Below are 144,179 nucleotides of genomic sequence, written 5' to 3' on the forward strand. Positions count from 1 at the left end.
TACCTCCTGTCTCAAAAGCTCCCCCCTTCCTCACGAAAAAATTTTCCTTTATGTTACTGAAGATCTTCCTTCCAACAAACAAAGTCAGCTCCTCCCTGTCTCTAAAAATCTGATTGTTTCTCTCCTTCCATATGCTCCAAAAAAAATGGGGCAGAAGCCAGGAGTTGATTTCCTACAAGGCAGACCTGTTGAACATACTTTTCCATTGGTAGAAAAAATCCAGAAGGTTGGAAGGAATGCACTAGCTATGGCCAAGGTCCTGGGTGAGGAAGTCCCAGACTGTCCTGGAGTAAGAGCAAAGAACGAACAAATGATTACTTGTCTCTAACTCTTCTTTGCATAAAACACATCTGTTGGGCATGATATGACCTCTTTTAATGAGATTTTACTGGGTGAGATTTTTGTCCTGAAGAGACAACCAAAAAAATATGTTAACTTTTGGCATTAGGCCCGAGAACTAGGCCCTCGACTAAGGGGGGACACTTTTGTACTCCATAAAGCAGAGTACCCAGAGGCAACTGAATAGAGCCCATTGGCATTATCCCTCCAAACTAGATCATCCTTGTTGATGCTGAGGGATAAGGAATTAAGCATGATCATAATTGGTTTAAGGTCCTCTGAGATAATAGAAAGGTCCTTCCATCCATGTTCAATCCTATAATTGCTGACTTTGTGCCCAAAAAGGTTGATGCAATCATTAGCCCAAACACCATAGCTAGGGATATTAATGAGGGGGCCCTGAGAAAGCCAGCAGTCTGACCAGAATAGAATGTTCTCCCCATTTCCTAGTTTCTAGGAGACCTTAGAGTTAGCCAAATCCTTGGCTTTTAAGAAGCCATTCCAAACAACTGAGCCTCTAGGGATATCCTCAGTGAAAAGAGTGAACTGAAAAGAGGGCCTTTTTATATACGTGTTCACCATAGTGTCTCTCCATTCCCTTGTGCTACTAAAGATGTGCCAAATTTGCTTTGCCAAGAGGGCCTTGTTGATATGAGTGAGCTTCCTAATTCCTAGACCTCCATTCTTTTTAGGGAGACAAACTTTGTCCCAAGAAACAAGGGGGTACCTGTTATTCCTTTTAGTTCCCATCCATAAAAAATCCCTTTGGATTTTCTCCATCCTCTTTGTGTATTTCTCAGGTATGGTAAAAAGGCTCAGGGCATATATTGGCAAGTTTTGAAGGATGGATTTAACTAGTTGACATTTTCCAACTTGGTTGAGAATGGTTCCTTTCCAGCCAGCCAGCTTCTTACTGAACCTATCCAAGATGTTTTTCTAGAAGGAATCAGAGGGGGACATGCCCAAGGGGAGACCAAGGTAGGTAGAAGGAAGCTTCCCCACCTAACATCCCAAGATTTTGGAGATTCTCTGTTGTCTTCCCTCTGGAGTGTTGATAAAGAAAACAAAGCTTTTGTCCCAATTGATGAGCTGCCCTGACCCTCTAAAATAGGTGTCCAAAGTGTCTTTCAAAGCCTTGGCCTCCCTAACCAAGGCCTCTCCTCCCATAATGGTGTCATCAACAAATTGCTGATACATGAAGGGGGTGCATTTGGAAGAAGGTTTAAAGCCTTTGATCCTTCCTTCTTTCTTTTTCTTCTCCATGAGTCTGCCAATACATTCTGCCAAGATGATGAAGAGAATCAATGATAGAGGATCCCCCTAAAGAAGGCCTCTAGTAGGTTTGAAGAAATCAAAGGGGGATCTATTCACTAAAACAGCTAGAGAGAGGGTGGTGACCAGCTGGGAGATTAGCTTGCAAGATTTGACATCAAAGCTAAAAGCCTTCAACACCAAATCCAAAAAATACCAATCCACCCAATCGTAAGCTTTAGACCACCCGATCGTAAGCTTTAGACATGTCAAGTTTGAGTAACATCCCTTCTCTCTTACTAGCTTCCATAGAGTGAATCACTTCATGCACCATGATAATCAAATCTAAAATTTGTCTGCCCGAGACAAAACTAGATTATTGTTGAGAGATAATCAAGGGGAGAAGCTTAAGCATCCTCAAAGTGAGCACCTTCAAGATGATCTTCTAAAACAAGTTGCATAAGCTGATGGGTCTGAACTTATCCAGAGTGTCACCACCTGGCACTTTGGGAATAAGAACTAAGAAAGTGGAATTGATTGATTTCCTTAGAATACTTTTGGCTCCAAAGAACTCTTGAACCACCTTAACAACATCCTTCATAATGACAGGCCAGTGCATTTAGAAAAAGAAGGTAGGAAAACCATCAGGTCTAAGCGATTTATACACCAAAAGAGAAAAAAGAGCTTCTCTCACTTCAAAATTAGAAGGAATGGCCCGGAGTAGAATATTATGGTGTGGTTGGAGGATCTAAGGGATACAAGAGACAATGTGGTCTTGGTCCACCTTAGAGAGAAAAGGATCCCAAGAAAGAAGGGAGGAGAAGAAAGAGACAGCTTCAAGTGAAATATCTTCTTCCTTAGTCAGCACACCCTGATCTTTCTTCAGGTCAAAAAACCTGTTGTTAGCTACAACACATTGTTAAATGTGACCTTGTTGAAGGATTTAAGAACATTCAACTTGGAATGTCACCTTGTTAAAGGATTTACATAGAGCTGTTAGGCTCACCCAAGTCCATGGGATTTACAGTCACCTTCTCAAAAGAATCTTTCATCCCTCTCTAAGGATCTCCTATCCTCCTCCTAAGGATCTCTTTATCCTTCTCCTGAGGATCTCTTTGTCCTTCTCCTGGGGATCTCTTTATCCTTTTCCTAAGGCTTGTCCACCTAGCTATTAAGCTAACCTAGCAATGTAGGATTTCAATATCTAATACAATGGTAAGAAAGTATTAGAAGGGTTTTGACGTAATACAGATTGCAACCCTAACTATGCAAATTTCATATCACTCTTTAGTTCTTTTCTTTTCTTGGCTTTCCTCCTTTGCAGTGTTGATAACTTGCTCACCCTTCAAGATCTATCTCCTTGAGTTCTTTCACTTGTTATGCCAATGCATTCTATGGTCACTTGATTAATTCAGAGTCTTGATACTCTATTCTTACTCCTCTTGGATTCTTCGCATGATCACACTTATGACCAACTCCCTCTCATGCATGTGCATTTGATCTCTAACCTGTAACTCCTTATAAAGAAGTTATGTTCTCTATTTCCCACTCAAATCTTTTGAGAAAATGGCATTGTTTTCCCTCCGATTTGCTTCTTCTCAAAACTTCATGATAAATCTATTAGCATTCACCTTGAAAATGGTTTGCATGGATTACATAATATTCTATGATATCTACTCATCATCCTTATCATCCAACTAATTCACAAAATTTGATGTAACAAACTTATCGATGTTGATCTGGTGAATCTTTGACTTTAAAAAATAATGTAGCAACTCAGCATCATTGATTTACTAATGCTCGGCTCCTTCTGTATTACTTAGCTTCTATTGTTATTTTACTAGCACTTGGCACCTATAGTATTTCTACTTTCCTTAGCACTTGAATATTACTCGGCACTTAATTATCACTCGGCTCATGTATCTTGCTCGGCACTTGAAGTCACTCAGCACTTGATCTTCACTCAGCACTTGAAGGCTGCTCGGCACCTAAAGATCACTCGGCACACACTAAAGTTGAACTTTCTTGGCTTCAACTGAGAATCTGTTCAACACTAACTAGCTAGCTCGGCTCTCTCCAATGAACTTAGTTAATCCTTACATCTTTGATGTGTCTCAGTGTGTCCATCCTCTATATCTTAGAGTATGTCATCAATACACTATTTCATCAATGGCTTAGCTAATCCTTATACTTCATTACAACATCATAACTTTAACCTTCTCTAGGTACTCTAGTTACATCTTATTGATTGCCACCTCCTTGTCAATCAACCAATTAATAGTATTTGGATCACTTAAGCAATTGTCATTCCTGCAAGAAGCAAGTTTGACATCAATGACAAAATAATGATTAAAACATTCTTTACTAGTTCCATTTCTTTTCATTCATGATCTTTTTAATCATTTCCAACACTTTTTCTATGTGCATCTTGTAGCTATATGTCCTACTTCATTGTAATTAAAACAAATAATAGGCAATTTACCTTTAAATTTAACTTTGCCTCTATGAAATCTTCTAGCCAGCAGTGCTTCCGATTGTTCCACATCTTCTTCATCTGTGTTGTTGTCACTGGATGCATACTTTACCTTTTTCTTATTCTTCTTTGGTTTCACCTCCTTGTAATCTTTCATTGATAGCTTGGCCTTGAAAGTAGATTCAAGATTCTCAGGTCTGTAGTTATCAAAGTTGGACAACTCAAATACAGTGAGTCTTCCCACTATACTCTCAAGTGTTAGCTAGTTTTCGGGTACACATCTTAATTTTTGTATGGCTAAAACTCTAATAGCATAGATGGGGGGCAAGATTCTTAAGAATTTACTATTAATAGTTTCATCATCTAAATGACCAACCAAAATTCTTATTGCACTTACTACTTCTTTCATTCTAGAGGCATATTGAGCAGTGCTCTTACCTTCCTCCATTTTCATGTCATCAAACTCTCCTCTGAGGCTTTCTCTTTTTGTTCTTTGAATTTTTTCATCTCCTCCATAAATATTAGTCAAGGCTTTCCACATCTTGAATGCAGAGTCACATCCCTTAATGTCATCAAATTTAGCATAATTGAGGGTAGAGGTGATCTTCGGCATTGCCTGATTGTGCTCCTTCTTTTTCTTCATATATTTTGCAGTGGGTACAGCTAGATCAACATGTTATACTTTAATTGAGGTTTGTGTGTGGTCACTTATTAATCCAAGGTGTAGCTTCATTAACTTTTTCCATCCAGTGAAGTTATCCTTGTTAAGCTTGGGAACTTCTCTCTTGGACATCTTGATCTTCCTACTTCTAGTACGTTTAAACCAAATTAGCAGATGGATTTGATACCTATTGTTAGAAATTCTTTAGAATAACTGAGAGGGGGGTGAATCAATTATTCAAGGTCCAAATGTCCTAATAAAACTTTTCCACCAAATATAGTGAGCTCGTTTAACTAATCATGCATCCAAGCTTAAACTTTCCTACTTAGAGAGTTACTGGAAATCAACATGCAAGAATAACACATGAAGAATCAACACATAACATAGTGATTTAAGTGGAAACACAATTTGGGAAAAACCACCAGTAACATGCTACACAATTCTCACTCTTATGAAGTGATGCCCTGTGAAAGGCTTGCCCTATTAAAGGCTATAACATACTATTAAATGTGACCTGGTTAAAGGATTTAACCACCCTATTAGTTGTAGGCCTAGTTAGAGGACTTTAGAACATTCACTTGGAATGTCACTCTGTTAAAGGATTTACAAATGGTTGTTAAACCAACCTAAGTCCATAGGATTTTACCCTGACTGATAAAATTATTAGAGAGTAACAATAAGGGATTTTGACTTGATACAACTCACAACTTAACTTTCAAATTTTAGATCTCATTTCAGCTCTCAAATTTTCCTCACTTTCACTCTCTATAGCTCGGATAGCTTGTCCTCCTTTCAAGCTTTGTCTCCTTTATTCTCCATGCTCAATATACCAATACAATCTCCTCTATGGTCAACTATCAAAGCAAAGACTCTGTATTTTTTTCTTCCTTCTCTTGATTCCTTCACCTTGACATCCTTCCAACCACTTTGCAACTTGGAAACTTAGCAACTCTAGCTTCTTGACCTATAACTCTTTAAATAGATGTTTGGAATACTTTTCCCACTTGAATCTTCCCACTTTTAATTTTAGTTCAAATGGATTAGGTAAGATTCATTAAATCTACCCCATATCTTGTTCCTTCTTGAAACATCATGAAAAATCCTCCTAAATTAAAATGGTTTACCTAAAATTTTGTGCCACCAGTTCATCATCCTTATCCTCCATTTGGTTCACAAAGTTTAAGGTAACAAACTTGTCAGCTTAGATTTGGTGAATCTTTAATTTTTCAAATAATGTAGTAGCTTGACACTATTGAAATTTTGATGCTCGACATACACTGTGTTACTTGGCACCAACTAAATTTATTGATGCTCGATACCTATTACATGCTCGGCACTTGAGCTTGTTAGCTCCTTCTATTTCACTTGACACACACTAGATTTTGCATTTGCTCAACACTTACTTATAATCTGCTTGGCATGAACTAGCTTGTTGGCACCCACTAATGAACTTAGTCAAGCTTTGCAGACAACTTTATTACAACTTATCCTTCTAAAATTTCTAAGTGTAGCCAACCTCTATATCTTCAAATATATTGTCAATACACCATTTTACCATTGTCTTAACTAATCCTTGTACTTCATTAAAAAATCATAACTCAACCTTTCCCTTAGGTGCTTTTGTTACATCTTATTGATTAAATCCTCTTCATCAATCAACTAAGTGATAGTACTTGGATCTTATAAGAAATTTTCATTCCAACAAATAGTAGGTTTGACATCAATGACAAAACAATGATTGAAAATATTCTTTATCAACAATCTCCCTCTTTGCAAACAATCTCTCTTCTTCAATAATGATCTTTTCAATCAGATTCCAACAAAGCCAACCCTGTTAATGGTTATAAAACACACTGTTAGGTGTCACCATGTTAAAGGATTTAGTCACCTTGTTAGGAGTGGTCTTGTTAGAAGTCTTTAGAAAATTCAATAGAAATGCCACCTTGTTAGAAGATTTACAAATAGTTGTTAATCCAACTCTATTAAGAGATTTAGATCACTGCTACAATGATTAGAGAGTAACAATGAGATGACCTGATTTTGGATGCAACTAAATTGCTGATTACAGATCTCAATTCTAGCTTGTATACTTGATCCTTCTTGATTGAATGTATCTTTTCAGCTTCACAAGGATATTTTTTCTTATCCTTCAGATTCATTTCCTCTTAGCACCATTAAATCTGCAATTATCTTCCACACATTCACACACTTTTTAATTCTCAACTTGACCTTATCTTTATATCTTTCATATTGTCATGTCAGCTAGAATATAACTTAGAAAAATTAATATTCATCTCCTCGATTGGTTAGGACCAACAAATAATTTAATTGAACTTAATATGCCAAAATAAGAAAATCCTTTGTTAGTTGACCTTCCTCGATAGACACTAACTTAGAAATGATTTTTCTATATTAACCAAGTGAACTCAATTAACACTATATATTCACAAAGTTCCTTTGGTAAGCGAGTGATCTTGATTAACATTGGTTCCATCCAACATTTCTTTCATTAATTAAGTGAGCTCAGTTAACACTCAACTTCTACAAGCCTTTTCTTTGATGCCCGAGTGAACTCACTAGATATTGTCTTTTGAACTAGGCAAACTTTAAAATGCTCAGTAGACACAAAAACTATCTTCAATGCCCAAGTAAGCTCGACATACACTAACTGGTGATGATACGACATTTTTTGTAATATTAAATACAATACACAATTAATAAATTGTTCCAACATTATCAAGTTGCAGTAATCTATAAAAACATGTAAAATAACTTGCAACACAAATAGCATTCACAATTTTGACACCATGTTTTTAACATGGAAACCCTGTGAAGGGAAAACTAGATTATTTCGAGTTATCATATAGTCCCTTCAAACTATTTTAGTACCAATAAAACATCATAAACATTCTAAAAAGCCACTTGGTGTAAACATTAATCAACTATGTTAATCAATTTATTCCAAATTGTTAACTTGCAATCCATTCCCTGGAGAGTTGAGATGCTTTGCATTATTGAGTATCACTAAACTTTATAGTTATTACTTAGTGATTACTTAGCTATTACCAAGTTGCAGTAATCTATAAAAACATGTAAAATAACTTCCAACATAAATAGAATTAATAATTTTGACACAATGTTTTTAATGTGGAAACCTTGTAAAGGGAAAACCCACCTAGGAATGCCAACACAAATGAATTCACTCTACTAAAGTGAGCTCTACTAAGATCCAACCTTGTTAAAGGTTACACACACATTGTTAATGTGAACTTGTTAGAGGATTTCATCAAAACATTTTCTAAACCTCATCACTCCTTGTTCCAAACTACAGAGTGGTTTGAGCTAAAGGACTTACAAATACCACTACCCGATGCTACCATATAGGAGTTCACAAAATTGTTAGGTCCACTCGATACTTCCAAGATTTTATGACATAATGGTTAAAAAGTAACAGTAGAAATGATGTGTTAAGAATAGCAACTACCTTTGCTTGTTTAGATTTGTATTCCTTTCTCTTGTCTCTATCTAATCTCTCTCTTTGATCTCCTTTCACTTTGAACTTTTGACTGACTAATTAGCACCTTCTCTTTCTCCATCCTCTTTCTCAGTTCACCTAGCTTAACTATCTTCTTTCACTTTCTTTAATAGTTTGCATTCATAATAACTTTATTAGTACTTGATTAGCTTCTAGCCAACATAATCAACTCTGAACCAACAGCCTAAAATTATCTCAATCTCCTCTTTAAATAGTCATTACTAAGCTTCCAAATTCTTCCATCTTTTTTCACTTAATCACAGTTGCCAATCTTAGGTTCATACAAAATCTCTAGATTTGAAACTCCATACAATAAATCTAGACACTTAGACAATATAACTTTCATATAACTTTGTGTCCATAATTAACTTTCTTCAATTTCCTTCATCAAATCTTTCTTGAATTTTCCTAGTTGTAGATCTTGTAACAAACATTGACTCGTGCTTTAGACCATCTAAAACTTTTCAAATTTCCATCAAAAGCTAGCCTTAGATTCCAATTCTCTAAACTTGTTCATCCAATAGTTACTTACTAAACATAACATTTACTTGGGTAATATAGAAATCAGTTAATAGTAACTTTCTTGGGAAATGCTCCACTCACTCGATGAATAATGTCTCCCTTCATTAACCTTGTCACCTAGTTAAGCTTGTGTTCTTCAATTCATTGAAATAATATATGATTATAAAAAAATCAAAGCAATATTATATTGTCATTGTCTGTAATGACCCTTTTTGGAGGTCATTTGTTCAGTTTGACTTTTTCTTTATTTTTGTATCCTCTAGCTTAAATGTTACTATCCGTTGGCACTTCATCTATGATTTTCCCCTTATGTTCTTGTCGTGGTGCATGAATCCTTTTTATTTTAATATTTTCTGATTGCCATAAATTTATGATAAATATCTATATTATGCTTTCTTAATAAGACAACATGGATTTTTGACATGGATTTCAGCATTTTACCCATCTGTAATGGCCGACTCCATTGGGGCTTGGCTCCTGATTATAAAGTTGACCATTCTAATACTCTACCTTCATGAAGTCAATTAACATTGCATTCTTTGTTTCTTTCCTTTCGTAGCTTTTTCAATAATGTTGTTGCATGTATATCATTGTTGCTTATTGCTTTGTCAACATACTAGTCTATTATATACATTCTCATATAAACATTGAGGTTGATCTATTGTTTTCTCCTCCCTTCTCCCATCATATCCTTCTACTTATATATCATCGTCATCTCTAAGAATGTGCAACCCTTAGCATAATTCCCCTTATGAAAGGTCGTGTCTTTTTTTTACTCAATGCAGCACACCCTCTCTTGTTGACTCGTTGTTTAAGAGGATTGCCAAATTTGCAATTAATCTCTATGTAAGATCACTGCTACACTTTGTAATGAATCACTTCCTCTTTGATTATTATGATCGATGCCTTCTATTCTAATCGCTATTTAATTATTGCATTGCTTGAAGTTTATTTCTTCTCCTATCTGCTATTACTTCCTAGCATATTCCATCGTGTTATAACTATTATGTATCTCATAGGTTTTATATATTATATTGACTAATTTGTTAATCAATTAGTCATTAATCATATATATTCGAATGTGATTATAATGTTCATTTGTCTATAGTGTAATTATAATATTTATTATTTAATTTATTCATTACTTATAATATTTAATAATTCAATATTGGTATTATGACTTAGAAAATATATCCTCATAATAAAGTATATTTGTAATAATAGGTTTATTATGAATTATATATTTAGTGTAGAATCCATTTATATTGATATAATATTTACTTCTTCATATTTAAAGTAATATGTTATTTATTTTATTATATTTGTATCACAGTGATATAATATAATATTATTTTCATAATATACGTTATAAAATTGTTACTATTATTTTATATTATGTATAACTAATATTTTTTTTTCAATTATTATATGTTTCATAGATTATATATATTATATTAAATGTATCAAAATATATGTATTTATCCATTATTATTATTTAACTCAAAAAAATCTTTTCTATAACTGGGGACATCACATTGTCTAACTCATTCAAGTACCTATTGAATACCTTGCATATCAATACTCTAACTCATCAACATACTTTCTTCAAATCCTCTTTATCAATCAAATCCTCTCCATTAATCAAATGATATGGTATTCTAGGGATTTAGCATAATATCTAGCCAAATAAGATTCTTACATCAATGACAATATAACAACTAATATGACTCTCTTACATGCATTCATAGCATTATCAGCTAGGGCTAATAATCTACTACTATTAATTACATTATCAATTGGGGTTAACAATATCCCCTTTGGCATTGATGGCAAAACAAAACATATGATTTTTCATTACAAAACATTACATAAGATAATCAAATTTATGCATTGTTAGTAATACAACTTTTTAGCTATTTTCCTTCAATTACAGAAACTTTGTAACTTAGTGTGTATCTTCAAATGCAACAATCTTCAACATCTCCAACATTTCTCCCCCTTAGGATATAATCTCTTATTTTAGGTTTCATTATTTAATCTCATCTTTATCTCTGTTTGGCATGTTCTCTCCCCCTTTGGGTAATCTTCTCTCTTTACTATTTTTCTTTCTTCATTCCCCCTTTGACAATCTTTTCCTTATGATCTTCTAATCCACTTTTCCTTCTTTGTAGTAATCCCTTTTTAGTAATAATCTCTTTTCACTAATCTTCTCCCCTTTCACTATTTCTCTCCTCATTTGACATCAATGAAAAAGGTCATTATAAATCTCATCATGAAACTTATAAAACCTTGTAGTTATCTGTATAACTTACATGTACTGATTACATCAATTTCATCACAATCATTTTCAAAAACTTATAAATGCTCCTAAAGTGTGAACACTTATACATCAACTCCATAAAGATATTACAATTCATCCATGAATTGATGCAACATGCTTCTTCACTTAGTGAATTTTGGATAGCGATAGGACCCCCATTGCACCTCTTAGATACTTAAAAGTATCCTTAGGTAATGGCTTAGAAAATATGTCAGTAATTTGTTCCTTAGAGTTCACATATTCAATTCTCACTTGTTTCTCTTGTACTTTCTCTCTCAAATAGTCATATTCGATTGATATGTGCTTTATTTTTGTATGCATCACTGGATTTTTTGAAATATTTATGGCACTTGTATTATCACAATAAATAGTAACAGATTTACTTACCTCTTCTTGAATTCCTTCCAATATTTTCTTAATCCATACAATATTTGAACAATTAGTTGCAACAACAACATATTTAGCTTTAGCAATAAATTGTGAAATATAACTTTATTTATTGATTTTATGTGTTATCAATATTTCTCCTAAAAAGAAATCTCTACCACTTGTTCTTTTTCTGTCATCAATATTACAAACTCAATTAACATCTATGTAGACTTTAAGATTAAAATTTATCCTCTTACTTATATCATAGGCCATAATCTTTGATTCCTTTGAGATATTTAAATATCCTTTTCACAACAATCATAAGAGTGTCCTTTGGATTAGATGAAAATCTTGCAGTGATTCCAACAACAAGTGCAATGTCTAGATTACTATGTAGAGCATATTGTAGCTTTCCAATCATATATTTGTATAGTGTTTCATTTACCTCACCCATAGTGTCTTCTAGCTTTGACAATTTTACTCCAATTGCCATTAGTGTACCAACTAGCTTAGACTCATCCATCCCAAATGTCTTCAAGATTTATTTCACATAATTAGACTAAGTAACATAAATACCTTTTGATGGACTTGTAATCCAATGAAAAACTTTATCTCACCAAACATTGGCATTTCAATTCAGTACTTATTTGTTCAGCAAATGTCTTACTCAACATCTCAGTTCCACCAAATATTACGTCATTAACAAATATTTTAGAAATCAACACCATATCTTTAGAATAATTTTTTAAATATAGATTATTATTTTCATGTGTACTATAAAATCCAATCTTAATTAGATAAGAGCATAATCTTTCATACCATGCTCTAGGGGCTTATTCAATCCATGCAACGCTTTATTCAACTTGCAAACATTGTTCTTCTTTTCAAGTTTAATGAATTCTTCAGATTATTCACTATATACTTCCTCTTCAAGTATCCCATTTAGAAATGTAGATTTAACATCCATTTTATATACTTTGAACTTCTTGTATGTAGCATAAGATAATAATGTTCTTACTCCTTCCAATCTTGCCATAGGTGTAAAATTTTCAACATAATCTATTACTTTTTCTTGTGCATAACCTTTACAAACCAATCTTGCCTTATTCCTTACCACTTCTCAATTCTCATTCATCTTGTTTCTGAAAATATATTTGGTTCTGATCACATTCTTGTCAAAAGGTCTTCGTACAAGTGTCTAGGTATTGTTCTTCTCAATTTGATCAATCTCCTCATGCATAGTATTAACCCAACATTCATCTTCCCATGCACCTTTTACTATTCGAGTTTCAAAATCAACAATTAAACATGTACCTTCTAATGAATTTATTATTATTTGTACTCCAATGCTTCTATCTCCAATTATTTGTTCAGGTAAATGATTCTTGCTCACATATTTAGCCAATACATGTTCAATTCTTTAATTTTCAACATTTCTTTCTCTCAATAGAGGTTCAGCTTCTTGCTTGGGTTGTTTTTTCTATGACTCAGTAGTTATTGTTTGGTTCTCAGTAGTTCTATGTTGTAACTCAAGTACAGTATCAAGTTCCTATTCATAAAAATATAAACATTTGTTGTAATCTTTAGGTTCCTTCTTACTTTATATATCTTTACAAACTCATCAAATCTTATATTTACACTTTCAATCATCTTGTTAGTAGCTTTGTTCAAACATTTATAAGCTTTATGCTTAGATTAATAACCAAGGAATATACCTTCATATCCTTTAACTTCAAATTTATCATTCCTTTTATTTGTTTGAATGTAACACCTGCTTCCAAATATTTTGAAATAAATTACATTCAATGTGTGACCTTACCACTATTCATAGGGATTCTTATTTGTTCATTTCTTCAATTGAATTTGGTTGGGAGTGTAAACAATAATACTAATTTCTTCTCTTCAGAATATCTGGGAAACCTCCTTCTCAATCATACATGTCCTTGCACAATCCATAATTGGTCTATTTCTCCTCTCAAAAATGTCATTCTATTGTGGTATTCTCAGTGTAGATAATTATCTTTTTATACTGTTCTCAACACAAAAGTTAGTGAGTTTAGCAAACATAAACTCACCACCTCTATCAGATCTTAAAAATTTCAAATATTTACTAGTTTCCTTTTCAACTCAAGCTTTATACCATTTTAACATATCAAAAGCATGGGTTTTCACCTTCATTAACATAACAATCATCATCCTTGAATAATCATCAACAAATAATATGAAATGTTTATCACCATAGTAATTGTCAACACCAATTAGACCACTTATTCTAATTCTAGGATATCCTTTGAAGTCTGTGTCTTGTTAGAAAAACTAGACTTTGTGATCTTACCAAGCTGACATTCTTTACACATAGCATTCTATGGTTTTTGTAGATTCACTAAGCCTCTTATTCTCTTATTTCTACTAATTATCACCGTGTTCTCAAAGTCAACATGAGACAACCTTTTATGTCATAACCACACATCCTCAATTCTAGCAAATAAGCATGTGTCAACAGTAAGATATAATAAGTTACTTTTTGTTTGCATTCCTATTCCAATAAAATTTCCCTCATCATCAAAGATATTGACCTTTCTTTTCTCAAATTCTATCATGTGACTAGAGTTATTCACTAGTGTAATACTCAAAAGATTATATTTAAATTCTTGAACCCAATATACATGATCACATCTTATCTTTTCATTTAATATTAGTGATCCTTTACCTTTAACTAGGCATAGAACATCATTACCAAGCACAATAGTTCCACCATCATCAATTTATTCAAACTTATAAAACTTACTAATATCATATCATGTGATGTGAGCAACCACTATCAATAATTCATGAGTCATTCTTACTAACATGTGAAATAAGGCAAGTTTCACTTTCATACCTTTCACTATTTGACTCTTCCTTGATTGCAACATAAACCATTTCAACTTCTTCCTTGTCATCATATGAATTGGACTTAATGTGCTCTTCCTCAACAATATAGTATGATTTCTTCCATTTGTCTTTGTAATCTATGTACTTCTTGTACTTGAAATATTTCTTGTCATTTACATCAAACTTACTTCTATTAGGACATTTAGAAGCAAAGTGACCAACCTCATTGCATTTGAAATAGATCAAGGCCAATTTACCTTTAACTCTTGAAAATCTTCATGCAAGAAATACTTCAAGCTCATCTAGATCATCTTCACTTTTAGACTCACTTTCTTCTTTTCTTTTCTTCTCTTTCTTTTAATTGTTGATGGTTAGTGAATACTTAAATGCATCTCCCATTATAACTATACTTTTATCATCATTGCTCAACTCAAATATAGTTAACCAAGAAACTAGGCCATCAAGTATCAGATCACTTCTATGCATAAATCTTGCTTCTTAAATTATAGAAACTTTCATAGCATAAATAGACAGAAGAGTTCTAAGAACTTTAATTACAATTTTAGAATCAATGATATTTCCTCTAGCAACTCTGATTGTATTACAATATCCTTTATTTAGTTCACATATTTTACAACACTCTCCCCTTATTTCATTCTCATTTCATCATTCTTTCATAGCATAAATAGACAGAAGAGTTCTAAGAACTTTAATTACAATTTTAGAATCAATGATATTTCCTCTAGCAACTCTGATTGTATTACAATATCCTTTATTTAGTTCACATATTTTACAACACTCTTCCCTTATTTCATTCTCATATCATCATACTTACCTCTCAAACTTTCAACTTTGGATCTTCCAACATTATCACCTCCTCCATGTACTAGTTTTATGTTATCCCACATTTGTTTAGGATTGGTGTGTTCTTGATATCATCAAACTTGGCATCATTGAGAGAAGATGCAATCTCAATCATTAAACTATGTTGATTCCTCTTCTCATTCATTTTTTCCATAGTCATGGGACCAACAGATGTACCATATTCATTCTCCAACCAATATGTGGCATTATCTCCAATGTCAAAAAGATGCAACTTCATTTGATCTTGCCATGATGAAAATTTATCCTTGTTCAATTTTGGTACAAGTTCCTTTAAACTTATTTCTCCAAGTACTCAACTTAGATACCAATTGTTAGATAACTATGAAGAAGAATCAATTACTTCCAATTATCATATAGTCCCTTCAAACTATTTCAATACCAATAAAACATCATAAACTTTCTCAACAACCATCTAGTATAAACATTAATCAACTTTGTTAATAAATTTATTTCAAACTGTTAACTCATTATTCTTTTCATTATCGAGTATCAGTAAACTTTCTAGTGATTACTTAGTTATTAGCAAGTTGTAATAAACTATAAAAATATGTAAAATAGCTTGTAACAAAAATAACATTCACAATTTTGACACTGTCATTTTAACATGGAAACCCTATGAAGATAAAAACCACCTAGGATTGTCAACCCAAAAAAAAAAATCACTCTTTTGAAGTGAGCTCTACTAGGAGCCTACCTTGTTAAGGGTTACATACACATTGTTAATGTGACCTTGTTAAAGGATTTCACTAAAAGATCTTCTAGAATTTACCACTCATTGCTCCAAAATAAAGAGTGGCCTTATTTAAAGGACTTACAAACATCACTAATCAATGTTACCAAATAGGATTTCATGGACTTATTAGGTTCACTCGGTACTTCTGAGATTTTTTGATGTAATGGTTGAAAATAACAGTAGAAGTGATATGTTAAGAATAACTACTACCTTTTCTTGTTCAGATCTTTGTTCTTTGTTTTTGTCTATGTTTAATCTCTCTCTTGGATCTCCTTTCATTGATTACTTTTGACTAGATGATTAACACCTTCTCTTTCTCCTTCCTCTTGTTTGGTTCACTTGGATCAACTATCTTATTTCACTTTCTTCAACAATTTGTATTTACAAAAAAATTAGCAATACTTGATCAACTTCCAACTAGCATAATCAACTTTGAACCAACAACATAAAATTATCTCAATATCCTCCTTACATATTCATGCCTAAGTTTCCATATTCTTCCATCTTTTTTTACTTAACTATAGTCATCGGTCTTAGGCTCATACCAAATTTCCAAATTCGAAACTCCATACAATGAACCTAGACACTTGCACAATATAACTTACATAGAAATGTGTCTCCATCCTTATCCTTCTTCAATTTCCTTCATTAAATCTTTCTTGAATTTTATTAGTCATAGATCTTATAGAAAACTTTAACTTATGCCTTAGATCATCTTAAACTTTCCAAATTTCCATCCAAATTTGGTCTTAGATTCTGATTCTCCAAACTTGTTCATACAGTTGCTACTCGATAAACGTAATATTTACTTAGGTAATATAGAACTCAATTATTGCTTACTCATTTGAGAAATACTTTGTTTCCCTTCTTCCTTTTCCAACCACTCAAGCAATACTATAGTCACTTGGTGAATACAATCTACCTTTTTTAACCTTGTCACTTGTTAAGCTTGTGTCTTCAAATCATTGAAACAATACATGATTGTTAAATAATCAAACCAATATTACATTACCATTATGCAACTCATTCAAGTACCCATTTAATACCATTTATATCAATAGTTGAACTCATCAACATACTTTCTTCAAATCCTCTTTATCTATCAAATGATATGGTACTATATTAAGTTAGCATAATGTCTAGCCAACTAAGACTTTGACATCAATGGCAATATAACAATTGATATGACTGTCTTACATATATTCATAGAATTTTCAACTTAGGATAAAAATCTCCAACTATCAATTATATTATCATTTGGGGCTAAAAAATTACTCCCCCTATGTGTCATATTACTCTTCCCCTTTTTGTCATCTTAATTTTGTGACATAACTCTCCCCCTTTCACCTTTATGCCTCTATTTTGTCTCCCCCTTACTTTATTACATTATTTTCCCCCTTTTTTTCATGAAGGACAAATGGTATGGGGTATGGCGTTAAAAAGTTCTTAAAATTTCTTAAATATTTCCTTATAGTGCTCCATTTATGTGTTCAAGTTAGTCTCCTATGACTCCTTCAAGTAAGTGAAAGCAACTGTTCCACTACTTATCTCCATCAATTTCCTGTCAATTATTTCTTATATCGCTAGTGTTGGCCTAACAATATGATCTTATGCTTGTTTCACATGTTCACTAATGATCCCAAACTGTTGGGATAAGAAAAATTGAATTTGCATAAGTCAATCTACTTGCTTTTCTTCTTCTACCCATATCTGTTTTACCAAGTACATGGTACACTCAATCTTTGAAATGTGCTCTTAGGCGGATGTTGTCAATGGATTATAAAAATAGATGGCTTCATCAATCTATTTTTGAGATTTCTCTATTATCTTCTCTAGAGTATTGATTAGGGTGTGTAATGTGTATGACTTTTGGAAAATATGTGTTATATCTTTTACTACTTCTAACATTTCATTTGTTAACGATGTCACTTCCCCTTTCTTGTTTTGAACCAAATTGATTTTCTTCTCCAAGTTTTTCATTTGAACTTTTTCCAAGTCCTATCTTATCTTTCCTACCTTTTTGTAGAGACGATTTCAAAAAAACTTTGATCTGGCTTATCAGATCATCTTCCTTCTTGTATTGGGCTTTAGGTACTAGTTGTTGGAATATGTCTCTAACAGTTACCAATGTGCTCTCCCTCTCATACCTCTTTCTAGATAATTTCATTATCTTATGTAGCCTATCTCATTGTGTCTTCTAGGGTCTCCATCATAGGAACTTATTACTCTTCATCCATCACATTAGTCTCCTTATCTCTTCCCATGGTCTTTTCTTCTTCTTTTTCACCTTAGCATTTTTCTTCTATGGCATTGGTTAGAGTTTGACCTTTCTCCCTTTCAATGTTCTTTATCCTTGATTCCATCATTGTGACATCAATTATTTCAGGATGACTTTCACCTATCTATGTGTTATCCTTCTACTTAGTTTCCACTTCTAGTGGCATTGTTTTGTCCTTCTCCTATTGAACTTCACCACTTTCATTTGGCTCTTTGTTTGAATCTTGACTCATCTAAGTCCTTTTTTTGGTTGGTGTAGGAGGATTTTCTATTAATAGCTTCTATGAACCCTATATTTATGATGTCCTACCCGATGCTTCCTCTTTTATCTTCTACTTTGCCTTCAATGTTTAATCATTCCAAGAAGGAGATTTGTAGTTGTTGTTAAAATCAATTTTTGTGTAACTATGTCATTCTTTTCCTCTCCCTCAAAATTTTGTCATTCCTACAAATCAAGAAGTAATAACTACTCGAGCCTTCCCCAATAATTGATTTTGATTCAATTTTTACTCCATTAAATAGAGTAAGTCAACCCAATACTATTTTTTATTTATATTGTCTAAAATATAAATTTTCTATAGTATGCCTTGGAACACCTAATTATCATCTAATTAGATAGTTCTAAGAACTAAATAAAAATATAGTCATCAATAACTCCATATAAAATTAAAAGATGTAAATTAATGCAAGCTTATTCACAACATATCATTCACCATTAGCATTTAGAAATGAAAAGAAAAGAAATATAAGAAAACTCAAGAAATGATATTAACATTTTTTTCAATTATCTCGTTCTCCAACCTCATTATAATTGAAAATAAAAAACCTTATATTTCCTCTATATTTTCCTCAAAAGTATACCTTAACACATATTATTATTTTGTAATTGTCATTTTTCTAATCTAGTCATATGAAACTTGAGAATGTCTCAAAACATACTCAAAACTCAAAACTTTCTATTCTACATACGTGCAACTAGAGAACATCTCAAGAAACTACTAAAATCTCAAACTTTCTAATTTAATTTGAGATTATTGAAGAAATAACTAACATTAGAAAAATATTATAAATCTCAAAAAAATCTAATTTGCGTTGAGAACATTTAAAGAAATTACTAAACTATCAAAAATCATTGAAATCTCGAGAAACCAATTGCAAGTTTCTATCTTCAAATGGTAGCTACATATCTTAATCTAATCCTTCCCATTGTACAATATATCTTTGTATTGAATTCATAAAGTGTAAGTTGTCTTCTTGTCCAAAATTTATACAATCATATCCTTTATTCTACTTCAACCCATTGCTTCCAATTTATTCATTTTTCTCATTTCACCTTGTCTACCACTAAATTTCATTCCACCTCTTCTATTTGCATTTTATCTTGAAAAAATTTAGATAAAAATTTCTATTGAGTGTCCTTAAATAAACTCATCCAATCTGGGTGTCAAAACCCTAAAATTATCCCACTGAAATAATGTGTTCAAAATTTTAAATACACAAGAAAGCATAGTCATAAAATACTTTTGGCTACCTATAAATAGGTGCATATATGTGTGGGCTTGTTTGTTCACTTGTAATTCTACATCTTAGAGTTTGTGTTTGTTCTTTCTTCCATCACTCATGCCACTTCTCTTTGCATGTATATCTATCGCTATCAAACTATCCATAGTCATGTCACATTAGTTTTTGACTCAACTATGGCCATGTACGTATGTTGATTGTAGGCTTGTCTGCTCCATATACCTTATTTTGATCAATATGCTAGTCTAGCAGTTATTTCACTAACCTTGCAACTTCTTAGTATCTTATTAACTAATTTACAATCAATGACAACACTTTGATACTTATTCAATGTGTGAGCCCTCATGATGCTTCAACTTATTCATCATTACTTTTTTAGTCAATCATGCCATTTAGGCTAGTTAAGAACAATAAACTGAAAAGAAAAACCTCTTTACTAAAATAAATGTTCTATTAACAAGACTTACATCTTTGTATAGGTTGTACTTCTATGTCTCTTTACTCAGATTCTTTTCTTCATGTTTTTGGTCTTATACTTGATAGTTATGGTTATTGCTTCTTTCCATATTCCCTTGTTGTTCATTATTTTCATTATTTTTTATTCCCCTTTCTTTATTCTCTCTTTCTCCATTACTTTACTATATTATTGTTCATTCTCTTTGTTGATTTCTCCCCCTATGTGTGACATTACTCTTCCCCTTTTTGGCATCTTAATTTTGTGACATTACTCTCCCCCCTTCTCCTTTATTTTTTAAATTTTTCTTCCCGTTATTGTATTGCATTATTTTCCCCCTTTTCTCATGAAGGAAAATGGTATGGGTTGTGGAGTTCAAAAGTTCTTACAACTTCTCAAATATTTCCTTGTAGTGCTCTTGTTCTAAGTCCAAGTGAATCTCCCATTACTCCTTTGTGTAAGTGAAAGCAAGTGTTCCACTCCTAAGTTATGTTAGTTTCTTGTCAATTGCATCTTATGTAACCATTGGTGGCTTGACAATCTAGGCTTCTTCTTCTTTGACATGTTCACTGATGATCCTAGGTTGTGGGGATAAGAAACATTAAATTTTCATCATTCAAACTATTCTCTTTTCTTCTACTACCCACAAGTAATTTACCAAGTACATGGTATTTTTAATCTTGTGATGTGCTCATGGGCTGATGTTGTCAATGGATTATAAGCATGGATGGCTTAATCAGGCTCTTTTAATATTTTTTGCATCTCATCTTTTAATGAGGCCAGTTCCTCTTTTCTTGTCTTGAACTAGATTGATTTGCTTCTTTAGGATTGACATTTGAACCTTTTGTTCCAATACCTTTTTTATCCTTCATGTCATCTTATAGAAACAATTTACAACTACTTTGATCTGGTTTATTAGATCATCTTCATTCTTGTATGGGGCTTTAGGTGCTAGCAATTGGAATGTGTCTTTGGCCTTTACTAGTATGCTCACCCTCTCATGCCTTTTTCTAGACAATTTCATTATCTTGTATTTTTCTATGAGCCTAGTATATTTTTATAATTCTTTATCATTAATTTGACTAAGGCACTTTCCCATCTCATCTAATTTTTCAAAGATTTTTTACATTTTTATTGCTTCCTGCATCATATAGTTCTCCTTCATCCTTAGGGGTGGATGATGAGACAGGTTATGGGGATACATATCTCCCTCTGCTCTTCGTCTTTCTATCAAATTCCTCTAAATATTTTTTCCTTTTCCCTTTTCCTTTCCTTGGCTTCTTAAGGTCCTTTATCCTTTGGATAGTGTCTTGGATAGTCTTGTCTCTGTAGGAGTATTTTCCTTCTTATATTATGGAAAATCAACTTTCCTCTAGTCTTTCTTAGTTTCTCTTACATGTTCTTCCTCTTGTGTGGCCTATCTCATTTTTTCTTCTGGGGTCCCCATCTAAGGAACTTATTGTTCTTCATCCATCACATTAGTCTACTTATCTTTCTCTGTGGTCTTTTCTTCTTCTTTTTCACCTTAGTTTTTTTATTTTGTCACTCCAGTCAGAGTTTGACCTTTCTCCTTTTCTATGTCCTTTGGTATTGAGTCCATAGTTATGACATCAATTATTTGAGGATGAATTTAACTTTTCCTTTTTTTTTCCTTCTACTTAGATTTTGTAATCACCTAAAAGTGGTCACTTAGACTATTAGCCCCAGCTAAATTATTTAATCATTTGTGTAGATCAAATCATCAAAAATTAATTTATTCAAAAATTACCTATGGTTTGACTATATTATCCTAAGTTCATATTTTATTAAAAGAACATGTCCCCTTTTAATTAAATAAAAGACTCCATTCTCACATATTTTTAAGTTGCACACATAAGTCATTTCTCCTATTTTCAAATTAAAAGAAAAAGACTCTATCTCATATGAAAATTCAACTCATTTCTATTTGAGGAGATAAATGTGCACATGAATCATGTCAAAATTCAACCCCCACCCTCGATCATTCACCTCTTGATCTTGACCTAAACCATTTGTAAACCCTTAAAAGGGAAACCTCTCTCCTCATCTAAGGATATTGTTATGTTACAGGTTTTATCATAGGCTTGCTTGGAGCATTTTGTGGAGAACTTATATCTTCTATCTTCATATTATTGCATAGCCATTGTTGAAAAAGAAGATTTTTGAAGTATGGAAATGAGGGAGATTGTTGCAACCTATCATGGGAACAATCATTATTTTATCATTGATGTCAAAAGTGCTACTTTCTAGTAAGACAATTACTAACTTTGTTTAGAATGCTATCATTTGATTAATTGATGAAGAGGATTTGAAAAGAAAGGATAACAAGAGTACCTAGAGAAAGGTTGAGTTATATGGTGTATAAAAGGAGAACTAAGACCAAAGAATACCTTGATGATATAGTGTATTATTTATCTACTTAAGGCTAAAATGAAAGGATACTAAAGCAAAGACAAGAAGAAGACTACACAAAATAAATGTATCTGCCAATCTTGACCAAGAAAATAGTGCAAGCTGAGCATTTAGTTTAGGCCGAGAAAAAAGATGGTTATGAATAAGCCGAGAAAATATTAGTATGTACCAAGAAAAGAAAGTTTAGTATGTGTCAATCATCAAAAGTGGCAATAATGACCGAGTGAAGATTTAGTTTGTGTCAAGAAACCTAGTGTTGACCAAGCATCAGAAGACTATTATTGCCAAGTAAACAACATGTAATTGTTGAGTGATAGTATAAAGTGTTTGAATGAAGATTTGATGAATCTAAGTCAACAAAGTTGATTTCTTGAGTTATGTTAATCGTGTTGATGATAAGCTCAATGAGCTAGTGGCATAGAATTCAAGATAAACTATTTTGAGATGAGTTTGAAGAGGATTGTAAGAGAAGTTTCTAGAGGGAACATAATGGAAAGAAGGGAGGATTTGATGAATCTAACCTAACCCTAAGATGGATGATTATGATGAAATAGAAAAAGATCAAAATTCTCTATTTAAGGAGATACAAGGCTAGAAGAAAAATGTTAGTGTGAGTGAGCTAGAAAAAGGAGTTTGGAGTTATTGCTTCATATGGTGGTTGAAGGAATTAATCTGCAGTTGGCATACTAAGAAAGAAGGCTTAAGGAGGTGAAGGCTTGAAGGGTAAACAAGCAATTAGAGATGAAGGAGAATGAATGCTAAGTAGAATGGAGACCAAGATGAGACATCTAAAATTTGTGAGTGAGTTATTTTGTTATCAGATCAAGTCCTATTGTTACTTTCTAGAAATTGTACTAGTCTAGATAAATCCTTTGGATTAAAGTTGACCTAATAGTCATGAGTAAGTCTTTAACTAGGTGACATTCTTATTAAATGTTCAAAATTCATCTAACTAGGCCCACTTTTAATAGGGTGATTGAAATCCTTTAATCAAGGTCGCGTGTAATAGTGTGTATTATAACCTTTAACAAGGTTGGCTCCTCGTAGATCTCACTTTAGAAGAGTGAAAATTGGTAGCATGTTACTGGAAGTTTTTCCAAAATTGGGTTTTCACATTAAATCCTTGTGTCAAAGTTGTGTGATTGAATTTGTGTTAACTTATGTTTACATTTTTGCAAAAAAAAATTGACCTAGGATAGTAACATACAAATATTTGAGATATTGGATGATCTAATGAATGCATGGATATGTATTTTTTGAGTATTGAAAAGTTTTATTTGTACATTTGGACCTTGAATAACTAATTTTCCCCCTTCCCCTCCCCCCAACCCTAAATTATTCTAAATTATTCCAAAAATTGGTATCAAAGCTCTTGATGCTTGTGAGTAAATAGTTTGAAGGTACTTGAAGCTAAAGACCAAGATGTACAGAAAGGAGGTTCCCAAGCTAAACAAGGAAAAAAAAATTTGCATGAAAAAGAATTGATGAGGCTACATCTAGGTGGACTTCAAGATTGTGCACAATCAACTATTAACATTGAATATGTGGAAGTGGTTGGAACCCTTACTACTCAACAACTAAAAGAAAAGAAAGAACACAATCAAGCAATGTTGGAGATTGCATCTACCCTAAGCTATTCAAAGTTCGATGACATCAAAGAATGTACTAAAGAAATTTAGGAGTCGCTACAAAAAATCTATGGAGGAGATAAGAATGTGTTGAGAGCCAAGGCAAAAAATCTAAGAGGAAAATTTGATGATATGAAAATGCAAGAAGGTGAAACTATAGTTTAGTATTATGGAAGAATCAAAGATATTGTAAATGCAATTAGAGGATAAAATAGAATTATTGAAGATGAGACTGTGATCAGAAAAGTATTAAGAACCCTACTGCCTATCTATGTTATTAGAGTCTCTGTTATACAAGAACTAAGGTGTACTCCTCTTAGTGATCTAACCCTTGAAGGACTAGTTGGTAGACTTACAGCTTTTGAGCTTTCAAATTCTAATAATTTTAAATCTAAGAATATTGATTCAGCTTTCAAAGCTAATCTAACACTCAAAGAACCTAAAGATTAGAGAAAGAAAAAGGTGAAACATGTTGCTAGTGATAGTGAAATAGATTATGAGGATCTAAAAGAACTTGAAGCACTATTGGCTAGGGAATTTCATAAAGGTAAAGGAAAATAAAAAAGGTAAGTTACCGATCATATGTATTAATTATAATGAAGTTGGTCAAATTGTAGCAAAATGTCTTGAAAAGTGCAAAAATAAAGACAATTACAGAAGAAGAAAAGATGAGAGCAAAAAAGGCTATAAAGATAAAGGAAAGAAAGCTTGCTACATTACTGAAGAAGAATCTAATGATGAATTAGAAGATCATGATGATGAAGTTGTTTATGTTTCTATGAAAGAGGATTCTAATGAAGATGAGGCAATTGCACTAGTATCTTATGTAACCAAAAGTGACAAATGGATCATTTATAGTGGATGTTCTCATCACATGATTGGAGACAAAAGTAAGTTCATAATCCTTGAGTATTTTAATGGAAAGAATGTTAGATTTGGAAATGATGTACCCTATCTAATAAAAGGTAAAGGATCAAACAAATAGACAAAAAATATCATGTGTGACAATGCTTACTATGTGGAAGGACCTAACTATAATATGTTGAGTGTGTCACAATTGAATAGTTCAAAATGTAAGGTTGAATTTCAAAATAGGAAAGCCAAGATCTATGACATCAAACAAAAACTCATTGGAAGTGGTGATTAGACAAGAGGCAATCTATTTTATCTTAACATGAATGAAGCAACCTATCTTGTTGTACAATTTGATGATGTGTGGCTATGGCACAAAAGGTTATGTCATGTAAATCTTGATAGCTTGGTTAGTATCAGTAAGATGAAAAGAGTCAAAGGTTTTCCAAAATTGAAAAAACTTGATAATGTGATTTTGTAAACAATGTTAGTTAGGCAAGATGACAAAATTTACTTTTAAGAGTAAGACTTGTACTTCAAATGAAAATCTAGAATTAGTTCATATTGATCTATGTGGACCAATTGATGTGTAGAGCTACAAAGATGACAAGTATTTTATTATATTTGTTGATGATTACTCTAGAATGATGACAGTGATATTTTTGAGAGAAAAATATGGTGCTTTTCAAATGTTTAAGTGGTATCTTACAAGAGTTGAAAAGGATACTAGTAAAAGCTTAAAATGTTTGAGATCTAATATAGGTGGAGAGTTTACATCAAATGAACTCAACAACTTTTGCAATGATAGAGGAATTAAAAGACAAACTTATACACCAAGGACCCCTCCACAAAATGGGATAGCTGAAAGGAGAAATAGATATATCATGGATTGTACAAGAACATTGATGATGGAGAAGAATGTTTCTTTGAAATACTTAAGAGAAGTTGCCAGTATAGTTGTCTATACCTTGAATTGAGTATAAGTCAAGAAAGGTACAAATTTCACACCTTTTGAATTATGGTATGGATACTCACCCAATCTCAAATATTTTAAAGTATTTGGAAGCAAGTGTTACATTCTAAAGAACAATAGAAATGGAAAACTTGATGCAAAAATTGAAGAAGGTATATTCCTAGGATATTTCACAAGTAAAGCTTATAAGTGTTTAATAACACTAACAAAATTGTGGAAAGTGTAAATGTAAAAGCTGATGAATATACAAAAATACATGAAGATGAACAAAAGAAAGAACCTAAAGATTACAAAACCTTTGTGTACTACTATGAAGGCATGTCGCTAATACTCATGATTCTAAGAACCAAGCTTCTAATCAACAAGAATCAATGGTTGTTGAGTCACATACAATGGATGTTGATTTGCATTCCAAAAACAAGATACATTCTGATGGTGAGATTAATTTATAGGAAAGGTGTAATGTCTCGTTTAGGAAATTTTCTTATTTTCTTCTTTATTCCTATTAGCCTTCATGATAATTCATATCTGATATATCTTAGTCTATCATTTGTTCTCCTATTTATATATATTATTACTAGTGAATAGTCATGAATGGTTACATCCTTTCAAATAATAATTAACTAGTTGTTATGGTTAAGGTTGATTAGTTATTAATTAACAAATATTTAACAATATATATTAATATATATTATATGTATAACATTTATTAATTATTAAATTTCCATATTGGTAGTGTATCCTTAGGATTATGGATAATATAAGCTATTTAGACAACATAATAATGCTATCACCATTCATTTAGTACTATCCTTATTTATTATCATTATCATAAGATTCTTATATTGGTAGATATATATTCTAATATTACTATATTAGTAGTATTATATTATCATTATACTTAAATATATAATAAAATGTATTAGATGATTTTATATCATATATTTATCTATATAAATATATTAAATTAATAGAATATTATTGTTTAACTCTTATTAAAACCTAGTCTAAAATAGGGGACATCACAAAAGGAATCTCGAGTTACCTAACAAAGAAGTACACAATAAACCTGAGATTGAACTTCATGAACAATCTATTGTTGAAGAAAGAAGAACAGAACTAAGATTATCAAAATATGTTAGAAGACATCATCCTACTGAGTAAATCATTGGAGAAAAAGAAGATGGACCAATGATAAGGAATAGCTTAAGAAATGAAAACATTTTTGTTAATAATACATGAACCTAAAACAATGAAGTATGCACTAGAGAATGAAGACTGGATTTAAACCATGAATAAAGAAATTGATTAGGTTAACAAGAATAAAACCTAGATACTATTACCAAGACTAGAGGATGAGAATTTTATTAGAACAAAGTGGGTGCACAAAAATAAATTAGATGAGAATAGTGAAGTAATAAGGAATAAGACAAGATTAGTCTATAAAGGTTATGTTCAAGAAGAAGGAATTGATTATGGAGAGACATTTTCCCTAGTTGCAAGATTGGAAGGAGTAAGAACTCTACTTACTTATTCTACTTATAAAGGATTCAGAGTTTATCAAATGGATTTTACATTAGCATTTCTAAATGGTATATTGGAAGAGGAACTTTACATTGAACAACCTGATGAATTTGTTGATCGAAACAATAAAAACATGGTGTGTAGATTGGATAAAGCTTTATATAGTTTCAAGCAAGCTTCTAGAGTATGGTATAAAAGATTGCACAATTATCTTATGTAGATTAGTTTTGAGAAGATTGGTGACAATAATAGTCTATGCTTGAAGACAAAAGGAGGTAAACGAATCTCTCTAGCTAAAATATTTGTTGATGATATCATATTTTGGAGTATAAAATGCATTATGTAAGATATTTTCAAATGAAATGATGATAGAATTTTAGATGTCTATGTTTGGGAAAATAAAGTTCTTTTTTGGATTATAAGTATATCAAATGAAATGTGGTATTTATATTACTCGGTCTAAGTATGTAAAGGAGATATTGAAGACTTTTGGTATGGAAGATTCCCATGGTGTCAAGACATAAACTATCCAAAATGAATAATTTTTTTGAGGTAAATTCAATATTGTATAGGTCTACGATTAGAAAATTACAATATGTAGTTTATAGCAGACCTAATATTGCACTAGCTATTGGGATTGTTGTAAGATTTTCTACAAATCCTAAGGAGAATCACTTAATTAGGAGATACTTAAAAGGGACATAAGACTATGATCTATACTACAAGAAGAATGACAAGTTTGAATTGAGAGCGTATATAGATGTTGATTGTGCTAGAAACATTGATGATTGGATAAGCACAAGTGATGGAACATTTTCTTAGGAAAAAGATTAGTTTCCTCAACTAGTAAGGAAATAGAATTGTATTTCACAATCTACTATTGAAGCTAAATATGCAGTTGTTGCAATCAATTATATAAATGTGGTGTGGATAAAATAGTTACTCAAAGGAATGAATGAAGAAATCATTGAACCTGTGGTAATCTACTATGACAATACAAGTGTTATAAATATATCTAAGAATCATATGATGCATACAAAGACAAAGCACATTGCAATCAAATATCATTATTTGACACAATTACTTCAGGACAAAGAAGTGAGAATGGATTATGTGAATACAAAGGAACAAATAGTTGATATATTCACAAAGGCTTTACCTAAAGATACACAAGAATATCCTAGAAGTAAGTTAGGAGTCATGCCCCTATCTCAATATACTTGAAGAAGAAAGAGTGGGTCCCTGCACTAACTAAGTTGAATGGCATACTTTACAACTTTGTGCAGTGGATCTTACTTTAGGAAATACCTAAAGTAGGGAAGGAACTGAAATAGAATAGTTATAGTCACAAGCAAGGTGACAAAGAGAGAACCTCAAGAAAACCTAAATTGAAGATATCTACATGAATAGATGATGAGTCTTTGGCATTGTTGTCAAAGAAGGAGAGTTTTATTAGAAAGAGTGGGAAGAGTTTAAGAGGAAGAGTTTACATTGAATATCTTGAAGAGAGAGTTTATCTCAAAAAGAAGGGGGATTGCAAATTGAATAGTAACCTATACAGAGGAAGAACACATACTAATAGAGGGAGAGTTTCAATTAAAAGGTATTAAGTTTCTTTTTGGTATTGTTGTTGGTATTGGTTTTCCATCAATGTCAAAGAGGGAGATTGTTCAAAAAGAAGATTGTTGAAGTATAGAAATGAAGGAGATTTTTGAAACCTATCATGGGAAAAATCATTATTTTGTCACTGATGTCACACCTGCTACTTGTTGGTAAGGTAATTGCTAACTTTGGTTAGAATGCTATCATTTTGGTTGATTGATGAAGAGGATTTGAAAAGAAAGGATAACAAGAGTACCTAGAGAAAGGTTGAGTTATATGGTGTATAAAAGGAGCACTAAGTCCAAAGAAGACTTTGATAATATAGTGAGTTTTTTATCTACTTAAGGCTATAATGAAAGGATACTAAAGAAAAGACAAGAAGACTACAAAAAAAAAATGTGTCTACCAAGCCTAACTGAGCAAATAGTGCAAGCCAAGCATTTAGTTCAGGTTGAGCAAAAAGATGGTTATGACTAAGTGGAGAAAATATTAGTATGTGTCAAGAAAAGAAAGTTTAGTATGTGTCAACCATCAAAGATGACACTAATGACTGAGAAGAGACTTAGTTCATAATAAGAAACCTAGTGTTGGTTGAGCATTAGAAGATTGTTATTATTAAGTAAACAACATGTAATTTTTGAGTGACAATACAAAGAGTTTGAACAAAGATTTGATGAATCTAAGCTGCCAAATTTGATTTCTTGAATTGTGTAAATCGTGTTGATGATAAGCTTGATGAATTGGTGGCATAGAATTCAAGATGACCCATTTTGAGATGAATTTAAAGAGGATTGTAAGAGAAGTTTCTAGAGGGAACATAATGGAAAGAAGGGAGGATTCAATGAATTGAACCTAATCCTTATATGGACAATTGTGATGAAGTAGAAAAGGTTCGAAATTCTCTATTTAAGGATATTAAAGGCCAGAAGAAAAATGTTAGTGTGAGTGAGTGAGAAAGAGAAGGAGTATGGAGGTGATGCTTCATATGGTGGCTAAAGGAATGAATCTGCAATTGGCATACCAAGAAAGAAGTCTTAAGGAGGTGAAGTCTTGAAGGATGAACAAGCAATCAGAGACAAAGGGGAATGAACACCAAGTAGAATGGAGAGCTGAATGAGATATTTAAAATTTTCAAGTGAGTTCTTTTATTATTAGATCAAGTCCTACTATTACTTTCTAGCAATTATATCAAACTAGATAAATCCTTTGGATTGAGGTTGACCTAACAATCATGAGTAAATCCTTTAACTTGGTGATATTCTAATGGAATGTTCTAAAGTCCTCTAACAAGGATCACTTTTAATAGGGTGATTGAAATCCTTTAATCAAGGTCACATTTAACAGTGTGTATTGCAACCTTTAATAGGGTTGGCTCCTCACAGAGCTCACTTTAGAAGAGCAAAAATTGGTAGCATATTATTGGTGCTTTTTCCCAAATTGGGTTTCCAGTACATTAAATCCTTGTGTCAAAATTGTGTGATTGAATTTGTGTTAACTTATATTTACATTTCTACAAATTTCTTTTGACCTAGGACAATAAATACAAAGATTTTAGATATTGGGTGATAAAATGAATGCATGGACATGTATTGAGTACTAAAAAGTTTTATTTGTACTTTTGACCTTGGATAACTAATTCAACCCCCCCCCCCCCCCCCCCCCAACCCCTAGTTATTCTAAATTACCCCAAGAACCCATATTATTTTAGTTCATTTGTATTAGCTTAGTTTTCCTTTTTACAATAGTATTGCTTATTTAGTTTAATTAGTATGATTGTAAAAATCTCACATTTCTAGCTTAGTTGCATTCTTGCACTTCATCCTAGTGTAGTAGCATTTGCATTGCATTCCTTGTAAATTCTTTGACACTAGCATTCTTTCTCTTGGCTAAAGAATCTCTCATTTCTTGGTTTACTAACAAGATTTACATTTCTAAGGCTCAGTTGAGAGCTATTTTCATGCTTGTATGTATGCCTTTGCACTCCATGACTAGGGAGATCTACATTTTAATCCAATCCTTCCAATCTATGGAACATATTGTATAAAGGGGTTTAGAGGAGTGCACTTTCTTAGTGTACAACTTTTGGTTCTGGTGATATTGTGGTGGCTTGCTCTAGTTAAACTTTACCAATTTTCTTTGGCTCTTTGTTGAATCTTGATTCATCTAAGTTCTTTGTTTGGCTGGTGTAGGAGGTTATTTTTTTAATATCTTTTGTGAACCCTATGGTTCTTATGCCTTAGTTGTTGCTTCCTCTTTTATCTTCTACTTTGGCACATGATCTACATCATGCTCCTTTTTAAAGCTAGAATTCTCTTGGCTGTATAGTTTTGACAAAAAATATTTGCTTTGTGAAATGCTTCCCTTTTCAAACTTGTTATTACCAATGCTAAATTTACTAGCATATAAAAATCCTTTTTGCAAGTCTCTACATGTCCTACTCTCTCATTATCATCCAGATCGGTTCGTATTTTGTCTAGCGAAAAATCTTGCATGCCCTTGAACTCAAGAATTATCTTTCTTATTATTTCTTCAAGTATTGTGTCAAGCTCATTAGGGATTAGTTGCTTGATTAAAAATGGTGTTCTATTGAATGCTTTCTGACTTACTAATACAATATTTACAAATTTTTCCTAATTTTCATTAGTAAGTTTTAAAAATCTATTCTTTAATTTATTATTGTTACTAATATTCTTAGTATCAATAAGAATATTCTTGAAAGTAAGTTTTTTACCATCTTTAAATGATTTAATACTCTTAGTCTCAATCTCTTCTTCTGATTCTTCTTCCTCTGATGGAGTTGGAGGCTTCTACTTGTCTTTCTCTAAGGCTTTCATCTTATATGTTAATATCATTGGAGACTTCACGGTTGTGGGGGTTTTCTTACCAATGGCTTCCTTATCCATTTCTAGCTCAAGTGAAGATTCACCTCTACACTCCAATTGAGATATTTCCTCACTTTTTTCTTCCACTCTTTATTCTTTGATGTATTGCATGGTTTTACCTATGATCCTTTTCCCTTTTTGTTGTTTCTCCTCAACAACTGCTTCTTTTTTCTCCTCTAGCTCTTTCATATTCTCCTCAGTTGTTTTGAACTTTTCTTGTTCTTGGTCAATTGGTATTTCTAGTAGCTACTCAATGTGCTTTCTTATATTTGATTCCTCATCAACTTCATATGAAATTTTAATTAACTAGTAAGTTCTAGGTTAAACCACTTGTACAATGCACATATTTGTGCTTGCTAAGAAATAAATGTCTTGTCTATAATCCATAGCCAAACTTGAGAGAATCCTCTTCATCTGTTGCATTTTTTTTTGAAAATTTTTGAATTATTTTTTGAGTAGGTTAGGCCCATCTTTTTCCAATATTTTATACATTTGGCGATTTGAGTAGTGATTGGTCTACTTGATCTCCATTGGACTATCAAAAAGAAGGAAAATTAACATTGAAGTAAAACTATATACGAATTAATATTGCATCATATTTAAAAATATTTTCACTATTGTCCCTTTGAATCTTTTGCAACCACCCACTTATGTTAAGTAGGGTTTGTTCAATTATTAGTTGGTGTGCTCCATACACCACTCTACTTGGTACACTATTGCCCTTTCTTGTGTGATAGGGTCGATGATTAATCACCATTGATGAAAACCTTACCTTTTCATCTATGATGTCCTTCAATAAACACATATTTCCTTCATGATGAGATCCTATCAAATCAGCTACTTCATTTGGCTTATATTTCTTAATGATAAGATTTGTTCTAGTTCTATTGAACCCTATAACCCTCTTGATTGCCATTTTTTTTAATATTTTAGGGCTTGTTGAGCCATATGTACTTTTCGTGCACCCCACTAAGCATGAATCTAACCCACTTATTTTTAAATAAATTTGGGATGTCAATTACACAGGCTAGGATTGTTGTCTCTAGATCTTCAAAACCTACTTTCCATTTGTTATTGTGGTAGAACTTCTCATGCTTTTTTATAATTTCCCTTTCACCTAACTTTCATATTTCACCCTTTAGATAGGCACTCAAGTCTTCAACACATAGAAAATTTCTTGGGAGTGAGGATAGTGATCCCATCATGTCTCTTTCATTTGTTCTCTTCACAACTAGTTATATGTTATGGATCATTCTCCTTTCCATCTACCAATTTAACTTCATACAGTTCATAATATTATTACTCTATCATTATTGGATCAAAATGGTAATTCAAATTCTCTCACACACTCCATTCTATATTTGACTTTTGATTATTAGTTAAAATCACACAAAGGTCAAACTTTTGGTCACTAGGGTTTTGAAAATATATAAACTCTTAAGATCTCAAGTTTGCATAGTGATGTTCACTATGTGATGTGCCTATTTATAGATCTAGTAGAAAAGGTAACATTAAGGTTTTAAGATAACCATGTCTCTTACCTACCTCTTCCCTTATGCAATAATTTTTGTCTAATGATGCATGTAATGGTCAAGTTCTGGGGTCAATCATGTCTTATTGTCACAGTTAAAGAATTTGAACTAGTCACCACCTTTTAGTATTCCAAGCCATCTCTCTTTCTGATCTACCAATTTGAATGCAAGGACTAGTGAAAGACTTATTTTTCTTGTGTAACCCCTTAATACTTTCAAGCCTAAATTGATTGGGAAGTCTCACCATTTACCAATAAGCATACAACCTCTCCATGTTTGGTTTTAGTTCCTTCCAGTTTCTTCTTGGTTCATACTTTGGCAAAGGCCTTACTAAGTTATGTAACTTATCATTGACTTTTTCTTTTCCTTTCTTATTATTATATTGTTTCTTAGGTTTTCTTTTGGCCCAACAATTTTTGGCAATATGACTAATCTTATGACATATGTATCATATCATACCCATGTTGTTCCATGATCCAAAAAAAATCTTGTAACCTATTCTTCTCTTATGGTACAATACAATGGAAGGTGTTCATCATTCTCACAAGTAGATCAACCTTTTGTTGCACTCTTGTTATTCCCAATGTGTCTCCCTATCTTTGGAGATGACTAATTTGATCAAGCTTTTGATTAACAATCCCTAGCTTTAGGATCATACTTTTTTCAATAGTAATAGTAACCTTCTACTCTTACCTCACATGTAAGATCCATGCACTCATGTGCATTTTTCCCATGCCAATGAAAAATATTACAATAGCCTCTGTAAACATGTTGATTATTGGGTACTATTTTCCTTTGCCAATAAACATTTGACATGTGTCCTACTTTACCACAATAATAACAAGTAGGTTTTTTGGATGGCATATCTCTCCTTGGTGTTTTCTTGTTCTTTATGGAGTTTGGGTCTTTTGTTCCTAAACATTCTCCTTCCTTTTTTGTATTAATTCCTTTGAATACCTAGACTGGTTGAGCTTGTGTTCTTCCTTTGAGTTTTGAGTTTCTCTTCCATCTTCTTGGTGCTTTCATTTGATTTCATGAATCTCTCATTCTCCTCTTTGATGTCCTTTAGTTTTTCCATCGGATGATGAATATATTGTTTCATCTACTCGTCTTCTTCATTTAGGACTTCTAACTATTGTGATTTGTCATGATAGTATTCTTGCAAGACACTATTTTCTTTTCTAATGTACCAATTTTCTTTTTCAATCATGGCCATTTTCTCTTCTTTTGCTTTCAAAAAATCTTCATCATGTTTCTTTTCTTCCTAAGCTATTCTTAGTTCTTCATAAGCTTGATCTCCTAAAAGGATGGCATTTATTTTCTCATCTTGTGCTTCACTCGTTCTTACTATTGAATTTTCTTGCTCCTTTTTAATTATTCTAATCCTTATGGTTCAAATCACCTAAAAATGGTCATCTAGACTATTAGCCCCCTTCTTAGCATTTTGGTTAAATTAATTTATCATTTGCCTAGGCCAAATTGCTAAAAATCTATTTAATTGATTATAACCTATAGTTTGATTGTGCTATCCTAAGTTCATTATTTTATTAAAAGAACATGTCCCCTTTTAATTAAATAAAATACCCCATTCTTTTAACCCACTCAATGTGCACACATAAAGCATTATTTCTGTTTTGCAAATTAAAGAAAAAGACTCTTTTTGTTCATATGCAAAGTCAACTCTTTGTTTATTGGTTGACTTGTGTGTGTACATGGATCAATCCTATTTTCAAACTCCACCCTTGATCATCCATAATTTTATCTTGATCTCCATTGTCCGTACATCTTTAAAAGAAAGACCTCTCCCCTTGTCAAAGGATCCACACTCTTGAGTATTATTATGTTGTAGGTTTACCATTCAAATTCTTGAGAGCTTTTGTGGAGAACTTATACTTCTTGTCTACATTCTATTATCCATGGAATTTTAGTATATATGCATTTAGCTTAGCTTCTCTTTTTGCAATAATCCAAGATCACATAGCATAACTAGGTTGGCTTGCAATACTCTCATCTTGGTTACTATAGCTGCCTTTTGCATTTCATATCAACTTACTTCACATTTGTATTGCATATTTGAGGAACTCAGTGTAGACACTTGTATTCTTGCTCTTGTCTCAAAGAACCTCCCATTGCATGGTTTATTAGCAAGAAAAGTATCTCTAAGGCTTAGTTAAGAGCCCTCACATACTTGAAACATACTTTTTTGCACTTCATGGATAGGGAGCTCTAAGCTAGCATCCAAGCATTCTAAATGTACACATTTTGACACAGATCTAATCATACATCATTTATCTATCTCTCATAATGTAAAACTTGTTAAACAAAAACTAAGAAAGATGCATCTACATGTAGCCCTCTTGGTCAAGAAAGAGTTAGAAAAACTCTTGAGTGCAAAATTCATTAGAGCTATTGATTATGTAGAATGGATTTCCAATATTGTACCTGTGTCTAAATATGACAAATCTATTCGAGTCTATACTAATTTTTGAGATCTAAACAAAGCATGTGCTACTTTCCACTACCAAACATAGACATGATAGTGGATAAGACAATGGGTTATGAAATGTACTTCCTAATAGATGACTTTTCTAGGTATAATCAAATTAAGATTGCTCTAGTTGATCAAGAAAACATAGCTTTTACATGTGCCTAAGGCACCTTCTATTGAAATTTTATTCCCTTTGGGCTCAAAAATGTTGGCACTACCTGTCAATGCACAATGACCACCATTTTCTATGATATGATGCATAAAATATGGAGGATTATGTTTTTGATAAGATAAACAGGTTTTACAGGGACCCTGAATTCCAAAATTAGCTACATAGACATGGTTGAGAATAAGCAATGGAAGCTCAGCCAAAATAAAACAAGTCTAATGATTGTAATAAGCACAAGGCCCAGCCAACAATAGAGGCCAATGAAAAGGCCAGAAAAATAAATTGTCTTTAACTAAACTTAGCAAAAGCTAGAAAAGATACAACAAAAAACAAAAAGGAAAGAACAATAGGGCTACCCTTCATTCTTCCTCTCGAGATCGTGCATGACCTGGGCAGCCTCATAAATCTTCTGGTGCTCCTTGACCATGTACTCCTAGGCTTTCTATGTATCTTGGTCCAAAAAAGTAAAGGTGATATCAGTGGCCATATCATCATCAGACCTGGCTCTACCTCTATTCTTTTCATCCTCACCTACCAGCAGGCCTCTATCTTTGAGCACACTAGTTAAGGAGAGAATATTATCATTGATCAAATTGAGGAGAGAAATCATCTGACTAGCCAAGTTATGATTGTAGTTTTCCATATTCTTAATTCTCCTCTCAGCCAACCTGATTCTTTCCTCCTGATCCTCCTAGTTCTCATTTTCTATATTCTTCTTGTTACCCTCCAACTGACCAACCTTCTCTCTGACCTCTTCCAACTCATGGTAAAGCCACTAGATTGATCTAAAATTATCAATCATGTTGTTATGAGCATTGGTTAAAAGATTCATTCCTATCTCCCTTGCATTATCAGTGATAGCCAAAATAGCAAGGTCAATGAGTTCTTCAAGCCAGGGCTATTCTTGATTTTCCACCAGAATCTATGGATTCATAGCTTCTCTAAAAATACCCATCGTTGCAATCCTAACATTGAAATTCCTCCAAGATTTTCTCCTATTTTTGGCAAGCACTTCCCCCTCTTGACCACTAATATCAGCCTTTTCCTTCTCCTCGAGATGGGTTTGAGGATGAACAGGCGAGAGAGGGAGAATCATAACATTCGGCCCCTAATTCAAAACCCTCTCATCATCTGCATCATCCCTCTTCCATTTCTTCCCTACATGTTCTTCCATGTTCTCCTCTTCCTTCTCCTTGCCCTTGTCATTAGAATCCATGTCCTCCTCATCCTCATAATAATCCATTTCATCTTTTCCAGAGATTTGGCCATGGTCCTTAGGACTCTTTCTTCTTGGGGTTATACCAAAGGCCAACTTCCTAACTTGACCCTTAGTTTTCTTACCAGAAGAAATATTCCTCTCCCCCTTTGAACTTATGCTCTAAATGTCATTAGAATCAAAAGAGTAGCTGGAGCTACCATTGTCAACATGCACTTCCAGCAAGGGATTGTTGCTAATCGTATGAGCTTTAAAGTGCTCATGGATTAGCAATAACAATCCCTCATGCAGAGCAGGGTTGACAGTAGGTTTCTTCTTAAAACTAGAAATTTCCTTACTCATGGAGGTAAATAGATAGTAAGTGAAAGAAATTTTACTATCATGGTGAAAATGATTAAGAAGAACGAAATGATGGGTTCTTACTCGATCAAACCTAGGGTCTAGAGTAATATATTCAATGATAACATAGAAAACATACCTCCAAAGCTTCTTGATGGATTTTGTTACATAAAATGTCTCACTTTTAACCAATTCATTCATTTCTTCAGTGCTCTTCACAAAATCCTTCACTGCATTGGTAGAGAGTTTTTTATCCCTATAAAACTTGAAACCCTCTATCGCAATCTCAGCAACCATAGTGACAACCTCCTCTAAGATCACAAATGAGACACCATTCACCTTTACCTTGCCATCCTTCCATGAATTCACCATGTTATTGGTGACCTCGGGATCAAACCCATGAAGTTTTGTAATGTAACTTGCAACCCCTCCTTTTTCCAATTTTCTCCAAACTTTATCCTTGTTTATCCATTTCTCCACTTCCCCCACTAGCTCCTTTCTATAGTGTTCTCCCACCATTGCTTCACTTTTAGCTCCTACAATTCTCATATACTCTAAGCTTTGCAACTCCTTTACAGACAAAATTTTGGCATTGTTCCTTTGAAGAGTGCCAAAATAATTCACCTTACAAAAATACAAGCAGTAAATGAAAATTTTGACCCACAAAACATGTCAAAAAGACAATGATAACCTCAACTACTTGTAGTATCCAAAAAATTCTTTATCACTTGTACTCATTCCCCAAATTCCTTTAATAGTCATTATTACGATTAGATCTCCACCATACACCCCTGGATTTTTTCCAGGTCGATAAGGGTCTTGGCTTCCACCCAAATATTTTTTTCCCGATTGCTATGTAATCAACTTGTTAGATCCCACACCTTTATTGGCAAACCAATCCACAACTAGATTTGCTTCTCTAAACACATGGGTGATGTGGACAATTTTAAATTTTGCAAGTCTACCACGTGTCTCTTCAATTATATTGGCAATCGACCAAGAAGGAATAGTTTTTCCATTTATACAATTAATTATATTATTAGAGTCCCCTTCTAACCAAATTTTTGTTATTCCTACTTCAAAAGTCAGATTAACCACATGGCACACTACTCTGGCTTCAACAAAATGATTGGTTTGGATTTCCAACGGAAGAGAAAAAGTCACGACTCTCTCACCAAAATTATTTCTTATTATTCCACCACTTATTGAGAGACCTAGATTTCCTTTAGAGGCACCATTGAAGTTGGCTTTGTACCATCCCTTTGGGGGAAGAAGCCATCTGGCTTCCTATCTTTTTCCTTCTCCATCTTTCTACCACCAACTTCAATATCTCCCTCCTTCTTAACTTGATATTTTTCCTTTATGTTTTTATAAATCTTCCTCCCAAGAACAAGAGTTGGCTCCTCTCTATCTCTAAAAAAAAAATTGTTCCTTTTCTTCTAGATACTCCAACAAAAGTGAGGCAAAATCTAGATGCTTAATTCCTACAAAATAGAAGATTTAAACAAACTTTTCCATTGAGTGAAAAAATCTAGAAGATTATCTGGTATACACAAGCTAATCTCAAAATCTTGGGTTAGGAACTCCCAAACCTCCGTAAAGTAAACACAATGAATGAATAGATGGTTTCTCGACTCCAACTAGTTTTTACATAAAATACATTTATTTGGCATAACATGTCCTCTCTTTATAAGATTATCTTCAGTGAGAATTTTATTTTGAAGGGTCGGCCAATAAAAGATATTGATCTTTGGAGTAAGACTAGGGAGCCAAGCATTTGCCCAAGGGGGTTTCTCCCTTAAACACCAAAGAGAGTTATAGCTGGAAGTAACAAAATAACTACCATTGGGATTATCCCCCAAATCATTTCATCTCTCTTGTTACTTAGAACCATAGAGTTTAACATTATCATAATCGGTTTTAGATCCTCAGAAATGAGGGAAAGATCTCTACATCCCTGGTCAATCCTATAATTGCGTACTTTAAACCCAAATTGTCGCGTACATTCATTTACCCAAACTTCATAAATAGGATTGTTAATAAGGGGACCTTGAAATAACCAACTATCAGACAAGAACAGAATATCCTCCCCATTGCCCAACTTCCAAGAACCTTTGGCCCTTGCTAGATCCCCAGCCTTCAGAATACCATTCCAAATGATTGACCCTTTAGGAATGTCCTCATTGTTAAAAATAAAATGAAGAGAAGGCCTTCTGATGTATTTATTTACCAGGATATCCCTACATTCACTATTGTTGTTGAAAATATGCCATATTTGCTTAGCCAGAAGAGCCTTATTGAGATGGGTTAAATTCCTTATGCCAAGACCTCCATACCTCTTTGGAAGAAAAAAATTCTCCCGAGCTACAAGAGGATACCTTTTTCTCCCTTCAAGGCCTATCCATAGAAAGTCTCTCTAATTTTTTTCTATTTTCTCAGCAAATCTCACTAGAATCCCAAACAAGCTCAAAGCATACATAGGCAGGTTCTGTAGAGTGGATTTGACCAGCTGACATTTACCTGCCTGGCTGAGTGAAGCACTTTTCCAAACAAAAATTTTTTTACTAAATTTGTCCAATATCTCATTCCAGAAGGAGTTTGGGGGAGAAGAACCCAAAGGGAGCCCTAGATTGGTAGAAGGAAGTTTTCCCACTCTGCAGCCAAGGATCCTAGCAATTTTTCTATGTCTGGCTTCTGGGGTATTAACAAAGAATATTGAGCTCTTATCCCAATTAATTAGCTATCCCAACCCTCTAGTGTAAATATCAAGGATCTCCTTCATTGCCTTAGCCTCCTTAATAGAAGCCCCCCCGCCCCCCATTATTGTATCATCCACAAATTTTTGGTGGGAAAAAGAGTCACATTTTGATGAAGGCTTTATCCCCTTGAGACTTACATCTTTCTTTTTATGCTCAATAAGCCTTCCAATACATTCAGCCAAAATAATGAAAAGAATAGGCAAGAGGGGGTCTTCTTGTTTAAGACCTCTAGAAGGTTTAAAGAAGTCTTAAGGAGCTCCATCAACCAAAATAGTGAGAGAAGAGGTTGAAACAAGTTGAGAGATAATCTTATAGACTTTTTGATCAAATCCAAAGGCCTAGAGGACCAAACCAAAAAAAGACCAGTCAACTTGGTCATAGGGCTTTAGAGAGATCTAGTTTAAGCAACATACCTTCACATTTACCAACTTCCATAGAATGAATAACTTCATGAACCATCATTATCGAATCTAAAATCTATCTTCCAAGGACAAAGCTAGTTTGTTGCTAATATATAATTAGAGGGAGAATTTTGAGCATCCTAGAAGTAAGCACCTTCAAGATGATCTTATAAAAAGGGTTGCATAAACTGATAGGTCTAAACTTAACCAAAGAGTTTGCCCCAAGAGATTTAGGAATGAGAACCAAGAAGGTGGAATTTATCTCCTTGAGAATACTTCTAGCTCCAAAGAACTCCTGAACAACCTTCACCACATCTTCCATAACCACTTGCTAGTACATTTGAAAAAAGAAGGTAGGAAACCCATCTAGACCTGGAGATTTATCAATAGGTAAGGAAAAAATAGCTTCTCTAACTTCTTGATCATTACTAATAGCCTGAAGCATTTTTTTGTGGTGGGGTTGGATAATCTGAGGGATACAAGAAACAATGTCATCCTGATCCACCCTTGATAACAAAGGGTCCCAAGATAGAAGAGAAGAGAAGAATGACACCACCTCAGTAGATATATCAATATCTTTAGATAGAAAAACCTACCCCTTCTTGATTCTGGAGATTCTATTATTAGCTCTATGCTTAAGAGTGGAAAGGTGAAAAAAATTGTATTCTAATCTCCATCCTTGAGCCAATTTATCCTTGACCTTTATCTTCAGAACTTTTCCTCCTTACTGATAATATTGTGCAAGTATAAAAGAATAGTCACCTCAACCTCCCTATTTATCTCAGTATAGCCTTCCTTCTAAATATTGTCTTGAATTGAAGATAATTTATTGGACAGATCCTCCTTATCATGAAAGATATGACCAAATTTTGTTTTGTTCCAAACTTTAATCATCCTCTTCACATTGCTCAGTTTTCTAGTAACTCTAATCATTGCAGTACCTTCCACATCAATCCCCCAGTAGAATTTCACTTTATCTAGTAGATCTGAGTAAGAAGTCCACATTTTTTCAAACCTAAAAGGAAAATTCATTCTTAGTTCAATAGAAACAATCGAAAGGGAAATAGGAGAGTGATCAGAGCCAACTCTAGGCAGCAGAGATAACTTACAAGAGAAAGTTTGTAGCAAATTAGGAGAAATTAAAGCTCTATCCAATTTGACTTGAATACACTCCTATCCAATTCTTTTGTTAGACCAAGTAAAGACACCTCTCGTAAGATCCAAATCCAAAAAAGCCAAACCATTGATAAAACTGGAGAGCTCTTGTTTACTATCCCAATCCGGTGCCAGGCCACCCATCTTCTCCTCATCCACAAGTGGAGTATTGAAATCTCCCATTATAATGCATTTCCTTAAGTTACTAGTCTGCACCAGCTCTCCTACTTTAGACCAATAATTCTTTCTTTCTATTTTGTTGTTAGGAGCATATTAATTCAGCAAAAACCAACTTTCATTAGAATGCATATGATAGACTCTACAAAAAAGAATGTTACCATCATTATATTATGGTTCAAATCTAAAATGCTTGTTATTATATAAAGTTAGTAGTCCCCCAGACACACCCTCTGAGTCCAAAGTAACACCACTCATGATGTTACTAAATTTAATGTTCCCGAAACTCTCCTTCTTCATCTTTCTTTCTTGAATCATCAATATATTTGATCTCTAATCTCTAATCATGTTCCTTATAATTTCTTGTTTGTGGGCTCCATTTAGGCCCCTTATATTCCATGAAATAATCTTCATTTGAAAATAGTAGAACACTCCAAAAGAGTTCTCTGACATCTATCTGCTAGACATCTTCTGGTCTCGTCCTTTGTGGCCTACTTTTTAGACCTTCTACCTCTTCTCGCTACTATACCCATGTCCATTTTGTTACTAATTCTTGTCTCAATTAGCAATGCCAGAGAAGGCTCTCTAATGTTTCTCTTCTTAGGCTTTGGAGAGGAAGAGGCTTCTTTCTCTAATTCAATGTCTAGTGACCTAGATTGTGTTGATGACACACTAGAAAAAATCTAAAAAAAGAAACACACATCTTGATGACCTTAGTTTGATATTGGACTATATGGAACAATTTCAACTTAGGCTAAATCCAAAAAAGTGTGTCTTTGGTGTCATATCTAGAAAATTGCTAGGCTGCATTATATCAAAAAAAGGCATTGAGATTGATCTAGGAAAGTATGAGAAATCATGGAAATGCCTCCTCTAAGAAATATCAGTCAGCGTAGAAGTCTGCAAGGACATCTGCAATCCATTAGAAGATTCATTTCTTAGTTGGCTGATAAAGCTCAATATTTTAACAAGAATTTGCATAAAGGCTCTACTCATATCTGGAACAAAGATTGTCAACAAAGTCTAGACCAAATCAAAGGGTACTTTGCTAAACCTCCCATATTAATGCCATGCATACCAGGAAAAAATTTCATTTTGTATATCTCAGCTACAGCTTCTTCTCTAGGAGCATTATTAGCACAGAGCGATGAGACTCGGAAAGAACATTAAATATACTACATTAGTCACACTCTGGTAGCCTATGAGACAAACTATAGAAACATTGAGAAGGTTTCTTTTCAATGGTCTTTTCTTGTCAAAAACTTAGACATTATATGCTGGCACATATAGTTCACCTGATTGCTAAAATTGATCCCCTAAAATACTTGTTAAGTAAAGTTGTGCTTATCAGCCACCTAGCTAAATGGATAATGAATGGATGATGATTCTTTCATAATTTGACATTTAGTATGTCAAATGCAAAGCTATCAAGTGGTAGGCTATAGATGATCAATTGGCTAATTTTCCATTAGAAGATATAATTCCTATGCAGATTGAGTTTCTAGATGCCTCAATTATGTACATCACTAAGAGAACTTGCAAAATTTTCTTTGATGGTTTTCATACACAAAATGGGCCTAGGGCAGGTATCTTGTTTTTTTCACCTCATGGTTATACAATCCCAAAATCCTATAAACTTATATTCCCTTGCACTAAAAATATTATGGAATATGAGGCCTTAACAAACAAGATCAAAATGGCTCTTGAATGGAGAATCACTGAATTGCACATCTTATGGAGATTCTCAACTTGTCATAAATCAAGTAAACAATGAATATCAAACAAAGGATGAAAATTTGATACCTTACAAGAAGTTGATTGATGCTCTAAGGAAATATTTCACTTTTGTAACATTTTAATAAATTCCTAGAGCAAAAAACAAGGTTGTCGATGCTATGGCTACTCTAGCATCTATCCTCCAGTTGCAAGAACATGAATCATGATTTGAGTTCCTGGTGGAAGAACGATGTCACGCTACTTATGATTCCTAAGATAACCATGTTATTTTCACTATTTTAGGTCATGATTCATCTTGCTCTGCTACCATCTTCTCTTACCTGCATGATTAGGTTATTCCTAGAAACCTCACACACAACCAAAAGTGCCAACTCCTCTACAATGCTTCACAATACACTTTGGTCTTCGATGACTTGTATAGGAAGGGTCTAGATGGAATTTTTCTTAGGTTTTTAGAACTAAAAGTTTTTGACAAGGCACTAACTAAACTCCACAATAGCATTTGTGGGGTACATTCCAATGGCCTTGCACTTACTCGAAAATTACTTAGGGTGGGTTATTATAGGCCAACCATGCAAGTTGACACTATTCATATGTTAAGTCCTATAAAAAATGTCAACTTCATGGTAATTTGATTCATGCTCCTAGTCGTGAGCTAATACGCTTTGTTACATACTAGCCATTCCAACAATGGGATTTTGACTTGGTAGGAAAAATTCATCCAAGTTTATCTAGTGGCCACAAGTTCATCATCATTAAAACTAAATATTTCACAAAATGGGTTGAGGTTGTGCCACTATCTTTTGCTATAGGAAAACATGTTTCCCTATTAATACTAAACCACTTCATTTGTCATTATGTCATTCCTTCCTCAATTGTTATTGACAATGGAGGACAATTAAAGAATAAGGACCTCAAATAGTTGTGCAAGAAATTTAGAATCAAACAATATTGTTCCTCAATATACTACCCTCAAGGGAACAACCAAGTTGAGGCCTCCCACAAAATATTGTTGAAAATCTTGCACCGAATGATTCACAAATTAGGGAAGGACTGGCACTTATAGATCAATCTGACATTATGGGCCTACAGAACTACCATCCATACTCCTACAGGGGTCATGCCCTTTTCTTTAGTCTATGGCTTTGAGGTTGTCCTCCACTTAGAAGTTGAGATCCCCTCACTACAAGTCTCCTTACATGGATTGATCACTGATGATGACCATAGGACTATGCGAGTATAGGAATTAGAAAATCTTGATGAACACCGCAAGGATGCTTTTGATCATATGAGGGCTTATCAAAAGCACATTTCTTTACCTACAACAAGAAATTTCATCCTTGTGAGTTCCAAGTGGGTGTGCTTGTGCTAAGGGGAAGTCCTAAAAATCAATAGCACAAAGAACAAAAAGGGAAGTTTGTACCTAACTGGTTGGGCCCTTACATAATCATAGTAGAATTTGGGTCATGTGCTTATCATCTTTCCACTCCAAAAGGGGAACAGCTGGTAGAGCCTATCAATGTCCTACATCTAAAGAAGTTCTATGCTTAAGGCTTGTAGCTCAACTATTTTGTACATATTTATTGATCTTGGAAAAATCACACAAATCATAAAATGTCCTAAAAAAATGATCATCTTAATGAAACCCTAGCAATAGGTACTTTGATGTATCACCAGAAAAATCAAAAAAACAAAAAAAATTGAAAAAAAAAAAAAGTATTGAAAAAATTTGCCAAGTGGTGAACACCTAGAAATAGGCACTACTTGAGACTCTCACACCTATGTCTATCAGTCTCAATTATTCACTCTGCACCACATTTCCTAGCTTGTAATTATTTCTTGTCCTCATCACAGGGGCATGACTACTTAGCCTATTGAGGTATCCTTGTGCATTGGGGTTTCTTTGGGTTAACCCACATAATAGTATTTCTCAACACTACCCCCTTTGACATCAACTATTTCTCAACACTTTTTAGATAGTCTACCTACAGTCTTGGATGTCTTGGTATTTCTCACTATTAGAATCAAGCTTGAAGAAATAGCCAAGTGACTTATAGACATGCACTTAAACATTTGAAAGATTGAGCTATGATGAACTTTATCTACTTTGTGTGTTGTCTATGACAATTTCTTTGTTATGTGTTCCCTCCCTAATAGTATTTTGAGGATGTCATGGACTAGAATTATAGGAGCATGGGGCATGTTTTACTTAATTTCTGCTTGTGAGTGTACTTTGTTATTCTAAAGTGTTTAAATCAGTCATTCTTGTCCTACTTGACACTTTGGACCTACATATTATCCTTCACTATTTTTGCAAGACCACACTCAAGGGCTATCCTAGTACTTATGCTTTGATACAAGTGTAATCTTGCTATATTAAACTTAGGGAATCTAATCAAGTAGCCATCTTGACTTACATTTCTTTGATGCTTATATTGGATTTCCACATTTCTATCTAATATCAATCATATTCATATCCTCATAGTTATACTAGCGATGGTTGTATGATCTTATGATGTCCCTAATAAACACTCAATGATGAAATTAGAGTCTAAATTTTATGTGTTTCTTGTTGGTAAACCACTTTGCATATTAGTTTGCATTATAGGTTCATTTTCTATCTTAATCTTGCATTCCTGCATGTGGGGAGAGCTCTCTCTTCATATTTTTTTGAACATGTAAGCTAATTGCTTTCATATCTTCCTTTGCTTTCTTCTTATCATGTTTTTTCATCTTCTTAATCTTTCACTTAACCTCTTTGCTATCCTATAATTACAAGGGGTTAATCTAAACATCACATTTAATTTATCCAAGTGTTGCATTTTTTTAAAAATATAAGTCTACATCATACCCATGAGAGCTAAACAACATACATGAGAGAGATCCATGAGCATATCAACATGAGCATAAAACAATGCATACATGAGCAAGAAATTGAAACATCACATGGGAACTTAAAATGTTGAAACATCCATCAAAATGAGACAAGTACACAAGACTATCAATCAAACCCAGTATCTAATATATATCAATATGTGGCAGTATACATATACAATGTGATGAGCCTCTAAAAGGCCATTATTTTGGGAACCTTTTATCTTGTTTTTAGACAATTATCTTGTATAAATATTTTATGACTCTACGGTTTAAGCAAGGGAACTTATGTTTTTATGAATATATTATCTATATGTTAAAACATGAAGATTGAATTATAGATAGTTCAAATATGCTATGTTTCCTCATCCATGCTATGTTTGGGTAGATTCCTTCCTATAGCCATAGGATTTGCAAAGAGTGATAGTTTGAACATTATACCTTTTCTAACATTAATGATAAAATAAATATATATGTATATAGAAGTTGTATGCATTCAATATTTTGTAGGTACTTGTTGCGTATATTCAAAGTCAGCATTTCAATGGTAAGTCAAAGCTAACCAGATTGGTGAATCATTGCAACAAGTAGATTATTGTGTGATTTTTGTTATGGCATTGCATGAATTTAGTTCCCTTAACATGCTATATTCTTAAAGGAGTTAAATTGCAATTAATGATATTTTGTTGTAAATTTTATGAATTTGTAATTAATCCTCATTGATGGAGTGATTGTTGAAGTAGGAAGTTGTTGTTGTTTTTCTTTAAATAACACCCGATGTAGCTTTCAAAGAAGTTTTTTTTGAGAGAAAGATAGAATAGATTGATTTTCATAATAGTAGTGTGTGATCTTATTTTTAATCAAATGTAATCTCATACTATGAATGAATAGAATAAAAAATTCAAGTTTCCATCTTCTATCTTGATTGTCTTTTATGTTCACTCATCCAAGGAGGCCCACTTGGTGAGTGAACTACTTTGTTAGAATAGATTTTATTCCCTTGTTTGTTTCTTTGCAAGGTAGACTTCTATTGTTCCTATAGCCATTGATAATAGAATCATTGAACTATTATTATAGCATAGGCATAGATAAATTTATTATTTTCAGCATTACTCTAAGCTCTAAGATAAGATGGCATTTTAGTTCCTAGTTTAAGTCTCCTTCAACATTCCCTTTCTATTTTAATTGTAATGACTTAAAGAGTAATTAGAGAATATACTTTGTAGCCACCTCTCAAGTTTATGCTCCTGTGTTGACAAAATAAAATGAAGTCGGTATGTTATTCTTAGGAAAATACATGATTCTATATAATCATGGAGTCAATGTGAAAGGATGTCCAAACCTTTGTTACTAAGGTATTAAGTTGACTGGCCATTTTTGACATCATTGTTAGGAAAGGTGTCAATCTAATTCAACCTTGAAGTCATTATGTTAGTTTAGATTTCACATTATTTTGCATGCATAGAAGAAGAGACATCCTTGGGATATTTTTTCCCCATAATATTCAGGAAGAGATTTTTAATCTTGAACCTAAAGAACCTCACAAGGAGAATGAAGAAGAACCTTTTGAAAATCCATTCATTGCTTCTCAAGAATGAATTCCCTCATCCTCTGATGAATCCTTGCATTTGAATGATCTCTTAGTTGAACCTAAATACCAAGATAATCCACTTCCCCTTGTCATCTATCAAGCACCACTACTATTACCCCCTCCAAAAATGGCTCAGCCTCAACCTCAACCAACATTTCCTTTTCCTATCCCCCCTAGCAAGGTAAAAAAAATTTGAAGATACTTGTTGCTACACTTCCCAAGTTTTATGGCCTAATCATTGAAGACCTTGAAACCTTTCTCTTTGAGTTTCACATACAATGTAGAAGTTATGACAATACAAATGATGCCCACAAACTAAAATTTTTTCCTTCTACCCTCAAATAAGTTTCTTTGAGATGGTTGATGGGGTCAGGTTCCAATGTTGTAGTAGATTGGCATGCAATGAGCAACTCATTTCTCATAGAGTATAAGAAATACTACAGGGGTAGAGATTTGGAAGGGGATGACATTTTCAAAATATCCCAAAAGGATGATGAAACCTTGGAAGATTATGTTTCCCGTTCATGTTCAACCTACAACATAATACACGACATCAATTGAATAAGGAATCAAAGAAACATCTTTTTCTAAGAGGTGTAAATGATGGAAGCATTAAAGCTCTAGATCTTATGGCAAGAGGAGATATCACTCAAAAGACTTGGACTGATATACAGAGCATATGCCTAAATTATTCCAAAGCTACTATGAAGAAAGGTAGGGGACTTAGGGATCTATCACATAAGTCCAATGGTAGTTCAGGAGTATCCAAGAAGGAATTATCCAATTTGCTATCAGATTTCAAGCAAGACATCATTAATGATGTAGCCACTCAGCTAGACACCATTAAAGTTACTAATAGGGAGCTAGAATCTATTCTCACAAAGATTGTAGCACTCCATAGGAAGGATTGGGCCATATGCCAACCTAAAGCTCTTTGGGCTTATAGAACCACCTGGAAATCCACAACTAGTTTTATTCCCTTCAAGCTTGTCTATGGTAAGTTAGCAACAATGCCTATAGTATTTGAATATAAAACATTGAGTACCACCTTGGAGCTTAGGATAGATTCACTATTGTGCAATAGGATTGAATCATGAGTTTAAACAGTCTTGATGAATAGAAAAAAATTACATTGAACAATACTAAGCTCATTCAACAACAAAGAAAATAGTGGCATGATAGGTTTATCAAACAAAAAATGTTTGCTGTAGGAGATTGGGCACTCCTTTATAACTCAAAGTACCAGCATGATCTAGGAAAATTTCAAACATGTTGGTTATGACCATATGAGATTGTTTTCATATTTCCAAATAGTGTAATTCAACTATCCACCATTGATCTTGTCTACTTCAAATTACTTGTCAATGGGCATCGCCTCAAGCTTTACAATAAACTAGTTAGCCGTAAAGAGTTCTTATAGCAATTCTAGCACAATGAACATATTTTCATTCCTATAGCCAAAGATTCTGGGTCTCCTACCCTAACTCTTGATACTTCTTGACTCCATTCAAGGTATTCATCCACTCCACTTCACCTTCTCTCTCTTCCATCTTACCATTCCATCCCATCACTTTGTCAATTCTGATGATCTTTTCTAGAACATCTTTCCTACAGTAGTTTCTAGGTACCTACCACATAAAAAAAAAATTATTTTATTTTCTTCATGTTTTGTTAGGATTTGGTATTGTTTATAATTATTCACTCTTGCATATCCTAGCTTGGTAGGGCCCATGCCTTTTCCTAGTTGGGGAGAGGGAAATATTTAATATTTTCTTTCAAATCAATTTCAAATCACATGTAACTTCAAATTTTCATTGAGATGACTAGAAATATTTGCATGCTTGATATCACATGTTGATGACTTTTTTCTTGTGTGATTATTTATGAAATTAAGGACATTAAAATTAGTTACTTAACTTTTAATGATAATTTGCAATGTGTTCAGGTGACAAACCTATACATGAATGAAAATTATGAAATTTGATGCAAGAAGGATATTATGAGATATTGTGCATTAAATTCTCCAAGTACATGTCATTTTTTTGAATTAACCAATGTCAGTGTCGCAATATTGCAAACTTTGATTCACCAAGATCTAAAACATCATAGTTTTTTGCCATAATTTAGATAGAGTCAACCATGGGTGGAGGTCTATAGAGGAATGAGCTAGTTGATCACCGGGTTCTTTTGGGTGATGCAGTCAGTTGTGAAATGTTTAGAAGAAGGGGATGGTTGGATTATTGTCTTAGTTTAAAAGGATTTGATGAAGAGGTCACTCTTCAATTCATGAGCACCTTAAAGGATGGAATAATAGTAGTTAAATGCCTAATAATTGAGTTCATAGATGAGGTAGTAGCTGAGATCATTGGGTTGCCCCAAGAAGAAAAAAATTGGGAGAAAGAGTTTGACCTAAGGACAGCTAAAGCACAATTCAGTGTTCACCAAGACCCTCCACTAGACATTGATAAGAAACAAGGTGCTTCTAGGTTATCCTTACCAATGGAGTTTATTTTAGCTAACAGTGTTTATCATTTAGTACTTTATATGTGAAGGATGCTACACATACTTGCATGCCCTACATTTCAATATGTTGGCTCACCTACATCATGAATGCAGACAGGTAAACATTCCAAATTTCATGTTTAACATTATTAAGAAGCAAGCTTCTTTAGTGCAATTAGGAAAAGATCAGTCTATCTCTCACCATTACTTAATAAAATTAATTGTAGAAAGGGAATTGAATAAGAAAGCAATTGGTTCATGGGAGGAGTTCTTGTATTTAAAAGAGATAGAGCCTAGGTTGATTGGCCCTAGAGGCTAGGGTGTTGGACATAGGGAAAGAACATCCAATGGTTTCTATAGAGTTGTTCCTAGAGTTTAAAATGCTCCTAAGTCCTCTCCCTCTAGTTCTAGCTTGACTAAGAAGAGGATTTACAAAGTTGAATCCTCCATTGCTACCAAAAAGAGAAGCAAAAATGTAGAAGTTTCTAGTGCCCCTAAGGCCCCATCATCTATTAAGAATAGATCTCACATTGAGAAAGACAAAGGTAAAATTTTGGAACCTAAAGAAAAAGGGTTAGAATGACAACCAAATGAGAGATTAACTTCAATGAAACCCTACACTCTCAAGAGGAGGAAGATCTAGAAAAATTGTCTAAAGCACATGTAGTGGAAAAACCTGTAAGCAAGAGGAAATAGAAGAATCCTCCATTTTTGTAAACACCACCCACAAGGTGAAGTGAGAGACTCTTCAAGAGTATGGTTCCTAAGGCTTCTCTTCCCTTAGTTACCCTTGAGATTTTTGAATGTGAAAAGGACTCCTACCCAGAGAAAAAAAAATGCAACAAAATGAACTCAATGAAAAAGAATGCAATTTTCAAAATTTGCAACCTGAAGTTGACTATAGTGTCAACTATGTACTTGTTGACAGTGATAAGGAGTCTGGTGAGCTTGAAATGTCTGAGATGTTTGAGGAAAACCTTGATATGTAAGCTATTAGTGAAAATTTTGTAGAGTTTTCTTCAAAGGATTATCCAGAATTTAGACCCAAAATTGTTAAGGAAGTAATAGAGAAACTGGATCAAGAAGGGTTAGACACGTTAGCTACAATAGCCACTGAATCTAGTAGGGAAGAAAATGTGGTGAGAATATTTGTCATGAGAAAAGGAGAATGTTCCACACCATAGAGTGTCAAAAAAACTCCCTGTTCGGCACCTAAATGGATAGACCTCTTTAATCAAGAGTCATTGTTGCCACCCAATCTTTCTACACCTTTGTCTGTAGGAATTAATTTGTTTCAACAATTGTTCTGGGAGAAAGCTCAATGGAAATTGGAGAGAGAAAAATTAAAATATGTTATTAATGAGCAAAGTTACTAGTTACAATAGAGTTCAAATCAGAATGAAGTCCTAAAGAGAAGAATCGAGCAAATCGCTGGATTGATTCCTAAATTAATAGAATGTAGGTCACCATCACCAGTATATGCCTTATTTCTTAAAGAATAATTTCAAATTATAAATTGACTAGAATTGTGGAAGGTCTTGACCCCTTTGTCTCTACTCCACATGATTTTATGATGCATTTCAATATGTTCCCATGGCTTTGAAAAATTTATTGTATGAATTGTATCTTCGTAATCTTAAAGTACCTAATGACATGGAGTGGAACCCAGTCATGTATATAGGGGATGTGCAGTTAAGAGAAGCAATGTCATGGATACAGAATGAAATAAGTAGAGAACATCAAGTTGCACCTTACAGGGAGAGTGAAATGACAACACCATTGTTCATGAGACAAGAATTTCAACATTCTAGAAGCACATGTCTAGATTGGATTTCTATTTTGGGAAATCCTGCATGACTTGGTAAGGTGTTTATAGCCAAAGAATGGGCCTTTACAGACTGGGAACAACACTCATCTCAGGATGTTGAGATAGTAATTATTGCCTCAAGGAAGTGATGGATGAGAATTCCACATGATATAAAAATAAGAGAACTTCACTCTCCACAAAAATTGGCTCTTGATACAATTAGGATTCCCTGGTATATTGACTTGGGGAGAAATCAGTACAAATATTGGTTGTCATTAAGGTATCAACTCCTAGTTCTCCTATAGCCACTACTAGCAGCAAATGATAATGCAGAAGATCATGACATGATTGCTGAAGTTTGGTGCTGGAAGAGGCTCAAGAAAAATTATGGTTACTTCAATTATGTGAAGAATGAGCTAGGAGAAAGGACACCTAGTGACTAGAGAATGCAGGCCTAGATCAGAAATTTCATGATTTTTGGAGATTAGCAATAGATCAGTTGGGGGGAATGATGAGCCTCTAAAAGGCCATTATTTTGGGAACCTTCTATCTTGTTTTTAGACTATTATTTTTCAGAAACATTTTATGACTCGATAGTTTAAGAAAAGGAACTTATGTTTTTATGAATATATTATCTATATGTTAAAACATGAAGATTGAAGTATAGATAGTTTAGATATACTGCGCTTGCTTGAATCTATGGACTTCTATGGTATAATGAAGAAATATTACATGCTGATAAATGGTTCCTCATCCATGCTATGTTTGGGTAGATTCCTTCCTATAGCCATAGGATTTGCAAAGAGTGATAGTTTGAACATTATACCTTTTCTAAAATTAATGATAATGTGTGTGTGTGTGTGTGTGTGTGTGTGTGTGTGTGTGTGTGTGTGTGTGTGTGTGTGTGTGTGTGTGTGTGTGTGTGTGTGTGTGAAGTTATATGTATTCAATGTTTTGTTGGTACTTGTCACGCATATTCAAAGTTAGCATTTCAATGCTAAGTCAAAGCTGACCAAATTGATGAATCACCACAACAAGAAAATTATTGTGTGATTTCTATTATGGCAGCATGTAATTTTAGTTCCCTTAACCTACTATATTCTTGGAGAAGTTAAATCACAATTAACGATATTTTTGTTGTAAACTTTATGAATCTATAATTGATCCTTGTTGATGGAGTGATCATTGAAGTAGGAATTTGTTGTAGTTTTCCTTTAAATAACACCCAATGTAGCTTTCAAAGAATTTTTTGCTAGGAGAAAGATAGAATAGATCAATTTTCATAATAGCAGTGTATGATATTGTTTTTAATTAGTTGTAATCTCTTATTACTATGAATGAATAGAATACAAAGTTCAAGTTTCCATCTTCTATCTTGATCATCTTTTCTATTCATTCATCCAAGGTGGTCTACTTGGTGAGTGAACTACTTTGTTAGAATAGATTTTATTTCCTTGTTTGTTTCTTTGCATGGTAGACTTTTGTTGTTCCTAAAGCCATTGATAACAGAACCATTGAATTTTTCCTGCAGCATAGGCATAGATAGATTTACTATTTGCAGCATTACTCTAAGCTCTAAGATAAGATGTTGTTTTAGTTCCTAGCTTAAGTCTTCTTTAGCATTAACTTTCTATTTTAATTGTAATGACTTCCTTCAGCATTTCCTCTCAAGCTTATGCTCCTGGGTTGACAAAATAAAATGAAGTCAGTATGTTATTCTTAGGAAAACAGATGATTGTGTCGAATCATGGATTCAATGTGAAAGGATGTCCAATTCTTTGTTACTAAGGTATTATATTGACTGGCCACAATGTGAGATCCAAAATTTGGATATACATCTCAAAATACATGAGGTATAATAAAAAAAAATACCATGGTACATCAAGCCTAGACCTAAGACTGACTTGCTCCCTTTGCAACTAGTGGTGGCCCTAGTGGAGGAGCATGTCTCCTATCCAACAGATGTATTGCACCCTCTGGTCTATCGACTCACTCTGAGTAGTTAGGAATTCCCTACCTTGGCAACACCACACCTTTGTATGCTACATAATAGTATGTAGCTCATGTCCCATGATGCACTGACTATCACTTAGTAGCATCTTTCTCCCTATGGAGCTCCTCCGCTTGTGCTTTCTCATCTATGAGCTGCTAATCTCAAATTATAGTGGTGACCTGTGTTGCCTAAAACTCTACCTCTATGGCCCGAAGTCAAGTGTCTTCATCATAATTTGCAATTGGTTGCTTTGCTTGTACCTCCACTCACTCCACTCTCTAACATCTTAGTGGTTGTTGCTCCTCCTTCTCCTCCTCCCTCACAACCTAGGCTTGTGTCCACCTCCTCCCATCTCAAGAAACACCCCCAACCTCCATCTATTTGTCTCTACCTCTACCTCCACCAGCATCTCCCCTATCTCCCCCCTGTCCTTTTGCTATGAGTGGGGCATCTGATTGAGTAAACCATGTGAATGGATGTCCCTGCCTCTCATATAGATATGTTGGATATGCACCTTCATCTGCTACCTCTAGCCTATAATCCCAAGGCTCTTACACTAATCTTGATGTCTCCTAGAGGGTTGTGTAATAGTCTAGCATAGGAATCCAACCCTTTGCCTCCTCTCCATGGTACTGTGCATACGCGGTCATCTCCACTAAAACCACCTGTTACTCTACAAGCTATCATCATACTCTACTGATCACAAATCACTCAATAATATCAACATGCCTACCAACTAGAGGCTAGCTATAATGCATATAGTCTAGCTCCCAAGAGTCAAACCATCTATGGCACTATTAGTATGGATGCCATACAAAGGATGTGAACTCATCTAAAACTTATCAATGATATGTCAAATCTCCACTATGTGTTTGTGGTACAAAACCTTTATATCTAAATATGTAAGGTTGGCTACACTCTCACAACTACACCTGCAGTTAGATCATAGCAATGTGCTCCTACACCCATATCTAAGCCAACACTACTCCACATATCCAAGAGTATCCATCATGATAAATGACCTCTTGTAGCTCATGATACATATCTACAAGGATCATCAGTCCCCATGCCATCATATGTGGCCACCCAATTAGGTTTTCTACTAACCTAACCCATCCTAGAGGGATACCCTTTTGGCCCCTGTTGGTAACCAAAGCCTATGCAATCAGTAAACATAGTAGATATTGCAATGGGTACTCATCACCATACTCATCTATAAGTCACTCCCAAATCAAATGGTAGTCTAAAATGGTGACATCATAGAACATCTCATGTATGGTTGCTCCCTCTCTATTAGGGTCTAATCATAATAAACCTATGACATACTTGCATCAGTATACCTCTCATGGATATCAAAACCTAAAAATGCAAAAGAACAATGGAACATTGAACTCATTGAATCACCATAACATAGTACTTAAAGGATGTGATATACATCTTCCAAAGTGATCGTCACCTCTCTAGTAGGCAAGTGAAAGGTGGTGTGCTCGTTATGCCACCACTCGGCTAGTGCAGTCAACAACCCATGGTTCACTTGTATGTGGAACATCCGTGTAACCCACTTAGCCCCATACTTGATATGGTAGCCTTCTCATCATCAATAAGATGATCTAAGACACACAACCTCACCACTTTGGGGGCCTTGATAAGAAATGTGAGGAACACTATCTACAAAACAATGACAAAAAAACATCAGTAACATTGCAAAACAATGCCCAAACCTTCAAAATTCAACTAAAAAACATAAAAATTAGGTTGTGCAATACTTTTTCCTATATACAGGCAATACCTTTTTTTGTCTAAGTATCAAGTGATACTTTTTACAATACTTGGCGATGCTTTTTGCTCAAGCAATATTTTGCATCGGCTTGTGCAAGATTTGGGTATAGAAGTTTTCCAAATGGTGCAATACATTTTTTATGCAAATTATCCTGAGATATTTCTCAAAGTACCTGTGTGATACTTTTAAAATATTGCATGATATTCCATGGTTAAACCCTTAAAATGTGTGAAAAAATGCTCATAAATGCATGTAAAGCAACAAAAAAAAAATTGACGACTTACTAGCACCTCATAGTCGAGAGGCCAGTTGTGCAACCGGCTAAGCTTGAAATGGTGTTGGTGGGTCAAAATGTTCACTAACACCATGTTTTCTCTCTCTAGACCACTCTAAGCTCTCCAAATTCATACAAAACAAAATGATTTGAAAATGACACTTGGACCCCTTATATAGCCTTTTGACCTAATTTTGACCCATTTTTCAAACTCCTCAGAATTCCACAAAAATTGCACCCTTGACTAATTTCAACATTCTAGATCCATTTTTGGGATTGAAATAAAAAAAAATATTTCAACTTGATAGTCAAAATTGCATTTTAAAATTTTACATTCTTCTATGTAGTTAGCTGACCTCTTGAGGTCTAATCTTCGAATCTTCACTAATGCATCTTCATTTTTTCATGTCTTCATCATTTCTACACTTAATATCTACTTCAAATCACATTTTCATGTCTAGATCACTTCACTACTTGATTTGACCTCATTTTCATGCTTTATCCTTTGTGGTCAACTTTGGTCAAACTGGGGCATTCTATAATTTCCTTGTGGTCAACTTTGGTCAACTTTGGTCACTCTTTGGTTCTAATCACATATCTGTCATCATGGACTTTTCTATATCTCAATTTTATCATATCTAGCTCATTTCTATGTTACCTTTACCTCATTTTGATTTTGATCATGAGGGGGCATAAATACTTTATCATCGCTTGCTACAACTATCTATTTCTTAGGAGCATATGTTTGGTCTCTTCATTTGCTCTCGATCTATCTGCTTTGCTTGGCATTAGAATTCTTCTTGAGTTCTGACAATGGCTCTTTCCTAGTGTTTAGTACTACTAATATCAGGCTGTACATTTAGGATTTGCTATCTTTTTATGCATTTTGTTCTTCAAAATTAGATATCTCTATCTATTGTTGCCTACTTGGCTTATGTTTTCTAGATCAATCACAGATTAGTCAAAGAGGGAAAAATATAATCACCTAAAAATTGTGTTCTAGATATTAGCCCCCTTCTTAGCATTTTGGCTAAATTAATTAATCATTTGACTAGGCCAAATTGCTAAAAAAATATTCAATTGATTATAACATATAGTTTGACTATGATATCCTAAGTTTTTTATTTGATTAAAAGAACATGTCCCCTTTTAATTAAAAAATAGACCCCTTTCTTCTAACCCACTCAATGTGTACATATAAAGTATTATTTTTGTTTTGCAAATTAAAGGAAAAGACTATTTTTGTCTCATATGCAAAGTCAACTTTTTTTTTATTGGTTGACTTGTGTGTGCACATGGATCAATCCTATTTTCAAACTCAACCCTTGATCATCCATCATTTTATCTTTATCTCCACCATCCATACATCTTTAAAAGAAATATCTCTCCCCTTAAAGGATCCACACTCTTGATTATTGTTATGTTGCAGGTTTACCATTCAAATTCTTGAGAGCTTTTGTAGAGAACATCTACTTCTTGTCTGTTTTCTATCATCCATGGCATTTTAGTATAGTTGCATGTAGCTTATCTTCTCTTTTTGCACTCATTTTTAATACTCTCATCTTGGTTACTATGGGTTCATTTTGCATTTCAGATTAGCTTACTTCACATTTGCATTGCATATTTGAGGAACTCATTGTAGACACTTGCACTCTTGCTCTTGTTTCAAAGAACCTCCTATTGCATGGTTTACTAGAAAGAAAATTATCTATAAGGCTCATCTAAGAGCCCTCACATATTTGAAACATACTTTCTTTAACTTTCACTCTATGGGTAGGGAGCTCTATGTTAGCATCCAAGTATTCTGATCTCATGGAATGCTACGCCCTTAATATTGGTGTATATAGGGTTATGAATACTCAACTTGTGGCTATCTTGATCCTTAATTAAGACATGCTATCATTATTATATTATTATTTATGTAGGTAGGTCATCCTAGATGTTATGTAGGGTTGTGTCTATTCAACGTAAGCATAATTAGGTATATATAGGAGCTTGTGAGTCTTATTTCAAGATCATATTGTGAAGTGTGCTCTCATTAGAGATATTTGGAGGTTGACCCCTTGAAGTGGCCTATTACTCTCAGTTATTATCAAGAATTTATATAATATTTTATATTATTTCTTCTATTGTACAAGTTATTTCATTACAAGTGGTATCAGAGCATGATCTTGGCACCATAGAAGCAAGATTTTTTCTCAACATTGGGGCGATTTTAGGAAGAGTATAACTTTCAAATTTTTGAGAATTTTACAAATATTTTTGAAGGGTTTTTGAATACCATATTAAAGAATCTATATTCCAAGATTTAGAGGAATTGGAGCAAATTTGAGCAAATTATTGCAGAATTACTATTTCTACACAATTTATTGAGATCTTCATATTTCTCACATCATGTCGAATTGGAGTATAACTTGTATTGGAATTTTGAATACATAGTAGAGGAGCCTAAATTTTAAATCTTGGAGAAATTGACAAAAAAATAAGCAAGATATTGCAAAATTAGGAAAATTCTCTCTCAAGGTAGCAAATTTGCTAAAAAAAATTGGATTTTTTCTGAGTAAGGGTATCTTGGCCCTAGTAAGTTACAGTAAAAAATAAATAAATAAATTGGAGAATTTAACTTTTATTTTTGTGATTAATTTCAAAAATATTAGTTTCCATCATAACGGGGCCTTCAACAAGAGGCAAAAGGAATGCTACCATGCCAGGGAAGTCCTCTGATCAAGATTGGGAAACAACATAGGATAGTAATCCCAATGAGGAACTAAGTTCAAGGAAGAGGTTAAGAGGGATATGTGTGAACTACAAGGATATATATCAGATATATGAAGCATGTTAAGCACCTATATGAATGAAACAATGAAGTAGCTCTCAAGCAATCAAGGTGAAACCTTTAAGTCAACTAACAATGACACAAATTTTAATACTCCTACAAGATCAGGAGTTTTTTTTTCCAAAGGTGAACATGTGCAAATTTGATGGCAAGGACCCTCTAACATGGATAAAATAAAATAGAGAAATTTTTTAAGTACATCAAACCCCATGTGGAAAAAAGGTCATGATGGATTCCTTATATCTAGAACTAGATCAATTCATTTAGTATCGTTGGATTTGTACTCATAGGAGGAAAAAGGGTCTCACTATATCATGGTCAATTTTTATAGAAGAACTCCAAGCACAATATAGCAATAGTGTGATAGAAAAATTCTTTAGCCAACTTGCTAAGCTTCAACAAATAGGATCAGTTAAGAATTATATTCAAAAAGTACAAAATCTATCCCTAAGAGTGGATACAATTACAGAGGAGAACTTGAATGATTTATTTTTGGGTGTTCTCAATGATCACATTCAACATGAGCTACACATGTTTTGTCCCAACTCAATAAATAAGTTTTTTATATTGGCACACAAGGTAGAGAAGTTATTGATTCCTAGAAAGAAAGGGGCTAATGTGACAAGAGAAAAAGGATATTCAACACCTTCTCTTCCTCAACCTACTAGGTTGACTCAATAAAAAATTAAGGAGAAAAGAGAAAAAGGGTTGTGTTTCAATTGCAATAGCAATTATAGTTGAGGACATAAATATAGTGAAAATAAATTGTTCTTTATTGAAGGTTCAAGTGAGGAAAAGAGGACGAACTCATATTAGAGGAGGATAGGGAGTTAGTTGAGGAATCAGATGATTCTTAACCAATCATTTCTTGTCATGTACTTTTAGGTTTCAATGCACTACAAACTCTCAAGGTAGTGGGTTCCTTAAAGAGACAAGCCTTGGGGAGGTGGCATCTATGTGGCATCCACATAGGTGCCACAAGGGAGACGCATGGGCTGAGGCAAGCCATGCAAAGGTCAACATAAGCCTTTTTGGTGAAAGGGATGGCTCATGGTTTACTCACACATGTGAGAAATCTTGGAGAAAGTAAAGGGGGGAAAGTTTGTAAGAATGTAAGAGGCTTTTGAATAAATTAATAAAGGGAGGCTTTCTTGGATCTTGAGTTGCTCACAAATGTGTAAGAAAACACTTGGGGACTAAAAAGTCTTTAGAAAGGTGTTTAGGATTAATTAAGTGGGATTAACTAATGGGTAGGCTTAGAAGGATGAGAGTGATGGGCAGTAGGCTAGGTTTTAGGTGGGACTAGGATTAAATAAAATAAGATTAATTTAATCATAGAATTAGATAATTTGATAAAGTGGAGGGAATTAAATAAATTGAAATTTATTTAAAAGGGGATTTATGGAGCACTATGCATTAAATAAATTTAACACATTAGAGGGGATAGATTTAAATTAAATTTAAATACATTAAGGAAGTGAATATATTTAATTAAATAAGTAAAAGAATATTACAAATATAATTAATTAATTAATAATCAATTATAATGTCAAGGAAAATATTAAATAAATTAATATGGTGTTTAGGACAATTTTAAGTGTCTACAGCACCATCTAAATTTCAAAGTTTGATGAATTCCATTTTTAAGAAGTTCTTGAGAAAGTTTGTGCTAGTGTTTTTGATGATATATTAATTTATAGCCAGACTTGGGAAGAACATTTGCAACATGTAGATCAAGCATTACAATTACTCAAAGATCATCAACTCTAGTCTAAGTCATCCAAGTATGATTTTGATCTTACAGAGGTGGAGTATTTGGGATGCATAGTTTCACATGAAGGAGTAAAGGTGGACCCTAACAAAATTAAGGCTATCATGGAATGGCCTATTCCAAAAACCATTAAGAAGTTGAGGGGTTTCTTGGGATTGACAGGGTACTATAGAAGATTTGTGAAGAATTATGGTTGTATAGCAACACTCCTCACCACTCTATTGAAGAAGGATTCTTTTCATTGGAATGAATCTACTAATGTGGCATTTGAGAAATTGAAGAAGGCTATGGGTATAACTCTAGTGCTTCCACTCTAGACTTCACCAAGGAATTCATTGTGAAATGTGATACTTATGGAAATGGGATAGGAGCAATTATCATGCAAGAAAGTCAACCAATTGCTTTTGAGAGTCATCAATTAAAAGGTAAAATTTGGCTCAAACCTGTTTATGAGAGGAAAATGCTAGCACTCCTTCACACAAGTAAAAAATGAAGGTCTTATTTAATGGGTCGAAACTTCAAGGTTAAGACATCATGATAGCCTAAAATATTTTTTGGAACAAAGAATATCTTCGAAAGAGCAAAAAAAATGGGTCACTAAGATGTTAGGATATGACTTTGAAATTGTATACAAGAAAGGAAAGGAAAATATTGTGGCTGATGCACTTTCCATGAAGGATGAATAAGATGAAGCCTTATTGTGTTCCCTTTCAATAATACAAGTAAATTGGGTGGAAGAAGCCAAAGAAAAGTGGAAAAATGGTGTTGCAATAAGTAATCTCATCCAACAAGTAAAAAGTGACCCTAGTAGTTCAGATAAGTTTTGTTTGAAGAGGGATATTCTTTGGTATAAAGAGTGGTTATATCTCTATAAGAATTTCACTCTTAAACACAAGATTCTCATAGAACTACATGAGTCCCCAATTGGTGGTCATTCGAGATTTTTGAAGATATATCATCGGGTCAAGCAAGGTTTTTTTGGGGGAGGGTTAAAAGGTGATGTTCAAACATTTGTGGCCAAATGATTAGTTTTTCAAAGAAATAAGGGGGAGATAGTTAAGACATCAGGTCTGTTGCAACCATTAGCTATTCCTAGCTAGTGATGGGAAGAGGTATCCATAGACTTCATCACAAGGCTTCCCAAATCTAAAGGTCATAATGTCATCATGGTAGTAGTTGATCGCCTCACTAAATATGTACATTTCATTGAATTATCACATCCTTTTACAACAAATATAGTGGCAAAAGTTTTCTTGGAGAATATCCAAAAGCTACATTGTATACCTAAGGTTATTGTTAGTGATCATGATCCTATGTTTACTAGTCACTTTTGGAAAGATTTATTCTCATGTTTGGGTATTCAATTGGCTCATAGTTCTTCATACCATCCTTAATCAGATGGGAAACTGAGATTATTAATAAATTTTTGGAAGGATATATATGTTATTTCACTTCAGAGTAACAATCTCAATGGATAGATTGGCTACCTCTTGCAGAATGGTGGTACAATACTTCTTTTCATAGCTCATCAAAAAAGTCTCCCTTTTTGGCACTCTATGGATATCATCCTCTTTCCATCACTTCATCATTAAAGGTGTCACCAAGAGTTCAGGCAGTAGAGGACCACTTGCTTTGTCAACAAGAGGTACTTTCAAGACTCAAGGAGAATTTAGCTATGGCACAAAATCAAATGAAACAACAAATGGACCAACATTGTAGTGAAAGAACTTTTGAAGTTAGGGATTGGGTCTTCTTGAGATTTCATCCTTATAAAAAAACCTCAATGAAGCAAAAAAAAAAAAAAAGAATAATAAGTTGTCTCTAAGATATTATGGACCATACCAAATCATGCAAATGATTGGTAGTGATGCCCACAAGCTAGAGCTGCCAACAATAACAAAGATACATCGAGTTTTTCATGTTTCTTGTTTGAAGAAAGTAATTGGGCAGAATATTCCTACTCAAAAAATACTACTAGAGATTGATGAAGAAGGAAGAATAATTTTGGAACCAGAGTGCATTCTTCAAGCATGCACAAAGAAGTTGAGGAATAGAACCCTCACCCAGTATCTCATCTAATGGAAGAAATTACTAGTTGAAGAGGCCACATGGGAGGATGAGGAGTTCATTCAAAAGAATCCACACTTGATTAGCATTGAGGCCAATGCTTCTTTCAAGAGAGGGGGCAGGCTATGCCCTTAATATTGGTGTATATAGGGTTATGAATACTCAACTTGTGGCTATCCTAATCCTTAATTAAGTCATGTTATCATTATTATATTATTATTTAGTTAGGTAGGTCATCTTAGGTGTTATGTAGGGTTTTGTCTATTCAACCTAAGTGTAATTAGGTATGTATAGGAGGTTGTGAGTCTTATTTTAAGATTTTATTATGAAGTGTGCTCTAATTGGAGATATTTGGAGGTTGCCCCCTCAAAGTGGCTTATTACTCTCAGTTATTATCAAGTATTTATATAATATTTTATATTATTTCTTCTATTGTGGAAGTTATTTTTTATTACATGGAATCACTTGGATAGAAGGGTTTAGAGTGTGACACCTTTTGAGTGTACAATGGTTAACTTTTCATTCTCAGCTATAAGTTTGGAAATTGCTCTCTTGGATACTTCATTTCTACTTTTCTCTTCAGGTTTCTCTATTAGCTCTTTTTTTTGCCTAACTTCTTCATCAATTTCTTTATTTTTGCTAGGGATTTTCTCAACTTGTCTTTTAGGTCTTCAATAGCATCCAAGGAATCATCAAGTTTCCACTAAAGTCTAATGGCTATCATTTGATCTCCCCTCAAGTTGTAAGGGTTACTACTACTAGGGTCCATGATCTAATACTAATGGTTGGTCCCAATCGGTACTAGGGGGTGAATTGGTATGACCTATTCTATTAGTTATAACAATAACCTTATTCATAATCCTTGTTACTAGTACTTTAATAAGCAAAACAATGAAAATTTCAATGCAGTAAAATCATAAAATATCACACATAAAAGTAATAACCAATGACACATATATTTTTATGTGGAAACTCCCATTGTGAGGGTGAAAACAACGGTGAGAGTAATTTACCCACTAGCATTTCCTTGTAATTAAAAGGGTGTCATGTTAAAGGCTTACATTATTTTCTTCTAAGAACTCATCTTGTTAGGAATGAACATAATCTATTAGGATTATTACAATATCCTACTAAGACTACCTCATTAAAGGATTTTGATCCCTTTTAGAGAGATAAGTTGTTAGAGTATTTTAAAGACTCATTTGAAGTCTACCCTATTAAAGGTGTACAATAGTTTCAATGGCTAAATATTAGATCTAGGAATATGGCACACCTTACCTTATAGATATGATGTGATAACCCATGAAAATACTATGATATCCTACCTTTGTTCTAGATTTACTTAGTGAATAGTCTCTATTCAATACCTCTTACATGTGCTTACATTGAGCACCAATCTATTGTTATCTTATTGTTCTTTTTTTTCTCATTTTTCTCCCAAATATCTCAAAGCATAAACAAGTGACAAATCCTTTACAATAAAGTTTTTCCTTAAATCCACTCATCTAATTTGGGTGTTGAAACCTTAAAATTATCCCTCTTAAATCATGCATTAAAATTTTGAAATACACAAGCAAGAATAGTCACAAAATACCTATGACTACTAATACATAGGTTCCTATATGTGTAGGTATGTATGTATGCCTATAAGTCTATATCTTAGACTCGTTTCCTTTCTTTCTTTTGTAACTTTTATCACTTCTCTCTGTAAAGGAACTAGGATCTCTAATAGAGTATTTATATTTATATTTTTCTTCTCTATTTATTAAGTCTAATTTCTTATATAAATCAAATCTCTATATGCAAATAGAATTGAATTATGGATTATGATTTAGTAATCCTTTATATAAATCTTATTATAATGTAACTGAGAAATAGATCTCTATATACCTCTAATTACTACAGGATTTTAGTGAAGATCATTTTTATAGAGACAATAAATATTAGATAGACTGTACATCAAAGTGGATCACTGCTCGAGAAAGTATATTTCTTGTATTGATATCAATCTTAGAAATGATCTTATTTATATGGTAGAGAAAATTTCCTCGTAGGGACATGAATCTATGTGGCCAATAGTCATGTAAACTCATGATCCTACATGGTTCATGTTATTAATCTTAACAAACTATTACTTGTTGTTGCTTTTATATAAGCATTTCAAGCCTAATAAGTAGTTTGATAGTTATATTATATATATAAACTACTGAGATATGAATAATCATATTAAGTATATAAAATAATATGGGAATTACATAAGATAACTTACATATATATATATATATAAGAAAAAAAAAATCATATACTTTGTGTACTTCACTTCTATTGAAGCTACACTTTAACACTCTCTGCACGTATGTCACATTTCTATCTGACTATCCATAGCCATGTCACATCATTTGGTGACTCAGCTCAGACCATATAACTTCTACTTCTATCTATTGGTTATAGGCTTGTCTACATCATATAACTTGTGGTGACCAGTATACCAATGTATCGGTGGTTGCACTAACCTTGCAACTCTTCAATCTCTTCCTAACGACTTGCCAATCAATGACAATACTTGATGCTTACTCAATGCTTGAGTCCTTCAAATACTATGACTTGTTCATCACCACTTCATTGGTCAATCATGTCATTGTGACTAGTTAAGTCAAACAACCACAAATAGAAAAAATGAAATATCTTCATGGACTTTCCCATCCTCTACTGTCACCATATCCTCTACCTCTCTAAAACCTTATTTCTCTTTGCCAATATTGAAATTCTTGTCGAGTGTCATGTAACTTATCTAATCCTTGAGACAACTCTCCCCTACAATAATTAAAATAACCTTGCAATAGAGATTTTGTGTTTCTTTGCTGGCCCCTAATCCTTTGGAAATGTTATCTATTATATTTTTATTTTTCCTATAAAGATAATTGACATGCTTGTTTAATATTGTTAACATGATGCATGCTCAATTAATAGTCATACCACAAATGGAAAATTCATAAAACTCATTTCTATAATCTTAAATAATATATAGGCTTTGCTTTAGATTCTAAAATCTATGAAAAAGGTTATGTGCATAATCCATAGGCAAATTTTTTTCCTGCAACATCTTCTCCATCTTATTCTAGGTCCTAATTTTATCCTTAACTTTAATTTTCCATTCTGTATGTAAATGATCCCACCAAATCATTGCATGAGCCTTTGACTTGGTACATGCAAATCTCAACTTTTTTCTTAGGTCATCAACCTCTACTATAAAAACTTCTCCATACTATTCAAATGATCTATTATCCCTCTAGTATGAAACTAATTGCATAATCAAGAACCTCATATTAAATTTTTCCATATTTATTTTTCCAGGTTCTAATTCTTGAGTATCCTTTCTTCAAAATTTATTATTCTCTAATTTCTCTCCATGTTCATAATCTACATGTTTATCTTCATCTCTTTTGTTTATTTCATCATTTTAGTTATTTACCCTTATTCCTTTTTCTTTTTCTTTTCCATAAGCTCTTGTACTTATAAATTTTTCATATCTCTATGCACTGGGGAAAAATACCCTCTTCCTCTTGTTTATTGGTGGAAGTATAAATAGGATAAAAAGATACTAAGAGTGGGGATGAATCAGAATCTTAAGAACTTTTACTTTTCAGCAATTCTTCACACATTCACTAGTTTTCTTGTGCATGTAAAACTTTTAAGAGTAAACTTATTGTAATTGTGTAAATATAATCTATTAAATGCATGAAAATAAACACATAACACAATATTTTTTACCTAGAAACCCTCCAAGGTGAAGATAAAATTGGGGTGGGGATGACACCCGCAAATCTTTAGTAATACAGTAATAAAGTTAACCTATTAGGGTTACAATGTTTGATCATAATAAATGATCTACCCTATGAGGGGTTTGCTTTATTAAAAGCATTTGAGACTGTCAGGTCTCACCTTGTTAGAGGATTTAACACTTATAATAAAGTAAGGACTCTGTTAGGAGATTTACAAAGATTTATTAAGACCACACCGTTAAGAGATTTACCCTTATTCAAGTTAATTAAAATTGATTTAGTACCTAACCTGATAAAAAAAAATCTTCCCCTTCACTGCTCTCATTATGTCATTTTCTATGTTAAGAGATAATAGAACACTTTCACTGACTTCTGATTTGGTCTTCATCCTTCACCATTCACATATCACTCTTTGTCTTTCACACTATTCACATCACTTTTCATCTTCATATTTTCTCTCTCTCGTGCAATCTAGGTTAAAATATTCTCTATTTAAAGAGTTTCATAAAGATTTTTCTAGATGCATCCATATTTTGCCTCTTCATCTAAATCATTGATCACAAAACATAGGGATATGTGATCCATGTCATAAATGCATAAAACTCTCTGTAACAACCTCTAAAAATATTAAGTGTTCCTTCCATGTCATCTTGGAAATGATTTACCTCAAAGTTTGTATCATATCTAACTTTTATGTATACTCTACATTGCTTGACACTTACTATTTTATGATACTCATTATCATTGATGCTTGGTATGTATTGTGCTCAGTATGTACTATGTAACTCAACACTTATATGCTTAAACTTCTATGTATGTGTTGAGCTCAGCTTGTATAGAAAATATTTAATGACCACACACTTACTCAGCTCCTATAGGGCTCAATACACACATACTTATGTACATGACTCAGCCTATGTAGAGTATCTTGGTCATAGTGATGACCATCTAACTCTACCGAGTAAATGACGAAATATTTAACACTAATAGAAAATGATAGTTAAAGATACTAATAATGTACCCCTTTGACATTAGTGGTAAAAAAATACTTTTTCATGATTACATTGTTACAAATACAATCTAATATGAGTACTCCCCCTAAGTCTTATGACTTATGCCAAAAGTGAATAATGAATAAACAATGTATAAATGAATACTTATTAATGTACTCTTCTTTATGATAATAATATTTTCCCCTTATTTTTGAGTACTTATGTCATAGTTGCTGGGGTAGAATGGGTGGAAGAAAACCATATTTATCAATGAATGTCTAATGAACTTGGGTGATCATGGATAGTGCATGATTCGACATGGTTCTTGCTCCCTCCAAAATGTGATTTTGCAACTATAATTGTGTAGCTATGTCAATTAAGCTATTATCCACTAAAAGATTGTGATCTACTTTGATAAGATCCTAGGCTGATTGCATCTCCCTTTGCATGACCTCTAAATGAGGTATCAACATTACTTGAATAGAAATCAATATAGATCTCATATTGGTGTCAGTTATCTAAAGCTCAACCAATGTGCCTTGAGCATTCAATAACTTATTATAGTGATGTATTCTAGATGTTGCTGACTGCAAAATAATATTGTTGGATCTTTGCATTTGAACTTGAATCTAGTGCATTTGTGCCTAGATATCATTTCTAAATTTTGGCACATCTGACAAAATAATGTACAAATGTTGTACTTTTTTGTAAGTTCTATCATAATCTATACGCATTCTTGTAATTGAACTTTCTTCTCAGCAATTGTTATGGAAACTTTATCCACAACCTTATTCTCAAATCTTCTTGTTGGCCAATCCATTAATTTCTCATTGGATTCCATACTACTAGCATTTACTTATTTAGCAATATTTACAAGCTAGGTAATAATTGGGGCTTCATCATCAAAATTTTGAATATCAAAAGCATCAACAAAAATGTTTTTAACATCATATAGTAGCTAGTTTTGTTTGTGCTTTCTTCTTAGCTCTTCTTGCCTTTTCTTTTTCTCCAAAATTTCTTGTTAAATAATTGTCTGCTCCAATGTAACATTTTCTAAATATAACTATGGAATCTCAATGACTTCATCTAGATTGACTTCACTATCTAGTGAGGTTTTTTTTATTGCTTTTCCTCTACTCGGTGAAGGAGTACTACTACTTGGCACTACTTTGGGAGGTTGTGAGGGAGTTTTACCACTTAGTCATATTGGTTCATTGGTGCTCAATACAACAATAATTGCACTTAGTTCAAATCTACTCATTTATTTGTTTTCCTCAATGTGAGGTGTTGAAACAATTTGACTGTCTACAGTTATGTCCATTATCTCATTTTTTGCCTCTTTACCTGTGAGCCTTGATTTCTCAGCCTCTAGATTGTCAAGGGTGTCGGTATATACTAGTGACATGTTGCCTTGTGGACTTGGCATGCCTGAACTTACTCTATTATTGTGATCATCTTCAATGGTCACAGTCTCAGTTCCTTTCTCTATATCTTCTCCCTTGGTGGATAACCCAAAAATGCTTTTCCAAAGAAATTCATCTTTTTGTGCTACAAATTTTTTTTTTTTAAATCAAAAACATTCTATACTTAGGAACAAATTTTTTCCTATACTTTGCCAAAAATGTAACATGCTGATCTTGGGATAGATCAAGCATAACTCTAACTAAAGTGTTAGTTCTTATCTTTTTCTCTTCTTCTTCTGCCTGCTTCCATCTTCTTTCCAGTCTATCATATAAATCCTTGGGTATTTTTCTTTCAATTTCACTTGGAGCTAGCTTATGATTTGCAATAATATCTACCATAGCCTCCTCAATTTTGGTTCTATCAATATTATCAAATGTGTCATATTTTACAAATCTAAAACTAGATCATTCTAAAGATTTTATAAGATCTACACATACCTAATCAATACACTTTGTTTTCCCTTTGGGTGGTCTTTTGACCATCCTTCCCTTTGGTTTAGATGCACTGGTCTCAATAATTTCTACTACTCTTTGCTTTGTAATCTTCTCGGCACTAGCAATTGCCCTGGTTCTTGGCTTAGTTGGTGGTGGAGGAGAGAGGGGTGTCACCAATGGCTTCTTTTTAGTTCTTTTATCCTTCTTACTTAGTGGATTGACAACAACTAGGGCTTTACCCTTATCTCCTTATTCTCCTCCTCTTCCTCATCATCACTATCATTTTCTTTATCCTCTCCAAGACCTTTTGAAATCTACAAAGGTTCATTTCCCTTGGATAACATGCCTATTTTTTCTTCTAAGTCTTTAATCATTCTTTTCCTTTTCTTTTCCTTAGAAGATATCTTAATATCCATAGTTATTCTAGCCTTAGCTTACTCATATTTTCCAAAGGATTCAGCCTGAGTATCTATTTCTTCTTTCAATAGTGTAACAATGTTTGCATTCACTAAATCACTATCAATTTCATAATCAAAACCTTTTAACCACAGCTTCATTACATTTACACATGTGTTATCTATATCTACAAGAAAACATATGTTATTGTAATACCTTGTAACCAGTTCTTGTTGGAATGTTCAAATGGGAAGAGTACTTCTGAGAGGGGGGGGGGAATTAGAAGTACCAATTTTTATCCTTTTAAGTCCTTATTAACATATAACTAAAAGTAAATTGCATGCATGTAAACATATAAAAAAACATGAAATGAAAGCATGCATCAACACATAACACAAAGATTTGGTAACCTAGAAACCCTCTAGGAATAAGAAGGTAAAACTGGGGTGGGGATGACACCCACAAAAATCACTTCAGCAATCAATGTTCAACCACTTCTGATGGTTTGCCCTATGAAAGGCCTACCCTATTAAAGGCTTTACACTATGTCAATAATGACTTGGTTAAAGGATTTATAAACACTTACATGAAGTGTCACCTTGTTAAAGGATTTACAATAGGTTGTTAAACCCACCTAATACATAGGATTTTCAAGACCTTCTCCAAAGGTTCTCCTACCTAGCTGTTAAGCTAACCTATCAACATAGGATTTCAACCTCTAACAAAATTGTGAGAAAGTATTAGAACATTTGACCTGATTGAATGCAATCTCAAATTGTTGGATTCAGGTACTAGATCTGCTCTTCTCATTCTAATCCTTGCTTGATCTGATCTCTATATGTGTTCCTTATCTCTTGTACTATTCTAATCAACTTGATATGAAATTGTTGCTCTACTCCACTATGTCTTTCCTTCTTCTTACTTAAATTTGGCTATAATCTCCCCTTACACTATTCTCTTCCACACATGAAATGATGTATTTGACCTTCTTATAAAGAATGCAAATACTTAGGGTTAGGTATGGATCTACGATCCATATTAAATCTCAAATTCCCACTCAAATCCTTGGATTTTCTTTATTGGTTGCATGCCTTCTCTATTTTTCTAATTGGTTGCATGCAGATTGCATAGGGAATGTAAATGATTCATCCTTATCCTTTTTCTCCTTCAAAATTTCTCTAGGTCAGCTCCAAAAATGGTTTACATCTTAGTTTTTGAAAGCACAAACTCTTATGCTGATCCTGAGTTACTTGGCACTCATTACATTATTGATGCTTGGCATGAACTGATTCCTAGATTGCTCAGCATCTATTACTTTCCTAGTTCACTTGGCACCTATTAAACACTATATTGCTTGGCACATGTATGTTTTGTATTGCTTGGCCTCTGAACATTTCTAAGTTACTTGGCACATGAACATTTTCTGGATTACTCGGCACATGCTACATTCAGACTTGTTTAGCACCAACTATGACTCGGCACCTATTGAAATTATGGCTTAGCATACATTGTGTACTTGACATATATAGTGAAAATGGTTAAGTGTGTCGACACTCAATTGTCAAGACTATTCTTTTGACCAACAATCTCCCCCTTTGACATGTGTGTCAAAAACACTTAACTAAAAATTTATGAACTTAACCTTATTGAGTACATTCTTTATTTTCTTGGTATTCATGCAAAATTTCAAAAAATAGTGTGAGTAACAATATACCTTATGACTCCCCCTGAGTTTCTTATGCCTTGTCCATTCTTGAAACTGAAATTTTGTGTCAATTTGTTTGATTCTCTCTTATATCCTTTGTCCTATTTTTGCATTCTAAGCCTATGTGTTGTATCTAATCTTCAAAATTTTGCATCTTCCCCTTTCTCCTTTATTATTAGTCTCCTCCTTTTTGGCTATATACAAACTTTCCACATTATTCTCAAAATGAAAGAATGTAATAAAAAATAGTTCAAATTTTGGTATTCTCCCATAGTATCTGCATATATACATATTTCCCTTTATACATATATCTCCCCCTTACTTTATCTCCCCCTTTTTGATACTGATGTCAAAGGGTCCTATGGAGTAATACCATGCTTAGACAAAAATGTGCTATTTACCTCCAAGAGTGTCTTCAAAGCTGCATCCCAATTTGCTAGTGCAATGTCCAATGACTTATGTTGGATGGAAACCTCTGCTACTAGATGTACAAGTCCATCTGAGGTAGAACAATTTGAATCTTTCTTAAGGATTGTTTCTGCATACATTTTCTCCTTATGGATTACCTCCAAGTGAGGGGTTATAGAGGATTGCATTTGCATAAACTTGGCTTTTTTTATTAGCCTCCTTTGTTGTTAATATAGCTAATTCTCTTTGTGTGTGAAGCATTTGAGAAAAATGCTTCTCACTCTGAGCTGGATTGGTGGGGAGTTGCATACTAAAAATCTTTAAATTTCTCTCCAAACTTAGTATCTTCTAGCTAGTTTCCTATGTGAAGTTGGAAAAATCACACAACTTGTTGTATAGGGAGAATATATTCCCTAGTACCATTTTTACTCTATCCAGTTTCTTAGCCAGCTCAACTTGAGATAGTGCTATATCACCAAATATTTTCTCATTTACCTTTCATTGGAACTTCCTTTCTGACCATTCCATTAATTTTGCATTTGTATCTTGGTCTTCATTAGTCACCTGGTCAACTATGTCAGATAGTTTCTCTACTATTGGCCTTGACTCATAGGTGTCTGCAAGCTGAAGTCATCCATGAAGATGTCCTTTATCTCATTCAGTGTTTGCCTACATTTATATTCTTTTTTCAATACCTCTTGTCTCCTTCTTCTATCCAATGCACTTTGTATTTCATTAATCTTTTCTTTAGTGAGGGTGTTGGATTCATAGTAAGGTATTGTGATTTCCTCATCAAGCTCAAGAATTCCATACTATAGTTTCCTAGCTACTTTTGTTGAGCTCGAGCCTAGTGTTCTAACTTGCAATGCTAGCATTTCAATGGTCAACTTTTGAAGAGTTTGAGTGGGAGTACCTATTTTTAGTGATTCAACCAAAGTTTGTATTGTAGATTCCTCCTCATCTCTTGTCTCTTCCTTCTCTTCTATTTGTTTCTCCTTTTGACTATCAATGGTTGGGGGTGTGCTTGTTGGCTATTTTGATTTTTCTTTGTCTTCCCCTACTGCTGCATTTGGCACTTGAAGTGCATCTGTGATTGCTTTTAGTAGAGATGGTGGAGGAAGGAATAGGATTCAAGTAGTTTGAGTGGTCGAAGGTGGTTCTTGTGTTTTTACCTTGACTTCCTTTGATTTTACTACTACCTTTTGTAACTCATCAACACTAACCAATATTGGGCTTGTACATAATCTAGTTGCTTGTGTCGATTGGTCAAGGATCTTTGCTAGATCCTTTATAGTTAATGGATTGACGTTTTGACCAGAAGTGTCAATAACATCATTAATCTTGATAATTTTTGTAGGTGTGATGGTGGCATGAGGAAGCCTAGGAGGTGGCAGTTGTGTGTCTTGCACACTTTTCTCTTGCTGCTCATTTGTACCCTTTTCTTCCTCTTTCTCCTCTTCATTCTCCTCTTCATTTTTCTTTTCCTCTTAATCTTTCTTCTCTTCCTTAGCCTTCTTCTCCTCTTCCTTCTTATCTTCCTCCTTCTTCCCTATTTCTTTTATTTCCTTTTTCTTGGCACTTGCTTCTACCTTGTATTCCTCATCAAACACATCATCAATTTTCTTGTATATTATTTTCCACAATCTCAATTTTATTTTGAAAAATACAAAATGCTCTATACTTAGGAGTAAATCTACTATTGTGCCTCTTGACTGCATTAGTTATTTGAGTCTTAGTCAAATCAGGCACTAGTCTAGCTAAAGTAGACTCCCTTATTTCCTTCTCGATTTGTAGACAAAAATGCCATTTATCTTCAACAATTTTATACAACTCCTTGGGCATTGAGCCATCTAGCTCTAGAGGTGTGTGCTTGTACTCAGCCATCATAGCACACATAGATTCCTCTATTTTATTTTGCTCTTCCTTGGTGAGCTTACTAAAATCTAAATTCTTTAAATCTTTCAAATCATCATTTCTAATCTTTGTACACAATTTATCTATGGCAAACTTGGGTGAATGACTTACCACTTTGAACTAACTACTATCATATGTTTCTATCTTTTCTTCATTTGAGTCAAGTTGAGCTACATATTTTCTTCTCTTTCTTGGCTCCTCATCATTCTTCTTGGTAGTTTTCTTCTTCTTTTTTGAGGTTTTGCCACTTTCTTTGCTTTAGGTTGAGGAGCAGGTGGATTTTTGGCCTTCCTCTTGGTGACTTTAGTTCTAATAGGTGCTTCCTTAGTTTCTTTTTCCTCGGCACCTTCCTCTTTATCCTCACCTAGACCTTGTGTCAGTTGTAGAGGTTTCTTCTTCTTCATCTTCATTGTCATCCTCTTCTTCATCTACTTCCTCTTCTTCAGTAGTACCTACTTCTTCAACTCCAAATCTTTTCTTGATCTTCTTGATGAATTTGTCCTTCTTTTTCACTATTGTGGTTGTCTTGAGATCTGTCACCACCCTTGATTTGACAATGTCATAGTTTCCAAAATGTTTTGCATCCTTGTCAATGTCTTCTGAAAGTAGAGTTGTTATTGCTATTGAGGCTTGATCAACATCAAGTTCATAACCTAGTGGCCTAAGCCATCTCACTCCAGGTATGACTGCTTGTATATATGTGTAATCAATATCCACAAGAAAGAAAATATCCTTTAAATGTTGCTCAACTAGTGATACTAGTATCCTCATCCTCTGTTTCATGGACTTCTTGAAGTCCTCAAAGTAGCTAGTCATTTGGGCATCAAAATTCTCACCCATTTGCTCAATGAATCCATTGATTTTCTTAATAATGATCTTATTCTGATCCCATTTCACCTTGCCTACTTAAGGGAATTCTTTCATAATATAGAAAAAAATACAAATTCTTTCATAAGCCAAATTTACATTGAGCTCCCTTAGACTTCCTTATAGCTCCCAAATTCTCATTGATATATTGTAACATGAGCTCTGCAAGATCATATGTATGATCTTTCTTCATCAATTTATAGGCAACATCCACTACTATACATGGTACACTATTTAGTCTGCTTGACTAGTAGAATTTGTGGGATATGACTCTCATAGAAAAATCTAGTAGGGGTTCTATAATGGTGTTTATTGGCATTCCCTTATTATTCCATTTTGCACTAGTATTCTTCTCTATGGCCTCCTTTTTGTCACTTCTTAGGGTCTTTGGTTGATCTAGGGTTGGAATACTAGTAACCCTATGGATAGTTTTCTTTGTAAACTTCACTAGCCCTATCTCTAACCAAAAGGCTCCATCATGGATTCTGCTCAACACTATGTGTATCCATTCTATTTTGAAAACAATAGGGAAAACTAGGGTTTTGGTCAAACCCTTCTTCTCAACTATGGAGAATTCATCTTTAAGTTTTCCATTTTCACACAATTTATCAAATACATTAAAAATCTCCAAATATCCTATGGCTCCAACTTTATAGTTATAACACTTTCAAATGTCTTGAACCATAACAACTTTATCAAGAATTATGCATAGGGCACCAACAGAATCATTCTTATAAGTGACTTCAACAATGGGCCTAAACTCAGGTTGTTTGACTTCATTACTAACAAGTTGAATTTCATGAATTTCTTTCTCCTTAGTGGTTTTTGACCTAGATTCCATTGTTTACTGAACTAGGGTTTAAAATTAAGTAAGCTTTCAAATTCTATGTAGCTCGGCACTTGAATAAAATACCTATGATTGATGAAATTGAGTTGAATCATTGTTGAAATTGTTGCAATTGTTTGATCACTGTAGAATCACCTTTTTGCTCTACTCAACTTGGCTTTGTGTTCAAATGATACAAAAATGAACAATTTTAAACTTTATTAGGTTCAAAAACCTAGCATTTATTGCATTTATGATGACAGCTATACACTCGACTTCCAAAGATTTTATCAACTCGGCTTCCACTGAAGTTCATTTACTCAGAAGCTACTAACATGTCTTACTCAACATCCACTAGTCTATTCAACTCAGCATATACTAGAATTTTACTCGGCAACCAAAGATAGCTCGGCATTGCCTTCTAATTTTTTTTAACTTGACATCTTTTCTCATGCATTTTTCTCCTTTGTAGTACTTCTATGTTTTCTTGGGCTGATGTATGATACATCTTTATATTTATATATATCAAGCCCATGTATCTGTCTTGTGCTTAATTAGATGAGGTGTAATTACTTGACCTCTTGGGTGAAGTGATTTCTCCATTTGATGTGTTGCATTCACCTTTCTTCTTCCATGTCTTGATCATTTGTCCTCTTATTTGTTCAACATCAATCTTTTCTTTTCCTTTATTGTCTTCAGTCTTTGGTACTTTTGTCTTTGTAGGACAGTTTTTGCTGATGTGACCAGTCTTCAAGCAACTAAAACATGTATTTTGGTTTAGCCACCTATTATAAATTCCCTTGAAATGTGTCCTTATGCAATTTTTAGTAATGTGTCCATACTCTTGACAATAGTGACAACTATACCTAGTATTGTAATCCCAATTGTAGTGATGTGGATGATTGATTCCTCTCACAGGCTAACTAGGTGTCCACATAGGCTTTGATCTACATTCAAATGCTCTATGTCCATACTTTTTATAGTTGTAGTAGTTACCTTCAAATATTGGCATCCTCATGGTCTTGGTTCTGCAATCTTGTGTTGAATGTCCTTCCTTTTTGCATTTGTGACAAAATTTTGCATTTGTAGGCTTATCATGCTGATGACTATTCTTGCTTCTACACACATTAGAGGTATGTCCCTTTTTACCATAGAAATAATAAGTAGGTTTAGGGTTCTTACTTTTTTTTGCTTCTTTCTTCTATAGCCTTGGATGATTCTCCTTGTTCAGTACTGATGTAGCCAAGTCCTGAAGTATCATTACTAGCCCTTGGTGATTTCAACAATCACTCAAAGTACTTGATGGCCTCATTTGGTTTGTTGTGACTTTCTGCAATTTCCTTTTCTCTCTTCAATTAATTCTACAATTGTTCATTCTCCATCTTCAAGGTGGATATCTCAATGTCCTTCATGTTTAGCTCATGATGAGCATTCATCATCTAGCTTAAAGTGTCCAACTACATGTTTTAGATCTTTTCAAATTCAATTATCTTCTCTTCTAGCCTATTGGTGAGATTTCTTTTATCATCTTCTATCATGGACTTGTCTTCAATAGCTCTTTTCTTTTGTTTAGTAATCTCACATAGCATCATGGCTTGTGATTCTTGTTCCATCTTAAGAGATCTTATCTCTTCTTCTTGAGCCCTATTTTTCTCCATTTATTCTGCTATTGCTGCATCAAATTCCTTGGAATCTCCATTGGAAAACACTTGTGTGGTGTCAATATCCTTGTAGTGTATGTCATTTTCAGCTATGGCTATCTCCTTCCTTTTTTTCAAGGATTTTCTTAGTTCCTCACTGGCTTCCTCTACTTTATGTAGAGCTAGTTGCACATCAATCACCTGATTGTCAAAGATCTTCCCAAGTTTGAAGACTTCCATCTTCTAACCTTTTTCTCCAAGCTATTAGGCTTCTCCTTATGAGAACTAGAGCTCTGATACCAATTGTTGGAATGTTCAAATGGGGAGAGTAATTATAAGAGGGGGGGCTAAATTAGAAGTACCAACTTTTATCCTTTAATTCCTTATTAACATATAACTAAAAGTAAATTGCATGCATGTAAGCATATAAAAAAACATGAAATGAAAGCATGCATCAACACATAACACAAAGATTTGGTAACCCAGAAACCCTCTAGGAATAACAAGGTAAAACAGGTGTGGGGATGACACCCACAAAAATTAGTGTAGCAATCAATGTTCAACCACTTTTGATGGTTTGCCCTATGAAAGGCCTACCCTGTTAAAGGCTTTACACTATGTCAATAGTGACCTGGTTAAAGGATTTACAAACAATTACATGAAGTGTCACCCTATTAAAGGATTTACAATAGGTTGTTAAACCCACCTAATACATAGGATTTTCAAGACCTTCTTCAAAGGTTCTCCTACCTAGCTGTTAAGCTAACCTATCAACATAGGATTTCAACCTCTAACACAATTGTGAGAAAGTATTAGAACATTTGACCTGATTGAATGCAATCTCAAATTGTTGGATTTAGGTAATAGATCTGCTCTTCTCATTCTGAACCTTGCTTGATCTGATCTCTGTATGTGTTCCTTGTCTCTTGTAATGTTCTGATCAACTTGATATGAAATTGCTGCTCTGCTCCACTAAATTGTTTCTTCTTCTTACTAAAATTTGGCTATAATCTCCCATTACATTGTTCTCTTCCACACATGCAATGATGTATTTGACCTCCTTATAAAGAATGTGAAGACTTAGGGTTAGGTATGGATCTATGATCCATATTAAATCTCAAATTCTCACTCAAATCATTGGATTTTCTTGGTTGGTTGCATGCCTTCTCCATTTTTCTGATTAGTTGCATGCAGATTGCATAGGGAATGTAAATGATTCATCCTTATCTTTTTTCTCCTTCAAAATTTCTCTAGGTCGGCTCCAAAAATGGTTTACATCTTAGTTTGTGAAAGCACAAACTCTTATGTTGATCCTGAGTTACTCGGCACTCTTTACATTATTGATGCTCGGCATGAACTAATTCTTGGATTGCTTGGCATCTATTACTTTCCTGGTTCACTTGGCACCTATTAAACACTATATTGCTCAGCACATGTATGTTATGTATTGCTTAGCATATGAACATTTCTAAATTACTTAGCACATGAACATTTCCTAGATTACTTGGCACATACTATGTTCAGACTTGCTCAGCACCAACTATGACTTCCCACCTATTGAAATTCTGGCTCAGCATACATTGTGTAATCAACATATATAGTGAAAATGGTTAAGTGTGTTGACACTCAATTGTCAAGACTATTCTTTTGACCAATAGTTCTTTAGGTATTCTCATCCTCATCTTCATTATTTTCTTGAATTCCTCAAAATAAAGATGCATGACATCTCAAAATTTTCTCCTAATTGAGTAATGCATTGACTTATTTGTCTTGTCACTTGTTTGTTTTGTTCCCAAAAAAATCACCAATACTAGTAAAATATTTCTAGATATAAAACAAAATACATTTAATGAGGGATCCAAACTTACACATTGAGTTCTTTTCTTTTTTGATAGATGACAGATTCTCTACTAATTATAGTCTTTGAAGCTTGGCAAGATCATATTCATGATCTTTCATCACTATCTTTCATGCTTGATCTGTTGCCATACATGACACATTGTTTAGTCTTGCTGAATCATAAAATTTGTGAGCTCTAACCCTCATAGGAAATTTAATTAGTGGATCAGAAATGTTTGTAATGGAAAAACTTCATCCATTCCACTCAACACTTGTATTTACCTCAATTTCCTCAAGTCGGGCATCATTTTCTGCGTGATCTCCATGGGTTTGTACTATAACCAAAACTTCATGTCAGAAATCCTAGTTAAAATAATTTTAATCCATTCAATCTTGAAACTCCTTGGAAATTATAGGGCATGAGTTAACCCTTTCCTTTCAACAATTTTAAATTCATAATTTAAGATTTCTTCATTACATAACTTCTCATATGCTTCTCTTATCTCATAATCTCTTACTTCTCTAATCTTACACATATAACAGCTCCTTACATCATGGATCATAATAACTTTGGTTGATATCAAGGATAATGCACCCATTGAATCTCCTTTCATTTTAATTTATAGAATAGCACAAAACTTTGGTGGAGGATAAGCATCACTCTTCGCCAATTGGATTTTACTAAACTCTTGGATTATTCCTATGGTATATGAAGTTATCATTTCCTTTGTTAGGGTTTGAAGTCTTTTCTTTCTCCTCTAAATTACTCAATATAGTTCAGATCTTCACTTGTTCAAGCTTCTCATCTAAATTTCTGTTGAAATCTTTTCCTTGTTATTCAAATTGCCAAATTGCTCTGTGCTCTTGAAATTTGTATGCAAGGTGTTAGATAATGTCTTCAAATTTTGATATATACTTTCTTTTGCTTGATTTAGGGTCTCTATTAATGTTGTGTACTCAAGCAGGTGGAAGCCATCTTTATCAATCACCTTTTATGCCTTTGAACAAGGTCTTTACTTTTTAGCTTGACCTCTTCCATATCACTCAACCTCTATACCAATTTTCTTCTAAAGTGCTCGATCCATGTTGCAATGCTCAATCAACATAGACATTTAATGATGTTAGACATCGCTTCATTAATTTGTTCTTATGGATCTTCATATATGCAAATATGAACTTTGGCACATTTCATGTAAGAAACTAATGTATGATATATTAATTAAATATATAGTTCCACACATACCTTTTTTCTTATTTTGAGATGACATGATCACCTTCTCTATTGGATTGGGTGATCGCAACTCCATTTTCTCCATTATTTCCATCTTCTATTTTCTTTTTCCATTTTTGATTCATCTCCTTCTTTACTTTTTCAATGTCTACTTTACCTTTACCATTGTCCTTTGTTTGATTTCCTGATTGTACTTGATTCCTACAATTCTTCTTTATAGTTCCAAACTTGTGACATTTGGAATATGCATTGTTAGGTGCATAATTCTACCTCTAATTTGTCCAATAAGGTTTTCTCTATGATCTACACTCATATGCTTTATGCCCATACTTCTGATAGTTATAGAAATATCCTTTAAATCTAGGTGTGGTAGATGTATTCCCCATTCTTGAATTACTCTCTTGTATTTGATGTCATTGTTGCTTGCAAAAAAAATAGTAACCAGTAAATTTAGGTTTAGGATTTTGAATACCATTTTTCCTTCAACAAATTTTTCCAACATGACCAAGTTTTTCACAGTGATAGCATGTTGGTTTTTCCTTTGACTTTTCATTCCTTGGTTCTCCATTCCTAGATGATTATCCTTTCCCAGTGCATGAATGTCCTAAGAGTAATGCTAGATGACTTCATAATTTCTTCAAAGTATTTCATTACCTCTTTTTTCTTTTTGAATCTATCCATGGATTATTCCTCAGTGTTCATTCATTCTTTAGCATGTCCTTTTGTGATTTGAGCTTTTCTATTTCCACATCCTTATGATTCAATTCTTGATTTGCAAGCATCAATTGATTTATCATGTCTAGTTGAGTGTTTGTGAGCTTTTGCACATCTAATATCCTATCTTCAAGTTCAGTAGCCATTGCTCTTTTGTGTTCCTCAGTCATAGCCCTATCTTCTTTAGCTTTATTATTTTGATTGATCACTTCTTGTAATCTTATTGATTCAATTTTATGTTCTATCTTTAGTCCTCTTATTTCTTCATTCATGAGTTTGTTCTTTTCAAGTAGATATCTAGATTCTTTTTCATTTAGATATCTAGATTCTTTTTCATTTATATTTATTGATTCAAATAATCCTTTAGTTTCAACTTATTCATAGGAAAATTGTTTATCCTGGATAGCCAATTCCTTTCTTCTTTTTAGGGATTTCTTCATATCTTGTCTTGCTTTCTCAAGTTTCCGCAGTATGAGTTGGATATCAATCGCCTGATTGTCAATAACCTTGTCTAGTTTAAAAGCCTCCATCTCCAAGATCTAGTCTCTAAGTGATTGAGCCTCTCCAAGAGAACCAAAAGCTTTGATACTAATTGTTGATTGATGGAAGTATAAATAGGACAACAAGATACTGAGAGGGGGGGCGAATCATAATCTTAAGAACTTTTTCTTTTCAACAATTCATTCACACATTCACTAGTTGTCTTGTGCATGTAAAACTTGTAAGAGTAAAATTGTTGTAGCTATGTAAATCTAATCCATCACATGCATGCAAATAAACACATAACAAAATATTTTTTACTTCAGAAACCCTCCAAGGTGAGGGTAAAATTGGGGTGGGGATGACATCCACAAATCTTCACTACTATAATAATAAAGTTAACCCGTTAGGGCTACAATATCTTATCATAATATATGATCTATCATGTGAAGGGTCTACCCTATGAAAAGTGTCTCACCTTGTTAGAGGATTTACCACTTACAATAAAGTAAGGACTCTATTAGGAGATTTATAAAGATTTGTTAAGAGATTTACCCCGATTCAAGTTGATTAAAATTGATTTAGTACCTAACTCTCGATATGCTTTGTAAGCTAATTTTGAGTCTTCTCTTTGCAAACTGGTCCTCTCTTTTGATCTAATAAAACTTTTCTTCCCCTTCACTACTCTAATTAGGTCACTTTCTTTGTAAAGAGATAACAGAACACTTCCATTGATTTTTTATCTAATCTTGATCCTTCACTTCACCATTCGTATATCACTCCTTATTTGTCACACTATTTGCATCACTTTTCATCTCCATACTTCTCTCTCTCTCATGTGATCTAGGTTAAAAGCTTCTCTATTTAAAGAGTTTTCTATATACTTCCATATTTTGTCTCTTCATCTGAATCATTTATCGCAAAATGTAGGGATTTTTGATCCACATCATAAATGTGTAAAACTCTATGTAAAAACCTCTACAAATATTGAATGTTCCTTCCATGTCAGCTTGAAAATGATTTACATCAAATTTTGTATCATTTCTAACTTTTATGTATACTCTGCATTGCTTGGCACTTACTATTTTCTAATACTCGACATTGTTGGTGCTTGGTCTATATTGTTCTTGGCATGTACTAGGTGACTTAGTACTTATATGCTTGAACTGCTTGATAGGTGTTGAGATTAGTTTGTATAGATAATATTCAATGATCACACACTTATTCAACTCCTATAGAGCCTAATACACACATACTTATGTACATGAATCAACTTATATCGAGTAGCTCAGTCATAGTGATGATCATCTAACTCTGCCTAGTAAATGACTAAGTGTTTACCACTAATAAACAACAATAGTTAGAGATACCAACACCTCTCCCATAAATATTTATGCTATCATACAAGATGATGCATCCTAATTCACAACATCCAATTCACCATTAGCCTTTAGAAAAATAAAACAAAACATATACAAGAATACTTAAGAAATTAGTTTACTGCCTTTTTCATTATTTTGTTATCCAATCTCCTTATAATTGATAGTAAAATACATTATATCTCTTCTAGAATCATCCCCTTCAAATCTATCTTAATGTAATTTTATTATCTTTAAATTATCAACTTTCTAAACTAATTATATGAAACTTAAGAATATTTCAATTAATTAATAAAAATAAGAAACTTTCTAATCTACCTACATGCAACTTGGGAATATTTCAAGAAACTACTATAATCTCAAACTTTCTAGTTCATCTAAAATATCACTAAAATCTCAAAAAACTAGTAAAATATTAAGAATTCACTAAATCTAAATTTTTTCTAGTTTACTTTGAGAACATTAAAGAAATTATTAGAATCTTAGGAAACCACAGAAATCTTGAATTTCCACCAAGAATCCCTACATCATAAAATATGTTTTATAGTATTTACATCATCGTAAAACATGTTTTATAATATTTACATCTTTTCTTTTCAAAGGACAAGATTAGTCAACACACTCAAAATAAATTATATGGATGCCTCTCATCCTTTTTATGCTTTAGTCAACAATAATTATAATAATAAAGTGTGTGTTGTTGGAATGGTATCCACGGCAATGTTGGTGGATTTTTAACCTAAGTCAAAATTTTGATGGTTGTCAAAGAATATATTTGACTAAGATATCATCAATACAAGTTTTTTGGGCACCAAAATTGTGACAAACATCTAGGTCATTGTTTGTTGAGGATGCCTTTGCATGTACAATATCATCATCAATACAATTTTTTTGGGTGTCAAAATTGTGATGGACATCTAGGTCACTATCCAACAAGGATGTTGTTGTACAAACAACATCCTCATCTATGAAAATTCTTGAGAATCAAATTTTGACAACCTTTGAAAATATATATATGTATGTATGCATGTATGTATGTATGTATGTATGTATATATGACTGGTATTGACGTGCCACAATCTCTAGAATCTCTACAATTATATTAATATAACACCCCTCCTTAAGCATGGTCCCTTCTACATAATCCTATAGGAATTTGAGAATCATGACAAAATTGGCTCAACCCAATCATATAGGATTTTGTGAATCATGAAAATCTTGTGAACAATAAAATAAAACTAATCAAAATCACAAAAATCTTATACACATGATACTTCAAAACTAAAATATCCTAAAATATATATAATTGTTGAAAGATACATTTATTAAAAATACAATTCCAAAAGCATAGCCTACTAGGCAAGCAATAAGGGACTTAACAAAATTTGATGTTGATTTTAATGTACTCTAGAAATGTTGCAGTGGAAAAATGTCAAACTCATTTCTATACCAAGTTCCAAGCTGGGTAGTGAAATTATTTATAATACTTACCAATCTAATAATTTGATGTGATCTTGAGCTTGTGTCCTTTAGAGATGTCTCTCTAACTCTCCTCTAAGATGCATAGGTTGCAAAAATAGTTATAGGTACTAAAGTTATATAAAATCATCCATAAAAGTTTGTTCTACCAAAGGATTAAATATAGGAGACATAACTCCTATGTTTAAGACAACATAGATTTTTAGATAAAAAAGATAAGAATAATAATGCTAGAATAATCATGAAATTTCTAAGGGAGATATATCAATATCAAGGCAATAGAGCATATGACTATTGTTCATTAAAAAAGTAATCATTTTATGGAAACAACTAAAACTATCATCAAATAACCACCATACAAATATTATGATGCAATTCCAACTATAGAAAGTTATGGGATCTCCAAACCAAGATTCATGTTGTAAAAAAAAATGGTAAGATCAAATTTATCATTGCACTTTACAAGACGAATGGTATTGGTGTTAGCGTTGTCAACTAAATTGCACCCTTTTGCCAAAATGAACTATCAAAAATCTAGTAATACATGGGATGATCCTTGGCCTATGGGTATGCCATGATAATGATCAACCTCTAGTATGAAGGGTTAGCATTCCTTGAATCACCTATTGAAACTTAACTAAACTTTGTAGGAAAAGGGATAGAAGTAATCAAATAATATGGGATCAACTTCTAAACTAAGATGATTTACTGATATTACGAAAGTGATGCAACTTTAAAATAAAATCTCACTACTAAAACAACTATATAGTATCCTTTTCACAAGTTGGTGTTACTAACTTTAGGTGCATGTAATACAAAAAGGTGTGGATGCTTAGAAGAAGGAAACTAGGCTCACAACTTTCAAACTTGAGTGCACACAAATCAAAATACTTCACATAAAAAGTCACTTCTCACATGCCTCTTAAACATTAAAATTTAAGCCAAGGATTGTATAAGTCACAACAACTTAGAGCTGAAAAATACTTAAAAGACAAGGACAAGTTAACATAGAGCCAAAGAGGATCATTGTTATATCATATTCAAAAGGAGCAAGTGTTCAAAGCTACATCACAAAGTAAAAATTGAGCTACAAACATTACTAACTTTCCAAGGATAAAAATTCAACTCCAAGGAGACAGAATGCAATAACTAACTAAAAATACCAAGGACAAGGAAATATATAGGCTTCAAGCCAAAATCTGCATCTTTCCCAAAATCTAGAATCACCTCCACCAAATTTTCGAATGAATAAGGAAAATGGTATCCATTGATATCTAAAAATATGTATAAATGAATGTAACTCCATGAATCATGATGCCTAATATTTGAATGCTAGATACCCCTACATAATCAACTAATATATCTTCCACAGTTCACCAAACAAATCCCCTTCTAAAACTTGCATATTCTAACTTGCCAACTCACCCAATTTGCATTTAAAGATAACATTTTAATAAAATAATTTTAAGACATTATTTTATCTAATTTTTTATAATAATAATCAATGCATAATAAATTCTTAAAATTTTGGCATTTAAAACTCAATTATTCAACCATTCAAAAGCATGCTTCAGTATTCACTTTGATGGGACAATTTTTAGAAAATGAATTATATGACCCCCTAAACATCCATATAAAATATTCTAGTAACAACAAAATTTGTTCCTATCGTCAATATCTAACTCGTTACCAATTTATAGGGGCATATGAGTCCATATGTGGTTTTACCAATTTTTTAATTTTTGGCTACATGCCCAAAAATAATTTATGGGCAAGTGGTTTTCAAAAAATGAAATAAACAACACTTTAAATGTCCATATAAATTTTAATAATACTATTAAAATTTGTTCCTAATATCAATATCTAACTCCTTGCCAATTTATAGGGTCATATGAATCCATATGTGGCTGTAACAATTTTTTCTTTCTCTACTACAAACTCAAAAATAATTTTTAGGCAAGGTATTGTCACCAAAATGGACATAACTCTTTCATTTCTTCATGAGAATACTTCAAAATTGATTTAAATGAAATAAAACTCAGATAAATTTCATTTAAGTATGATGTCTCATATTCATATATCCATATATGTATGTACCATGTGTGCAAATTGCTACAACAATTGAAATCAACAACTAGTAAAACTGTACTCTTGATGTAGCAACACATAACTTCAAATTTCTTCATTCTTGAAGTTGCATATTCCCTAAAAAATGTATTTTTCTAGTTTTTTCATGGATACTTTATGTGTCTTCACTTATATTTCTCAATGAATGCAACCTCATGTAGCATAATTTGTCTTCTATAGCATATCATCCTAATTGGGCCTACAAGGTGAAAATTAGATAACATTTTAGCAACCTCTGACCGGTGTCTACCTGCTAGACATGTGACTAATTGCCTTATCTTGTCCATCAATCATGGATTCTAATATGAAATCATGACTGAAATTAGAAACTTGGTTATAGATGTAGGATAACCCTTCCTTGTAACTCACTGAAGCCTTTGAACTTGGAACCCTTATTAAAAATGGAAAAAACTACAACTAAAGCTAGGTGTGTTTGACAACACTCATGGAAAGTTGGAAAACTAACCTACTCTATCCTAACCAATAATAATACAAATGCTAAATAAATCAATTATTGTTTGGCTAAAGTAGATGCCTTTCTTCTTCAAAGTGTCATTATTAACACAGTCAAAGGAAAATACAAGAATATAGAGAAATGAACAATACTAAATTATTTTATGCAACATCTCTTGAGGAATGAATATGGTGTGACTTACTTTACGCTACTGATTCAAAGTATTAACATCTAAGACTGAATTAATATGTTGTATTTGAACTTCTCCATGAACATATATATGTTCAAGAGCTAGTATGAATTATGACTCCTCACTTGACTTGGGCTGGGCCAAATACCTGATTGGGAAACATCTTGAATGCACCAACTTCAATCTTTCTTTGCTAGTTTCTATAGTATTTCTTTTTATTTTTAGTTCATCATGGTTACCATGCATGATTGGCATCCATGTCAACTCTTCCCTCATGGTTAATGGATATTCTTCTCATCATAACTATCAACTTGTTGAATTCTCTTGAGGAATGGATCCATCTTGAATTCATTCTTAGAGACATTAGGAAAAATTCTTTCCAAAGGAGTCTATGTAATATGTATATACTCTAATTTTTTAGTAGCAAGGTTCTCATAAAAAACTTTTACAATAACATCAAAATAATCTTCTAAGCTTTGGTTAGCTACTATCTCATTAATATTTTTTGTTGCGATAATGTGGTTTGAATCACATTTTCCTCATTCTACTCAACAAAATAAAGCAATTCTTCAAAGATAGTGTAACCTATATTTCTTACTCAACTTCTTCCCTTACAACCAATAAAAAAAAATTATCATCATGTTCAAAATATTTAGGCAGCTTGGCAAATAAAATGGAACTAGCAACATCCTCTGTTTCATCCTCATGTCTCTACTCTAGCTCAAATGGAGTGATCTTGATAAGATTTGGCATTTTAAAAAATGGGTACATAGTCCATGAAGGGTGCCATGACACATTAATTTTTGTGTATCTTAGTTCAATTATATTCTAAGAATGTAATGGATGATTTTTCTCATCATGTTCAATCTTGATCTTGTGTAAAGGTAGTTCCAAATCTATTGGAGGTTTATAAATTAAGAAACTAGGAATCTTAGGCTTGGAAACCTCTTGTATTATAGGTTGACTTGGGATATAAGTAGTTTCTTATGCCTCAAGCTCTTCTACTTTTGTTAGCCTCACCAATGTTTCTTTCTTTATCATATCATGACAGACCTCCTACTGCAACTTGAGGAGAACCTGATGATTCTCATTGAGGGTATTAGATCCCTCAGATACCATGTCATGATCCCACATTTCCTTATTACCATGCAAATCCTTAAGCCAAGAAGCTATAAGGAGCATAACAAATGAAAATTCCCTACAATCTCCTTTTGAGTATGGATTTTAAACATAATTAAAAATCTTAGCAAGGTCAATGAACCTAGATCCTAAAATATTTAAATGACCCTAGAGCTCTCTTAGCTTTGACTTTAGGTCTAATTTGATCTTCCTCTCTTGTTTCTCTTAGAGAAAATCCTAGAACTCTTTTAATATGATGAATTTGGAAGGGGAAATTTTAACATAGTCACGACCAAAAATAATATGATGGCTTGGAATAAAATCAGCCTCCTAGATATTTTGGTAATCATGTTGATCATAACTACATTGTGGTTGAGAGAGGATGGGAGGGTTGAATTATAGCCACTTCATGATATGGGGAAAATTTGGAGGCATCTTTATGAATGGAATCTATGTCAAAGAATTAAGAAAAATAACTTCATAGAAAGCTTAAAGAAACACAGAAGATCAAAAGATCTTTTCACATACCAACACGATTATTGCTTGAAACTAGTAGATGCATAGAGTCACCATGGTGGTAGACGAATACCTCCAAAGGTTGATTTCACTAAGAATAATACCCAAATTCTCAAAGAATGAATAGAAATCAAATTGCCTAATTTTGGGACTTATGAAATTGAATGCTTATTCCACTGGGTGTGCCAAAAATTGTGGTATAACTAGTCAAGGTTTTGAAAATTAATTTGAATCTCTCAATGTTGGTCCCATTGGGTGTGCCAAAAACTATTGGCAACTAGATTATTCCCTCTTGCTAAAATAAACCTCCAAAAATCTAGTGAAACATGGGATGATCCTTTTATTGTGGTATGTCATGATAAGGATCAACCTCCAGAATGAAGGCTTGGCTTCCCTTGAATCACCCAATGAAACTTGACTAAAACTTAGTAGGAAAAGGGATGGACAAAATTAACTTGAACTTAAATTAAGATGATTCATCAATATTATTAAAGGTAATGCATCTTGGAAGGCAAACTCACAACTGAAACAAATATTCAATATCCTTTCACTGATTGATCTTACTAACTTTTAATGCATGCAATGTAAAAAGGTGCAGATATTCAAAAGAAGGAAATTAGATTTACAACTTTTAAATCTGGTTGCACACAAGTCACAATAATTAACATAAAAAATCACTCTTCACATGCCTCTTAACCATTAAACTTTTAATAAAGAATGCAATAGATCATAAGCATTAGAAGCTAAAACTTGTGAAAGACAAGGGCAAGATAAACAAAGCCAAAGAGGATTATTGTTGCATATTATTTAGGAGAAAGAGCTCAAAACTATGTCACAAAGTAGAACTTGAACTACAAAAAATAATTTAACCCTCCAAGGAGAAAAGTCCAACTCCAAGGATCTAGAATGCAAGAACTAACTAAAAAATTCCAAGAACAAGGAAATATATAGGCTTCAAGCCAAACTCTGCGTCTTTTGAAAAATTTGGAATCACATCTATCACCTCCACCAAATTTGGGAATGAATAAGGAAAATGGCATCTATTGATATCTAAAAATATGCATAAAGGAACTCAACCATGAATTATTATTCCCAAGATCTAAATGCTGGATACCCCCATATAATTAGCTAATATATCTTCCACAATTCGCCAAACAAATCCCCTTCTAAAACCTACATATTTTAACTTGCCAACTCACCCAATTTACATTTAAAGATAACATTTTAATAAAATGATTTATAAGGCATAATTTTATTTAATTTTTTACAATAATAATAAATTCATATCAAATTCTTTAAATTTGGGCATTTACAAGTCAATTATTCAACCCTTAAAAAACTTGCTTCAACATTCATTTTAACAAGATAGCTTTTAGAAAATGAATTATATGACCCCCTAAACATCCATATAATTTTTTTTAGTAACAAAAAAATTATTCCTAACATCAATATATAACTCCTCACCAATGTATAGGGTCATATGAGTCCATATGTGGCTGTACCAAATTTTTTATTTTTGGATGCAGGCTCAAAAATAATTTTTAGGTGAGTAGTTTTCAGAAAATGAATTAAACAACCCTTTAAATGTGCATATAAATTTAACCAGTAAGAACATTTTTTTTCCTCACATAAATATATAACTCTACACTAATTAATAGGGTTATATGAGTTTATATGTGGCTTTAACAAAAAATAATTTCACTATTGCAAGCTCAAAAATAATTTTTGGACAAGGCATTGTCACCAAAATGGACATTACTCTTTCATTTCTTGATGAAAATGTCTCAAAAGTGTTTCAAGTGAAATAAAAATCAAGTAAAATTCATTTAAGTATTATATCTATTAGTAAACAGTTTTGTCCTTTAGATAGAAATGTAAACAATGACTCAATATGCTTCAAAAGAAGAACAAAACAAACTAACAAATGGATAGATTATCATTCTATTGATAATCTTCCTCTGAATTCAGAGGTATAGCTCCCTCATAAAAGATATTTAGTGAATGTGATATCTGATTATGTCTTTAACTAGAAGACACAAAAGGATTTTTAACATCCACTCATCAACATGAGATGAATGTGATTATAAGATTAATAAGTTGATAATGAGAGAAAAATAACAAACAGTCATAGGACTATCTACCAAGTCTTTCACATTATAGAGAAAATTGAGGAGATTACATGACTTATTCTGCAAATTGCAAATTTGCCAACCAACTGATTTACAAACATGCACATCCTTAACATAATACTACAAGATTGTATACCAGAATTAGAAAGAAACAACTATAGAATTGATTTCAATCAGAAAAATAAATATTCAGACCTCAAGATTTGATTTGAAATATTTCTCATTATTTCAAAGAAACATTAAAAAATGACTATAGAATCATTTTGTCCCTGCCAGTACAATCAAATTGCAAAAAGATTATCAAAAATCCCCTCCTCTCTCTGTTACAAATTTTAAAACTCAAAATGCCTTCCCTCTTTCTGAAAAATGTACAAACATTTCTCTCTTGAGAAGAACCCCCTTACAATAATTTTCTCCCATTAAATAAATTTTTCCAAGAAGTTTGGCAACTGCCCTAACTTCTTACTGAACTCTTTGTGCTCTCCTGGCATTTTATTATAATAATTAATTATTATAAAAGAATTAATTATTTCAAATTAATTTTAACATTTTCCTTATGCCCAACTTCTATTCCCATGATAAGTGCAATATTTATATTGCACTTTACAATAATATTAATTCTTAAAGAATTAATATATTTTACATTTATCAACTTGCCCACCCCCCTTTCATATTTTTCTTATGGGCAAATAAGTTGAAATAATAATTATTTCTTTTCAATGAGAAATTAATTTTATATAATAATTTAATACCTAATTACTTTGCTCTTTAATATTTAATTCCTTTGAAGAATTAAATATTATATGAATGCAAAATATTTTAAATTTTAAATTTTTGTTTTAAAAAAATTAATTTCTCACATAATTGAGACTGAGAAAAATACTTAGGGTTCCACTAGGTAACAATATCTCAGATGAATAAATCCATATATGTATGTACCATGTGTGCAAAGTGTTGCAACAATTAAAATTATACACTTCCTCTAGAAACACATAACTTCATATTTCTTCATTCTTGAAGTTGCATATTCTCTATAACATGATTTTATGGCTTTTCCACTTCTACTTCATGTAGTTACACTTATATTTCTCAATGAATGCAACCTCCTATAGCATAATTTGTCTCCTATAGAATATCATTCTAATTGAGCTTGCAAGGTGAAAATTAGATAACACATAGATTGATTGGATTCGTAATATGGAAGAAAGAGGGAAACCTAGTTGAATGTCGTAATAGGTTTCCTAAGTATTTGATAGTTTAATGCATATTATTGTTAGTATGGAAAATTGAATTTTCCAAAGTGATTTATAATTTTTAAGGAAGGGTGCACGCTAGGAATGGCATGTCAACAATACATATCTCTTTGATTGTAAAGGATAAGAATGATGGATATGAATGATCAAGTAAGGAATGAAATGAAAGTATAATATTGTGATTGATTTATAATTGAAAATTCATTATTTAAATCCTAGTCCTTGATCAATGCTAATCATGTGATAATGTGATTATTGACACAAAAGTATGCACCCTTGCTTGAGGTATGACCCTCAAGAAACCTCATCTAACATGGAAAAAACCTCCAATTGTGGGACTTGTGCTCTAAGATTGAATCTCTAGATAAGATTGTCTTCATTACAATGAAGATGCACCTACACTACCACTTTGAGGGAAAATGGAGAGAGATTGCATAAAATTAAAATGTTAAAAGGGAAAGGGGATGATGCACCAGATTGAAACTTGGTTACTACCTCTGCCCATCAATACACTGAACATCAATAAAACACCCAAATATATTGATCTTAGCTCTATCCTATCTTCTAACAACTTTTATGTTGGTTAGAACCTAACTAGATGTTGAAAGGAAATAGATTTCACTATACAACAATAGCTACCATGTTAAACATGACACACAAATATGAGAAAATAGAAAAGAAAACAATCCATACAAGGAAAGAATTGCACAATATAATAGATTGGAAAGAAGAGGTAAAACTGAGAATTTTATTAATGGAAGGCAATAGGAATACATTTGCAAAGCATAATGCTATTATAAATGAAATGGAGAGGAACCTGTTAGCCATATTTTCCCTCCTACCAAAAATTGAATTTTACCTATCAAACATGTCCAACGGTCATACTTTTCAAATATTCAAAATGATCAAATGTTATACAAGTATCTATTTTAAAAATTTGGCCATATCTTTTTATCTTAAGTCTCACAACCTTATTTCCATGTCTTGATTAAGTAAAAATAGGTTTTAAAGGACCTGAAACCTTTAACAAAGTATCAAGAAGTCTTAAAAGTAAAACATAAGAACTAGTAGCATAGAAATCTTAATCAAAACACATAAATTCTAACAACAAAGTTCACAAAATAACAAACCTCATAGAGATCAAAGACAAACATATAATCAAGAGGTCAACCATAAGAAAAGCTGAAAAAACAACAAAAGGATAGCAAAAAAATAGCACACAGATAGCTACATAGTCTTCAGGAGGTCAGTAGCTTGATCTGCCAAAATGTGCATGTTCTCTATAGTAGCCTTCATTTCCTCCATCTTTTTCACATCCCCACCCTTCTTGGAATGAGCCCATGTGTGCTTACTCAGTCCCTGGTTCTCAATCATAGTAAGGGAATCATGCCCTTTATCCTACTCAAACTTTTTTGGAAGACTGCTAAAATTATCTACCATTGTCTTTAAAATGTTTCTATTACAATCAGCCATCTTCTTAATCATCTTTTCAATATTACCCATTCTGGCCTCTAGGATGTCCATCCTCTTTTGAGTATCACTATTAGCCTTCTCCAAAACCTTATTTTTAGCTTCAACCATTGGGACCTTCTTCATTAGATTTTTTACCACTTTAGCATTACTTATTACTTCAAAAATCTAGTCAAAATGTTGACCCAAAGTGTATTCCCCTCTAGCCATCTTGCTAAGCTACTCATATTCCTAAAAAATAATCTGCATTTTTTGTTTTAGGTTCCCAACTTCCTTCATAATGGTCCTAGGATTACCCATAAGCCCTTTTGTAAAACCCATCTCCCCCTTGTCCTTATTATGATCAAGGGTTGTTCCTGCCCACCATAATCCTCTTTATCCAAAGCCATATTCTTGAAAAAATTCTTAACCCCCTTCTCCTAAGCCATCATCATTTTTCTTTTCCTTTCCATTCTATGAATAAGAAATTTATCATTTGAGGGAACTAAAACCCTATCCTCATTCTAGCCCTTATTACCCAAACCCTTTCCTCCACTTCCTTTCTTCTGAGAGCCTCTCCTCAGTCCCTCATCTAAGTCACTATCTTGGTCAAAATCACTCCCCTTAGCATTCTTATTCTTCTTTTGATAGCTACACCCAATACCCCCTTTAATACTCATATTCCCCCCTCCACTTCATCATCAATGTCCATATCATAGCCTTTCTCTGAGACACTACCCTCTGTATCATACTCAACCACCTTCAAACTATGCCTGGGTTTGTACGCCTTTTTTTATTTCAATAAATTCATTATGAATACCATTAAACCCTCATTAAACACATGTTCACCATCAAGGTCATTTTGAATTGCCTAGATGGAATTACCCAATGAGTGTTTAAGATAGAAGGGAAAATTAATCCTTGTACCATGCCTGATATGGTTAGCTAACATAAAATGATAACCATAAAGCTTCAAGAAATGACCATCCAAAGTAAGGTATTCTATAATCACAAATAGCACAAATCTCCAATGCCATGAGATAGAGGTAGGGTTAAAGTAACAATTACCGATTTTCACCAGTTGATTATGTTCTCTAACAAAATCCATAAATTCATCAATCACCCTGTCTGAAAGCTTCCTATCATGGTAGAAATTGATGCCCTCCATATCCAACCCCATGGCTTTCATAATAATCTCTTCTAACACCTCCATTCTTTGGTTCCAACAAGGATAGAACCATCCCTCCAAGTCTTGATGAATTGTTGAGTGATAACAGGGTTATTCCCTTTGAGCTTTTCCATAAAACTGTTGAAATTCTTGTGCTTCAAAATTTCCCATACCTCCTTTTTCTTCTTCCACTCCTTGCAGCTAACTAGTTCAATTCTCTTCCATTTCCCTCCCATATTCTACTCTCTAATGTCAATAAATTGATCTCTCAAAAATATTGTATGTAGGTAATCACCCAAGTCAATATCATAGTTGAAAGGAAAATTAGTAACTAAAACCCACAATCCATGTGACATAAAGCGCTCCATTCTAGAAATCATAACCTGCCACTTCCCAAAATGTGTTCATAACATAAATGCTAATTTTTAACATGATCATCATTAGTGTAACATCTTTTTCTACTACCCATTTCATCATAATCATAAGTAGGCATCCTTTAACAGGTAACAAATCATTGTTATTTCGTATAACCTTTTGCTCACTCATGCAAGCCACATTAGCTGCCTAGTTAGCAGCTTGATTTGGTTCCCTAAAGTTATGGTTAACAACACATTTCAAAAGAATTCATAATATTAATGGCCTGAAGTATAATATTACTAATAGTCCATGAAGGCTTAGTGATTTTATTAAGCCAATTAATGATATTAAGAGAATCTCCTTCCACCTAAACCTTCCTCAAATTCAAACTCTTAGCATAAATAAGACCATGTAGGGTGGCACTAGCTTTAGCAACATGATTGGTTTGGCTACCAAAAGGGATAGCCTTATAGCCAAATTTCTCTCCATAAGCATCCCTAATAACAATGCCACAACCAATAATTCATGGATTACCTTTGGAGGCCCCATCAAAGTTTATCTTATACCAATCCACTGGTGGGCTATCCCATCTAGCAGTGTCCCTTGGATTAGGACCCTTCTAGTCCATACTCAAGCCACTAAGGTTCCAATTTTGGATCACCATCTCTTCCCAATCATTGTGAGGTTGTTGACCTGATCCATTGGCTTTGATATTCTTTTTCATTAGAGCCTTAATCTTATAGAAAACTTGATCAGAATTAGATTCAACACCTCTAAACACCCTATCATTGCACTCCTTCGATATACCCCAACAAAGATATGGGAGAATAAAATCCCACAATCTTAAGATCAAAGCATTATTAGAAGGAGGCTTCCAACTAATAAAAACCATTTGGATAGTGGTAGGGAAAACCCAATAAATGTTCATCACACCATACACCATAGTCCAAATCTTTTTAGTATAAGAGCAATGCAAAGTTAAACGGTTGGCTGACTTAGCATCATTCTTGCAAAGGTAACATCTATTAACTATATTGAATGCTCTCTTGACTAAATTATCTATAGTCAAGATCTTATCCTACAAAAGAATCTAGAAGAAAATATAAAAATTAGATGTCATACCTTTCACCCAATCCTTGGCCCAATACGGTTTCGGATGCATATCAAAAGAATTGACATAGGCCAAGGAAATAGAGAATATCCCATGAGGATCAAACTTCCATATCAATCATCCTCCTCTTGACTTAAAAAGATAGCATTCAAAAACTTATTAAGATCAGCCATATCGTTATCCACCCTTTTCAGATCCAGCCAAGTATTATCCTCCCAATAATATGCAACAAAAGTTCCAATGAGATTCTTACATTGCTCCATATAACTATTCCACCTTTGATCAATACAAAGTGGATGATCCAAGATCCAAGTATCTTCCCAAAAAAGAATAGTCCTTCCATTTCCCACCTTTCATGTGGCCCCTTTCTTGATTATGTGTTTATATTTTTGAGTTTTTTTCTAGATCATGGAACCCCCTTGCACCAAATAATTATTAAGAAATTGATTAAAATTATGGTTATCCCTATTATATTTATCATCCCAAATTTTCCTCCATTCCCCATCCTCCTTGTGCCATCTCCATAATAACTTGGCCAACACAAATTCATTTGTAGTTGTTACTCTTCTTAGTCAAAGTCCACTGTTATTGAGAGGCGTGCAAACTTTCTCCCTGGCAATCAAAGGTAACCTTTTCTTTTTCTCCATACCAATCCATAAGAAGAGCTTCTAAATTTTTTCAATAGCTTAATAAAACTTTATAGGGATATTAAAAAGACTCAAAGCATAAAGTGGAACACTCTGTAGGATGGACTTCAAGACAATATTATTCCCAGCCTGACTGAGGAGGGAGCCTTTCCATCCAGCAAGTTTCATGTGAATTTTATCAATTAAAAAACTCCAAAAACTCTTAGGAGAGTCCAAACAAAGAGGTAACCCCAAATAAGAGCCAAAGCAAGGAACCAATCTCACAGCCCATAATCTTTTTAATTTTGTTTTGCCTAGAAACATTAACATTTATAAAATAAATCACACTTTTGTTCCAATTAATAACTTGTTCCAAAGCTTGCCCATAAGCCTCCAAGGCCCTTTTATTGTTTCTAGCATTTCTAACCGAAGCCTCTCCCATGACAATTGAATCATCCACAAATTGTTGATGTGAGCATATGAAAGCTTTAGAAGATGGATTTAGCACCACAAAGTCCCCCGTATTCACCATTTTTTCCACAAATCTTCCCAAACATTCAACCAAAAGAATAAAGAGAATGGGTGAGAGTGGATCCCCTTGTCTTAAGCCTCTTGAAGCCCTAAAAAAAGGAGTAGGAGAGCCATTAAGAAGCACCAAAAAAGTGGCAAAGGAAACCAGCCTAAGGACTAGATCCCTAAATTTCTTGTTAAAACCAAAAGCTTCGAGACCTCATTGAAGAAAAGCCCAATCCACTCTATCATAAACTTTGGAAAGGTCCAGCATAAGGAGAAACCCTTCTTTCTTAGACACCATAAGAGAGAATGTTTTCATGAACCAAAATAATACAATCCAAAATCTATCTACCAGGAACAAACCCATTTTGCTTTCTTGAAATAACATTTGGGAGAAGAGGCAAAATTCTAGGAGTCAGTACTTTAGAGATAATCTTATAAAAATAATTGCAAAGACTAATTGGTCAAAACTGATCCATACTATCTACTCCCAGCTTCTTAGGAATAAGAGTAATGAAGGTTCCATTCAATTCTTTTAGAATTTTCCTAGAACCAAAGACTCCTTGACCCCATTACAAAAATTAGTACTAATGGTATTCCAATACTTATGAAAGAAAAAAAAAGGGAAACCCATCTAGCCTAGGGGCTTTATCTCCATCAAATGAGAAAAAAGCCTTAGATATCTCATCATTAGAAGAAATAGAAGTAAGAAATTTATTTTGATCTTCAGTGATATAATTTGGAATGCAATCAAGAAACAAATTTTTCTTAGCCACATCCAAATTGGGGTCACCTTGGAGCACGTTATTGAAAAATTCCACCGCTTCCCTTTTAATAACCTCCTCATCCTCAATAGTACCTTCTTCTGTGTTGAGTCTAGAAATTCTATTACCCATCCTATGCTTCAAAGTGGTCATATGAAAAAACTTAGTATTTTGATCCCCTTCCTTTAAAAAGGTTTTTCTAGAATGTTGCCTCCAATAAATCTCCTCCTTTGTGATGATATCATGAATCTTAGCTAATTTGACACTTTCTTCCTCCCTAGAAACAACCTCATATCCATCAATCTAGATCCTATCCTGAGTCTCTTTAAGCTCCTCCAAAAAAAAATTCTTATTCTCAAAAATGTTGCCAAAAGTGTCTTTGTTCCATTTTTTGATATTTTTCTTAACATTCTTCAACTTAGCAGCAACTTTGAACATAGCAGTACCGTCCACAGTGATACCCCACCACTCCTTTATGAGATTCTCTAGATCCAAGTGAAGAATCCACATTTTTTCAAACCTAAAAGGGAAGATTCTCTGATAATTAAGCAATTCAGCCACCAAAAAAATAGGATAATGATCCGAACCCAAACAGACTTGAGCAGTGAGATAAAATTTATATCTTAAGAACTAGTCATTACTTATAAGAGCTCTGTCCAACCTGACCTAAATGAGATCCTTTCCAATTCTTCTATTAGTCCAAGTATACTCAATCTCATGCAAGTCCAGATCATGTAGAAGATGATTGTCTATAAATTCCATTAAATCTAATCTATTATCCAGATTAGTCTAGTTGCCTCCCATTTTTCGGCTTCTTTCAAAGGGGTATTAAAATCCCCCATAATGACCCAGTTCTCATCAGCAAAAAAATTTCTCTAATTAGTGATATCTTCCCAAAGAGCCTTTTTGCCCCACTTAGTATTGGGAGCATAGACATTAGTAAGCACCCAAGCAAAGCTATCCTTTGAGTTATAAAATCTTATATTCATCATGTTTCTATCTTGAGAAATAAGCTCTCTATAAATCCATTTATTATTCCAATAAATTGCCATTCCACCTAAAGCCCCCTTAGAATTGTTTCTATTGATCTTATCTCCCCTAAAAATTGATAGTTCTTCCACTTTATCCTTTAGCATCTTAGTTTCTTGAGTGAAAACAATATCTAGTCTGTTATCCCTAATCATGTTTTTTAAAATGTCATGTTTATGAGGATTGTTTAATCCTCTAATATTTCATGAAATGAACTTCATTTTTTATTGAAATTTTTTGACTCAAGGATAGTCCTCTGACTACCATCAGCAATACTTCTGTTAGTCTCAACGATTCTTTTCTACATATTAGAAGGTCTACCCATAGAGGTAGGGGATAAACCAACATCTCTAGTCTTGAGGTTCTTTCCTGTAGGTGTTGAAGAGGGAAAGCAATCCCTAATCTTGTTATATTTAGAATCCATTTTTAGTGTCTTTACTAAGAGATGTGCCAGACATTTCTCCTTTCTTATTACTCCTAGTTTTAATCATGACATTCTCCATCTCATTTTTATGGATTGCTCCCCCTTTCTTTTTTGATTTAGATGGTTTAACAACTAGGATCCAGTCAGCACCAGAAGTCTTCTCCTCCCAAGTCTCCTCTTCATCTTGTGAAACAGTTAAGAGATCCTCAACTTCCCCCCTAAAAAAATTTTTGTCTGATGTTGTATCATGAGCCAAAGGTTTATTCAGACACTGATCAACTATACCATCAATATTCTCATCAATAGCAGAGTCCTTTCAGATCTTCCCACTTCCATTATCATCCCCCTTCTTGGGGTTACTCTCTTCCCTTACATGGGCATGTCCAAGATCTTTACTGCTAGGATTTAGCATATTTGTCTAAACCTCATCTCTGGTACCCATCTCCTTTTCCTTTTCCAAACCCAACCTAGGTTGGGAAACTTTAGCACCCAAAGTCTCACCTCTAGTCTTGATTCTATTATGATCATTCAATTCTTTTCTCACCTAAAATTTCTTGACCTTTTTAGGAGCCCCCTTCAAAGATGGACAAGTTTTGGCCCAGTCTCCAGATTTTTACAATGAAAAAAAGTGAAGGGGATAGATTCATACGATATGTGTTGATTCCAAATACCCAGCTTAGATTTAAGCAAAATAGATTCAAGCGTATCTATGCCTTGGTAAACCCCAACATAGATTCTAGCATAGTTCATTCTTCTCCTTGAGACTATAACAGGATCCATAGAAAGGATATCACTAAAAGTATTGGCAATACCCTAAAACACATCCTCCACCCAATACTCAAGTGGGAGTCCTATCAACCTAATCAAAACTAGGGCTTGGATACTAGAAGCATCTAGAGAATATAAGTTTGGATTCAATTTCTATAGAACCAAAGTATGCCTCCCCAATACCCATATACTACAACAAAGGATATCCCATTTATCTTCTTCATAGGAAAAGTTGAAAGAAAGGCACGCTTTGGCCATTGTCATGATGTCAACCTGACCTTTCAATATCCATTTCTTTCTCACATAAGCCCTAAAAATTTCAATGTTGGACTTGGCACCTAAAAACCTTCCAACCAAGGTCAAATCCATTCAGGAAATGTTTTTATCAATGATTTGATCTGGGATTTCAATAGAATACATACCTTTGTCCTTCAAAAAGATATCCTTGACTAGTAGAAAGAAAGACTTATTAGCTAGTTGAATTCTAAATAGGCTAGACCATTTTTTATTCTGCTTACCCCGCTGAGTCCTCTAAAGTCCCACCATCATTGGGATCAATAGCCTCTATAGAAGAATCCCCTGCTGACTCTAATCACACTCTAGATTTGAACGGATCTATCACATTCCCACTTGATGAATTCAAACCAACTTTTCTACCCACTCTCTTGTCCCTGCTCTCACTCACCATATTGTCAAATTTGGCCTTATTTTCATGTTATTCCTTTGAAATATTTTAAGTTGCAATCATGCGATCACCCTTTAGTTCACCTAATTGTGGTGGAGTAAGCATTAACTAGAGTTTAAGTGACGAGGGTATGATGATATTGTGTTTACATTATCATAGAGTTAATTAGCTCAACCTAGGGTCAAGGTCTTGATAGGGAAACTACATTATTTTTGCTGGGTCACAAGGTTAATTTGACAGACCATCGTTTAGGTTGCGAGAGTGCAATAGGGGGAAAAATTTCAATGTTTCAGAGATGCATTTTGTACCGTCGAATCTTTTAAATCCATGGTAGTGCACTATCATAGCATGTTAAGAAGGAACTACAATTAGAGTTGTGATCAAACAATTTTCTTTGTTTCACTTGATCATAAGGTTAAAAGGTGATCCTTGGGTTGGAGGAGTGACAGTGCGAGTGCGGTTAGGATCTTAGTTTCATAAGGTCATGCTGGTTGATGGGAAATGTTGAAGACAAGTTACAAAAGAATGATGGATAGATTGGTCCCAGTTTTGCAAGTGATAACTATTAATAAAGAAAGGTGGTGTCAAGGTTGTGATCACAAGAGGTTAAACATGAAACATAAGGTAGCATGCTAGCAAGGTGGAAAAATGATAAAAGATGATTGATCCACTTGAAAAGCCTAATGTTTGACTAGAGTTGACCGATGACATGGCTAGTTTAGCATATTGATGGTAGAGGAAGTAGCTCTTTGATGGTAGATCTAAACTTTTTTATCTCCTCCAACCACTGTCATCATTCCCCACATCTAATAAATGAAGAAAAACACTCTGTCACTACCTATTGGTCCATCTAATTGGTCATAATGCTTATGCCTGCCATTTCTCTCTTCTCAGGGCTTTATTTGGTGAGGAAGTGATTCCCTGCATCTAGTTATGTTCATGATCAGATCTTTCCTAGATTTGCAGTAACTATTCTCTATAGTCTTGAATATAGTTGTTGAGCTCTATCTTAGGGTAGAATCTATCTAAGTTATGCTTGCATTATAAAAATAGATTTTGTAATTTTTCTTAGTGTTGGATCTTCCTTCTTTCTCTGGTATTACTCTAGCATACTACTATAAATTCCCTTTTTCCTCTTAATTATATGACACTCTATCTTATCTCTTTCAACCATCTATATACTGTGTAAGCTTTATTTTCCTTTCTTTGATGTACTATGGATATCTATAACCTACATGTATGTATCTCTTTTGGCCTATGAATGATAAGAAGTGAATCTCCTCTTCCTTATGTGACTCATTTAATTGTATGATCTACATGTGGATATTGGATTAAAACAAGTCCAAATCTATATATCGTTGGATTTTTATGATAGTTGTACTATGCACATATGGGCAGAGATTGGTCTAAACACTCTATTTTGATGCATTACCTCCTTATAATAGATTAGGTAGCTTACTTTTATGCACTCCTCCTCCTTTTTCCTCTCTAAGTGTAGTCTAGGTGCATCCTGATAGCAAAGGAAATCGGCCTAGAGACTCGGCCTCATTGTTCAAGTCCCACAACTTGAACATTGTTTCCATGTTTCACAAGGTTGTCCTTAGGTAAAAACTTTGGACAAGGGTGCAAACTTTTGTGACAAAAATTTTTAGCATGCCTGGTGTGACCCTCATATTAAATATTATAAGTTCACTAGTGCCAAAAAAAGATTTCATATTCATGCTGAGGAGATAGTACTCCCTTTAGTATTAAAGCCTTTAAGAGGCTCATTTTTTCAAGTACTTGGCGACTCCAAGCTTCAAGCATATCTAGTTTCTAGACCAAATTTGTTGTGATTCATTCCCAAAGTATACACAAGGGAATCTTCTAGAGGTAATTTTTAGTATTTAAAGTTCTCATTTTTAAATCCTAGAAGAAAGAAGCTAGATTGTCTCTATCACCAGTTAGGAGTACAAAGGAAGTCCATATACCTGCAAGATCCATCTCTACCCCTCTTGCTGATAGATCCCAACCAAGGATACCATATACTCATATCAATAAACCACTTGTTTATATGGCACAACCTAGAGCACATTCTTTTGCCACCTTCAAAGGTGGAAGCCCCCTCTTATTAGCTCAAAGACATGATATTCCAATGTTATCCTTCAAAAGTATACCCAAGTTTACTAGTGAAACCTTCATTTCCCCTATTGATCATATTCAAGAGGTGTCTAATGTCTACAATATTTATGGCATCACTGAAGATGATGTAGAAGTCAGGCTTCTAGCCTTATCCCTAAAAGGAAAAGTGCTACAATGGTATAGAGGCTTAGCTTACAACTCTGTAACTAATTGGGATGGGTTAGGAGTAGCTCTATGCAAGAATTTTGAGGACAAGAGTGATCACCTATCACTCTTATAGAAGCTAACAACTATCAAGAGGGTAGCCCATGAATGTATGACTAATTTTAATTATAGGTTTCAAAAGACATGGGATGGAATACCCACTGCAGTAAAGCCCTCCCCTACTAATGCATTCATGTACTACCTCAAAGCCTTCAATAGTGATATTGCTACCACTTTATAGCCTATGGGAGGGGATACTATACCAAATGCATATGAGGTAGTGATAAGGGTAGAAAATATCTTGATATAGAGAGGAAAGTTAGCCCCAAGGCCTCCAATGCTCCTCTTTCCTGACATGCCCAATAGCCAGGCTATTGTAGCCCCTATTACCACTTCCTTTTCAAGCTAGCCCCTTGCTCTAGTCCCAAAAACCTCCACATCCTCTAATAGAGTTGATAGGATTAAGGCCATGATGGAGACATTGATGCAAAATATGGATAAGATGTTATAGGATCAAGAAAGGAAGATGGACAATAATGGTGCAGTGATGTAGAAGATGGGCAATGAGTTAGTGACTATGAAAAGGCAGCAAGCTCAAAATAATAAGCATCCCGAACTCTAGTATCAAGGCCCCATTCTTAATAGATCCCTAAACCAGATTCATGCCCCTTATAATTAGAATAGACCTATTGACAGTTTCCATGCTATGAATACCAACCTAAATAGTTGTTACAATCATAATAGACCTATCAATAACCCCCCCATGCTATGAATACTAACCTAAATAGGGCTTTAGTCCCTCAGAACAATCTTGCTCAAGATCAAGATTTTTGACCTTCTTATAACTACTCCTATGGATATTGTATGTGTCACAAGGTAGAATCTTACTTGGCATTAACTATACTAGAGCAAGCACTTGACCAAAAACACAATTCTAATCAACTTGTTGATGCTTCTCTGTAAGGTAGTTGCTCCTTCATGAACCACTAGGTGGAAGAGCCTTGTAATGTAAACCAGGATTCCTGTGCTTACAATACTAGGAGAAAAAGAAGAGTTGTAGAAGATGTTACCCCTCCTCCTAATTAGGCGTCAACATCAAGTTCAATACCTCATGTGCAAGTAGTTGACCAATAACACAATGCTAGTCAACCTACTAACACTTCTCAACAGTAAAGGTAAAATGATAGTAGGAGAGATGTGGATGTTCCCCAAGTTGTTCCATCTCAACCTTCTACACATGCAGCTCCTAAGGTTTGTACCAAGGCACCTAATGCATCTTTTAGTGTGGTAGATCAAATAAAGAAGACCAATGTGAACATTTCTATGTGGGATGTTTTTGCTACCATACCATCACAGAAGAGGTTGTTGCAGCAAGAATTGGAAATCATTGAACTCAAAGACCAGCCACCTAGCATGGAGAGTGCCACAAGTCTTAAGCAACCAAAAAAAGAAGGATAAACAAGTAAGAAAATTAGACCTTCTTCCTTTTATGTCTCTCTTATTATAGGTGATAAACTAGTACACAATTGCATGAATGATTCAGGGGTTAGTAGTTCAGTAATGCCTAAATGTATAGCTGATATTTAGAAATGAAATATGAACCCATTGTTATGGATGTATTGCAGTTGGATGGTAGTATTGTGAAGACTATAGGAATCCTTAGGAATGTTTAAATGGCCCTACATGCTTGCCCTTGTTGTACTATAATTCAAGATATATCAATCATTGAAGTCAAGCCACACTTTCTCATTTGCCTCTCAAGAGACTTTACTGCCCAAATAGGTGGTTACATATCCTCAAATTGGTCATACATGTTTTTTAGAACAAGATATGGGACTAAATCTTCAATCAAAGAAAAACCTCTAGCCCTTTACCATAAAGAGGCCTATACTCGTAATCTTATCAATATTAATTGTACCATTTTGGATGAAGAGGATGGAGATGCAGTAAATGAACCTACTACTTCTTTGGAAAAGATACCTGACTTTCTCTTGGATGAATGGACTAATACATATCAGTTTAATTTTATATCAGAAACCCTTGAGATAGGTCTCAGCACATATTGTATATCAGAGAAGGATCCTCTTATTCCCAATATAATGAAGACCCATGAGGATACTAGTGGTATATGGAGCATGTACTTTGATGGATCAAGGAATAAGAATGAATTAGGGGCTAGTGTGATGTTGGTCTCCATGTGTTAGAAAGGTACTACTTCTTGTTTAGGCTTCAATTTAGTTATACTAATAATGTAGCAGAGTATGAGGCACTAATTCAAGGTCTCCTACTTGTTCAAAAAATAGGAATTCAAGCCTTAAGTGTATATGGGGACATTGAGTTGATTATTCATTAGGTTAGAAATCAGAATATCACTAAGAATGGTCTTCTCAAGTCTTATAAACATAGAGTGTGGGATTTTCCTGAAAGCTTCAATGCATTTAATATTCAAAGCATTCCTAGGAAAGAAAATAGGCATGTTGATAGACTTGTAGTAGTTAATGCATCTTATGACATACCAAGCAGTGTTGAAGATGAGAAAAGGAAATAGATTAAAATGATGGTTAGGCCTACTATTCCTAACAACAATGTCAATTGGCAAATGTTTGAGCCATATGCACAAATTGTAAGTTTCTTGCAAAATGAAGCAGAGTTCTTAGAGAGAAATTAGTCAAGGTTACATTATCAATTCAAGGATCAAATAATCAAGCTCAACTCCAACAAACTACCTAAGGGTCTGATTACCTTAGAAGCTACTTTCACTCCTGGTGATCAAGCAAGAGATAGAGGCACAAACCTTGTTGCAAGCAAGGATAATTACATTCCTGCCACCGAGGATACTAGTGGTATATGGAGCATGTACTTTGATGGATCAAGGAATAAGAATGAATTGGGGGCTAGTGTGATGTTGGTCTCCATGTGTTAGAAAGGTACTACTTGTTTAAGCTTCAATTCAACTATACTAATAATGTAGCAGAGTATGAGGCACTAATTCAAGGTCTCCTGCTTGCTCAAAAAATAGGAATTCAAGCCTTAAGTATATATGGGCATAGTGAGTTGATTATTCATTAGGTTAGAAATCAAAATGTCACTAAGAATAGTTTTCTCAAGTCTTATAAACATAGAGTGTGGGATTTTCCTAAAATCTTCAATGCATTTAATATTCAAAGCATTCCTAGGAAAGAAAATAGACATGTTGATAGACTTGTAGTAGCTGATGCATCTTATGAAATACCAAGTAGTGTTGAAGGTGAGAAAAGGAAATAGATTAAAATGATGGTTAGGCCTAGTATTCCTAACAACAATGTCAATTGGCAGATGTTTGAGTCATATGCACAAATTGTAAGTTTCTTGCAAAATGAAGTAGAGTTCTCAGAGAGAAATTAGTCAAGGTTACATGATCAATTCAAGGATCAAATCATCAAGATCGGCTCCAAAAAACTGCCTAAGGGTCTGATTACCTTAGAAAATACTTTCACTCCTGATGATCAAGCAAGAGATAGAGGCACAAGCCTTGTTGCAAGCAAGGATGATTACATTCCTACCACTGTTGCTAATGGGAGAACTCTTAATATGGGAAAGGTATGTTCTAAAACTGAGCAAGAAATTTTTGTTCATCTATGTCAAGAATTTGATGATATATTTGCTTGGGCATATGATGATTTAAAGGGGTTTGACCCAATTTTTCTTCAACATACCATAGATTTAGTTGATAATGTCAAACCAGTTAGGCAAAAATAAAGACTAATTAATCCCAAGATTAAGCCATCAATGAGAAAATAGCTATCCAAATTGATTAAGGCCAATATCATTTTCCTATCAAGCACTCATCATGGGTAGCTAACCCTATCCCTATTAGAAAGAAGAGTGGAGAAATCAAACTATGTGTAGACTTTAGGGATCTTAACCAAGCCTCCCTTAAGGATCATCACCCTCTCCCTTCCATGGAATAGATTTTTTCTAAGGTTAGTGGTTCAAAGAGATTCTTTTTCTTGGATGGATTCTCTAGTTACAATTAAGTGTTGGTTAAAGAGTCTGACAGATTAAAACTACATTCACTACCAAGTGGGGCACCTATGCCTATAGTAAAATGCCTTTTGGATTAACAAATATAGGTGCCACATTTCAAAAAGAAATGGAGATGGCCTTCAAGAACATGATTGAAAAGGCTTGTGTAGGTCTACCTTGATGATATCACCATGTATTCAAAGAATGTAGCAGATCATTTTGGCCATCTCAGACAAGTATTCATAAGATGTAGAGAGTATGGAGTATCCTTGAATCTAGGAAAGTGTGTCTTTGCCACTAACCAAGGAAGGTTATTAGGGCACATTGTATCCAGGGATGGCCTAATTATTGATCCATAAATAACAAAATCAATGCTTTCTCTCTCTCTCTTCCTAACCACAAGAAAGGTCTGCAAAGTTTTCTTGGTAGAATAAATTTTGTGAGAAGATTCATTCCTAATTTAGCTACCATGGTAAAACCTCTTATAGTTGTTCTCAAAAAGAACATGGTCTTTTCATGGACCAAGGAAGGGAAAGCAAGCTTTGAAGAAATCAAAGCAACCATAATCTCGACCCCCCCTCTCATCAATCTGAATTTTGAGAAAGACTTCATCCTTTACAACTTAGGAGGTGAGTCAAGAATTTCTATTATTTTGACTCAATTGAATGATAAAAATGAAGAGAAAGCCATTGCCTTCTTTAGTTAAGGGCTTAAGGAGTATGAAGATAAGTATAGTTATGTGGAGAAGAAAGCCCTTGCAATCATAAGAGCTTTGAAGAAATTTAGACATCTTCTATCCCACAATAAGATCCATTTGCTAGTACCCCATGCTAGCGTGAAAGACTTCCTTTTGAGAAAGGACATTAATGAGAAAAGGGTTGGTTGGATCACCAAGGTGATGGAATATGATGTGGACATTCAGATCACCAAGTTACTAAGGGGGAAAGGATTGTGCAAGAAAATGGTCTCATCTCAAGAATTAGATGAGGAGGTTACCTTAGTATCAACAAAGTAGTAGGAAGTAAGAGATGATAATCCTAGGAGCTAGGTAGATGACATAAAGACTTTCTTGTTAGGTAATGGATACTCTCAGGGTTTGGACAAAGCCAAAAGAAAATAGTTCAGATTGCAGTTGATCCCCTATGTCATAGTTTATCATATTCTCTTTAGGAGGGACCTCAATGGGGTATTGTTGAAATGTATTAATGCAGGTCAGGCTAAAAGAATGGTTAAAGAGATTCATGATGGTCCTAATGGTGGCCACTTTTTAGCAAGAACAACCACTATGAAGATAAGGAGAGTTGGTTACTATTGGCCATCCTTGTTCAATGATTTCCATAGGTACGTCAGGAAATGTGAAAAATGTACTTTCTTTTCAGGTAAGCAAAGACTTGCCACCCTTCCACTTCATCCTATTCAAATTAATCAACATTTTGCCCAATGGGGATTAGATTTTATTGGTTGATTAACCCTCCTTCTAGCTCTTGTCATAGGTGGATTCTAGCTGCTACACATTATTTTATCAAGTGGACTGAGGCAATTGCATTAAAAGATGCTAGTGAGAATTTAGTTGTTGAATTCTTGGATGGAATTGTTACAAGGTTTGGTGCTCCTACTATCATTTTAGATTATACAAAACCATTTGTAGAGCTCAAATATGTTCATGGGCTATATACCATGGCATTTATTTAAGTACATCTTCCAATTACTACCCCCAAGGTAATGGCTTGGCTAAGTCTTCCAATACGAATTTGATCAGAATCATTAAGAGGGCTATTGAAGATAATAAAAGGTGGTGGCACTAGAAATTGAGAACTACCCTTTGGGCTGACTAAATAACACGTAAGAGAGCCATATGAAATTCTCCATTCATGCTAGTGTATGGAAAGGAAGCTAGGATTCCTATTTCATTGGAGTTTCCTAATCTTGAATTAGCTCATTAGCTGGAGCTAATTATTAGGATTAAACCATGGACATAAATAACAATTACATGCAAATATAAACAATATCAAAAAATAATAGATCACACAGAAGAGAACACGAGACACCAAGATTTTATGTGGTTCACCGAAGCCCTGGACTATGTCCACCAAATAGCAAGTCCAATAATATTATGATCTAGTGATTACAACTTGATTACAATCTGTAATCCCTTACAGCTCAATAATGCAGCAAGAAGTAATTTTTGCATCACACCTTATTAAAAAATCTCTAACCTTAATCCCTTTTATACAAGTATTATTTTCCACTTTAGGGTTAAAATTAGTTACAACACATTGGCCATAAATTGGTGAATAAAGAATATCCAATTGGTGAATAAAATCCAATAAAAAAATTGATTAATCAACCATACAAAAGCCCAATGAATTGATGAAGCATGTATAGTACTTCCTTGATCAGTCACCACAAACTAACACTAATTGAAGATGATGCTATGATAGTAAGAATAATAGAATTAATGGAGCTAGAGAAGAAGAGAAATCAAGGAATGTAGACCTTGGAGACACATCAACATCAGATGAAGAAGACCTTTAATAGAAAGGATAACATCAAAATTTTCAGATAGGGTGATCTTGTGCTCGAATGGGATGCAGACAAAGAAAAGCTAGGGAGGCACTCAAAATTTGATGCACTATGGAGTGGTCCCTATGTGATTACTAGTTGCAAGTGGGAAAATGCCTTCCAGTTAAGCAGGCCTAACAGTGAAATCTTGTATATTCTAGTCAATGGAATATATCTTAAAGCTTGTTTATGATGGAGTTTTTGTTCCATGTATATAGTTAACATATTTTTCCTTTAGTTCTTTCCTATTTCCCAAGAATTACTTGAGCACATGTTTTATTACAAAGAGTCTGGTTCCTCTTTTTGTAGTTACAAAGAGCAATTTTGAGGTTTTGCTAGGTAGATCTCCATAATTTCTATGACTATGTTTCCCAAAGGATGCACAGGATACTAGTCCATGCATATGAAGCTTGCATCCCCTCTGAGTCACCAAAATTGTTAGCCATATTTTCCCTCCCACCAAAAATTGAATTTTGCATATCAAACATGTCCAACGGTCATACTTTTCAAATATTCAAAATGATCAAATGTTATACAAGGATCTATTTTAAAACCTTGGCCATATTTTTTTATGCTAAGTCTCGCAACCTTTATTTCATGTTATGCCTTTGAAACATTTTAAGTTGTGACCATGCAATCACCCTTTGGTTCACACAATCATAGTAGAGTAAGCATTAACTAGAGTTCAAGTGGTGAGGGCATGATAGCATTGTGTGCACATCATCACAAAGTTAATTGGCTCAACCTAAGGTCAAGGTCCCGATAAGATGACCCATTATTTTTTCTTGGTCATAAGATTAATTTGATAGACCATGATTGCGGTTGCAATAGTGTGATAGGGGAAATTTTTTTAATGTTTCATAGATGCATTTCACATTGTTAGATCTTTTAAAACCATGGTCAGTGTGCTATCACAGCATGTTAAGAAGGAATTGCAATTAGAGTTGTGATCAAGTGATTTTCTTTGTTTTTCTTGATCACAAGGTTAAAAGGTGATCCTCAGGTTGGAGCAACGATAATGTGAGTTTGGTTAGGATGTCAATTTTGCAAGGTCTCGACAGTCAATGGGAAATGTTGAAGACAAGATGTGAAATAGTGATAGACAAATTGATCATGGTTTTGCAAGTGATAACTATTAATAAAGAAAGGTGTTGGCAAGGCTACGACCAATGGCGGTCAAACATGAAACATAAGGTAGGATGCTAGCAAGGTGGTAGAATGATAAAAGATTATTGTTCCACATGGATAAGCTAGATGTTTGATTCTAGTTAATCAATGACATGGCTAGTTTGGCGTATTGATGGTAGAGGAAGTGACTCTTTAATGGAAGATCTGATCTTTTCAATCTCCTCCAACCACTCTCATCATTCTCCATGTCTGATAAATGAATAAAGACACTTCATCACTGCCTGTTGGTCCATCTAATCAGTCAGAATGCCTATAGCCATCATTTCTATCTTCTCAGAGCTCTGTTGGTGAGGAAGTGATTTCCCTACATCTAGATATGTGTCATGATCAGATATTTCCTAAATTTGTAATAACTATTCTCTATAGTCTTGAATATAGTTGTTGAGTTCTATCTTAGGGTAGAACCTATCTAAGCTATGATTGCACTATAAAAGTAGATTTTGTAATATTTCTTAGTGCCATATCTTTCATGTTTCTCTGGCATTACTCTATCATGCTATTGTAAATTCCCTTTTGCCTCTTAATTATATGACACTCTGTCTTATCTCTTTCAACCATTGATATACTATGTAAGCTTGATTTTCCTCTCTTTGATATACTCTAGATATCTGTAACCTACATGTATGTATCTCTTTTGGCTTATGAATGATAAGAATTGAATCTCTTCTTCCTTGTGTCACTCATTTAGTTGTTTGATATGCATGTGGCTATTGGATTAAAACAAGTCTGAATCTATATATCTTTGGATTGTCATGATAGTTGTATTGTAAATGTATGGGAAAAATATTGGTTTGAACACTCTATTTTGATGCATCGCCTCCTTAGAATAGATTAGGTAGCTTGCTTTTATGCATTCCTCCTCCTTTTTCCTCTCCAAGTGTGGTTTAGGTGCATCCTAATAGTAAAGGAAGTTGGCCTTCTGTAAAGACTCAGCCTCTTTGTTCAAGTCCCACAAATTGGAGGTTGTTTTCATGTTTCACAAGGTTGTCCTTAGGTAAAAAATTTGGACAAGGGTGAAAACTTTTGTGACAATTATTTACAAATTTTCTTTTTAAAGAGTTCAAGCATAACTCAGATCTAGACATAAAGTTCAAACCCCAGCAAGACTACAGTTAGATTATAGAGGGCAATAAATGGAATCAAAAAGAAATCTGATCGTGAAATGCAACTTGCTTGTAGAACCCAATCGTAAGAGGGATCAAATCAAAAACATCTCATCATTATAAACATTAAAGAGGCATGGAGATGAATTGATGTTGTGAAACAAGGCCCAAGAATTCACTCAGCATTAAATGAATGGTCCTTGTAATGTGTATTAGACACAAGAAATCAAATTGCACTACTGTCAAAAAATGTGGGATGGGATAACATGAAGTTTAATCCATCTACGTAACCTGTAGAGTTGACCCACATGGAGAAGATTAGATCTAACCCCAAAAGTGGTGGATCGTCGATGTAGATCTATTATTTGAAATGGATGGCTCCCATGTTGCAAAAAATCTCCCAATGAATGATTAAAATAAAATCATTGCTAAAGAAACCTTTGAAATTTGATGATTGGCATATTTCTCAATGCAAATGTGGAAGGAACAACATACAATTTTTTTTATTTTGTAGGCCACCAAAAATTACCCTTGCAAAATAACACAGTGGGAAAACACAAAAAGTTTACCTACCGCCACATAGCATAATTCTGGTGTTTTGACCTTGGGAAAACACTGCAATACCATGAAACGAATAGAATGGAGGCAAGGAAAATGTGGGAACATGTGAATCATTCCAAATGATTCAATGTCTATATTTCACAAAGATAAGGAAGGAAACTTTGTGAAATAGAAAACTTATCTATTTTGAAAAGGGCATGAAAGTGGCACTATGAAACAACAAAAATGGGCAACACGATATGTTAACTACCAATTTGTGTGTTAACCCACTAAAGAATATATCCCATTAAAAAATTCTTAGATCAGTTATCAGTGATGGGCTGAATGAGGAAAAAATAGCCAACACTTTTGGTGACTCAACGAGATGCTTTCCTGCATTGATCAGTGACCTTAAGAAATCCATTAGGCATGGAGTCACCAAAAGAGAATGACAAGTTAACCCACCTACAACTTCACAAAAATAGCAACCTCTACAACCAAAAAAAACTAAAAAACTTTCTATTTCCAAGAGCGAATAGTTGTGCACATGCACTTCTTGGAAAGCTAAAAAGACACCTACTCTACTATGTACAAGTATTTACAAGAAAAAGAATTAAACAAAGCCATTAACTAGCCTACTAAAGTAGTTGCATTTTCTCATAAGTTGGTTTTTTCTTCCATGCACATGGGTAGCTAGATGGATCAGCATGCATGACAAGCATATTGTTGTATGGAACTCCTTCCCAATGTTGAGGAAAAAGAAGCTCTCTAGCACTGGAACACCATCTTCTTGAGAAAACATGCTTGATCTTCCTTGTGATCTTCATCCTCATGCTCTTGAATGAGCATGATTGGGGCCAACTTTCTTTTTTGTAGAGCTAGATGCCTTATTGGGCATCCTCTTCATGGTGCTTGGTCTAAGGAATCATCCTTGACCACATTGTTGTGATCCACAACACTTGTATCCTTATGGCCAATGTGGGTTGGCTCTGATGGTATGGCTAGTAATGTGTGTGTCTCCACCTATTGCAAAATGGGAAGACCTCTTTGCCTAAAGTGAGAAAATTTTCACTTTGGATGCTCTTGCACTTCATCTACTTGTATCTGGGCATATTTGAGCCTTGTCTCCTCCTCTATAATAGCCAACTTCCTATCAAGGTCCTCCTCAAATTGGGATACTCTCACTTACCACTCCAAAGAGTAGACGTAGGCCATAAAATCATTTTCATGTTGATAATATGGAGGGTAAAAAAAGGGTCTCTATGAAGTGGGCCCATGTTGAAGTATTTAAACAAGAAACTTCACAAAAATCCTAAAGAATGAAAAATATCAAAAGACCCTTACACAAATCAGCACTTAGTCTATTGAAACTAGTAAATGCATAGAGTTGCCATGGTGTTAGATGAATGCCTCCAAAGGTTGATTGCACTAAGAAAAACACCCAATTTATCAATGAATAGAAACCAAATAGCTAACCAACAAACTTATGAAACTAAAATATTGTCCCACCAGACATGCCAAAAACTATTGTATGATTGGTGGAGGTTTTGAAAACTAAATTGAATATTTAAATAATTGTCCCATCAGGCATGACAAAAACTATGGTATGACTAGTGGAGGTTTTGAAAACTATTCATTGAATCTTTTAGTGATTATCATACTAGGTGTGCCAAAAACTGTTGACAAAAAATTTTGCACCCTTTCTTGAGGTGTGACCCTCAAGAAACCTCGTGTAACATGGAAACAACCTCCAAGTGTGGGACTTTTTCTCTAAGATTGAATCTCTGAAGAAGGTCAGCTTCCTTACAATTAGGATGCGCCTACACTACCACTTTGAGGGAAAATGGAGAGAGATTGCATAAAATTAAAATGTTGAAAGGGAAGGGGGTAATGCACTAGATTGAAACTTGGTTACTACCTCTACCCATGAATGTACTAAACATCAATAAAATACCCAAATACATAGATCTCAACTCTATTAAATCTTCTGAGAACTTGCATGAAGGTTAGAACCTAATTATATGTTGAAATGAAATGGATTTCACTATACAGCAACTACTAGCATGTTAAACATGACACACAAATCTAAGAAAATGGAAAAGAAAACAATCCATACAAGGCAAGAATTGCACATATATTATATTGGAAAGAAGAGGTAAAACTAAGAATTTTATTAATGGAAGGCAATAGGAATACATTTTCAGAGCATAAGTTTGTTGCAAGTGAAAAAGAGAGGAACCCTGAAAATATTTACAACTTTTCTTTTTAAAGAGTTCAAGCATAACCTAGATCTAGACATGAAGTTTAAACTCCAACAAGATTGGAATTAGATTATAGAGGGAAATAAATGAGAATCAAAAAGAAATCTGATTATGAAATGCAACTTGTCCATAGAAGTGATAGGAAGAGACCAACAAAATAGATAAAGCCGTAAGAAGGATCAAATCCAAAAGATCTTATCATTACAAAAATAAGAGAGGTGAGGATATGCATTAGCATCATGAAACAAGGCCCAAGAAGTCACTCAACATTAAATTAACGGTCCTTGTAATGTGTGTTGGATGCAAGAAATCAAATCATGCCACTATAAAAAAAAATACAGGATGGATAACACAAAGTTTATCCCACCCACATATACCTATAGAGTTGACCCACGTGGAAAAGATTGAATCTGGCCCCACAAGTGGTGGACCATCAATGTAGATCTTCCATTTGAAATGGATAGCCCAAATGCTACAAAAAAACTCCCAATAAATTATTAAAATACAACTGTTGATGAAGGAACCTTTGAAATATAACAATTGGCACATTTCCTAATGCATTTTGGATAGCATGGAAAACATTGCAACACCATGGAATGAATAGAATGGAGACCATTGGGAAAGGAAAATGTGGGAACACGTGAAACATTCCAAGTCAGCTGATGTCTCTATTTCACAAAGACAAGGAAGGAAACTTTGCAAAATAGAGAACTTTTCTATTTTGCAAAGGGCATGAAGGTGACACTACAAAATAAAAAAAATGGGCAACATGACATATTAACCACCAATTTGCATGTTAAACCACAAAATAATCTAGCCCATTGTAAATCTCTCAAATCAGTTATCAGTGATGGGTTGAATGGGGGGGAAAATAGCCAATAGTGACTAATAATGATGCTTAAAGAAATGATTAATTGTGATGATGGTCCTATGATATCAAAAGTATGTGAAAGAAGTTTTTTTTCATGGTTTGAGTGTGGAAATATATTTCTTTTTAGTGTGTATCACTAAGGAATGACACCCTTGTCAATAAGTAATTTGTTTTGAACTAGATCATTACTTATGCATTAGATTTCTATTCCATAATGGATGCAATGACTAGTTAGTAATAGTAAATTGAGGATAGTAAATTAAATAGAACATTGGGAAAGCATTATGTACATAGGAAACATTCTCATTTGGAATCAAAGATAGTATTCTAGGCTCATGGGAAACACTACCAAAGAGAGTAAAGGTAAGAAGTGCAATTGATTGAATGACTCTTCAACAAGAGTTATTTTGAACAAGATCGTTATTTATGCATTAGATTTCTATTCCATAATAGGTACAATGACTGGTTAGTAATAGTATATTGAGGATAGCAAATTAAATACATGTTGGGAAAGAATTATGTGCATAGGCAACATTCTCATTTGGAATCAAAAATAGTATTCTAGGCTCATGGGAAAGACTACCGAATGGAGTAAAGGTAAGAAGTGCAATTGATTGAATGAGTCTTCAACCTAATTGAATGGAGTAGTTGAACTTGAGCATTTGAGTGTCTTGTTGAACATGGTGGTTGAATTTAGGAAGGTGAAGGAATTGGTTAGATACAAGAAGTAAGAAAATACATTGAAATTTGTGGGATGTTTCATTAATGGATCTAAGGAACCAATCTACAAGGATTGAGACGTTGAGTTTTAGGCCTCTAATTAGTTGTTTGTCTAAAGGAGGCAAATGGATCACCAAGATCCTATTTAGTTAAGTAGGATAGTTACAACAAAAATAATCACGAATGAGTCCACAATTCAATTTATTCATCATTGTAGATTGATTCCTTTGACTAATAGAAAGCTTGAAACATAAATATTAGCAATTTTGTGCATGGAATTAGAATTTATAAAGAAAATAATGCATTTCAACATTCTTTTACAGCTAAAACTCTATATAATGGTGACCTTTGACCAGATAAATACATCAAATGTTTTGATTAAGCTAAACATGGATTTTGAAATGTCCTAAACTATTAATTTTTTTTAAAAGAATGATGAAGGAACCAAAAAAAGAAAAAGAAAAACACCTTAAGAGGCAAACAAAAAAGTCTCACAAGGAGTGAGACATAGACTAGTCAACAAAGTAGAACTAGCAAAAGGGCATAGATGTGATAAAGGAGTAGGCCAAAAGATAGAAAAGAATCAAACTATCAACTAAGGTAGTTTAAAAAATAAAGAAATTCAAAGATTTTTATTTTGATATTTCCAAGCTTATCTAGAGAAATGTACAGTTGGTTTGCGTGAGTGGGCTTTCACTTTGACAAATTTTTCCAAACTGTACACTTCTAAGTTTTATGTAGATGAAGCCAAGATGATGGAGAGACTAAATTATTTATTAGTGATTAAATGCTTACAAGATAAAAATTTTACTTCTAAAAAGGTCAAACACATTGCATTTTCCTATCATATTTCATATGTATAATAAAATCTACAACCATAATTTGTCATGTAATTTATATTATTTCCTTCACATGATCCTATAAATAATTGAACATCACTAAATTATTGGAACTTACCAATAAGCGATCCATTTTTATTTGAATTCTCTAAATCTACTCATATCAAAGTTATTTTTCCTACCAAATATTTCAATATCTTGACCAAGCATGAAACAATAATTCGCCATGGTGATTCCCTAATATTTACCATTACTAGTCATAGACTTGGCCCAAAATAAATCATCTAGAATATGATGCCTATTAATTCCATAATAAATGTATTCTTAAACTTTACAAAATAATCTGTTTGAATTTCACTCACAAGAAAGTAACATACCCACAAATTTATATGTAGGCCACCAACCTTTCAAAGTAGATAATTTCCAATTGCATGAAATGATAATTATGTAGTCCTCTTTTCAAATATCAATAAACTTTGAGATTCAACTAGCATAATCACTCCTAATTTCCCATTCAAAACTAGCATGTCAAATGGTTCACTTATCAATGGATATTCATCGGTTAGCCAAGGACTTCACTCTTTAATTTTTACTCTTAAAATTTAAAAAGTATCCATTATAAATTTTATATTTATGAAATTGTCAATAAATGTCCAATTGACATTGTAAACAACTATTATCCAATAAATAGTTTCCTTCTAATGGACAAGCCTTTACCATAAACTTGTGTGTGTGTGTGTGTGTGTGTGTGTGTGTCTATATATATGTGTACATGCACGTGCGTGTGCACACACACACACAGAGCATACATACATACATACATATAGACACACACATGTACATGCATATGTGTATGTGTCTATATATTCAAGAGTTGTTCAAAATATTTGTTAAACACTAACTAGTAGTCCACATACTAAAGTCCAAAACATTGTGTACATTTATTCTATCATTTGTGTTCTTTTTCATTGTGCATTATTACCATCCTTGCAAGATAAAGGTGATAAAACTAAGCCATATAAATTTTTTAATTGAGTTGAAATAATTAAATTAGTAGTCAAAGCTAGGTTTTATCCCTCCAAATGATACAAAGTCGGGACAATAAGAATGTAATCATGCCAAACGTGAATCTCACCTTATATAACTTTTCGTTCAACTCATTGAGATCTTTTGAAAGTTACTCATGCCAAACACAAAAATTGAGATCCATTTTTTCAATAATCAAAAAACCCAAATTTAAATGCACCATTTCATAATTCAATGAAATGAATAAGATCACTAAAGAAAAATTAGTAAAAAGCCTTAATAGCATACTAAAAAAATGACATCTAGAATTGAGACAATAGTAATAATAATGTGTTGGCCTACAAGAAGCACAACAATGTCCCTTGAGGGGGGTAAACAGTATGTTCTCTATTCTGGGGTGGGGGAGGGGAGTTCAATTTTGAAAGTTTAACCTTCTTTTTAATCCTATCAAGGGTAATTTGTGGGAATTTTGTGTTTTATTGGAGGGCTTAGGGTTTGTCTTACCAAGCCCAAAGTCTAAGTTTTGATCCTAGGGGGAGCATCTAAATATTTGAGAGAAGACTTTTTGAAAAGTGGATATGAGGGATCATAGGTAATACTATTTTTTAAACTATCTAGGTAAGCCAAGATCTTGTTGACAATATACATCCACTAAGAAGAGGAGGTAGCAACGAGGGGATTAACAACATCAAGATGTAGGAACTTATCAGCCAAAGTATATTTATCTTTGGGATTTTGGTTATTGTTTGCTATTTTGGAGAGAGTGGAAATTTTTTACTTTAGAAGAGGGCATTCATGTCTTTTATGGCCCTCATTCTTCCAAAAATAACACATATTGGGCCCTCTCATATAGATGATGAGGAAACTAATAGGAGTATCATCAAATTCAAAGTATATCTTCTTAGAGGCATTGAGTCTAGGGTTTATGGAGATTAAAACCCTAGCATTTGTGTTGGTTATTAGAACATTAGAATGGTTGACCTTAATGACCCAACCAATGGGTTCAAGCATATGAGGGATGAAATTTTACAAGTAAAGGGGGATATTTCTGATAGTAATCCATCTTGGGATGGAGAAAGTGAGAATCTCACTATTAGAGGCATCAAGAGACCATGGGAGGGCTCAAAACTCACAATTTCCAACTTTCCAAAATTATCTTTCTATGAAAACTTTTTGTGAATTAGTATTACAAAGAAACAAAAAGAAGAGTCCTTTTTGGAGCATATGTCTATAGGAATAGTGATCTATAGGAGTAGTGATAACCCATTTTTTGCCCTCATTCTTTCTATATCCATTCATTAAGAAATTTCTTGGATGGTAACTTAGCAATATCTAAAGAAGAAGAAAAATATTTCACATCCTCTAAGTCTAGAGTTTTCATGGTTTAACGCTAGAGATATTTGACAATTAGGCTTAATGAAAAATATAGGGGAAGGCATGTCCTTACCTCTATCTCCACCATATTCTAGTCCAACTCTTCTTGATACTTCAGTCCTAAAGAACTTATCATATGTTGGTATGATTATTGTGCCTTGAATGATTTGTTTGAAGAATTTTGGGGGCTCTTTGTCCTTTTACCCTTCTCGAAATGCATTTTTTCTTCTATCCTTGAGTCCTTTCAAGAAACTTAATCACAAAGCATCATACACATGAGAAGCAATGATTATAGTTTGAGCTAAGATGGGGTCACCAATATTTTGATTGCATGTTGTTTTGGGATGAAAGATTGTAATCTTGGAAATCCCTAGCAAATCCGATTCCATTAATGGGCATGATAAGGTTTTAATAACAATAGGTAGGATATTTGTACAAAGTCACAGAGACTACCACCCACCTATGAAGTAGAATTTTCTTTAAATAAATTGAACCATCTTATATGATCTCATACCAAGCTCTTTATTAAAATATTATACTATAAACATCAAATAACATATAGTTGGGTGTGCTTAAGTTGAGCATTATTAGTGGAATCTACAATTGGTTCATCATCAGATAATTATATTACATAAGAATATATATAACCAAAAAGAGTATTTCCTAAGTGAAGGTGGACATATTTTATGGTCTCATTAGAGTAAACATGTTGAGCGTAGTTATTGTTAGGATCAGGAGTAGGTTAGTTAGGAAATTGTGGTACTCTTAGTTGTGAGAGAGTAGGTGTGTTCTTATTTCACATAATATGTTCATCTTGAGGTAGTGCATTAGGTATGAGCATAAGATACTAGTTCAAATGTTTTTGTTTTGGGTAGCACATATTGGGTTGTTTATATTATTGGTTTCTTCTCCATGGTTGTAACCAAATACTTTGAGAGGACTACCATTAGTTATAATTGGGAAAATTATATTGATATTATTGAAAACATGCCCCTTTTTGTATCTGTGCCCCTTATGTTGGCATGTATTCAGCTAATAAACCATCTTGTCATGGTTGATTAGATGTTAAGTTCCAAAGTTGGTATTTCTAGTTTGTAGCATTTATACTTACTCAATGTAATGAAACTTTACAAGATAGAGAATAGATGTTTTAGAAGCACAATTTCTTTTTATCTCTACTATTTATGATGATAAGTATAGAAAATTTCACCATCTTTATCCTCTAAGTTATGAAATTTTGGTCAAGTCTACTTATACTCAATGATAACAACAATATTCCTACACTTACAATTAGTTCTCTTTATTTTACATTAGGGGAAATATTTTGTAATAGATGTGTTTATGTCCTCTTATTTCTTCTTGAGATGGAAGGCATCTAATTATGTGGCAAGATAGATAATACTCTCCTCCTTCATGTTAAATAAAATATTTTTGAGTTCCACTCCATAGACATTGTTAGATTTCTTGGCAATAGACAAGTGCCCAAACCTTTAATTTTACATCAAAGTTGGCATAAAATAGGTCCTAAAAAGCTTTCATAGGTAGTGAATACTACATGAGATATATCACTCCCTTCCCCCTTCCCCTCCCCCAAATAAAATTAAGTGTGTTTATGCATTCCTCTTTTATTAATCTTGAGGGTTAAAAGAGGTAGTTTTTTTCTCTAAACTCCTCCAAGAAGAATTAGAAAATCTTTGTATAGTTCTCAATAGGTTCGCCCTCCTTTTGGAATATCCTATAGATTTTTTTTTTTCCTTCATGTCTCCACCCTTGTAATTACTTGGTCAAATGATTAGTCTAGAAACTAAAGTTTTAAGTTCATGGATTGGACATCCAAGTAGCATCCAAATGCTTTACTGAACTCATTTAGTTATGAAATAGGCATATAGACTTGAAGTGATGTCTTCAAAGTATGTGTTCTAGACCCTTCTAATTACTAATTATAATTTATGGAGACAGTAATATTTGAATAAAGGCTCTATTACTAAGAACATATTTAAATGAACTTAATCTAGAATGCAGAAATGAAATTACAAACAAGATTTCGCATTATCTTCCTTTGGTGTAGGAACAACCAATTGTTCTATTACTGGTGGTTGCAGGAGCAATAGAGTTCTATCTAACCTTAGTAATATAAACACTAATCATACTATGTAAGTTTACTCCCCCAAGTGGGCCCCCTTGGATGAGTGAAATACTTTAAACTTATAATAAAAACTGAAAAACAATAGTGTCATCTTTATTGATATAAAATCATGAGCAGTATAAACTAGAAAATAACAACTATATTGAATGTTGTTACATGTTATTGTATGTCCTCTCTATGAGGTGTGAATTCACAACTTTATTTATAACATCTAAAAGAAACTAAATTCCTAAATCTAACATCAATAATTAAGGATTCAACAGCATCATAAATAAATTACATGAACATGAAAACACATTCTTCTCATTTGAATAGGTCTTTAGCAAATGTAGCACATCATAATATTAGTTATCAGTTGTGTTGACTTGATCTTCAGTTGTTTGTTGGTACAAATCAAGTGCATGATCTTGTCACTTCACTGGTTTGTGCTCCTCCTTATGCTTTTCTTTAACTTATTCCTACAATAAATTAGTACATGTGCAATATATCAAAACATGTATTCATTTATATAACTCATAGAAAATATTAAATGCTCACATAGACTATTTCTTGCTCATAGTACTTGGTTGCAAGAACCTACCCATTAAAATTTTAAAGGAAGATAGTATTTTATCTATCAATATGCTAATAAGAATTTATTTATCACATATAAGTTCTCATTATACCATTATATTCATAAAACCATATGATGTGTTCAACCATAGAAAAGTAGAGTTTTTATAGGTTTATATAGAATATATAGTAATAAGCCTTTGAACTTATAAAAGGAAAATACCTTGCAATAACTATATAACCCATAAAAAATTTACTATTTCCTAGTCTCATCATTCCCCCCAACTTACTATCTTGCTGGTCCTCCAGCAAGTATGTGATTTCTGACACTGACTCTCATATTGAAATATTGCAAGGCTGACTCATGTACCTCCTTTATGCCAATCCCAATAGTATCCTTTAGAATCTCTCAACTTCTCCCAAATCTAAACCTTTGCAACCATATCATACTCACTCGCATCTTCATTAACACCTAGGAACATATGCATGTGTAAAGGAGGCTTGAATGTGAGTGGAATCCAAAAACTATCTCTAGTCTTCCCTAACCTTACATACCAAGGAGCACTTCAACTTGCCTTAACAAAATTTTGTGGGGTTCATGAACTTGCAAGTCATGGGAAGGTTGCTCCATCTCTGAATGATTCATCATTTTTCCTGTCTCAATTTTCTATTTTTAAATTCTTCAAATTTTGCATATGTATCTTTCCTGATAGGTTTGATATGTGTTTCCCCTTTATCACTAAGTGCCACTTTCATAAAATCATAGTAATAAGTCCTAGGATCGCGTGCTTCAAGATTGAGACATAATGGTGTCATCTCTTCTTCTTTCCTATATGGCCTATCCAAATTTTCTCTGGTAATTTTGTTTTGAGCCCAAGACATAAATACTCTGAGCTAAATGTCACCAACAAACATCAAGGGATTCCAATCCCTATTATCTGGAACAACCAAATTATGCATGTATAATTCACACAATAAATTCTTAACTATTGCAGGAAATTGTTCAAATGCATGGTAAAACTCATGAGGTGTAGTCAAACAAGCACTAAGGCATTGAACAATTATAGTTGTAATCACCCAAAAATGGTCATCTAGACTATGAGCCCCCTTACTAGCATTTTTGCATAATTTATCTAATGTTTATCTTTGATCAAATCTTCAAAAGTCCATTTATTTGATTTTATCCTATAGTTTAATCACTCTATCCTAAGTTAATATTTAATTAAAAGAACATGCCCCACTTTTAATTAAATAAAATTCCCCACTCATCATTTATCTAAGTTGCAAACATAAAAGCATTTCTCTTATTTAAAAATAAAAGAAAAGACATTTATGTTCCACATGGGGGACACAAGTCAACTCTTCATCATGATTGGAGGGAATTGTTGTGCACATAGATCACTCCCATTTTAAAACTCCACCCTTAATCACAAGCATCATGCCTCATGATCTCTATCATCCATTTCTCTTTAAAAAGGAGAGCTCTCTCCTCATTTCACAACTCCATTCTTTTACTATTGTTATGTTGCAGGATTCAAGATCTCATACTTGTAGATCTCCTCTTCTTCTATCTTCTATTCTTTATCCTTCATGTTTCCCATTCATTCCAGTTTCTCTCCATGCTTATAGATTAAATCATCTAGTCTACATATGGGTTGTAATACTTATTTTTTAGTTTAGCTTGCATTCTACTTTCTCTCATTTAGCTTTCATTTGCATTACATTCATTCTAGATTCTTGGATATTGGCACTCTTACCTCTACTCTTTGAATCTCTCATTCTATGGTGCACCTTGCAAGGGTTGCATAAATTTGGTTCATTTGAGAGCCACCATTTCATTTCTTGTACATTTGCACATCATAGATAGAGAGCTATAAGTTGCCTCTTGAGATTACCTCTTTCATGGGTATTTTCAAGAATAATGGTTTATAGAAGTGTGACACTTTTTCTGCACACATTTTTGTGCCCACCATGGGGCTAGAACCAAGTTTTTCAGCTCCATTTTCTTGCTAGTATTTTAGTTGCATTTTCATATATGGTTTTTTATAGCAACTTATTGCATCTATTCAAGTGGTTTTGTAGGTTTTCCACTTTGGTTTTTAGTCTAACCCTTGTGCAAATTGGTTTGAAGGACAAAACCCAAGTTTAATAATGATTCTATCATGTCTTTCTAACCACTTGGTGTTCGGATCTAAAATTCCTTTTGCAGGTCTAGGATGTATATGAAATGTCTCAGTCCAATTTTCACATTTCTTTGAGTTGATATGCGCTTGTTATAATTTTTCCTTTTCTTTTCATAAAAAGTCATTTTTAGTCACAAGTTAGAATTTTTTTAAGAAAATGTTATATTTTTGGAAAGATCTTTAAATTATATATGATCTTCACTCTTGAGGTGAATCAAAAATCTTAAACTCTAAAAGTATATCCATTTTGTTTAGTCTAGAATCCTTTAGTGGTCCTACTCTTGAGAGATCAAGAGGAACGTCCCAACCGGGTACAAGTGAACCAGGCTCTACCAACCCACTATAAACTCAAGGATATCAAGGACAAAAAACCTTGATAGACATAGTGCTTGTCTTCATCTAGTGAGATTACTTGTGGGATTGAGACCATGAGAAAATCACTAGATACGAATACTTAAGGTACTCTTGTGGCAGAGAGGTCTATTACTTGTCATGAGGTAAGGAGTCTTGTACTGGGAGAAAGACGAGTACCATGAATGGAAACCCTTTCTAAACACCATAGGATTAGAAGCTACCCTCTTTTACCACTCAACATCTTAGTGCAAGGATCAATCCTAGCGTATTACTCAAATGACCCCAAGATTTTACACTCACCATTTGTGTCCCTTTGGTTGTTTCATTTGCATTTCCACAACAAAGCCAACATCTATTGTGGGAGACCACATTGTGTGAGATGAGGGTGCATTAAGCATTGGCCAAGTTGTTAAGTAATGAACCATGACCTTAGGTAATTTTTCTTGGAATGTGTCTTCACGTGTGAAAAGACCCATAAAAATCTTTTGAACATACACATGATGATAGTTCTAGGGATTTCTTTTGAGACCTCATATATGCTTGTATCATGCAAGGTTTTTGTTGGCTAAATTTTCCTTCTTGCCAAAATCACCACATTTAAATTTAAATGATAAATGGCCACTTTCTATTTTTTTAAAAATATTCAAATACCATAGAAATATGAAATAAATGAAATTAAAACCTTATAATATTTCCATATCTTCTTAGTTTACTTTTGGCTCCCACAATTTTCTATGCCATCAAATCTTCCATAGATCTATGGTAGGCACTTTCCCGCTTCTTCAAATTGAATGACCTTTACATAAAATAGACAAGTGCCTCACCGCCATGTGATGTATGGGTTCATTTTCTCTTGTGGGCCACAAAAAAGGGAGCTATCAGTTGAGTTGTCATTTTGATTGGTCAGCACTTTCCTGCATTTTGTGTTTTGTTAGACTTTCTAACAATGTGGGCAAGCATCATCATGCCATGTGGATTGTTGGGGTCAAATTTTATTTTGTGGGTCGTGGTGTGATTATACTGATGTGTCTGACAAGCTGGCATACAAGTGATTCCTAGTTGGTTGCAAGTACTAACAGGAACTACATGTTTTCAGTTCTACCTATGCTGTCAGATCTTCCTAGATCAACAACTGTTGCATCCCCGCTTTATGAAAATGCTCAAACTTTAACCAAAGTAGTAAAGTGCCTTGTTGACACATGGATTTAGTTATGTCATCACCTTTCTTTTTGAATAAATGTGGAATCATTTGGCAGCTATCAGAGCACGTTAGCATACAAAGGGAGTTTGGTGTTATCTCATTGGTCAAAGATATTGACATGGATAGTTTGATGGTTGCATGTTTCTAGGCCGTGTGATCTCAAATGGATCAATGATAGGCACTTCCCTACTTCTTGAAGATGTGATATGTTTAAATATTATGGGGAAGCAATAATGCAATGCATGGCATGTAGGACTTGTTTCTAGTGTGGGCTGCTAGGGTTGAAAAGGCAGTGCCAGACAGTTGCCAGATAAGTTTTGATGTGGAATTTTGTACCAATTGCTTCATTTTCATTGGTTGAGCTTCTGACCTGTTAAGGTCATGGGCCACATGCTCTTAGTTTCTACCTCCTACCATCTAATGCAAGTAGATCCATGGTGGTTGCTTTGTCACTATAGGAAGTTGCACATTCTTTAGTTATAGTGACAAAGCGATGAGTTGATGTAGTATGGTGAGCCTTTCCCTTTTGTGGGCCACAGTGTGATGTGGATAAAGTTTCAGATAGGTTGGCAAAGGACCATGTTTCTATTGGTTGGTACACATATAGGATTGATGATTTTTTCAAGACTGATAGCTGAAGGATGATCGACGTATCTCACCTTGTCGCTATAGGAAGTTGCTCAATTTTTAGCTATAGTGACATAGTGAGGATTCACTACATGTCTCGACAAGCCTAGTTTGGTAGGTGCAGTTAAGTTAAGGCAATCACAGTTAAGGCTAACCATTATGTAACATCACGATCAAGTTGGAGAGTTGGCACAGTTAGTAGGTTATGCGATCAAATGCGTGAAGACCTTGCGAGGTGGCAAAAAAATAAGAGTATTGGTCTACATGGTGCTTTCTGGCTATTGAATTCAGTTGACCTACTGACCTTGCTAACTCATGAGCTAGAAATAGGGGGGAGAGATGTTTTCTTGCATGATCTAATCTTCATGATCAATTCCAACCACTTTTCAATGAATGTCATGACTAGTGAATAACAGAAAACACTCCACCACTTCTTGTTTTATCCATCTACTTGGTTAGAGCGACTTAATGGCATCGTTTTGTCTTCTCAGGGCTCTATTTTGGAAAAAAATTGAATTTCATTATGTTTGAATCTGTTCCAAGATCAGATTTTCTCCAAAGTCATTTGATTATTGTCTAAGCATTTAAGATAGTGGTTGTGGAGTAACTCCAATTAGAAATATCTCAGTTATGCCTGAGCTATAAAGGTAGATTTTGTAATCTTTATAAGGGTTGATCTTTCTTTGATTCTCTAGTATTGTTCTCATGTGTACTACTATAATTTCTCATGCGTTTGAACCATTATAATCCCTTATTGAGTCTTTTTTAGCCATTAACACACTATGCAAGATTGCTTTGCCTCTGGTTAATGTTTTTTGTCTATGTTTCTGCAATTTGCATGATTGTATCTACTTTTGACATTTGAATGATATTAAGTGAGGTTTCTTCCTATGGTATTATTTTGTTGTCTAATCTACATGTAATTTTTGAATTAAGCAAGGTCAAAATCCATATTCTTCGAGGTTATAACTGGTTCACTGTGCATTCAAGGGTAGAGATAAGTTCAAACACTCTATTTTGGTGCATCACCCTCTTAGGTTAGAGTAGGTAGATTTTATTCCATGCATCCCTTCTCCCTTTTCCTCTCCAAGAGTAGTTAGGTGCATCCTAATAGCAAAGGAAGTCAGCCTTCTCCAGAGACTCAACCTCACAGTTCAAGTCCCAATGCTTGGAAGTTGTTTCCATGTTTCACAAGGTTGTCCTTAGGTAAAAACTTTGGACAAGGGTGCAAACTTTTGTGATAAAATTTTGTTTTTCCCTTGCTAATTTTTTTAAGACTACTCCATGTATCACTACCTTCCTTGAAAAAATTTATATGCTATCAACTATTGTCAAACTTTGGCAACAAAGTCAAAACATCAAGTCTAAACATTTTATTGTGTTGCTTGCTAAAGGGATTTTCATCATGTGACTTTGATTTTCTATTTCTCTATTGTTTGAAATTTCTTAAAATGGCTCTTTGGTCTTATCACTCTTCGTCTTTTCCACCTTCTTGTTCTATGTCAAGCTACTAGGACCTTTTTTTTGAAATGGTTACCTTGATCTCTTGACTATACTCTTTGATGGGAGATTTATTCACTTGTTTTTTTCTTTTCTGTCTACTTGGTATTTAGCTATTTTGGGCATCTTTCCTAGTTCTTTACTTGAGTCATGGGTGTCATAAGTTTCTTGGACACTTTCTTGACTAGTAATTCTCTCATTGCTACCATCTCTTGGCAAGTGAACACTCTACCTCTCTAGTTTGGACATCAAGTTATCTTGTGTCACTTTATTAGCTTCTTCTAGTCTCCTTCATGCTTGATTTTCTATCTACCACTATGGAATTAAAACCTTGTGCTAAAAAACCTCAACCAAGTCTAGATGATCATGAGTTCTTCCATGCCACTAAATAATTTCAAGACCTATACACTCAATACAAAGAACTATGTGATATCCCCATTTTAGTATATAAATTAATTATACATAAGGAGTATACTATTAATAATTGATAATTTATATAGAATAAATTATAATTATTTTAAGTTACAAATACAACTCGTTATATATTATATAATTATAAATATTAATTTTATATATATATATATATATATAATTAGATATGTAATTGTCATGCTATAAATAATATATACACCTATATTAACTATTTTATGGATTATAGTGTATGACAATTATATCTATACTAAATAATTATAAATAAAGGATTCACATATATTATACAATCATATATAATCAATATAATATATAATAAATAATCATATATTATTTAATTAATATTAACATATTATTAATATATAATATGATTATATTTAAGTAATATTAACACATTGTTAATATATAATATATAATCATATATGATTAATATAAACAATAAGTCACGACCCTTTGAAATACTGAGTATAAATATATCTTCAAACATTAAGGAATGAATATAGAAAATATTATCAAAAATTATAGTAGTCGAGAATAAATATCTATACAATAGGGTTTTTAATCTAATGTCCCAAAAGGGAACATTACAAGTGGTATCAGAGCCCTGTTCCTGCAAGCCTGTGGAACAATAGGTTCCTACCAACCTGTGGAACAATATGCATGAAAGAATGATTTAAAATATATCAGAGGAAGATATAACGAAATCAATACAAATTGAAAGAAATTCGTAAATGCCCTAAAATATGGCTCTCGTGTTTTTCTCAATGAAATAGATGAACACCAACTCCAAGTCTACCTTTTCCTTCATTTTCAGATGTGTGACAGAGCAATGCATGAATGGGAATAAAAATCCAAATGCAAAGGGTGTCCTGAGAAGTTGCTTTGAGTCACATAGACCATGAATACATTACCCAAACTAATAGCACTTTCGAACTCAATCCAACAAGCCTGCAAATACTGTGACAAGGATTAACTACGGGAGCACTTTGAGGGGATTGGCTACCACATAAATTAACGGGTAGTTCTTTTTAGCCCCCTTCTGTACTCCATGGCAATTATTTCATAGCGGGACGTTACACTCTTATATGCAAACCATCCCTAAGAAGTGCTACCATGTAAGGTAGCAGTCGAAGTGAGATTGAAAAATCTATAGACAAAACAAAAAAAAAAAAGAGGGATTACAATGAGCAGAAAGTTCACGAGTGAGTTCAAGTATATGCAGTGAAGTTGGAGTTTCTATATCACAGTAAAGACGCATATAAAAGTCATCATAACTGATGTTGATCTATCTAATGGCTTTAGTGATGCTAAATGAGGCATTCAAAGAAACAAATAGTTGTAAACACCAGCATCTACATCTGAATACATATATATCGAGAACAAATTATTGATAGCCAACAATGATGTTAAGACAAGCAGCGATGGTGATATGTATTGTATATAGCAGCCCTTTCAGATTTCCAAACTGTAAGGAGCGACACTTATATATAGAAGCAATAAAGGCTTATACGTTATTATACAACAAATGATGTGAGCAATAGTCAAATACAATTTTGATGGCTACTGGTAATGGAACAAAACAATACAACATGTTCACCAAATTCAGCAGAGAAGAAGAACTATGGAAGGTTTTTGTCACATTCAAGGGCGTATGTCAATGGCGGGTGGACCAGCTCTGTTGAAGCATTTGCATCTACGCTGCATTTCCCCTGTCCTCACCAGTGAAGTAATTGGAACACGCTTTCAAATAAAGTGTCCTTATTCTTTAAGATGGCGTGCATTTCCAGCATTCTCACTAGAGGGGACAAATACTGAAAAATGAGTTGTTGTCACTATTAATTGTGGCAAACACTGAAAAATGAGTTGCTTACATATAAGTGTTAAGGAAAAGTTGATTGCACGATTCACATGCAAAAGTATTGGCAAACTATGTTTGATGGATGATTCATCAAAGAGTACAATGACCATAATATTTAAAAGGATAAATATGGAAACAACTACCAACTATGGCCATTGACAATGTCCACGTCATAAGATTTAGACCAAAGAATGGATGACAGAGTGGGAAGCGCAAACCCACCCCAAACTAGAAATACCAAGTACAATTAAATGGTGCCACTATTTCTAAGAGGGCAAACGTATTAATACTAGGGATTGTTTTAATTCAAGGAAGAGAAACCCTAGTTAGTGATAGGTCAAGGAAGGACATAATATAACAAAATTCATGCATAAAGTAGAGGAAAAGGTGAGATTGGAAAACTCACCCCACGTGTACACTATTTCCATGTAAATCGATGGATTTGATCATCTAGGTGGAAAAGCCACGTGAGATATATGACACTAAAGAAAAACTCCGTACTTGCAAGTTACATAGAGAGGCACGAGGAAGAAATACAAAGAAAGTTCAAGTCAACCAAGTTTAAATGAGAAGTTTCTCTTCTTATAAAAGGTAACAATTAAAGGTCAATGTATGCATTGATATAAAGACGTTGAACATAACAAATGGAGGCACTAATAAGATAGATGGGAGATATATTGAGTACATAAAATATAAGTGCTACAACTTTTTTTCATGGACTACAAGTGTAGGTAAGTCAAAGTAATGATGAGGTAAGAAATTATTTGACTATTTTTATTATGATTATATATATATATATATATATATATATAATTTTTTTTTTTTTTTTTTTTTTTAAATAATCATGGATTATGAAAATTGATTATTATATTTTCATAGTAGAAAAAAATTATAAAGGAGATTTAGATTTGAAATGGTTAATGAAAGGATAAGTAGTTTTCTTCTTACTTTAATAATATAAACTGAAGGTCTAATGAATTATCATGCTGGTCATCATCTTCCAAGATAAGATAAGGCCTACGGTGGAATGGACTGAGCGACATCACTCGAGGTACTGGATAAAGCCTACGGGTACTAGGTAAGGCCTACGGTGACGGGATATCTCAGGGTACATCATACAAAGGCACTATCTTGGAGATGATGGTTGGAGAGAGATAACAATAATGAGGGAGAACGGTGAGGCCCACTAATTGGGTAACAGGGCACCCCATTATGGTTTCTCCTCCTATAATTGAGTGATAAGATTATGTATCTGATATTTCAAAGATTATGCTTTAAAAGATTTCTTATTGAAAAATAGTTGATAGAATCACCTTAGGATCATGATTCTCCAAGTCGAGATAAGGCCTGTGGTGGAATGGACTGGGGGACATCATGCGAGGTACCAGATAAAGCCTATGGGTACCGGGTAAGGCCTCGGTGATGGGACATCTTAGGGTACATCATACAAAGGCGTCTTCTTGGAAATGATGATCGGAGTAAGGTAACAATAATGAGGGAGAACGGTGAGACCCACTGGTTGGGTAACAGGGCACCCTATTATGGTTCCTCCTCCCATATTTAGGAAATGATGAGACTATAAACACCCTGTGAGGAGATTGATTTATATATAATGTGTACTAATGATTTTTTTGGTTGCAGGTTCACAAATAAAGAAATGCATAATGTGTGTCTTATGTGTTTGCATCGTGTTTGCTCCATGTCTTCATCTGTCTGCATCGTGTCTACTTCGTATTGTCATGATTTGTCTACATCATGTATGCTTCGTGTTTTCATTCAATGTATATTTCATAAATATTTTTGGTATTTTAAATGCAAGTACATTTTGTGTCTATGACAAAGCTTGTATGAGAATGATTTTGCTTGAGAACAAGCAAATTCGAGAGGGGATGGCTGTGATATCCCCATTTCAGTATATAAATTAATTATACATAAGGAGTATACTATTAATAATTGATAATTTATATAGAATAAATTATAATTATTTTAACTTACAAATATAACTCGTTATATATTATATAATTATAAATATTACTTATATATATATATATAACTATATGAATATTATTATCTATCTATATATATATAATTAGATATTTAATTGTCATGCTATAAATAATATATACACCTATATTAACTATTTTATGGATTATAGTGTATGACAATTATATCTATACTAAATAATTATAAATAAAGGATTCATATATATTATATAATCATATATAATCAATATAATATATAATAAATAATCATATATTATTTAATTAATATTAACATATTATTAATATATAATATGATTATATTTAAGTAATATTAACACATTGTTAATATATAATATATAATCATATATAATTAATATAAACAATAAGTCACGACCCTTTGAAATACTGAGTATAAATATATCTTCAAACATTAAGGAATGAATATAGAAAATATTATCAAAAATTATAGTACTCAAGAAGAAATATCTATACAGATAGGGTTTTTAATCTAATGTCCCAAAAGGGGACATTACAAACTAGAAGAAACAAATGATCTTTGTTACCTTCATCTCTCTAAGCACATGATATAAATAAAGTCTAAAGTTGAGAAAAGGTTAAAGGGGAAGATTTCATTCCTAAATGAATCTCCCTAAAGACCTTTACATACACCTAGGTCATCTTCTTCAAGGTCTACATATTCTACTCCAGGACATCAATTGCCTTCATCAACTATATCTAAAGACCTCTCTAGAGAGCTAGCAAGTAAAACTTCCTTTGAGTCTGTGTCAAACTTGCATGACATGCCTATTATTGACCAAGACAATGATGAAGACATGCGTTGAGATAATGGGTGTTGCACACATTGCATAATATTGTTATATTTTATTATTTTATTTTATTATGTAATGTTGTGCCTAGATGGACTTGCAACATGTAAAGATTCCCATGGAATATTCTTGATGAGTTGTATTGTAACATTGTGAAAATATTTTATGTAATTATTTAATATTGGGGAAAAGAATTAAATGCCCAATATTAAATGTGGGGTCAGTGGGTTAGGTAGCACATGGTTTATGTAATACCACTTGGTGGTTTTGTGGGACTTGCTACTATATAAGTAGCCACAAGGGTAGTTGTTGTAGAGAGAGTAAGAGTGAGAAAGGCAAGAGTTGAGCGGGACAAGGCTTGACAGGTTAGCCAAGGGAGCATTTGTGAAGGTTGGAAGCATGGCATGGGATGTGTGGATTCATGCTTGTTCACATAGTTTGCTCGGTTGTGGCTATGGCCATGAAGGCTTCCATGGTTGTATGAAAATGGTATTTTTGCTGAATAATACATGGTGATGGATGCTTTTGGAGGATGGGTTTTTCCCTCAATGAGGGTTTCCTAGGGTATATCTTGTGTCACAATTTTGTGGGTATGTTGTCTATTCTCTTGCATGTGGATTTTTAATTCCGTATTTATTTCAGATCTATTATGGGTTATGTGGAAACGGTTATATTCTTTATTGCCAAGTTTCCTTACAACATGGATGCATGTTATGCACTTGAGAAGCAAAAAATAAAATCCTAGGCATACTTTTGAGATAACTTTTACTCCCTTGGAATATTTGCATGATGATATTTTTCAAACACTTCTTGGCACTAAGCTCATCACATTTTCTAAGTCTAGCTCATATGGAAACCCATTCTTGGATATCTATTGTTCTTATCATCGACATAATGAGTGTATTACTTCATATTGCATTGAGCTTAAACATAAAGTCCTCTAATGACTCATGTGATGAGGATATCTCTCTTCAGAAAGATCATATTGATGAACCTATGGCTAGTAGTGGTCTCCATGACACCGCCACTTCTTCTAACACTCATGCATCTCCCAAAAATCCATAACTTTCCAAAATGCCTCCATCAAAAAAAGAACCTAATGCTTTCCATATTGAGTATGCTTATCCTCAAGGGATACCTCTAAAAGAAACTCAAGCTAACCTTCATTTGGCTTTAAACCTTTTCAATGCTACTTAGGATAAAGACCCTCAACCTCTATGAAATGATATGCCTATTATGTCTACTTCAACTAGTCCTTCATTACCTCTTCAAGATCCTATCATGCAAACCTCATATTTTTCCATGTCCTTATAAGTGGCTCCATGTCAGGAGGACTCTCAAAAATCTAAAGAAACAAATTTCAAGAAAGACCAAGATCAAGAACCCTTTCATCTCCTTCATAAATTCATCCCTTTGTATCCTATGTCTTTTCCATCTCCCAAGTATGATGAAGACACCACTTCCACTATTTCCATTAAGTTTACTAAAAATCATGAGAAAAATTTTATGCCTATGCTATCTAAAGAAACATGTCAAGATCAAAGCATCCCCTCTTATTATAATTCTCCATGCTCACTTCAATACTATGTTCAAGCTTCAAATCTCCTATCAAAGGTGTTTCTCCTATCAAAGCTACTCATGAGTCTATTGATGGTCATGGTAACATTACTCACTCTAAAGATGATGATATCTCTACTCACTATCCTTTTGTATCTCCTAAATCTATCATTGGTCTTTATCCATCAAAGCTAAAGCCTTCAAACCTTCCATCTGTATTGGGACCTTGTGATTCATCTCCTACATTTTCTACTTCTAGCTCATCATCTACTTACCCTATCATACCTTAAGATCAATAAAGACACTCATCCTTAATGAATTCTCACCCATTCATCCATCTAAAATAGCCATATCAGCCTTATTCATCCACAAATCCCCAGTCTTTTGGAAGTGAGAATAAACATAAGAATCCATTGAAAAATTAAGATCACTACATCCCATCTAATGGACATGTTAATGCTAAGAACAAAAAAACATTCAAGAGACTACAAAGGTCTACTACCCAAAGAGCTAAATCAAAGAAAATATGGGTTCCTAAATCCATCATGAAAGAAATGCACTCTAAAACATCCGAAGAAAAAGAAAAACCTAAAGCTATATGGATTCCCAAGTCTCTCTTGAATGACTTGAATATTTAAAATTAATCAAAGTTGACATCCAAGCTTCCAAATGCCTCCACTCCATCTTCTTCTAAACATCTTCATAAAAAGCTTCCAGGGCCTTCTACTCCACCTTCTTCAAAAATTTCTCTGCTACTTTATACATCTAAACCTCAAGTTATTCCTCTATCATTCCAACACCCTCCAAGGTGTGTGTCAATGTTTATCTTACCCAATATTATAGCTACCCTCATGAAATCCTCTAAAACTTACACTTTCTTGTCATACATGAACTCTTATCCTCCATATACTCATCCTACTATTATTTCCCTTCCATCACTCTATCAACATCTTTGAGCATACCTTCTATGGTCTTGGCTTATCATGATTTATCCTTCCTATAGGAGTACTATCAAAATTGAAAAATCTTGAGCTCTTTCTAAAAAAATAGAAAAAAAGAAAAAAAAAATGTGCCTTGGTGAAAACCACTTCTTGTGGCACCTTGGTAGAAAAAGTAAAGAGAAATAAAATTTTCCTATGGTGAAAACCACTTCTTGTGGTGCTTTGGATAAGTAACATGATGAAAACTTGGCAAATAGCCATCATGTGTAATTCTTCCACCATCCATCTATCCCCTTTTCTCCCTCTTTGATATTACAATGTTGAGTTACCTTTGCATATTGGCTATCTTATCCATGAGATTCTCTATTGTGCTTGCTCATTCATTCATAGCCTTCATATCTAGCTTCATTCTTATTTCTCTATCACATCATTATCATTTCTAGTTGACCCCTTGGTCTTGATCACAATAAAGAAAAACATGGCTCTTAGGCCTTTTGACATGTCTACTCTCTTGGATTACATGCTTTCATGTTATCTTGCTTGTTGGATTCACTGCTTATCCTACATGCTATCTTTTTCATTACTTCCATTGCTTATCCAAAACCTCCTTTATATGGCTATCTTTCCCTAGCTTAGGTACTCTTGAGGAGTGAGTCCTTGAGGATTACTTTCACTTCCTTCATTCTTTCTTTCTTATCCATCTTATCCACTTGGTTTCTACTCCATGTTCTACACCTTGCTAGACATTGGAACAATTTATATGATCTTTCTTGAGAATTGGTAATCTCTAAATCATTCTAAAAAAATCATATATGATACTTAAAAAATCCTTTAAAATATTTTTAAAATTTTCAAAAAATGATCATCTTAGTAAGAACCTAGCACTAGGCACTTTGATGTATCACCAAAAAATCAAAAATCTCAAAAAATCCAAAAACATTTTAAAATTTCATGAAAAAAAACATATTTCCTGTAGTCAAAACTGGAAACAGATGTTAATTGAGACCCTTGCATTTATGTCTATCTCTATCTCTCCTTACACTTATACACCATTCATCTTGCTTTTGCTTGCCTGGCTTGGAACTAACTCTCTTCTAGGTCTAGGGGGCATGAACTACATAGCTTATTAGGGTCTCCTTGTTGCATTCGTGTTTCTTTAGTGGTTCACTAAATAGTGTTTTTAAACACTTCCCCTTGACATCGAGTGTTTCTCAACACTTATCAGATACTTGGGCTATAGTCTAGGATATTGCAATACTTCTCATTGGTAGACATGAGTCCTAAAGAGATAGTAACGTGAATTCAAGACACACGCCTAAACCAATAACTAGTTGAGACTTGTTAGCTTTATTTCTCTTTTTGTGTTGTCTATGACAATTTCTTTTTTGAGTGTTCCCTCCCTAATAGTCTCTTGAGGATGTCATGAACTAGAGGGTTGGGGGCATGGGGCATATTTATTTATTTTTTCTATTTGTGAGTGTTCTCTTTGATTTCATCTTAAGTGTCTTAAGCACTTTTCTTGGACCCATGGACTCTTCAGATCAATTCAAAGGCCTCATCCTTATATTTTTTGTGAGTGCATGCTTATGGTCATCTCAACTTTCTTGTGTCATAATGCAAGCACAATCTTGCTATATTAAAACTAGGGAATTTAATTTCATAATCATCTTGACCTATATGTCTTTGATGCATAGGTTGGGTTCCCATATATCAATTTGATAGATCATATTCATATCCTCATAGTTTATGCTAGTGATTATTGCATGATGTTTCAATGTCCCTAATAAGGCTCGATGATAAAAATTAGGACCTGCTTATGTAACCTGTGATTGCACCTTTTCACACTAGCTTGCATTCTAGGGTTCATTCTAGCTTGGCTTTGCATTTTACATGTTGAGAGAGCTCTCTTCGTTATCTTTCATGGATGTGTTAGCTAATTGTGTTCATCCTTCTCTTGCCTCTTCTCAAACTTATCTTATCTCTTCTTTCCTATTTCTCGCTTCTTTTCTATCTTACCATCTTATCTATGCTTTTGACCTATCTTTTTTATTCTCGACATCTTGGATCCATTTTTGGGATCAAAATCAAAATTTGGATTCATCTTGCTAGTCAAAATTTCTTCCTTCTTCTATTTAGTTAGCTAACCTATTGAGGCTTGATCTTTGAAGCTTATTGGTGAAATCATCATTTCTTCATTTCTTTATCATTTCTACTCTCTTCCACTATTCAATTTCATTTCTATTTCATCTCATTTCATCTTTCTTCTTTCTTTGACCTAATTCTTATGTTTTATCTTTCTTTGTCAAAGTTAGTCAAACTGGGAGATATCTTGATTTCTTGGTGGTCACTCTTTGGTCTTAATCTCTTATCTGTCATCATGAACTTTTCTCTATTTTGATTTGATCAAATCTAGCTTATTTTTGCATCTCCTCTATCTCATTTCAACTTCAATCTCGAGGGAGAAGGAATATATGTCATTGTTACAAATTGCTTTCGACTACAACTATTTATTTTCTCTTGATCTCTCTTCTTTCTTTTCTTGACATATCAATACTCATCTTAGGTACTAATATTGTCTCTTCTCTCTCCAAATGTTCAATATTGTTGCTAAATAGACTATGCATTCAAGATCTTCTATCTCTCTGTGTTTCATTCTTTAGAGTCAAATCTCTTTATTATCTTGGATTTTTCATTCTTTGACGTAATGTGTTCCCAAACCAATCACAAATTAGTCAAAGAGGGGAAAAATTTAATCACCTAAAAATGGTCATCTAGACTATGAGCCCTGTTTCTAGCATTTTTGCATAATTTATCTAATGCTTATCATTGATCAAATCTCCAAAAATATATTTATTTGATTTTATCCTATAGTTTTACAACTTTATCCTAAGTTCATATTTAATTAAAAGAACATGTCCCCCTTTTAATTAAATAAAATTCCTTGCTCATCTCTTATCTTAAGTTGCATACACAAAAGCATCTCCCTTATTTAAAAATAAAAGAAAAGACTTTTTTGTCCCACGTGGGGGACAAAAGTCAACTCTTCATCACGATTGGTGGAAATACTTGTGCACATCAATCACTTCCACTTTCAAACTCCACCCTTGATCATATGCATATTTCATCATGATCTTTATCACCCATTTCTTTTTAAAAGGGAGAGTTCTCTCCTCAATTCACAACTCCACTCTTTTACTAACGTTATGTTGCAGGATTGAAAATCTCATACTCATGGAGCTCCTCTTCTTCTATCTTTTGTTCTTCATTCTTCATGCTTCTCATTCATTCTAGTTTCTCTCCATGCTTATAGATTAAATCATCTAGTCTAAATAGGGATTGTAATACTTTTTTTCTAGTTTAGCTTGCATTCTACTTTCTCTCATTTAGCTTTCATTTTTATTACATTCATTCTAGATTCTTGGATATTGGCACTCTTTCCTTTACTCTTAGAATCTCTCATTATATGGTGCACCTTGCAAGGGTTGCATAAATTTGGCTCATTTGAAAGCCACCATTTATTTTCTTGCACCTATGTACATCATAGATAGAGAGCTATAAGTTGCCTCTTGAGATGCTCTCTCTCATGCATATTCTCAAGAATAATGGTTTACAAAAGTGTGACACTTTTTGTACACACTAGTAAACTTGTAATTTAACATATGTTCCCTAAGAAATAGAGTATATACTCATTTTGGAGGTCTACACTAAATAATTTTGAGTATTAAGGTGGTTATTTGTGTGAGCTTATCCTTAAGGAGTGAAATTGTTTCCTCTTGATCTAACAATTCTCTCAACCAATTCTTAATAACTTGTTGCAACTTCCTCTTCTCCTCTAATCACATATCCTTTTCAATTAGAAATTGTTGATATAAATTGATTCATGTTGCCAAAGGTGTAGAGAAATCTGGTGGAGGCATTAATCCTTGATTATTAAAGTCAATCCAATCAATGTCATGTGTTCATCTCTTTTAGGCACATTTTCTTGAAATTCATCAACTCGATTCTTTATCCATATAACCAAGGCTCTTTCAAGGTTATCACATATTGAATGTTACAGTGGATTTTTAGTTTCCATCTACTAGGTTGTCTAAATGAAAGTTTCCAATCCTTCACTAACTATTTGTTTCATAACTTGATTAACAATATTTTCATTAAATGTTAGATAGTCCTCATCAAGATTTTCAGGATCAATGGTTGAGGGTACCTCTTTCTCATTATCAAATTCATTCACATTAGGTTTATTTTGAATTATCATCATTGTAATCATCCTTAATGTGAATAACATCTTCATCTCTCTGAAATTAACCAAATTTTTGTTGAACATTTTTAGCGTCCTTTCATGTTTCAAAGATTTTTGCATCAACCATGGGGTTATCTATGGGGTCAACTTTTCCTATAGGAGTTTCTTCCGCAACAAGATTCTTGGCTACACGTCCACTTCTTCTCATAGGTGTGTCAAGCAAGATTTTAGACACCTTGTTTTTCTTCCCTAAAGATTCACTTCCAGCAAAAGATGCAGGAGTGTCTTTTTGGAATTTTTTCATCTTAGTAGGAGATGAGGAAGTGACATATATATACTTGACATCCCCTAAGTCTTTTGGTTGGGCCAAATTTTCTTTTACTGGCTCCTAGGTTGACTTCTCAACTCTTTTGGATTATGACCTAGTTTTGACATCAATTTGAGGTTGAGGGGTTGTAGGGTTCTCTTCAGGAACAAAAATTCCCTTCCCTTTCTTTGTGGTAGAAATAGATGGTGATTCTTCTACCAATTTCTTCTTCTTCTTCTTACTAAATGACCTGGGGTTTTCAACAATTGAGGGCATATGTCATTTAACAATTTTCACAGTACCAGATGATGTGGAAACCCTTCTCCTTATTTATAAACCCTTAGGTCCTCCCATCTTCAGAAATTATTCATCCATTAAAAGAAAGTCCTCCCATAAGAGAATAGAATTTTTATCTAAAGACCTTTCAACTATCAATTTAATTAAATAACAATTTGATACTAAATTGGGCTTACCTTCTTGAAAATAAGTAGCTCTTTTCTTCAACAAACTAAATAGAAAATGTGGAAGATTTACTGGCTTGTTTTTGTGCGGTAGGTAGCTAAGAAGTTTGAAATGAACACCATGTAGCCACTAATGCCTTCCTTGGCAGGTAATATTCTTCATGATGTAGAGGGCACAATGATTACAGGGTTCTTATATGGACATCCTTCTCATACCTTTCTTTTTGTCTATTTGTAGTGGCACATCTGAAGGTAAGGAAAATTGAGCCCTTTTCAAACAAGGGTCCAAATCCTCTTCAAAATTTCTCCTTCCTATGCCAACCTAGTAACTTTAGCAATGACAGCTTCACTACGTTCCATCTTGAGCCCTTTTACCATGGCTACCTCATTGTGCAAAGTATTCATAGATTGAAATACAACATCGTCTTCCAACTCATGAGCCTTAGAAAATATTGTAACCAACCTCTATTCTCAAATAGAGGATGAAAAACATTATCTTCCTAAATAATGCTATGAATTGTATGTTCATGTCATATAAGCTCACCACCCATTATTACACCCCTAAAATAACTCAATTAAAATAATTACCTAGAAGAGAAATAACATAGTCTAGTATGAGAATAGCATGCAGATATTTTAAATTTGTAGAGCACTATTTAACTTTTTCCCTCAAAGTGATGAAAAACAAAGCACCAAATAATGATAAAACAAAAAAATATTATTTTTAGACCTTGTCATATCATAATTTCATTGTATCATAAAATTACTCATGTCCATAAATGAATTTTTATTTGTACCTTCACTCATAGAAGTGTCATATCAAATTAATAATTTAATCATACGATATGGCATATCTTTTTAATAATAAAATGCCATGGCTTAGAAATCATTTTTATGCGATGTAATAAAAATACATATGAAAAATTGAGTAGACAAGTGCAATCCCCCAACCCCCACTTAAAGTAGAGCATGGGTCCCACCATGTACTTGTGATATAAAAATAGTAACTATGAAATTAATAGAAAGAATAATATGTGTGAATGCATGTACTAACCTAGATGTGGAGTTGGTAATTTTATGCACTATTACACATCATACTATTGAAGTGAGGATGAGATGAAATATGGATAATAAAATAAGGTGAACTAAATTTATTGCGAAGAAAAGTGAACTAAATTTATTATGGACTTTGATCGGATTCAAAGACATTAGGTAGAATAAGTAGAAGACTCAATCACCGTGGCTACAAGAGGTTCCTCAAAATTGAACTATTGCAGGAAACCTTCCTTACTTTGAGGCTTATGATAGAATTTAAGCCTATGACCATTGACCAACAGTTTGAAACATACATGATCAATTGTTTAAATTTTATTGCATCATTCCCAAATGCTAAGATTATTTCATATGATCCTAACCACCTTGTTGGAGTTTTCCCAGATTATGTTGATAATGTGAGTCATACAACAATACCCAATCACTAACTTTGAATTGCTTATCCTTGATGCATTTATCATGCCATGTTTCTCTTTGATTCTAGATGGTTTAAATATTGTGTAATGTGGATTTTTTGTATTCATCAAGTCCATTGAGTTGTAAAATTCTCTGTTTTTGTGCCTTAGTGATGTCTATGTTCAATTATAATGTTGTCCTCAATTTCTTATGCTCAAATTTAATAGGCATCATAGCTTGTTTACATGGAGCAAAACTAGTAGTATTTGTCCATGTGGTCCTATATGCCCAAATGGCTTCAAGTAGACATAATGCCCAGTCCTTCTTGTGGATAGCTATAGTTTTAGTCAAAATGACTTCAATTTCCATATTTGTAATTTTAGCTTAAGCATTGGCTTGTGGATGGTAAGGTGAAGATGTTCCATGTCTGATTTTTTATTCATTCATAAGATATCTTATCAAATTGAAGGTAAGTTGAGTGCCTTGATTAGTTACCAACTCCCTAGGAACACCAAATCTTGTGAATATTATTTCATACAAGAATTTACCAATATTTTTATCCCTAGTATGCTTCATAGGTTTTGCTTCTACCCACTTAGTAACATAATCTATACAAACTACGATATAGGATTTACCATTTGAGGAAGGTTATATGGGTCCAACAAAGTCTATACCATATTTATCAAAAGGTGTAATAACTATATGTGGTTACAAAGGAATTTCATCAAACTTTGTGGCCCTACCCATTTGTTGACATCTATCACACTTTTTAGTATATCTTGTTGTATCTTGGTGTAATGTAGGCTAGTAATACCCTGTTGTTAAAATTTTGAATATTGTTCTCTTAGTTACAAAGTGTCATCCACATGTTTCATCATGGAATGCTCTTAAAATATCATATGTATCATCTTCTCATACATATCTCCACATTACTTGATCGGGTCCA

The sequence above is a fragment of the Cupressus sempervirens genome, chromosome 4 (assembly GCF_028749045.1).
Source record: "Cupressus sempervirens isolate cs-2001-9-10 chromosome 4, ASM2874904v1, whole genome shotgun sequence".
Lineage (NCBI taxonomy): Eukaryota > Viridiplantae > Streptophyta > Pinopsida > Cupressales > Cupressaceae > Cupressus > Cupressus sempervirens.